The following is a 128150-nucleotide window of genomic DNA, read 5'->3' on the forward strand; positions in this document are numbered from 1 at the left end:
GCTTTGTTTGTTTGCTCCTCTCTTTTCCATCTCCTTCATATCACAGTAGCTTTGACATATAAAGATATCCTTTCAGTATGACGTTGGTCTGGTCTACAGCCTCTTGTCTGATTTTGATGAACAAGAAGTGGCAAAAATGAGAAAGAATCATAAATGGGAAGGAAGTGTTTGCTTGACCCATCTTCAAGGTGCATCTCTAAGAACCTCTTATTGCACATTAGAGCTTTAGACAAGCTCTTTGAAGTGCTACCATGGTGATGATGATGGGGATGAGAAATGGTTTCCAGACTGTGCTCTGTGTGTGTGTGTGTGTGTGTGTGTGTGTGTGTGTGTGTGTGTGTGTGTGTGTGTGTCTTTGTTTGTGTGTGTGTGTGTGCATGTGTGTGTGCATGCAGGTGTGTATGACATGTTCAGATACCTTAAACCCACACTGTTATTAAACAGTCACCAGGGGACAACTACTGTGGTTACAAAAAGACATTTAATTTTATCCAAGTCTGTACAATCTGACCCTTCTGCCCACTTGATCTTTGGCTTCACTAAAGACTTTTTGGGTGAGTTTATGGTCGTAATTGTTAGTTTCACACATCAGGGTTAACTTTTAGGTGGGGCTACCATGTAATTGATAACTTGCTACCATATAAACATCCTCACAGTCTGTTTCAAACCTCTAAGAAGGTGACATGTGGACTATGTCTATATTTTTCTTACAGTTTTACTTAATGGTAGTTTTAGCCTCTCCATTTGACTTCATACAGCTTTGTTGAGTCTTGCAAAGTTGCATTCTTTTCTTACCTGCTTTATTTTGTGTGGCTTTGCCAAAAATACAAAAATATGTGATGCCATAACTGTGTTTTATTCAATTACTCAAACAGCCATTTTAGACAGGCTCTGAAATAGGTTAATTCCCTTAAACTGCCTTACCCTTATATCAGAAATAAACATGTCCACAGTCCAGATATGAAAAACTGAAAAGATTGAGTTTTAACATATGTCACTGCTCAGTTATATAAAAACTGGAAAATGTGTCTTTTTTTTAATGTTTTAATGAAATCAGAGCAATTTAAATGTAAAAAATCACGGAATTGATTAATCAAAAACTTACATCAAAATACTCCTCTATACTTCATTTATAGAGGATTGTTTTCCTATTAATCCCATTGTAATTAAATTGGCTATAAATCCCTTAGAGAGTATTATACTAAAATTAAACCTGGCAAGAAATCTAAAATGAAACGAACTCTTTCTATTGAAAACATTTAATTGGCAGACTTTTTTTTAAATTCACAAATATTACATGGTTCAAGCTATAAATTTATATCTTGTGAGGACCTCAAATGAAACTGGAAGTTGCTTTTATATAACTTCTCTGGTTTCAACCAAACCCTAATTTGATAAAAAAAAAAAAAAAAAAAAAAGGTTTCAAATCACTTTTATCTAGACTTAACTTCTAGCTTAAATCTGTTCAGTTGAGAGGACAATCACACATGCACATGGAAAATAAACACATCAGAACTATTCATATGAGCGTCCTCCTTGAGGTCCATGTACAGTAAGCTTGCAGTCGTGGTTAAATAGCTTCATTTTGTACAAGGGAAGCTAGATAAATAAATAAGTAAATAAATAAAAAAATATTCAATCTAAATTACTCGATTTTTTTTTTTAATTTATTGCTCTCTCTACATTGCTATTATTAATATGTTTTTTGTAATATGAAACAGGAGAGTGGGGTGTGTGTGTATACAGCAGGTAGGTAATGAAAGATCCATCCATCAACTAACCGAGAAGGGTGCTTTCTGGTGAAAGTGCTTCAGCTTGGAAACCATTTAGACTACGTGATTAATGCTCTGTAATTTGTCATCTTTTTCATCTGATTTAATAAAAAACAAGTCCTGACAAAAGTCTAAGCACAAGTCCACTGATTTTGAAAGCTCTGGACTGTGCATTTGACTTTAATTCCAATTGTATAAATGTGTTTCCCCCCCTCTTCTTATTTGTCCCGAGACTGCACCAAATCGCTGCTTGTAATTTCTGCACAGCCGTTCCACTGAGGATTAAAGATGTTGGGTTAAGATTGCATAATACTGTGGGATGTTGCTGTGGCTTCACACAGACATGTCAATATCTTCTTCAGTATATTACCTCTTGAAAGTCAGGGGCCATAGAAAACTGTAAAACACAGTCCATGATGGCTATGCTTCAAAATGTCCATACTGTAACTGTCCTTTCACATTATTGTGGAGGCCAGTGAGAATCAGTGGACTGGTTTCTCAAGATTGCAATAAGTCAGGGTGCCAGCAGCTCACTGGGTTGAATAGATAACCTTTATATCGTAAGGCTAATACAGGGCTGGGTTCAAATCCACCCTAGGCTATTTGCTGAATGTCTTTCCCCTGTGCTCATGTGGCCTGTTTTAACAGCAGAAAAGATGCTGGCAATCCATTAGACTAACTCTATAATGCTAATACTCTTAGTTGATAGTTTTGTGGTGAACAGAATCAACTTTTTGGGATTTCCTTACCTGGATGATTGAGCATGCATCAAGACTTCCGGAGTAAGGCCTCAGTCACACAAGCCTGGGGAAAAAAAATATACACCCTGCATGCACAGTTAGCAAGTAGTTGCAGGCTACTTTTCACAGTGTAACTACCACTCTGCTAGTTTTAGCAGATATTTGCAGACATGTCAGTGTATTCCATGCTATCTACTGGTGACTGTGGCAACCAAGTTGTAACCATAGCAATTGCAAGGAGGTGTTTCACTGCAACATGCTATAGGTTGTTGCAACCAATGTCATGCATGGAACTTGCAGCCATTCCCCAACCGGTCACAGAATAGGCTACACATTTTCCCTGGTGACCAGTTGCTGTCCAGGGGTCCCTGACCAGACTCAAGGTCTATTTGACTGGGGAACTAAAAGCTAAACAGGCCTCGAGCTTGGAAGCACCTCAAGAGAAACAGAGGATTTTTTTTAATACTGTGACTGACACTTAACAAAATGTTACTCACAGATAGGCAGTATTTATGACACAGGGCCACGGTCTGCTTTGTTAATTAATTAGGGTTCACTTAATAGTTAGTTTAATTATTCACTCAACCCTCAAAACAGTGAATTGTTGCAGATCAGTGGAGCAACATAAAGAGCTTCACTTTTCCATATGTCAGCACGGATATGAATGAACTGCTACAATTTCCTCTCAGGCAGATCATCTCTCTTAAATCCTCGTATTCCTAATGTTGCTTCCCTCCCCATCCCCTCTTTTTTAATACCTGAATTCAGACAGTACACAAACTGTGTTCTAAAAATAAGTTAGAAAAAAAAAACACAGCAGGATGCGCCAAGACTTGGCTTAAAACTGTTACGAGCGACGATTACATAAGCGCTTTATAAGCTTTAATATTGTGAAACCCGCACACGCAAGGTCTGCATTTAACAGAGGGTTCTCACACCTACATAAAAGATACATACAGTGATGTTAAATCAAAACTAGAGCTGCTCGGCTCTGGTTAATTCTCATTTGTGCAAAAAAAGTGATTATGAGCCATACTGTACGTAGTTATGTTTTGTGACAGTGCCCTCTTGTGGCTATGGTACTTTTAGCAGGAATAGAGGACCTGAAGTCTTACTAATCACTAATTAGAGGTGAAAAATATTTGCTGCTACTTCTTTGGAGTGCTAATTCCCGAAACAAGGCCATGTGGCGTTTTCAACGGGTTAATAGACTGGATGAGTCATTCTGACTGGTTATTCGTTTTTGGAGAACTTTACATTTCCTCTAACAGCAGCATTGTGCTGACCTCTGTTGGTGAATATATCAAAGCACACAGGTATCACAATTCTTTCAAGGTCTCACACACTAAAACTGGAAATGTTTTCTGAGGATTTAAAAATCAGATATCCATTAAACTTTACATTTATCAGTAAATCCAGCAACAAACCTCTATTTTAAAACCACATGGCCTCTTAATACCACACAGACACACAGAGGCTGTGGTTTGAATGACAGGTGGAATATTGGATGCAGACTATTGGCGGGTTAGTTGAGGATTAGTCCGCTGAGCACTTCATCCCCCCCAACAAGCTGAAATAGAAATGAGGGCTTTAATCCAAAATGGAAGGGCCTGTGGCACAGAGCGGAAGGTAAACAAGAATATGCCATTTGTTATTGTTCTTTAGCTTTATAATCCTCCATTACAATAGCACCGAGTTCTGAGACTGTCTGTGGGCAATATATCTCAATGGATCTCAGTGACCCTCAATAATTCAGTTCACATAATGTGACATAGTTCATGGACCACAAGAAATATTAATCCAAACACCTTTGAGTTCCCTTACAGAGTATAGCACATTAGCATTCAAATTCAGGGGAGCTGTAGTATCTGATGCTCGGTAAGCAGCTGAATAAATGCATGTGCTGCGACATTAATTATTAATGGTGAATGTGTATGCAACTGACCTTACTGGCCTCACTGGTTCTTGGTCAGCAGTTTCATAATGTGTAATAGGAAAATGGATCCACTCCTCTGCCATAACTCTCACCTTCAATGCACAGAATTTAAATGATGTGCTGTATTTCTAATGAGAGAAATATATACACAAACCCACCTCTCTGCTGAAGTGATAATATGTACAGTTCATCTCTGATGTGACTCAGTAAATCTCCATAAAGCGTTCATTCATGACCTCTTGGTTATCCTTTTTTTATTTTTCTATTTTTCTATTCTTGGGTTTAATATATGCCAGCATATGCTCCATTTAATGTACTTTCACTGCCATCTCAAGGTTATAAATGGAACTGCATGTTTAAGCAATGCTGTGGCACACCAGCATGTAGATACTGCTAAAAATAACCAAAAATTATGGTTATAAAAAAATATAACTAATAAAATTATAACAAAAATTTGCCAAAAAAAAAGCTTATTTTCATTATGTGGGATTTTATATGAGTTTTACTTTGGCCTTAAGTGCTAAACAATTATGGAAAAGGATAATAACATTTTCCTGGCATAGTCAGATTTGTTTCTAATTATCTTTTTTTCTGTTTTCATACATTACTGGAATTGATTTTATTCCATTTATGATATAATTGTGTTTTTTGTATATTTTCCCATCTTTTATGGGACTCAAAATACAAAGCTTAATAAATTTCTTAAGACCACTTGTCATAAAATGAAAACAGAAATATTTTACAAATCGATCAAAAGAGTTCTTTAAAATAAAACATTTGATTGTTGTTTATTAGTAAAATAACACACTATAGTCACACTTTATGTCCCAATATATGCTTTGCTATATTTTTGTAATTTTTCTGCTTTTATGTAAAACTGTAAATTTGAAAATCCATGGGTAACAAAAATAACTATATTTTAGCCTTTAACATATCACTTTAATAAAAGATCTTCTGCAATTTGGTGGATTAACATTACAGAAACATAAAAATAATTTTGAAAATTGATGCTGTTCATTTAGCGCAGCTGTAGCATTAACTTACGATGGGTTGTCTACTTAATCTGTTAAGCACTGTACATGTCCTTTGCTGCACACGTCAGCAGAGTGCTTTATTAACACCACAGTTAACTGCTGTCAGCACTGTTACTTTCCAGCGATGTTCTGTTATTGCAGCCAGCGTCGTCAGCTTAAAGGTTGTGGAAACTGCTGTTCAGAGATAGTTTTAGATGTTAACTCGTGTTTTTTTGCTTCTCCTACTGTCCTCACTTTTTCAAACATGTCTTTATGTCTTTATGAAACCCTAAATATGAGTTTTGTATGGTTAGTGCGTCGTGTTCACCACTACCTTTGTACATTGATTGAAAGCAAGTCACATCATGCAAAAGCACCACAGAGGAACAGATTATATGTCTGTATTTATTTTCATCAGAACACAATTTTAATCATTGTAGCAGTAGTTTTCATACTTTTCGAAAAGATCATGACTTGTGAGACTGTTTTATAAATCATTTCATCAAAGTTGTTTGTAGAAAAATTAAAGAAGTTACTTGAACTAAAGCATCTATAATATTACAATATACTGGTAGTATAATAGTAATAATAATAATCATAATCGCAATGATATTTCTATATGCCTTTGAACCTTTTTCATCTCTATAATCATAAATCATTCGCTTATGCACACACAAAGCCACAACCTTCCACAATAAGGTTGCAAAGCTGAGGACAAGTCTATTGGTTAAACCTCACCACGCTCTCTTTTAACATCAATGATCTGAGACGCTTAAATAAAAAAAGGATCAGAAGTAGAAGAAGGAGAAGAAGAAGAAGAAAGTAACAGCATGACATCAACTCAAAGTACACAAGGAGAGACATACATTGTTCAGCATACTAGGGAACATATTTACAACCAAAAAAGGAATGGGCTTCTGCATAGATCCACAGGATAGAGAACAGAACTATTGTGAAAACAGAGAGAGGCTGAGAAAGAGTGAAAGAGGGCAATATTTGTGTACATATTATTTAGTGGAAGGTGCACAGGGTGGTCGGGGCAAGAGGCATACATACGCTATATGTGCAGGGGTAAAACACAAAATTCGATTTTGTAAGTCAGTGTGTAATGGAACGTGATAGACCGTAACTTATGATCGCTACAGACCGTTGTCTGGCATCTAGTCTGAATCTCTAGGACCCTACACAATTTCTTCTCATTATAATGCAGTAAAAAATTTGACGAACCAATACATACAAAAAAATAAAATTATCACAGAGTAACTGTTGCGTGCATGCCTGCATTACCAACAAAAGTCAAATCAGAGATTTACATCAGTCAAATCTAATTCTTTTTTTTTTCTTTTTGGAAGAAATCTTGCACACAGAAATGTCCATACTTGGTGCAAACATGTGTGAAGGCGTGTGATGGACAACACATATGCACAGCATTCGCACCCATGCAACCACAGTCAGGATGCTCTGCTGCGTGTAAAGCAAACATGCTCTCTGCATGACTTTTGAATGCAGGTTTATCGAATAGGCGCGTCCGCCGGTTGGCTTTTGGTGGCTGCTGGATCGCAGCATGACCGCCGGCCATTAACGGCAGGATGAAATCACAATCTGCTGAACATATTACACTTCAAGGTGGACTCATCTCTTACATGTGCTTGTGACAAGGCTGGCATGACACTTGCAAGGCAATCTATGTATTCCTTCTAATGTCCATTATGTGTCATTATGAAAAGCACTGTGTCATGCTGTATTTTAAATTTGATTTATTTATGCTTTGGCACCATTAACCGCTGCCTGGCCTTGTCTGCACATCCTCTACTGCATTTCATGTTATGGAAATTTGGGGGAAAAACTTCCTTAAGACGAGAAAGGAAAAATGCAAATAATACCGAGTCTGTTTTGGGGCAATGACACAGTTATTACACACTCTACTGTGCAATCACTGTACTGATTTCACACTAAAATGCATGCTTCAGGACTGCAGCTAATATCAGATAGGTAATGTTGCAAGACCCTGTGTGGTGAAAGACAGCTGTGGTTTGCCACATCTGTCCCACTGCCACAAGGTCATTTAAACACAAATGAGCTCTCTAAAGAGACTCAGAGACATTAACCTACATCTATGCATAAGAACAAAAGAAGAGCACACAGCAGCAGCAGCACACATGGACCCGAGCCAGTTTTTTCAAGGGCTCTGCCTTCCTGGTTTCCGTTTATCTGTCAGACCTTTTGTGGTAGGCCTTTAGCAGAAGTGTCAGTGGAAAAGAATAAATCTATTGCCATCTAGTGGTGGCCAATGGTATAGCAGCATTGTTCTGAAACCGGAAGCAGTCATTTATGATGGGCATGGGTGTGCCGTGCCACATGACCATGAAACAGTTATGTATGCATTTCATGCAAGCAGCAATGGTAATGAGACTGGGGCAGGGTCTAAACAGTAAGTGCCAAAATAAGCCAATATACTTATTACATAGAAATTGTGTGAATAATGATGAATTTTAAATCCTCATATAAGGTTAATAATAAAAGTGTTGACATCAGATATCAGACTGGACATCTCATATAAGTAATAAACATATTCGAGAGTGGGGGGGAAAAAATGCATCCAACAAAAGCTGTTTATCTACTCATCTTTACCGGGTACCTGATCTCACAGCCTTGTTCATCAAAGAGACAAGAAATAAAACCAGAAACAAAAGAAGAAGTCAGCCCTTAAGGTCAAACCATTCCTCTCTTTTCACACACAGGTCAACATTTATAAATCAAAGTGTCAGCGGACCTAGATGATCACAGATAATGCGATTGGTGCAAACACAAACAATGGCATGCTCCTCTCTCTGTGTTTGTTTCTGTTTCTGCTTTCCAGTAACAGCCGGTGGAATACCTTTGTACTGAAACCGCATGAGTTCAAAATAATAACAATAACAGTAATAATAAATGAGCCAGGTTTTTACCTTTTCTTTACTAACAATTTGGATGCAACCTTTTTGAATGTGCTTGATGTCTGTTTTGATGGCGTTTGATCTGTATATCTTAATAAGCCCTTTACTTAATGAGACAGGAGTTTGACGTGTCAGGAGAAAAAGTACAAGACAGTGGGCATGCTACAGGAGCTGATTTGGGATAAGATGTGGTGCATTCAGGGAGTGGGGCTGAAGACAATCAACAAAAGAGGCTTTCATAACCTTGCAGCGCCTCCACATGCAGTTCATGTAATACACATTTGGATTCAACAGAAACGTCAGAACTGAATCAGCGCTGTGCTAATCAGATGTGGAATGTCAGTCTGTGTGTTGTATGGGACCAGCTCAGCACAAGCGGCCGGGGAGCAGGAATACAGTGTAAGAAACCGGAGTAGCTGCAGATAGCGAGCTACCGTTCCTAATGAGATGTTGACATTTTATCCTTTTTAGAATTGCATGGGAATTATAGTTTACAAATTACGAAAGGTCATTAAAGGTAACATCCAGTCACTGTGTTTCCTTTGAATAAAAAGCCTGAGGTTAGGTTTTAGTTCAGGGGCAAACAGCAAATTGAGTTTTTGTTTTCAAGTAGTACTCATAGCATAGAGTGATTTATTAGTCATATTTCTGTTACATTTTTATTATGAACCCATGTCAAGGTGAAGAAGCCGATCCAAGGCTTAAGGGGAAAGGAGTAATAAATGCTGTTTGTATGCTGCAGACACTATTTGACTGGATAGTACCTTAAAAAAGATCAAGTCTTTTTATGTCTGAATTAACGGTGCTAAATATACTGATCTAATGTTTTTTTTTCCCAGCATCAGTCAGCTTTGCTCAGCCATGCTGACAAGTGGAGTTTTGTTTAGAATAACCAGAAATAATGTCCTCGATTAAGACAAGCATAGGCTTAATTTCATTCGGTGAGATAAAATTGCCCTATCTCTGAATCTTATAGTTTTGTGTACACTAACAAAGGTGATCATTTTTCCAATAATTCATCAGGTTTACATCCACCATAAAAAGCTGACAAAAATGAACTTTTCACTCGCCACCCTGCTTTACTTGTGTCACTGTCGTCATTTTCACACATTAACTCCAGACAATGTTACGGCAGGTTAAAAACTATTTAATGAGGACATCTGCATTCTGCATGCAGCCCCGTAACCAGATGTCCAGAGAAGTATGTCGCTGCAGTGAAAGTGTGAAAACGACTCATGTTTACTTAATATTTTCTCTGCATTAAAAACATGATGATTTTAAATCCAGTGATCCAAAATCCTGGAAGTAACCCCTAAAAAACGTTTAACCTTTTAAAATTCTGATCATTTGTAAATTTTGTCCACATGGCTCAGCCCTGTCACAATATGAACCTAAAGCTTTCATCTGGCTCACCACAAATTGGATTTCATTTTTGTAGCTTTGACAGTCGGTTCTATTGGTCATGAGGACACTTTACGTAGTAGTAATGATGCTACAACATTCGCTGAGGTAACAAAGACAATGGAGAGCAGATAAGCACATTTTCTAATCCATTTCTTTGGCACCTGAAGTCTTCATGACAGTTACCTAAATGCAAAGAACCATGCATATGCATATGGCCTAAATTTTACACTTTATATTTGATCAAACCTCTTAGACTGAATAGCCAAAAATGAGGAATTATGGTCAAAGCTAGTAAAAAGACCCACGTTGTATTAAAAAGAGCTCATGTGAGATTTAAAGCATTGGAAAAACGGAACGGGCCCTGGTTTCTAATGCCAGGTTTTGCTATTTTGGATTTAAAAGCAACATTAATGGGTCAATGTTATCTCACAAAACAAATTAAGGGGAAACTGTAAACCTGCGTTAAACACTGTATTTATTATGGACATCAGAACCACATTCAAAAAAGTCAGTGGTGTTTAATGAGATTGTGGCCATGAAAACACCATGGCACAGCTAAGTGACATCTGAGGGGGCCTCCATAAAAATCATCTGCTGTACCAGCCTGTTAGGTAGACTTTTGTGTCAGCAACACACACTCATTCTCTTACACACACATGCTCACACGCACACAAGTAAATTTAGAAAACGCACACACAGACAAACTTGCAAGATATTTCTCTTTTTCTTTACACGTTGTCTGTCTTATTTCAAGGCAGACACATTTCCTTCCTCTATGAGAGACTCAGAAACAAAGACAAAGGATGAACATTAAAAAGAGAATATGATTGTGTTATTCCATAGTTAGCCAGTGCAACAGAAACCAATAATTGGAACACAGTGTAAAAAAGCGTAGTGAGAGAAACTCAGCCACGAGGAAGCTGACCTTCCCTCTCAACAAAGGCTGTGGCATTGTCCCCTTTCCCTACAGAAGGGACTGTTTGAACCCCGCAGTATGTCTGTTTGTTTAGTTATTCATTTGTCTTGATTGATTCCCGTGTCTTTTAATATCAAAGCGTCCCACATTTTCCATTTGCCAGAAAGCGTTGCAGGATGTCCACAGGCGTACAGCTCCAGCCGCTCGCACAGCTGTGGCTGTATTTTTCCACATCGGTTGCCATGGTGAGGGAATCCCCCACCCCAACAACCTCACCTTCTCCTGGCAGCTCTATCACTCCTCGTTGGCAGGGCTCTCCTCCAGAGGCGTGATGGTGGGGAGGCCCAGTCCTGTTGCATTGTGGGATGCTGTGAGGCTGGCAACAGTGTGTAGGAGGACAAGGACCAGCAGGCAGAGTTTGAGCCGGCTGTTACACAGTCTGCAGGCTGCTGAGGAGCTGAGGGAGGTACGGTGCTGGCATGGTGGGTGAGTTCTTTTCAGGGTCCCCCGGGAACGGTTGTCTGCTTTCAAGTACCACCGTACGTCACAGCACTCTGCATCTGGGTCCACACCTGATGGATAGTCTTCCAGCAGCCCTGGAGGTTGTTTTTGGGGGTGGGAGGGGTGTAAAGAAAAAAGAGTGAGAAATGCACTTTTCTGTGCAGCATTTTTAATAAATTCATACTTGTTTTTGCTTTTTTTAAAAAAGCAAAAGAAAGAAAAAAATGTTTCCTGCTTCCTGTCTACGACCTACCTGCAAGAAGAGGAACAATGTAGTTACTGCATGCCTCTGACAAAGCTTCCATTTTTTGGATTACAGTTGCAAAGACACAGCAGATAAAACTGAAAGAGCTCCAGAAGCTATAACCCTCTCACTCACTTATTTATGAACTCCCATAATCAGTCTCTCCTGCTGTACAGAGCACATATTTAATTTGCTGCCTTGGTAAGAAAAAAAGCCCTTAAACTCTTCTGGATCCATAAATACTCATTAGTGCAAAAAATGTAGTTATTAACCATTATCCAAAAATATTTATTGAATGTGTATTATTAACTTCTAATTTATTAAGCCACAGCAAAAATAAATAGATGAATAAATAAGTAAATAAAGTTCCCAGGTGTTTGAGGAGCATACTATTTTCTTTTTAACAGATATGCAAAGTATTTATAAAAATTTCTCCAAATAAATTGTTTTAGAAGGGGACGAGAAGAAATGGAGCGAGAGAAGACTTTACATGTTACTGATGTTGGGCTTTTTATAAGACACATTGACAATGAAAAGAAAAGAATACTGGTTTGAATTTACTGTGAAAAAAACAGCCATATTGATTGTTCTTTATAATCATATATGTCTCAGTAAAAACTGGCACAAACAGGCAACTGATTCATCACATCTTATGACCACCAGAGGGCAGCATCAACATATGATGCCAGTGGGGACTCAACCCACATAGAGTTGTGTTCAAAGAAAAGTGCATCATGCTTTAATCCTCTGAACTTTTGGCATCTTGGCGCATCTGTCACTCGTCACAGAGAAGACTCAGAAACTACTGGTTGATTATCTTCAGTATTTGTTCCTGTCAATACCTCAACATTATGCTGCTGTCATGGGAACCAGAGGTGATTTGACTAAAAATGAGGTTGTGCTTGGTTAATTTTTGATTGGGTTTTCTAGTTAAAGTGAAGCAACTCGAGGGCTTCTGGTTACGTTTCAGTCATTAGTTTTATGAAAACCAATATTGGTGTGTCAAGGCTCCAGATCCCTGTTAGCTCTTAGATAGCCTGACCTTAAATATCCATGCAGATCTTCAGTCTTATATTTGCATTAACATAATATACACAAGTTAGTGAAATAAAAGGTTCAGATTTAAAATTCTTACAAAATGCACTTTTATTGAACAGCAGTATGTGGGGAAAAAGTGCCATTCTGACATGGTTAGCTATTATATTATGATTTAGAGCAGTGCATTAATAAGTGCATTCGGTATTGACACACACTAGTAATAAACGTGTTTTTCCCCCCACTAGAATCTTCTCAGGAACTCAGTCTTTCTAACAGAATAAACAGGCTCTGGTGAGACAGTTCCTGTGCCTACTCAGGAGGTAGCAGTTTCTGAAGGATGAGAGACTGTTGGTGATTGGTCAACTAAGCACTCTCATGCATCTGCTGTTTTTTTAAACCCTGCTGCTGCAAACACCGATCAGGACCAGTAAACAGAATCCGGCATTTTTTCCAGTGGACGACATTTTGAAACATCAGACTTTTGATATACAGCAGTGCGCTTTGCTTTAAAATCCCAAAGACACGGAAATGCAAATCACTTTTATCCCTTTGGGTGGCTCCGGTCCATTCACGTTTCACAAATGAAAGCACCTTAAACTTTCACTGAGAAGCATTTAAAGCGCTCTGTATTGTTCAGGACAGACGGAGCATATGGACCTATTGTCTCAGTGCTGTAACGTGCAGCTGCCTCGTGGAGCTATGAGTAATTGGCAGCAATTTGTTGTTATGGTGTATCTCCCTGTCAGTCTGATGATTAGTCAGAACATCCTGTAAGTGTAAATTCATACGTGTTTTCTGCCTGTTCTTCTGCGGTTGTGCGCCTGAAGGATTACTGAGTGAAACGCTAAGCACATGTGCTTACTCATTGTAATCAGGCTGAGAGCGTGGCCTGCGGTAAATGAAGTAGGTGGGAGGTTAAAGGAAATTGATGTGTGGCTTTGAATCCCAGAATAGCAATACCTTAGCCCGAAATTTCACTGAGCACCAAAGCACACAGGATAAAATTACAAACACAACAATATATCAAATGCACAATGATTATTTTGTACCTGTGCATATAAAACTGGGGCTGCCTCCGTGAATGAGATCATCATTGTCGGGCAGGACAAAGGGGCACCGCTGTTGCACCTCCAGGCAGTACTGACCACAGGGGATTCGATTGCTGCAGTGCATCTGGGTGGTCTGGAAGTACTGAGAACACAGCCAAGGCTTATAAACCATCTAGGTGGAAGACAGAGAGGTGAGAGGATATTGATGAGTTAGTAAGGCTTTTGCTGGATGACACGCACACACACACACACATGCTCACACGCTTGCATTGATGTGAATCATCATGACCTCCACATCTACTGATCCACACGGGAATGAGCAGATATCCTGGCGATCCTGATATCCACTGTTTGTGCTGAATTTAGTTGTTGCTGGGCAGTCATCCCTTTGTCAGTCAATACTGAGATTTGTCCAGTTATGTTGAAATTGAGTATTGCTCTGCACTGAAACTGCACCCTTAACTGCTCTTATGCGAGCGGTCTTTAAGTAGAGCAACACAGGACACAGCAGACAAATGAATACCTTTTAAAATATTTGAGCTCCATTAAAAACAAAAAAGATAACATGCATGCTTAAATTCAAATATTGTGCCAACAAATTACTGTAGGACCATCACCAGCAAACTTTAACACAAAGTAGCATGGCTATTATCACTACCTGTACAATATTTGGATTGGGAACGCCATGTGTCTGTTTATAGCACTGACTATATAAAAGCCTTTTTTTACAGTTCAAGAAATTCGAGTGTGCTAAATGTGAACAGCACTGAAAAAGAATGTAATAATATGACATTTTTTTTAAAGATAAATTTGCTTTGTTACACCTAACGCTGGATGAAAATGGTGGGTCTGCTTTGCATTTACCTGTTGCTATGGCGAACTGTAATGATGGAGCTCCTTTGATAATAACGTTTTTCATTCGCCATGCACGCACTTAACCCAGAGAGAGTATAATCAGGGTTGATTTAACTGACTCTGATCAGTCGTTCTGCAGCCAAAAACTGGTATTATGTGTAAACACGGTCGATAGAAATCAGTTCGCAAACACTCGATAACGCAAATCCTCCTGTTTTCGAGCCACTGTGTAAAGTAGTCATCTTCTCAGGTTAGCTCAAATACATGGAATCTGGTCAAAGCCTTATATTACATAATGCTTTTGCATTGGCATTGGTAAAAATGTTCTCGCCCATTTTCTCAGCTCAACAAGTGCACAAGTGGGGAAAAATGATTTGCCTAGCACATTATTTTATCTTTTTTTCATGCGATAAGTTGGTCGCCTCATTGTGTGGTATTATCACCTGCAGCAATTAGATGGTATTTCCTGCAGCACCACTCCAGAGACTATGAGGCAAGCTAGCACCTGCTGTGCACTAATCATCACACCTAAAAGCAGTGCACCAAAGCACAGATCATATCACTTGTCCATACAGACAGAATATTTACATGTTGCCAGTATGTATGTGTGTGTGTGTGTCTGTCTGCCTGTATGTATAGGTGTAGGTATACATGTGTGTTTGTGATATATCCAGATTAACAGTAAAGAGTGTGTTGTGAATAACAAGAAAATATACCTAACATTACTAATATCTGCTTTACAAAGGTGATATTAGCTAATATACTGTTAACTAGATATACAGATGAACACTAGTCAATTAAAATGTCCTTTTCAGTCCTTTTTGAACAAACTTCTTAACTACATAGACCAATCAGGAACAATACTGCTGGCTGAAAAAAATTTGCCGTTTTGTTCCACTACATTGTATTTTTTTACAGAGAGACCTGGTTTCACAGCTGAATAACAGTATTGTAGATCAAGCATGCCCAGCCCCAGTGGGAATGGCACTCCCTGACAGCAGCATCCTCCCTCAGCAGGACAGTGCACCATGACACACCACAAAAAGTGCTCAGAATGATTCGAAGAAAGATTCACAAAGACCCAGAGCCTGATGTGCACAGGACCAAAAGGATCTGCTGCTAACATCCTGTGCCCAGACAGCAAAGGACATCCTCAGAGTGTCCAGTGTCCATGCCCTGACAGGCCACGCTGCTGGCTTCAACTAAGGGCTGCCTGAGGTAACTGCTAAACCTGAATATTATTTTACAAATTTGGTGTGAATATTAATATGAATTCAAGATAAATAAATAAAAAACAACAAAAGGAAAAACATGCACCAACATTGCCCATGTTTAAATAAAGCTGGCAAATATTTCATACTTGGGGTGGGGGGATTAGCGTCAGTCTGAATGTCACATTTGTTGTGAGAAGAGATTATTTTGTTTGCTGCTCAAATATTCTTTTAAGTTAAAACATGCAATCTGCAATATAATGATGTTGAATCAGAAATAACATGATTAAAAAAGCCTGGATGGTTCCATTTGCAATGCATATTTCAGACTGAGATGCAAGTATTGGTGAATATGTTCACATTCATAGACACTATGCAGTAAACTTCTCTGCACTTATATTTACAGCATGAGGCTTTTTATTGATACCACACACACTATTAAACACACACACACACACACACACACACACACACACACACTGTCCTTCTCTGTAACCTGGTGGAGCAGCAAAAATATGGTCACGTGACCTTGAGTCATATCTTGCACACATTAAGTTAATATTTCTAATAAAATAACAAATTTTATGCAAATTTATGTGCATTTAAATGAATGTGCATATTTTGTTGTACGGTTTAGATTTGCTTACACACTAAAGTCATGAAGGTCTATCTTCAGAGAAAAGAAGAACAAAGAGTCCAGTGACAGATGGTACAGCCCCCGGAGAGACCTGATGTCAACATCATCAAGGCAGTCGTGGATTGCATTAGAAGACGCAAACAGTTGAGACAGCCTAAATTGAAAGAACAACCTTAGAAGAACCTTTAGTTGTTCATCCTGTAGCTGTCAGTGTGGAGAGATAAAGATAAACTGGATGCCAGGTTGCCTCTCATTCAGCGATGTATCACATTACATTAACAATGTAAGAGGCAATGACTGATAAGCAGTGTCTCTTTTGGTATTCATGATACATTTTCCCTACTCAGTAGAATCTGAAAAAACAATGTTAAAGTCAAGGTCTGTCTGGTCATTTGCACTGCATCCAAAACATGAAGCGAAATCAAAAACTAAAGAATCTATCGCACCAGCGAAGGAGCGACACCGTCTGAAGTGCCTTCAGAAGAACAGTATAGTAAGTATAGTATAGTAAAACAGACTCAGTGAGCAGTGAAGCTTATTTGTAAGACAAAGGACAGCAGTGTAGGTTAGATCTAGGTGATACCAACACATACATGGAGACCTCCAAACACATCAGTCAGCAGAACAGCTGCCAGAAACGCAGGAGATGTGACAAATGTGGTGTAAGGACTACAGCACGCTTTGGCCCTTTGCCACACAGTTATGTCCGTTTGCACTCAGTCCCAGTTAGAGCAGCCTACTGCTGTTGCTGCATGTGAGAGCTCTACTCCCTCAACTATGAGTCTGCAGTGGAGCTGTGACTGGTAATTTATCATGTCAAATCGCAGAGTGGAAGGAAGACACAGCAAGCGAAAGCGATAAGGAGAGCAGTGTCTTAATACAGACGGTGGTAGGATGGACTCTTTCTGTCCTTTATATAACTTTTGTGTTCTCTCAGTCCCCTTGGGGAGCGAATAAAATACAGCCTTCTCTTCAATCACAGGCTGTTAGTTAGAGGTCAGCCAGCTGGCTCTCAAATTTTTACACTCTTTTTTTCCATCACTTTGCACATGCTTTACATCTCTTATTCAAGACTGTTTTAATGGTTTTCACTGCGTCATCTCCCTTTGAGCAAGTGTCTCATACAGTCTCACAACACACACGTCATGGTATACGTGTCCAATAAACATGGACTATTGCAATTCATGAATATCAGGTTGTTCTGAAGGTTCTCTGAAAAGCCTTCAGTTGATCCACAATGCTGCAGAAAGAGGACTGACAGGGACAAAATGAGAGGACATATTTCCCATATGAACTTCTCCTTATTGGTTTCCTGTTAAATCCAAAATCAAATTTAAAGTCCTTCTCCTCGCATACAAGGGCTCGAATAATCAAGATAATCTGATCTTAAAGACCTCATAGCACCGTATCACCCCAATACAGCACTTCGCTCTGAGACTGCAGGCTTACTTGTGGTTCCAAGGATATTTTAAAAGAATAAAGTCAAAATCAAGTAGATGAAGAAAATGAAGAAGAAGCAGGTGCAAAAAATACACTCAGTGTCCACAATTTTTAATAACAAAGGTAAGTAATCACGCTCTACTTTTTCAAAACAAACTAAATCCAGCTAGTTAGTTATAATGCTGCTGGCCTAATGGCAGCGGCACTCTTCCTCCTAGAGGCAGAACGCATCATAAAATGAAACAAAACAAGACAAAATATGACTCTGAATATTTCTTTGTAATTAAAAAAATAAACATTAAAGGGACTGGAGTTACAAACGATAGTAAATTAGCTGTGTTTCTTTGCTTAAGTAGTCAAAGCAGGCTGAAGATTGGCTTCTAGAATTTGAAAAAGAAACCATAGTACGTAGATTCAGTGACTTCGCTCTTCATCTCTGCAAATACGACTCAACTATTTTTAAAGAGAAAGAACCATGCCGATCCCTCCCCTCCACTGTTGGTGATCTGCAGAGTTGAGACTCAGCTGTCCCCTGAATTGAATTATTTCATTACGATTAGTCTAATAAGGTTGTAATTGATGGAAGGCCTTATAGCCTGGCCCGTGGTATTGGTTTTAAGTGGCCCCGGAGGGCCCTGCCTTGTCAGTGCCTTGTCTTTAATGTTTTATCTGGACTTGTGGTTGTAGCTGAACTGCTGACGGGGAGACTCAGGGAGCTTGTAGCAACAAACCAAATTGCTGCAACACATTCCTCTTTAACCAGCAGTGCAATGCAGCAGATACGCACACAAACATATTTGGGGTCTCATGAGCAGCTTTGTCACTCAACTACCAGCTTTTCACTGGTTCATCCCATCTAGGCTCTCTCATTTTATCCTCTCTTCTGCTTCGTTTACTTTAAATGATCCTCATCTTCAATAATAGAACAGTTGAGGACAGTATAATAGCTTATAATTGGATTATTTTCATGTTCGATCAAACTGGGAGCACAGGAGTACAGTAAATAGCACAAAGCCATGATGAAGATCAAGTGAAGGCTCATTGTTATAGAAACAATCTTTTTCTCTTTCTTTTGCACAGGTTTTAATTGATTGTCATCCAGATTTTGTCTCCAGTTTTCTGTACAAAGAGCGCAGAAAGAAAACACAAATGCACCATTTTCCCTCTGGATATGTTAGAAAAACTAGAGCTTAAGTTTAAATGGAATAAAACGATGTACTGCATACAGACCACACAAAAAATCCCATATCCTGTAAATTCAAGCACATTTTCTACTTTAGTATGCTTTCCACATTGTTGTATGAAATGAGCAGTCCATTCAAGAAGTGACACTGAGGCAGTCAGAGCCATAAAGGGTCAAATAGAGGATATTCTTTAGTAGGAGCTAGCGTGTAAGCTATTCCCTTAGTTCCTGCAGCAGCAGCAGAAGCAGCAGCAATGCCTCATGGGACTCCCATGATAAAATTGAGCTGAAGGGTAAAACAGCAAAGGTTATGCCAAATATAATCTGTTAAACAACATGTAACACAGTGTAAAGCAAACCAATGGTCCCTGCAAAGAAAGAAAGCGCATCTATAATCAGTCTAATATGACTGCATTCCTATTACGCTACAGTATGTGCGTTTCCTTGTATGTGCACTGATTTAATTCATGCGTGCATACTGACTAGCCTGCGGCGTCTCTACCTGGCAAGCATAGAAACTATGTCAGCTGCAGCTATGTAGAGAAAATATAACGTAACTAATGATCTGAACGACAAGACAGACATTAAATAAACAGACATGGTTAGCAAAGGCGTTAGAGGAGCCAACAAGAATGTGACACAAAAGCACAAACAAGGCAGGCAGCAGACTGAAGCCCCATCACAATCAGTTGATTGAAACCAAGTAGAAAGCACTCACACAACTCAAAGAGAGTAGCCTATTCAATTACGTTCATGCTACATTTGAATGGCTGCGCGGACACTTAAGGGCCGGTTTCTTAACGATCTGCTTGTTGTTTTCGGCGGGCCCACTACAGTACAAGCACATTTTCACATCCACACAGGCACACACAAACTTCACCACCTCATATCTTTTAAATATGGGCTGCTCGTTTAGAAGACTGCGGCGCTAACGTAATTACCACACAGCAAGGGTGTACAGTATGACATTAAGGGAGGTTTGGTTTTTAAAAGGAAGAATAAAGACACTCAAACAAAGAGAAAGAGAGGGCAGCTGAGGTGGAAAAAAAAAGGAAAAGGAAACTACAGACGGTACAAAGTTCACCAGGCTGTTATGCTGAGAAATTTGATAAGCCATATTTCAATGCAAGCGTTATGCTCAGTGAAAAGGGAAAACTACAACACGCATTATGAGCGCTGAATCATAAAACAGCAGCACTACAGGGTTATATGAAAAATGAATGAATGAAAGGTACGGTCATGGCAGTGTCTGAATTAATAATGAGAGAATTTATTCCATGCAAGAGGTGTCACTGACTTCAAGAGTGTGTCAGGTGCTGCTCTGCACCTTCCGAGCGTCCCAGTTGATCCCGTTCAGGTGGTTTATCGGGGTGTCGCCGCGTCTGGACAACTTGATAAATTTATCACCAAGCTTCCAGCACACACATCGTAAATAAGAACAGTGCTGGAAATTGTGATAATTTTTTGAGCAAAGGGTCTTTCGTTGTAAGTGTGTTAAGGTGATAACTGCATTAGGTTTGCTAGTCTCCCTTTCTGTCTGCTGTAGCTGTGCTTGCTGTGACCCAATGGGAAGTGGAGAGAAAAGCAATCAGAGTAATTTATGTCTCAGCCTATTTAACTAGTTTCACTATCAAGCTATTTTTTCTTTCTTCTTTTTATTTGGATCCTTTCTGCTCACAGGTTTGAGTTAACGTTTTAGGTTTGTTTGCATTGTTTGCACGTACACATTTCTGACTACTCTGCATCCAAACCTCATTTACACTGAATTTATTGCTACTCTTTCTCGATTATCTTCTTTGTGTGCTATATTTTGTACTATTCATTTGCTTTTATTTACCAAATGCTGATCTTGATCTCTGACCCACCTACAATCAACACAGCAAACAAAACAGTTACATAGATTTAATTCATTACATATAGGTACTTAAAACACAACCAGAATTGCCGCTTTCTGTGTTTATGCTGCCAACTCTATTGGGTTGCAAAGAAAGGACAGCAATGAATGCAGTATAATATAAGTAGTGAAGATTTTGAAGGAATTTAATTGGGTGAGCAAAGATGATGTAAAAAGATATAAAAGACATTAGTTGTGGCATGCAAGGACTACCAGGAAAGTGCTTTCAGAGTGTTGTGATTACAGACTGAGGTTCGACTTTCTTTTTTAATATAAAATGTCACCAATTCATTTTTTTACCCTATTAAAGTTGAAAGTATGAAAATTGTCGATAGCAATTAAATGAATTCTTGAGTTCTTGAGAGGCCTTTGACTATTGAATCAAATCAGTTTGTCACTGAGTCCAAATGATCATTTGGACCAAATAAGTAGACATTTCTAGAGATTTTCTCACGACATGAGAAAGAAAACGACAATTTTGCTAATGTCTGCCTGAGCACAAAGTCGCTTTGACTTAAAAGTCATGATTAGTAAGCTGAGATGGTAAGCAGCATGGTGCTGTGGTGGTTAGAACTGTTGCCTCATGGCAAAAGGGTCCTGGGTTTGAATCTGCCAGTTGGCTGGGGTCTTCCTGTGTGGAGTCTGAATGTTCTCCCTGTGCCTTCATAGGTTATCTCCCAGTGCTTTGGCTTGTTCCCATGCTCCAAACACATTCATGTACGTGTGAATATGAGTATGTGCAGGGTCTACCTTGCCTTTTACCCTATGACCTCTGAGATATGCCTCTAGCACCCCACAACCCTGCACTGGAAAAAGGTGAATACATGGATGGATGGTGGTATGCTACCACGCTGTTTGCTAGTTTACCATGTCTGCCTTCTTTGTTTAGTGTGCTAGCAGGGTACTCACTCAACCCAGTCATCAATAGATGGAAGGCAGCTCACCCATCAGAAATCACCTGTCAGTCACAGAGCTAACACAAACCATTTTAAAATCATCAGTTAACAAGATAATGTAACATGTATGTCTTTGGACTGTGAGAAGAAACCAGAGCACCCTTAGAGAATTGAATCAGGCACAGGGAAAACACCTATTGGACAAAAAAAAGGAATGTCAGTGGATCACCACTCGTGAGACATATAGAGGCGGTGTTGCTGTGTACTGTACACAATTTCACTGCAATTCATCCAGTAATTGCTCAGGTATTTCAGACTGGACAAAAGCTTTCATAAATTGTACCCACTATGAGCAGACAGCAGCGTTCTTAGAAACAGATGGTAAGAGCAAAAATCTATGAAAATAAAATAAGTTGAGACAGTGGTGGAGGGGGGTAGGCTATGAGAAATCGTGGATGTGACGAGATACAGATGGATGGAAACTTGAGAAGACGTTTTCCACAGGGAGGACATCCATATGCAAAAAACATTTGCCCAAAAACTCATTTTGTTGATTAATCAAGGTTATCTGGATGTAATTCATCGGCACTGTCATGCTGACACTTACACTGATAATTAACTTGACAAAGATAATTATCAGCAAGATGGGCCTACTGCGAGTGAAAGTGATGAATCAACACCCACTGCAGTTATGCAGCCTGCTGTTGGCTCTAGCAGACCATGCTTGCATGCTTGTGTATGTACCTGTAACTCAGTTATGAAGTCTCTCTGTCTCTGTGGTGTCCCATTACTGTATCAGCACCCATGCAGAGTTCTTAAATAATCCCAGTAAACATTATCAGAACAGCAAGGTGTCACAACAAAAACTTTTTTTTCTGTTGCAACACCACAGTCTCTCCTGCTGATATCCATGCAACCTCTTACCATATCCCATTCAACTCTACCCCTCTTGCTTCCCTCTGCAGTGTGTACTGCAGCAGCCGGATGAAAAATGGCCTGGAAGGGGTGGCTGGTGCAAGGCTGCCAACAGAGACATAGCCGATATATACACACTCACCTTCAGACACACGCTGTCTAACCAGCTTTGCCGTGCTATTTCTCTGCCTTGCTCTTATCAGACACACACAGTCAGGTAGAAGGGGTGAAAAAGCATGAATGAGAGAACAGTTTTAGAGAAAGACATTGAGAAATGGCGGTGTCATATAATAAACTACAGTTGTCAGCAGCTTGCTATGAGAGCGCTGTCCACCTACAGGTGCTACTGACCCTACCAGACCATGTCAGGCTTTTTGGAGAGGGTTGGCTAAAAATGAAGCCAAGGTTAAGCTTCTATTCTTACAGCTAAAGCTCTGTTGATTTAACTGAACAGAAATCAGACAGACACACACAGTGTATATGCAAATATCCTACTTGACACATATAAAAGCATACTTGTGTTTTCCGTGTTTTCCTGTGCATACCTGAAAACAAAGCCGCTGCTTTAGCAACTCCATCAGAGGTATTGCAAGTCGCATTTGCATAAAAACTAATCCATTTCATCCATGTTCATCTGTTACAGACTTAAGAGATAAAGTCATAAAGATAGGAGAGAGTAATCTTCAGAAGTGGTACTGAATCTTATCTTTACATTTGGTTGGGGGAGGGGGAATCAAGGCTTTCTTCAAAGCAACCAAGGAGAAAAAAATACAACTTTTAATTAAATGCAACTATAAAGGTAGGGGTTGACTGAAGAAGAATAAGGTAAAGGAAAATGTTGAGACATCCGCACAAGTTATCAGAAATGCCGGCTATTATTCTGCAGAAATGTAAATGAAGAGGTCACATGACACAACAACTCTAAGCAGAGAGTTGGAGGGGATAAAACCCCCACCATATCTAAAAATGAAGATATCCTCCTCCTTCTGTTAAATATGCCCTTTATAGCAGGCAGTTCCCATCAGACCTACAGAGCTTTAGAGAAAGAAAGACGCCGCCTGCTCAGCACATCTGTGAATGCAGAAAAAAGCTTGTGCCCATTTGTAGTGCTACTGAGCCACTGAGAGCCAGTAAAAACAACTCAGAAAATTCTTAGTGGTTCAAACCCAATTTTGGAAATGACCAAATTATACATTTTATCTCATTTTTTAAACCACAAATTAGCCACTCGCATTATGGTTGCAGGCTTTTTAGACCAAGGTGTAATAACGGACCTGAAGCCTGAAGAGGAAAGATCCACCTGCGGCGCATCAAACAGATATTCGCACAAGGACCAATCAAGTTCTTCCGTTGTCACCTTACTGCATAAAGACTGAAGTTAAAGGAACTGAATTTGTTTGAAATCTTTAGTGATGATGATTTCAGAGAGGACATTATGAAGAGCACAGCAGCAGTTAAGAGATGCTTTTCACCTCATTGCTAGAGAACTTATAGCATAGACAATGGATACACAGTAAAAAATACAATTTTACAGTAATTATGTTGGAGTACTGCTTCATAGTGCTGCTGTTTTTGTTTTGGCTGCACAGGTAATGATGTGGTGATTAAGTATACTGTAGTAGTAATAATATTTTACATCTGTCCACTAAGAGTCCATCACTATCCCGTGCACCTCTGGACCATTTTGAGTTGGACTGCATTTTTATTTAGATTTTCCAGTCGCAGTCACATTATGCCCTCTTTTTCTGGTGCTTCCTTGATTGAATCTCCTCCTGTGGGTCAACATGACATTCCTTCCAATTGATTTTCGTTTTCATTTTCAAGTTAAAGGGAACCAAATCTGTTGAGTGGTCCAGGTGGGACGCGATTACATTTGTGTGACCAAAAAATACAAAATACAAAAATCCTGCATTTGTAATGCATTCTGAGCCAGCATAAAATGGCATAGTGGCACCCACCACAGTTCACATATTTTCCACAGCATTTTCTCCCTTACCTCAGGATGTTACTGTAGAGCAGTATTCATGGTGCACAACTCGATGGAAGTTAAGAATGCCGCCTTCGGGCATGGAAACTGTGGTGTCTTTAACTGAAAACAGCTGAGATCTGCTCAGTCATAGAGGCAGACCCAACTCTTATCACAGTCAGTTTGAAAAACAAGTTGACTTTTGTCCTCTGCACAAGCTTGAGATGTGTAAAGCAACATAAAAACTGAAGTTATACAGATAAAAGCCTGACAGGTTTGCTTTTTACTTTGCAAACTCAATAATCAGAAATGACATTTTATAGTTATTTGCACAGCAAAGCACTTGTGTAATGCAGTTTGTTCACATTCTCATAAGGAGGTACTGAGTGAAAAAAGAGTGGCACAGATAGGGAGTAGTTAGCACTGGGACCTCAGCTTGGATCTCCAGGTCAGCTGCAACCTTTTTATATGGGGTTTGCAGGTTCTCCGTGTGCCTGTGGGTTTTCTGTGGGTCGTCCGGGTTCTGTCCAGAGACATCAATGCTATGTTAACTGGTTTACCCTGAACTGGCAATAGTTCTGGAATTAAGGCAGATAAGGTGCTTAAGTATAAATATACATGAGTAGGTGAAAGCAGTTCATAGCGCAAACATCTTTAATTAGTCAGAAAGATTAGATTGATGAAGACAATTTTGAAGTGAAGGGCTTATGTGCATACACACAGGCACATACACAAGCACACACATGTACAACGTCTCTTGGTACACAGCAGATAATCAGAACCATCCACTGTTTAATTAGCAGCTGACCAGCTAACACAGTCGAGAAGCTGTTATTATTGGATGTCTTGTCTGGGCTGGTCCAGTCATAACCTGCTGTGAAACCAAGACTTGCTGTTAAAGTACATCACACAGACACAAACACACCATGTGCTGAGGCCAGCCACACTGACAGCAGGTTTGCCCCTTAACTTTGCTAAAAATTCAAGGCTGCTAACACGAAACAAAGAGTTTAGGTAATTATCCAGGATCAAATCCAACCCTTTTAGCATATTTTCACTTCTGTTAGTATACAACTTAGAGTGTTTTTGATAATGTCACTGAGGTAAGTCAGTAGAGGTTGCAGCATTGTATAGGACCTCAGTCTGTAAATGCCACTTTTTGGCATTTGATATGATCGAGCTTTAATCAAGCAAAAATAAAAAACAATCTTAAACCCCCACCATAAGATAAAAACGATATATATATGTTTCTTATTGATTTGTTACATAATTTTCAGGTGTACTTGCAAACACAGAGTAGAGGAAGTAAACATTTACAAACTCAGGTACACCTCTTTACACTCAGAGGTGAAAAGAATGATAGATTAAACATGGTTTTAATTAAAAAGCCAGCAAATTAAAGGGTGAATTAAATAAAATGCTATCATATTGAACGTTGAATGAAATTAAAATGCAATTAAACTAAATAGTGATGTGATAGAACCACTTATCCAAATTATGTAATTTCACAGAGTTAAAATGAACTCATTAGCAAATCATTTCATGATTAGATTTGATCAGCCTGACATTTATTTATTTACAAAAAGTCTAAAAAGAAAAAAAAAAGTTGATTTAGTGAAATTTTACTGATTTTTAAAACTCACTGCTGCACTTCATTTCATACATCTTAATTAAATATCAGCTCAGCTCTGTGGACATCTTACCACTTTTCACTGTTCACATGCAGTGAGAAGAAAATCAGGCAATGGAAAATGTGATGGAAGTGTTATCATGCACACACAGGTTCACATCTAAAATATGGCAGTGATGAAAAGTCCAGGGAAAACTAGCATCTTTAGCAGCATGACAAACCGTATGGACAAACCAGTGAGGCGGAGTAATTCTTTAAACTTTTGTGCTTTTGGCTCAAAGCTAAAGTGAAATATGATGTAAGTGCTGGTGACTTTCACTAGCCTCGCAGGATTAATTTAATCATAACATCTGATACTGATCCAAATATCTGATCATATACTTGATAGTACAGACACATTCGGACCAAACCTTGGCTACTTTGAGCTCTTATAGCTCAGATACATGTGGCTCAATTGTAACTATGCATCTGCTTCATATAAAGAGGACACGTGGGTGGATGAGTTAAGGCAAATGTAAATGTAGGCAAAACATTTATTACCACAGTGGGCCCATAGTTTTACAAATTGACCCATTTTTATTAAACACTCAAGATGTGGTTGGGGTGTAGACTTCCATCTTTAATTCAAGGGATTTAACAAAATTATTGCATCAACCTTTAAGAAGTTACAGCTATTTATACGTAGTACCCCATTTTCAGTGGGTCAAAAGTAATAGGACAGTTGACTGACAATCAGTTTCTTGGTGAGATCGCAGGTGAAGTGAGACCTGTTTCTTTATTTCATGAAAAATCAAGCAGATATAAAATCTGGAGCTGATTCCAGGAGTTTGCTTTTCTTTTTTTTTCCCACTCTCAATATGAGTTCCAGAGATGTTGCTGCAAATGAAAGATGCAAGAGGCAACTCAAACAAATCTACCGAAGAGATATCAAAAACTTTAGGGTTGACCAAATCAACAGTCTGGAATGCCCTGGCCAACTCAGCAACACCAAAACGCCTTTCAGTGTCAATCGTCATTCAACTGGATATTTTATCCTCAGTGCTCTTGCAAACCACGATGAATAAGCAGTGACATATCAATACATGGATCTGTCACTCTCCAAATACTTATGGATCTAACTGCATATGGTAATTAGCATATAAAGCCCATGTCCTTGTAACAAGAGGCCTTTTTTTTTTTTTTTTTTAATACTGTCATTTCAAAATCTAGGCAAAACCCTGATACTCAACCTCTGGACACTAACAAGGTTAATTACTTGTGTATCCACATTCATTGATAGCTACATGCATGAACACAGTAGTGAAACAGCCAACTGTAATTTATCAAATGAAACCTAAACATAGTGGAGGCAGGGAATTTGGGTCACTGTGTGTACTTGTGTTTTTAATACAGTGCATACTCGACTCTGTAGGCTTGTAGTTTCGGAGTAACATACATGTGCACAACTAATCCTCTGTTAACAAACCCTACTGTATTTGTGCAGGTTTATGAATGAACACACAGTTACACAAGCATACATGTGTGGAGCAGATTTTTGCACCTTTTTTTGCCGTCTGGGGATTTGCGTCTAGTGGTGGAGGGTCTTAACGGAGCAAAGGTTCAACAGTGGCTGTTTGTACTTTAGTTATTCATGAACTTGATCTGCAACACCCTTATTCCTTTTGCAAACCATTCTCATCTGTAGTGTGCCATCTGCTAAAACATCACTGACTTTTTTTTCCTCTTTCACACATTACCCTCATCCGCAGCCTCCACACATGTATTGGCTCGCACATACAGTAGGTAGCTCTCTGTCTATAACATTCTTACCCATCTTCCTCTCCATCACTGCTCTCCATCGTTTCATGTTCTTTCAGATGGCATTGTTTTATCACACATATGGACAGGAAATTGGGCCAGGATTTGGACAGCGTTTGAAAAGCGGGCCAGAATTAGAAAAGGAAAGGCAGAATCCGATGGGGTCGCATCGTCTGGGCCAAGCCTTAGACGTAGCTGCTTTGCTTCTCCCAATTAGACTAAAAAGTACGGGGAGAAAGTCAGTCTGATATATTCAACCAGGCCACATTCCACCCCTGTGCTTCTATCTGTCAGCGAAAGAAAGGAAGTGGGAGAGCAAGAGAGAAATGGGGAGATGCAAACATTAGAAGAGGAGGAAGGAGAGAGTGAAGATAAATTGGTCAGCCCTCCCCCCACCTCCCTCCTTCTCTCTGCCTCTCTCTCAGGACTACTGTGTGCGAGACTGCAGATAGATTCTGATGTTCTCATTTATGTCTTAATGATTGGGTTAGTATGCAGCTTGTGCTCTGCAATGCTGTGCTTAGACAGAAAGCAAGATCACAGAGGCACACAAGCATACATGGGGAGTCATGCACACATACACGCCAGATGAAAGGATTAACGCTGAAATTTAATGCATGCATTGGCAAATGTGCACATGTATGTTTCGGTGGAAGAGCGGAGATGACGGTGCATACCTCAGTACACCTCAGCATACATTATCATAATAAATATTAAGCAATGCATCAGTTAAAATCTCCCAAGATGATTCTAAACTATAGCATAACTGAGGGAATGTACAGGGGTGTTACACCGTGCGTGTAGCAGGGATTCAGGGCATGAATTAAAAACAGACAGAGACTGTATTCTTGTAATGACATGTCATATCATCATGGGTGGTTAATGCTTGAAATTCCAAAATGAGTATCCTTTTAGCAAACAGCCGTATCATTTGAATATTTCATTGAGGCCAATTACTAGCTTGTTTACTTATTAATCTGATTGCTGCTGCCAGAATGAGCTCCAGCCCTGTATCAAGGAGAGAATGAGAGTTTGTGCAAAGCAGAGGAGAGCAGAACAGAGCAGCCCCCACATTGCTTTTAGGTCTACTGCAGGGGAAAGCACTGAGTTTACACCGAATTCTAATGATAGCTTAGAGAATATCATCATGAAAGAGTTAAGCATTCAAGGTCCTGGTAGCGCCCAAATGCGTATTTGTGTGAACAGCTGAAAGAAGATAAAACACACTTTATTTATTTTGACACAAAATTACACAAATTAAACAGATATTTTTGCTTAAACCCTCGAATATTAATTGTCCAGTTGTAGCTTAATCTTCATAAACTGTTTAGCAGCTTTTTTTGAGCTCCAACTATGTCAGAGAGGTGAGTGTGGGGTTTTTTTTCATCAGTATAACTTTTCCTTTTTTTAAAGATCAGTTTTATGCTGTTTTTATCCTGATGTGATACAGATGCTTACCACTGCATTAAAAACCCAAATGAGAGAACATCTTTCAAACAATGGAGTTTGAATCCTTCAGCAGAGCTACCAGACTTTAGGATCACTGCCAAAGCACACTGAATATGTTCTGGTGGCTCAAAGCAGTTGTAAACGTGGGACATATGCTCAGTGACAGGTCCATTAATCTATACTATATATCCCATAACAACAGGCTGTCTGTGAACATAGTTGGGTCCCGTTCTCTTCTGGCTTATTACAACTCAAGGGCTCACTCAAATATCTTGCCAGTCATCTCATGGCGGCCTCTTCTTTGGTATCGCGTCTACTAAACCAAACATGTATCTCGCACTTGCATTTGGTGCTTACAGGAGCAAAACAGAGACAATCAAGTGGCAGAAGAAGACACACTAAGCTGTTTTCTTTCGAGCCATCCTTATTCACAACCAATATTTGTCTAAATTTGAACATGGCTCTAATTCCATTGGGCTGTGATGACAAAATGGACCATCTAATAGCTTCATTGGCTAGACGAGAGCTCGCCTCGGGGCCCCAGTTCACCACTGCTTACGAAAGTTGATATATGAGAGGATGAGAGGAGAGCAGAAGGGAGGAGAGCACCTCAGGGGCAACAGCAGTTTCCTATTATGGCAACGCTGCAGTACCTGCAATACCCACGAACACTACGTCGAGTGTGCAACGCAGATGCATAAGAATAACAGATTGTCCATAAATAGGTTGGGTGGAGCATGTTTGTAGTGCTGTATGCTTATGTGCACCTGCACAGGCTCTTTGTAATCCAGAGATTTTCCTCTCCGTTGAGTCCATTGTGAGGAAGAGTGAACACAGGAACTTCTCGTGACCTCGGCTCCACTCCCAAACATATTATCCAGCTAACAAATGCTAATACTACACTTCAGCCTCATCAAGTATATGTGTCCTCTCTTCAGTGCTAATCACTGTCACCCACTCATAGTGGTCCTGCTTAATGAAGAACATTTTCACCAACTGTCTGTTATGACGAAAGTACAACAGCAATAATAGATAACCCATATCACACTTCAATAATTGATAGACTATATCTCATTGCAGTTCAGGGCCCGCTCAGCGCTCAGGGCCCTCTCACATAAATCTTCTACGAAAATGGGTTAGTGCCAGGCTGTAGTAGGATTATAGTTCCAGCCATATGACCAAATTCAGTTCAGACTTCACTTTGCCTTGGAGGACAAGGCTTGTGATATTCTGTTATTGTTCCTGAAATATGGTGTAAAGACCAAAATGTTTCCTTACTTTTCTGTGGCTCTCAAGCACATTTATCTGTTCTGGAGATGAGCACAGGCCTTCTCACCCCCAAGTTGTAAAACAGGAGGAACATGGTAGTTAACGGGATACTCCTTTTTTGTTTCATTTTTAAGTAGGGTAATCCAATAGAGTCATAGGAGTACCTCAAAAAAAGGAAATGTCAAAAAGTAAAGTAAAAGTGAATGTCTGCCATCCCACCTGTCTCCTAACACCATTTTTCTTCTTCTCCTCAGGCAAAATGATATCTGGGAGCAGTATGAAAGGACAATGTCACCAATTTTCATCACAGGGTGTCAAAAACTGTTTCTGACAAATACCACTGCTCAAAATTATGCACAAGGTGTCATGTGGCATCTGCGACAGGAAGCGATGGCCACAGAAATATTGGCCACCTGGAATTAATGAGTCTCTTTTAGAGAGCTAAAAGTCCGCATTGTTAGTTCGGACTGAGTTTGTCACTATAGCGACTGTCTCAATGGGCAACTTTGTACTTAGCACTTTGTTTTCATTTACTGCATTTTTACTTTTTGCTTGAACTCACTGGTTACATTTAGACACCAAAAAGTGCCAGGCAAAGTTTAGGTAAATACTGAGTTTTGGTTCACAACACTGACCCTGCACATGGAGAGGTGAAAAATAATGCATACCCATATTCGTGCAACACACTGCACAGAGAAGCTTTAAAAAAAAAACTGCAATATTTTGTGGTAATGACAAAAATCTAAAAAGTCATTCATGAAGAGAGAATCTGTTAATAAATAGTAAAAAGCTTATAGTTACAATTTTGAGTTGTGGGTTTGAGGCAAACAAGTTAACATCCTCTGCCACTGTGACCCTTGCTGCCTTTAAGAATTACACGAAATCTGATCAGTTACTTAGACTGTAAGGGTTTGATTACTTATTAAAACCTTTAATAATCCTTGTAGGAACTGTGGTAGGCACGATACTATGCTACCTGTAAGGCTAATGTTCTGACTCCAGACAATCGATTAAAATTAACCATCTGGGCCTGATACTGTTAAAGGTGCTGTGGCGGCAGACCTTATATTTTTTTAACAGACCCAAAGTCAGGGACAGGGTTTAAACAAAAGGCGAGCTGTTTATTAGGCTGGAGAAAATAGCTAACACAAGTAGGAAAATGCCAAGGCAAAACATAACTAGAGATACACTGGGAAAAACTAAATGCTGAACTCAAGGAACATCGAAAGAATATAATAAAAACCTGAACACTGGATTTCCAGAACGTCGAGACCAGGAAACATGGAAGCTAGGAAACTTGACATGAATACAACAGACGACCGGACAACAAATGACAGAAAACTCAAACACTAAATACACAGAGAGGAGACGAGGAGAGTGGCAACACCTGGGGAAGAAAATGGACGCAACGCCACAGGGGAAGCTAAACTTAAAACACAGAACATGGACACGAGACTATCAAAATAAAACAGGAAACACTGCGACACGTGGACTGCTACATGAACTTGACACAGGAGGAAAGGCAGACGAGAGAAGGGGCGAGGAAACACGAGAGGTGAAAGCACAACACAACAACTACGCAACACGGAAGACAGACTCAGAAAATGACACAGGGATAAGTAAACAAAGGCTAAGAGTATTATTAACTAAACATGAAAACCAAGGACTAAACTAAATGACATTTTTCAAAGAAATCAGGAAAACCTCACAAACTCACAATGCTGGGTCGAATGGCGCAGAAGCATAACAAATACGCTGTAATGTGCATTCAGCAAATTACAATTAGCTGCCTGAGTGTGTGTGTGCTGATGACTTTTCTGGGTTTGTTACTCTGACCGTGTGTCATCTCCTTGTTTCCCTGTGTTTCCTTTTCTCACTCACTCCCATAAGCTGCAACTTCATTCAGTTCTACAAACAAAAGTGGGCATAAGTATGACAAATTCTGTGGGGCTGAGGAGCATTTGAGTATAGAGATATGGGCTGCTTAGTCACGATGTGCTTTATGAAACTCAAAATATGGGGGAAGGTTCTTCATTGTCACAATCCCCAGTGCTATTTTATTTCATCATGTAAATGAGTCTGTGAGAGTTACCACTGGGAGTTTATGAAAGAGTGAGATATGTTTATAAATACCATACATACACATATTCTGTGCCCCACACTGAGTTTAGAAGCTGTACGCAATGATAGAGTTGCCATGACATTATGAATGAACAATAGCCAGCAGTGTTTAAAAATGCCGCACATATTGCTATTGCCACTAAAACAATGCTGACCTTATTGAGGTCATTCTCTTGCAGATGTAATGATCCCACCACATCTTGCCCTTAAGATATTACTAGCAATAGCCAATAACAGGTAATACACTGGGGCTCTTAATGTTCCCTCTGTTCTTAGTATCTCTGCACATGTTTAGATGCTCGCATTTCCAAAATTTGCATTTAAATTGAAAAACAGACTAAGTAATTCCTTATTTCCCTGAGTAATCACAGTCCCAGTGACCCGCCCACTCCACAGTGTCCTCCCACACACACATCTACAAGAACAGAACAATCTTTTCCTGGATACCACTGTTCGCTTGACACCTCCTCTTCCTCCCCCACATGCAATTCACAAAAGGGTGCACATACACGTGTGCACATGCAAGAACACAAACAGACTGGGCACACTGGTTCACAAAAGCAAAGCCATGTCAGGGGAGGATCTGTGCTGTTCTTAGGGGGAACGCAAGGACTCCTGGAGCACTGTATGGTCTTTTCTTTCCTGGTCATGGCATTGTTATGTGGGCAGAGCGTCTGAGCACTACCTTTGTCCCTGAATTTCATCAGCCAGGGAAATTATGTGAAAGCATCATTAACTGAGATATTAAATGTTTTTGATATGTTACCTCTGCATGTTAAACACAGCTCCTAAAAGCTTGCCCTTCTTTAAAAGTGATGCCTTTTTATGGCTTTAAAGCTTTCCAATGGGTACATAAACAACAGTACCTGAACCTGATACATAGGAGTGCTGGAAGCAATTTTGAGTGAGCCGTTTAAAATATGGTGCACTTTAGATAGGAGGTCACCTGTCACCTGAGTTTCAATCAATCTTCATGCAATTTAAACTTGTAACAATATATTTCACATGTAGTCATTTTAAGGAAAGAAGAAGGATAAAATACAAATGAATGGACAAATAACTTAGTCATTAAAGAGAAGTAAAGCTATTATTTGTGGTGAAGTGTGAAGGATGAGTTCAGCAGTCTCACAGCCTGAGGAAATAAACTGCTCTGAAGTCTGGTGGTGCAGCAGCAGATACTTCTGTTTCACATGCCAGATGGCAGCAGGGTGAACATGCTGTGGCTGTGGTGGAGTATTTTTCTTTAGTATCCTTTGGAAAGACCAGTATCCCTGATGCTGGGTATAAATGGGTGGTGGTGATGCTGACGTCAATTTCAGTCACCAACTGCATAGCTTTTCAGTTTATATGAGGCACATACGATACCCAGGATGTTTTCTTTAGTCCTTTTTGTTCTTAGTGTCTTGGAGCAACTGTGACCACCATAATTTCCTCTGGTAATGATAAAGTATTCAGATTTTATAAAATTATCTCGAGTTTCCTTAAAAAGTACAATAATTTCTGAGTTGCCTTGAGCAAAGTTGAAATGTGCGCTTGCCACAAAAGGTTTCGTGTGATATTTATTCCAGACACCCTAATCTTGTTTACCTTCTAAACTCTAAAATCAGCTCCTCATTTGTTGATGCTGGGCCGTTCCCTGAGCACCACACTGGTGATTTCCTCCTGACATTAACACTCACCATTATTTGTAATCCTGCAGATAATGGTGATGTAGTCTGCAAAGTTCACAACAGAGGTCTAACCCTGTCTGGGAACAGAATCATGGGTGCGCCACGTGTAACGGGGGGGGATTAGCACATGGGAGCAGTAGAGAGGAGGAGGTGTGACTGCCAACCTGAACTGTCTGGGCTTTGCTTGGTTGGTAGTCTAATATGAAGCTGCAGAGTGTTGTACTCCAATCCAAAGTTCACCATCAAGTTTCATGGATTTGTATTGAACGCTGAGCTCGAAGCTCTCACATGGATAAAACACACATTATTATATGGATCTGTGACTGAAGGGTCAGTTTTGAGTGGAATGGGCTTGTGACTTGATTATTTTAATGCTCAGTAGGACACCAAAAATATGAGGAACATGTTTGAAAGCATGCATATTGGCTGCCTCAGGTGTCGCATGGCCTTAAATGTTCCACAGTTTACAAGGAGTTACATAACACATAAATAAACCATCTCCATGCCTGCTGGTCTTTACCAGTGCTAGCTTAGTGGTATGGCAGGTTGTGTCATCTGTATGTGATTCACTATCACTGTCCGACCTGCAGGCCTACTGATCAGCATACTGGAGAATAAACACCAACAGGCTGTGCTGCCCTATTGTTTAATGGCACAATCACGCTGCCTCTTATCCTCTGACTTACCATCATATTATACAGCATATGTGCTAGAGATGCCTGAGATATCTGAGATCCCTTCAGACTCAATGTATTTCCTCCAGTCTGACAAAACACATACTGAACAGATTTATATGATTTAAGTAGGATGTGAAAGCCGACAGTAACTTAAAACAAAACAAAAAAACAACAACACTGAATTATTTTTTATCCATAATTGAGCTTTTTTTTACAGCATCCAGTGGTGACTAGGGATGGGTATCGTTTAGGTTTTATCCGATACCAGTACCAAACCGGTACTTTTGAAACGGTGCCGGTGCTTAAAGAATGGAGAACACAAAATTGGTCCAAAAACCTCTCATGTTCAGCTGTTTTTTTTGTAAAAAGATAACAATGTTAGCCTTTTCTGCAGCTATAGGGCATATATGGTCTCACTCTTGGCTGGAAGCAGTGCTTAAACAATGGAAAAAAACACAAACTTTGTCCAAAAACCTCTCATGTTTAACTGTTTTCCACTTTTTCTTTGGTCATTTTAGCCTTTTTGGCCAGGGTGAAGGGAGTATCTGCCATCAAACAAGAAGACAGCCGCATGTAACTACGACGGTGTTTGCTAGTTCACCTTACATGCATTAATGTAATAACGTGGTTAGCCTACTCAACGTTAGTTACACACGAACAACATGAAGCTACTCACACAGAGAAGAACGGCTGCTGCTGCCATCATCATCCTCATCATTTCTGCTACACTGGCAGTGCTAGGGGCCAGGACTGTACTCTTCGGGGTTTTGGGGGATGTTGCTAACTCCGGTTCGATAACAGGCACCATACCCGCAGTAGATGTGCACGGTGTGAGGTCTCGCAGCAAGCTATCAAATATGGCGCATTTCTCGGCTTTTAACAAAATGCTATACGTCGCCAGGTGTTTCATCAGATTCGAGGAGTTACCTCATTTGCACAGTATCAGCTTAAAGCACTTGTTGCAGGCTGCTGAGTTTGCATCTTTTGCTGTGAAGTACAGCCAGACTTTGACCGCTTCGCCTTTAGCATTTTTAATCTGTAGCTCTGCTCTAAAACAACGTACATACCTGGGCCCGCCTACTACGCTTGCAAAGGTAAAATGATTGGCTAGAATCCAAAGTGTATGACATCTCAGGAAAAAAAAGCACCGAAATAAAGCACCGAAATGTGCGCTGCTTTTCGGTCTGGTTACTACCGTTTATGTCAGGCACCGGATACCGGTACCCATCCCTAGTGGTGACTGTATAATAATAGAGAAAACAAACATGTCTCTTGAGGATCCCCTCTACTTCTCTACATTAGTCAGCTGGATATTATGACATTTTTTTTCTGCCAGCTTACAAACATGTCTTAATGTCTCCATCATCTAAATAAGGTCCCCTGACTCCCTCCTCAGCTAAATGTCATCAGCATGCGAATGCAAGTAACCGCAAACCGCCCATAAGTGGTTTCTGCCTCTAAACTTTGAAGGAAAAGGTTTCCAGCCTTAACAATCTTAGTAAAGATGAGTGCCCCAGCCTGTATCACTTATTAATAAAGCAGCTAAGAGGTCAACTCTCTGTTGGTCGATGCTGAATCGCTTAATGTGCTTTAATATGCCTGTAGATGTTCATGTCTGTATATGAATATCTGTGGGCTGTATGTTTATGCTTACTGGTTCAAATATAAATATATATAAAATATAAATATATTACAGAAATAGAAATAACCTGTGAGAACTTCAATAATCATATTTAAAGGTGTATTCTTTACTCCAGCCTTTCAACCTGAGTGACCATATAGTGCTGTGATTCAGTGTTTGTTCAGATATTTTGGGCGCTGTGCTTGTGTCTTACATGGCCCATTTTTAGATAGTCTGAGTTTAAAATACTAGATTTACTTTTTTAATGCAGTTTCATTATATTTGTTTGTTTTTTTAATTATGTGGTTTTGCACCTTGTAATGTGGGTTTTTAAGTGCTTTACAAATAAATGTCATAATAATAATAATTACAAAAAAATAGAAAAGTATGTTATGGGTATAAAAGGAAGAATCTGGCAGGTGAATCTAATCAGTATACCTGCTTTAAATTTAAGTTGATGTCTGACACCAGCAATGACCAGTCTAATACAATGCAGTAGTGTAACTTCACTACAGTACTGCAAACTAACAAGTTTACCGTGCACTGAACTGTCTAGTATAGTATTTTCATGCCACCTTTGAAAAGCACAAAATTATTTGTTTTTTCAATATAGATTCAAAGGGGGAAAATGCATCAAAGAAATGATATGCACTGAAGGTGTAAGCAAGACTGTGGGATGTCATTTTCTCATTACGGACCAACTATACCCATGCTGTCAAGCGTGCATATATGCTGGAAGTAATACCAGGCTGCATAAATGAAAAAATATTTCACTCAACACTATAATCTCTCTGTCAGATTTAATTACTCATTTATTAAAGGTGCTGGAACTCTGTTTGTGATTGTTAGAGCCCACTTAAACCACTGTCTATATGTATGCACACACAGACACACACATACAGGGCCGATACTGATTCATCAGCACCAGAGAACATTTAGAAAGTAAAGATGAGACAACCTTCAGCCCTGTTATGAGTATTGATTTTGTATTGATTTTGTAGAGTGTGTACACCAAAGGGCACTTTGCAAATTCCCTGTTGACAAGACCCATGTATGTACAACACCATAAATGTACATAAAGGGATATCTAATTTACAAATCAGCAAATGTGAGTGAAGCTATTTTTGGCTGCTTCCTCACTGCCACAGCAGTCATTTGCCAAGTTAACTACTACACCTTTGGAGGCACAATTAAAATCACAGAATGCTGGTATCCTGTGTCAGTCAAGCTGAATTAATTTGCTACCAAAAAGATGATTTGGGGTTTAATTTCCACACTTAAATCTTTTTTAAAGCATTGCAATAATGAGGATTGTTATAGGAAGTCTGTACATCATTACTTCCTTAACCCCATGACATCACTGATAGCATGTCCTAACTTTCTCTTTGGTGCTTTCAGTTACTATGGCGCATAAATACTGGTTGTGCTTCCACAAAGTAAACAATAAAGTTGTTTTTATTCTTCCTTCACAGTAAATATATGTGTATTGTGTGTTTTAGAATTTTTTTCATACATGAATCAGATTTTGTTAACCTCTTTGTAAAAGAGATTACACAGTTCACTTTGGAGTAATGTACTGCTTTGTGCTCCTTTATAAAGTGCTTTATCATTTATTTTCCAATTTCTTTTAACAACAATCTCAAGGTTTGTTTTTTTTAAACTCATGGCTGTTATTTTTGGCTTGTTTCGCTTTATTCACGCTGGGAAGGAAAATAGCGTAATAGCTTCAAAAAGTTGTCTCGATGAATTTCTTCATAAACAACAAGGCAACAATTTTTTCATAAAGGAAGTTAACTGAAGCTGATTTTTTATACTTCCAGATTTTTAATGTAGCAAAAAAAAAAAAAAAATTAAGGTGTGTTAAGTTACACCTACTCAAAAGAAAAGGCTATATGTCTCTTAACCACTACTACACTAAAGATAACAACTTTTGAGAAGTAGAGAGCGGTGTGATGTGGATGAGAAGAGACTAAGGAACCAGCGCGGTGGAGATAAATAAACCCACGGGTGTGTTTAGCTGACAAAGAGACCAGCTGCTGCGAAGACGTCTTTTCGCCAAAAAAACCCACCTCAGGTGAAATTTGACCATTCATTTTCTCAGTGTAAGCTGCAGCTGGAGCTGTTTGGAAATGTTAGCAGCAGGTTATCGCTCCCTTGGCACAAATAAACAAACCAACATCACAGGCCAGCATGATACGAGTAAGCTACATTGCTTCCAGCTCCTGAAGGTGTGCAAATGTGTGTTTGTGTATTAGCAAACTAGGTCTGTTTGGATGCTTTGAATCCCAGTTTCTCGATGCATCTTATAAAATTTTTCGCCAATTTATTGTGATATTTATTTTATATATTTATGAGTTTACTTCTAGGCATAAAACAGTTAAGAAACAGTTGGAAATTATCACTGCGTTATAAAGGAAAATACATTTTTTATGTTTACTTGTGTGAATTTTCCAACAGCACTTATAGCCCTGAAAAAAAAAAAGAAAGAAAAAGGAAAAACAGGCAGCAGATGAGCAACTGCTGCCTGTTTGCCTCGGAGCTGAGATGAAAACAAGCAAACAAATACAGATCATGGTTCCTGGACCAATATTTGTACAAGTGTGTTTTTGCTGTTATTTTGTGACTTTCTGTGTCCCAGTTCTCTCGTGTCATTGTTGGACAAAGCTACTATGACTACACTACAGTCTCACTTTGGGTTTTCCTTGGTTGGAAAAACATTTGCATACCACAGCAGCTCCTCAGGTGACGTCCAGAATCCAAAATATCTCAAATAAAAGGTCAAATTTAGCTTGAACCTGGTAACGTTTCTTCAAAAACCCGCTTCTTCTTCTCAAAATAATACAAAAAGGTGTTTCTCTTCATTTGTGCTTAAAGGAAGACCGCATTGCAACACTTTCTAGTACAGTAATCTTGTGTATGTTGGTCATGTAAAATTTCTCAGCATCAGATTCCTCTAAATAAAAAGATTCTTCATGACTGTAAGATGTTTGGTTTTTTATGGCATTTTCATAAGGTGAATAAATAAAGAAACAAAATCCGGAGACAGATCTTTGTAGACATGTATCTCAAGAGTAAGAGGTTTTTCTTTTTTTCCAGAACATTACTGACACCCGTGAAGACAAAGAAGGTGTTCCTTTGTTTTTTCCTGCTTAACAAAATTACTCACACAGAACAGCGTTTATGACAGCCACACTATGGCAGGTTTTGTCTTAGCCACATTTTGCTTAGCTATCCTAAAAATTGATATGGAAGTAAAAGAGAAACTTTTGGTATTTGGCAGGTTTACCTAAGCAAACAATGTGGCTCTAGGAATGGTGACTAAAATATCTAATTTTACAAATTTCCATAAAGGTCACTTAAAACTTAAAAGTTGTCCTTGCAATAGCACAATCATCAGCGCAAAGTTCCAGTTTTAATGCATATAATCATTTGAAAAAAGAAAGTTTTCACAAGACCGTTTGGTCATGTGAAAAACTAGTGGCACTAACTTGAGTAATAATTTTCTATATAACATTGTTGGAGGAATTCTGGCCCACTCTTCTTTACAACTTTGGTTCAGTACATTGAGTTTTGCAGCCATTCATTCATGCACAGCTCTGTTAAGATCTCTCCACAGCATGCCATTTTTGGTTGAGTGCTGGACTTTGACTGAATCTTTGCAACACCTTGATCATTTTCCTCTCTGTTGTATATTTGCTGCTGTGCTTGGGATCATTACCCTGTTACATGGCCCAATTTTGGCAAAACTTTAGCTGTCAGACAGATGGCCTCGCACTGACGCGAGAATACTTTGGTAAACAAGTTAGGTCCTGTGGCTATAAAACAAGCCCAAATCATCACCCTTCCACTACTGTGCCTGACAGCTGGTATGAGGTGTGTGTGCTGATATGCTGTGTTTGGTTTTCTCCACACATGGCACTGTGTATTATGGTCAAATATTTCCACTTTGGTATCATCTGTCCTAAGGACGTGGTTCCAGAAGTCTTGTGGTTTGCTCTGATGAAGCTTTCCAAACCTAATCCATCCTGCCATATTTTTTAGAGAATAAAAGGCTTTCTCCTTGCACCCCTAACAAACAAGCCATACTTTTTCAGTATTTTTCTGATTTTACTGTCATGAACTTTTAACATTTATCTTTCTAACATGCTAGGCCTTGAGTTTTTCTTTTTTTCTTTTTTTTTTTGAGCATTGCACAGTTTGACCTTGGGGTGAATTGTTGGTGCCAGCACCTGAATGCTTCTTGTCCTCTCAATTCCTATGGAAACAGTAAGGATGCACTCAGTTTTTCACACATATTTCTTGTCTTGTCAAACTTTCTTTTTTCACATGACTACACATGACATTTGCAACAGTGCCAGCAAATCTTTGGGTTGCTACTAGTTATTACCCTGCCACATGCTAAGACAGTGACACTTAATTAATATACCTGCTCTTAACTGACATAAAAGTACTGTGTCATGGGCAAATTAGCATGATGGACACAGAACCCAGCTGGGGAAGTAGTATGGATGTAAACCAGGGGTGTCTGCCACAGAGTGCAAATTGGGGTCCAAGGCCTATTAGACAGTTTTGAAATGTCTGTGAAGGGCACAAATTTTAGACTTTAAATTTAATTTTCACAATTCCTTTTCCTAATGTTAAAGATTTCCTCCATGGTCATTCATACTGACCAAAGTAATTAAAAAATAAATAAACAAATGAATTACCTATATTAGAAAAATAGTAAAAATAAACATGAGAAATAATCATGTAGAAAAACTAAGATGCATGGTTGAAATTGCATGTATTTTCCTTATACTAAATATCTCAGGTAGTACATGTATAGTTGAACTTCTTTACACCACCAAAAAAAGGCACTTCACTGGTCCGGCCCACTTAAGATGAAAGCAGGCTATATGTGACCCAAAGTGTAAAATGAGTTTCACATCCCTCCTGTATACTTAGTTTAAAAAGTGATACCAAACACTGCCACTAGTGTTGTCAAAAGAGAGATTGGCATCATGATTAGCTGACATACTGACAAATCAGTTATAATAATATTCACAAAAATAGGGGTATTGAAACAATGAATCTTTCAAATATTGTCTCTGCTCAGTAATCACTTTGTGTGCTTCCATGTGTGCTTGGGCTTGTTTTATGCATTGCCTTGCTGTGTACCAAAGCGGAGTATGAGTGGGGATAATAAGTCTGATGCCCTGAAGAGCGAGAGAGAGACAGAGAGACATACAGAGGCTGAGAGAGAGGAAGAGAGAGAGGGATTGAGGGTTAGCTCTCACAGAATGCACAATGGAGCAAGCAATGAGACAGGAATGTCAATATACGCTGTGAGCACTGCCTGGAATACCTAAACGTGCTGCCACTGTAGAGACACAGTAGGACAGTCTCTGCCTTGAGGTAGTGTGTTTGTGTTGGAGGGTGTGTTGCAGTAGTGTGTTTTCTCCCTGTATATGTCAAGAGCTACTAGAAGCAATTCCTGGACTCTCAGAAGTCACCTGTACGTGCACAAAGATGGAGGAACATCCAGGACTCTCCCAGAAGCTCGCAAGGTCAACTATCAATTTCGTCGTCATCAAGTTGTAACAGATTCAAACTGCAGGACAAACTGCATTAAAGAAGTGCTGAACAAAAAGAGTTTATGCTGATAAACGCACAGACACACTCAAATCGAAACACGCATGTGCAGCGCTTGTGTAATGACTGAGTGAGGGAGACAGATGGTGACTCATACCCCACTTTAGATTGCCAGCACTACATTTCCCATGAGGCCACTCGTAACGCCTGCTGTCAGAGGCAATGTTCTTCCTGTTTTTCTGTGATTGGAGTGCAGCCTCATGGGGAAAGGTCAGATGTCAGAGCTAAAGAGGGTGACCAGAAGCAATACGTCACAGAAGAAGATTACAAATAGCATCAGCTTCCTGTGTTCTCTGGGGTCCAGATGATGTTTCAGACTTAATAATCTACTGTCTGCATTTCTAAGAATGATTTTCATTAACTTCTAAAGAAAGATTGCTGCACTTTGATCTGTTTAAATGTGAATTTGATCTGCTTTAGATACACTTTTTGTTAAGAAATCAGACATTTATAACCATTTAGCAATTGTATTCTTTTCATAAATAGATACATAAATAGGATAAGCCTTAGAACTTAATTAGAATATTTGTCCAGAAAAGCAAAGGCTAAATCATTTTAAGATGCCCTTCAACAAAGCTGTCAAAGGATAGCTCAGGATCACATCCTTATTCATGATGAATTTGTCCCTGTTGAACTGTTTATGTTCTTTATTTTTATTCCTTTTTATTCTTTATTTAGCTATTTTTTGGAGTTCTTGAAGTCTTACTTATCTGTTTTGAGTTTGGTCCTTTGGTTCCTGTTTTCTGTATTTTAGCAATGACCTTTTTGTTTGTTTGTTTTTTCATCCATATTATTATTACTTTCCCCACTGTTCCTGTCTGTGTTCCCCTGTCCCTGACTTCTTGCTGGTTTTTCCCATTTTACTTTGAAGGTTAATTTTCTGCTGTCTCCTGTGTCAGTTTGGCTTCCTGTCTGTTCTCCCTTGATTCCCTGATTTTTTTCACCTGTAAATTGCTTTCACCTGCATCTTGTTCCTCATCTGTTTATCTTCTCCAATAAGTTCTCAGTATATTTATAGTCCTGCCTCCCTTTGTGACTTTGTCAGACTGTCTGCTCTTCTGCCTCTGGTTTCCCTCGCAGCCCTGGTTCCCATCTTTTGTTAGTTTTGGCAGTTGTGTTATTGTTATGTTGTTGCTTTTGTAATAAAGCTTGCCTTAATTTGGATCTACGTGTGAACTGAAATCGTAACAATATTTTAACGTTGGTCACCAGCTAATGATGATCACCACTGCAAAATGAACTGCTGGGTATATTTTGTTCTGTACTTCCTGTCACATTGACAGTTAATGCAGCGAAGTCTGCAAGCTGGTTTCAGGCAGACGTGAGCCGGGCACATGCCTCGCTCTCCTTATGTCATATACCAAACACACCCTTCCAATTTGGCAGTCTAATTATGCTGCAGAATCTCCCATCTCTCCTTGTCAGTGCTGCCGCTGCCCTGCATTTCTGCTTTATGTTTTAACTCCTACACCACCTCAGTGTCACTCGCCAATTTCTATATGTAACATATTTGGGGAGCGATTAGACTTGAACTATTTTGCTACTATAAAAAAAATCCAATTTGGATTTTGTGACTGAAATCAATCGTGCAAAAACAAAGAAAAACAGCAACAGTGACAAACTTCTGACTTTTATTCCTAAACTGTTTTATTTTAGTGTGACTGATGAATTCTCATTCCAATTATTAAACCTGAAAAAGAACATCTCAATACTCTGTTACTTAATTAACCAGGAAAAACAGATTGTAACATATTACCTACAAACAAGTGGCTTATCATGCTGCCTAAAAACATTAAATAACCTCTAAATTAAAGACAGCGTACTAGCATTATTTCTCTGATGTCAGTCTTCTTTGGAAATGTAACATCTTTAAGATGCTCTTATGATTAACTGCAGCGTTTCTTTGAAAACAATAAAATCAGCTACAAATGTGAAGTTTCTGCCTTTTTTCATGCTTTTATGTTGTCTTCAAGTGTCTTTTCATATCATTTGCCCATTTTCTTTCATGCCAGAGCACACTGTATTGTGCTGTAGAACAGTTTCCTCAAAGTGTTATGTTATCACTCTGCACTTCTGCCTGTTATGAAAGAGAATCCAGCAAACAACATCATCCAGTTTTGTTTTGTTTTTTTGTTGCCAGCGTTACAATCGTAAAAGTGAGGCATCCATTTCGAACCATTTATATTCTCATGTTTTAGAGTATGGAATCATACTGACATGTTGGCCATGGAGAGGCTGAAGGCAGCCTGAAAGGCCTTTCTAACCACTTTGTAAAGCTCAAAGCGAAAGCCCTGAGGGTATAGCTTAGAGCTTAGACAGACAGATCTTCACCTTCAGAACTAAGAGCTGACAGCTGCTGGTCAGATACTGTGAGCACTGAAGACAGACATCATGTCTACCTCTATTAAAGAAAGCGAGCCAGCTCGAGCCAGGAAAGAAAGCTTCTACAATAACCAACAGAGTCAGAGCCGTGCAGCTAGAGCTCATCCAAATTCATGTGTGTTTAAAATTCACTGCCGATTTAGACTCATATTTCATATTTGGCCCATTTCCACTCGATTGAGCTGAAATGTCCGAGGGGAGAGCAAACAGGAAGCAGTCATACATCACCCGGCATGAATAGAGTGGTTCCTATGGCAACCGCAGACCCATTTCCACCAACAGTGCTTGTTAAGTCTGAGTGTAACCACATTCTCCATGGTTACGTGCTAAATTTCTAAATATAGATGTGGATATAGCAAAAGAGATATTTTTGGTTTCATTATGATGCTCTGTGAACTTTCATCCATTGAGCTCAAGACTTCCAGCTTTCACACGGTTGACACTTTTCACACGCTCTCACGCAGCACATCTATTTTCTCTTGCAGTGAGAAACAAATTCAAAATTAACAATAAAGAAAAGGCAGCAGGTTGCTCAGACCAGTGTGAGAAAAAAGACATCAAATATGTAGAATACGTTATATATGTTTTAAGACTTTTAACTCCCTTCCAGTTGTTTTCTTGCACTGCACAAACTCAGCATTTGCTCTGTGTATGGCACACCGCTTTATTTTTTTTCTTTCATACTTGGGATACCGCCTTATACCGACTTCCCACACATTGTGAGCACAGAATGCAGTGATTTCATCTGCCAAGAAAAATACAAACCATTTCAATCACCAAAAAGTGAATATGTGCGCAAATACTCTGTGGCACTCATACAACCGGAGCTTCCTGCAATCTGAGTAAAGTTTGGAAAAGATCAGTGAAAGAGAGGTTTCGCTTGGCTCAGTTCTAAAAACAAACAACTATATTATGACAGGAGATTTTCTAACAGATTCACAGAATGTATTCTTTCTTTGTGCTGTAAATTAGACGCAGTCAGCCATGTGCCACAGTGAGACCACGGTCTGCAAGCTTTCTTTCCTGAAAAGGGGAGACGTTGTCAGGTGATTACTGGGTAAGCACTGCTCACTGCCATTGCAATATATATAAAAACAATTGAGATAAGAAGAGAAACTTGAAATATCTCAAAAGAAAGGGTGCAAATATCAGCTGCTGCTGGACTCAAATAACCAGAGTAATGGGTAATCAAACCCTGACCATTATTCTTACTACCAAACCGCTGCACATGCAGGATATGAGGAACATATATTATACTATATTGCTATGTTGCTATTGTATGACACATTATATTATGACACACTACTTTCATATGACATCCCATTCAATACTTTGCATTTGATGCACAACTGAACTCTCAAATGTACAAATATATATATGATTGTGTGATTTGTATGAACTATTCGTATAAACCATATAGATTTTGGCACTCACAGTGTTTAAAGCAATGTTAATGCAAACTTTCATCAAGATTGCTTCACTCGTTTGCTTTTGTTATTATAGTATGAGGAGCGTGCTATCTAATGTCCCTTTTTACGCTATTCTACTGGTCAAATGACTGTTAGGCTTCAAGGAGGGTACAAAAACAGAACTAGACAAGAAGACCGCTTGCCCGGATAAACGTGAAATTTCTATTTTGTTCAGGCTACATCCTTTAAGAGCTGTAGCTGTTGGGTTTATCCCCTTGTGCATACGGCATGTTCTGTTATCAGAGGTCCCCCTTGGGAGAGCTGCATCGCACATTTGTGCATAGACACATCTCTCTCCAGCTGTGAAGGAATGTGCCAATCCAAAGTTGTTGGAGAGAGGTTAAAATAAAAAGAAGTCTACACAAACTGTAGTCATCCATGATTTTGATGGTTTTTAAACAGACATAGTAAAATCTGACTACATTAAACATAATGAAGGAGGTAGTACATTTTATGGTCAATACAATGGTAATAGCCAGGAGCCTCCTGCTGTGGTCTCACAAACACAGCCTCTCCATCAGAGCGGTGTACATCCCAGGAGCACAGAACCTTGCAGCGGAATTGATGTCTCACGGGGCTCCATCTCAGCGGAAGTTGAGTCCCATGCTCTTGCAGATGTTGACGGACAAATTTAAAAGGGCAGCGGCGGATCTGTTCACCTCACTAGAGATAAGGAATGTTCTCCATGAGCACATGACACAAATCTCCACAGGGATTGGAGCAGAGCGAAATCTGGGACGATGTGAGCAATCAGTTTATCAGACACTATTGTTATTTTGAAACACAAGAATACACAGAGAAGTAAATGCATACAAACACACAAGCACACCCTGTTGAGATGCAGCTGAACTTGTACAGACTCAAATAGTCTAAAGCGGGTCTGATGAAGGCTCAGTGTGTATTTCTGTTGTGAGTGAGCCAAATAAATAAGTAAAATGCATTTTTGTCCTCATAGGTTAACTGAACCGAACTAAATTCCCATTTTTATACCCAAACTTGGGCTGACACACTGGGCTTCTCTGAGAAGTCCCAAATTAATCAAGGATAACATTCAACCAGTATTTTTTTGTGTTTAGGAATGGAAGTAAAGTAAATTTGGGATCAGGGATCATTTGGATCAGCTGGAGCCTCATGGTGTTTTGGTTTTACTCTCTCTGCTCTCAGCTACAGTAACCAAACAGCAGAGTCAACGACTGCATGGCAAACATGAAGCAACATGTTACTGTACATAGTGCTAATTAAGAGTTAGCAAAAACCAGAGACAGCTATGTCATTGCTGTGCTCATCACATATACGGTCAGGTACATAAGCGTTTGGTGATGCGGTTTCTGTCATTTCAGCCACAGTTGATTTTAAATATGCTAGATGTGATTCTAGAGCAGACTTAAAGCTTTAATTTAGGAGATAAGGAAAATGATTGTGTTACTGTTTAAGACTCATTTTTGCACATAAAGATCCTGATTTCCAGAGGCTCAAAACCAGACGAGTCTCTGAAAATAGCATCATGTCCAGGTGAGGCCTGTTCCCTTGTTATTCCATTAGAAAATAAACAGATAAAAGATCTGTACTCAGGCAAAAGTTCCGGAAGTTGTTTGATTATCTAAATACCTATGGACCTGACCGTACCTAAAGTCGTTAAGCCTTTATCACCATTCTCATCTCCTCGTCCTCTCGGACACACACAGGTCTGCGGTGAGTTCTGCTGGGAAGCCTTCACTTGTTGCCATTTCTGCGAGTCTTTTGCTCACCAGGTTTTTGCCTGTTTTGTCACTCATTTACTTCCTCCACTGCTAAAAGCCGCACACAGTCGCAGACCGAGGGAGGAATAGGCTCGGCGAAAGTACGAGCAGGACTGTCAAATTAAGGCGAGCTATTTCCTGCAGTGTTTATGTAAAACAAGGGCTGAATCGAACTTTAAATTAAATTTAAAAGAAAATGTAGCATTTCAATTAGAGGGATGCAATAATTATGCGTGTCTGTTGGGAGTGAGCAATTAAAAACAAGAAAAGTCCCACTGACGCCCAATGAAAGCTCATCATCTCCAACCAAAAGCAGACTTTGTTTTCACCCTAACTGCCTCGTTCGTTTGCTTTAGAAATTCAATTTGTTGAATAGAAAAAAGAAAAAAACCACACAAACACACGCGGATAAACTACACACGGACAAACACAAATTCACCCAAGTGCACACAGGTGCTCTAACCGGTAAATGATTGAATTTACAGCAGCCTAAGCCTGGTGAGCGGAGCTGAGAGAGCATCCATGGCGTGTGTTTAGCGGTCCCCCAGGACTATTAAATCAGCCTAGAGTGGATCAGGAAGTCATTGCCATAGAGACGGGGTCTGATTTATCGAGGTCCTGCTAAATGCTGTAAACAAATCATGACCAATCATGACACACAGATACACATCTGGGTCTTTTTGCTCTTTCTCCACTTGGCCATTTAAATCCTGGGGTTGACGGTGAAGCTGGGTTCTGTTCTGTTCAATCAATCAATCAATCAATCTTTATTTATAAAGCACTTTTCATACAAAAAATGTAGCACAAAGTGCTTTACATGGTTAAAAGCAGCCCACCCCACCCCACCCTCCCACTCACTCCCCACACTCTCATTAACATAAACGATCATGAATACACACACCGTGAGTATGTGTCCTGACTTTAGGGACAATCAAAAGGCCAGTACCAGAGGACCTCAGGGTCCGCGAGGGTTCATATGGTAAAAGCAGATCTGAAAGATAAGAAGGCCCAAGACCATTAAGACATTTAAAAACCAATAAAAGAACTTTAAAATCGATCCTGAAACACACGGGGAGCCAATGCAGCGATTCTAAAACCGGTGTAATGTGGGCCCGCCCTCTGGTCTTCGTCAGCACACGAGCTGCAGAGTTTTGTAAAAGTTGCAAAGGTGAAATATTCTTTTTGGGGAGACCAGAGAGCAGGGCATTACAGTAATCAATGCGACTGGTAATAAAAGCATGCATCAACATCTCCGTGTTGGCCCGAGAGAGAATAGGGCGGACTCTGGCTATATTTTTTAGATGATAAAATCCAATTTTGGTTACATGTTTAATATGTGAGATAAAACCAAGCTCAGAGTCAAAAATAACACCCAGGTTTTTCACTTGTAGTGAAGGGCATAGTGAAAATGCCTGTAATTTAGACAAGAGTTTCTCTCTCTGAGCCTCAGGACCGATGATTAAAACTTCAGTTTTGTCCTGGTTAAGCTGTAAAATGTTAACCGGCTCAAAGCTCATGAGCCGCAGTCAGTACCCTGTCACGCTTCAGCAGCTGAGGGGAGTGACGTCTACTTACTTCCAGAAGCAGGCCAAGACCTTCTGTTACAGAGCAGGCTGAACAACATTGTATATTTCATGGTATCACTGGTGCTAAGAGGGGCTAGGACATGTCAGTAATTTCAGCAGTTTAAAGAAGAAGGTCCACCAGTTTGACCTTTTGATCGTCTTAATGATCCAGAAAACGGCTTGTATTACGCAATGCATATTACAAAAAATCTATTATAATCTACTCAGGTTTCTTAAGATTAAATAAGAGAAGCCCTGCATGGAGGTGTGTGTCAATATACTGGTCATATTCCAATTTTAGATGTCTTGCTTCCATCAAGACTGTGTGCTTAGCATTGGGGTTGTTCTATAATTAAATTCTTAGTAGTGTTTTCTCTGAGGTTATGCAACATTTCTTTTTCCACTACTGTAAGCAGCATAACAGATTAATTTGCTGATGTTAAAAGGCATCTCAAAGTGATCAAAAAACAGTATCTACTGTTACTGTTATTATTATTTTGATTTGTTTTAATTACCAACAGCATGTTTTTTGTGAAATGGCCATCCCTTATGCTTCATGCCCTTACCAAAGTGAAATTTAAGGAACTTGATCAACGAGGCATTATCTGCCGTTTTATCAAACTGATGCCAGCTTTAGTATATCACTGTAACCAGTTCACATTAAGCTTGTAAAGCTGAAAACATGAAAGAATTGCTAGAAATGTCACATGTTTTTTCAACTACATTGCTACATTCTGCATTTTTGTGCAATTTATTGCTCACAGTAGCGCTGCGTGTGTCTGGCTGCACCGTACATCAGGATTTCCAGGGAAAGACAATAACACTGATGATGTAGAGGTCTCAAAAACTAATGTATCTAATATGATATGCTTTCAATAGAGACACATGGATCATAGAAATTGCAGTCTATGTCCATTTTTTTCTTTGGACTATGTTAGAAGAATGTGCACAGTTGTGCTGTCTCAGAGGCAGCAAACAACATGAGATCTGTTTCAGATCACTCTAACTGCTTGAAATACAAGTGCTGCCTGGGTAGAGCATGCAGCAGTACAGAGGACATCCATTTACTTGCTCTGAATTCACCACATTATTACCAAATCTATTTACAACTGGGTTAAAAGGGGCATTACATGATCTGCCTAATATGGAACTGGGAAGGTTTAAGACTATTCAACGTGACAATTGTGCTCTTACATTGGCTACAACTATGCAGCGAATATTTGAAAATGCCTTATTTGTCACTGAGATTGGTGATATCTGTGATCGTTCATTAAAATATATTTACAAAGCAAAGCAGCTGTCAAGTACATGTATTTTAATAGCGCCTCACTTTTAAATATTGGAATAAGCAACAGGTCACACTCGTCCATCTCTAATTGACTACTTTTTTTTTAACAACATGAACTTGTTGAGCTGCCGTGTTTCAGACTGTCCTATTAAACCTCCCTTTCCCCTTCCAGTAGAGCAGTATGTTTCAGAATTGTTGCTAACGGCAGGACCATCATCCTTCATCTGTAAGCCCACACTTGAGCACACGTGAATCAACCCTGCAGTGTTTACAGAGAGAGAGATTGAGGGACAGAGGGAGGGAGGTGGGAGGACTCTAGAGTACCAAATCTATAGGACAGGAGGAGATGTTAAGTTGGAGGTGAGAAATAACTGGTGCATTGCAGGTGAGTGTAGAAGCGGTTTAACGGGAGGTAGTGTGGGGGTGGGGGTGGGGGGTGGGGGTGCGAGAGGAGCAAAAGTCGGGCCTCTGCAGTGGTTTGCTGTGGGAGAACATCAATCCAGAGCCCACTTAGCTGCCATCTCTGCCTTCGGACTCCAACGGGAGCTCATATCGAGAGAAGAGGAAGGACATGATCTGGCCCTGCAGCCCTGTATACCACAAACGGTACTATGCAGCGGCATAATTCATTCTCATTATTGACCCCATGTGTGCATTGCAGTAAATACAATTATCTTGTGTTCACTCCCTTAATCACCCTTCAGGTTTATGCAAGCACTATCAAATCTACTATGCTGTGACAAGGGTAAAAAAAGAAAGGAAGAAAAAACGTGACTATGCTCAGTATTTCTCTCAAAATGTTGGCACAGGATTTTTATCAACATATCATCCTGACAAATCACTTTCTTCTTTATTTTGTTTAATTGCGTTTAACCGTTTCTGCTGTAATGACACTCTGAGTCCTGCCCTCCCCCGGAGATCAAGCTTTAGCGTTTATAATCACATTACAGCCGGCACAGCCTCTCTACACTAAAGCAACAATGCCGAAATGTGTCAAAACGGAGAAGTCCATTCTAACCGTCCAGCGCAGATCGCGTGAAACTGGATTTATTTGAGCGCAACTCACATTACCCCCGTACGCCCAAAAATGGCCCAATATGCATTTATCTTATTCTCGTCCCATTCCCTCTGTGATGTTTAGTTTGCCGCCCATTAGTGTTGACAGACAGTGGATGCTCCATGCTGTGGAGATGCAGAGAGCGTAGGAGTTGATGGCCAGGATTATGCCAAACAGCGCAGTAGATGCCTGATTTCTCACATTTAACCATTATTGGGAATGCATCTCAAAGAATTCTGTGTGCAGCAAAATGTGTTTCCTTTTGATATTATCGTTTTAATTTGTGATTTAAAACACTAACAGAGATAACAGTAACAAACAGATTTATCTATATTTATCTGCAAAATGAAATTATTGGAAAGCCACTGATATAAGACGTGAAAGTTCTGTTTAATATGCATTTACTATTTTTGTCTGATAATATTGCTTTTTTTTAATGCAATCTTGTTCAGTCTCGGTCTACTTTTTGGTCTCCTTTTTTTTTTACAGTTGCTAACTTTCAGAACGATACAAAGCAAAACATCTGTGCATTCATGCCTTTCTTAGTTTCGCCTCATGCACCTACAGTACAGAGCTTCTCTCTATTTCTCCTTAGCTCCCACACTGCAGATTAAGTGAAGCTGTTTTTCTTAACTTAGCCATCCTCTCTGTTTTGCCTCCTTTGTGTTTTTGCCCTCTCCTCTCCCCTTGATTTTAATTTAGTTTTGACTGTCTTAAACAACACTACGATTTGATTAAATGCTATTAATCTGCTGATAAATCATATATTCTATAGGCTACTGAACTGCAAATAGGTAACCTGCAGTGAGGTTCTAGTTTGTCTTTAATAGCTTCATGCTGTTTTTCTGACCTAACAGATACATCTTTATTCTCTCACAAACATTATTTTGGGTGTTTTCTTATATAAGTTACCATTTTATTTTATTATATTTAGAACTTTTGAATAATGTTGTGTCCTCCTCTTTTCTCATGGTCCTACAAGCCAGTTTGTCACACATGACTTAGCTTAGCTTTAAGATGTAATATGCTTTCTTTGCTTCCTGTATCAGCAGTACTGAAAGAAATCAGCTTCTCCAATTTGTTGCAAAAACAAGGTCAGTTTTCCTTCTCCTAACTAAATTATCAGTAATCAATAGTGATTATGGGGTGGAGCTGCATCAGCCTATAGCTGCCTTGCGTCTGCCAGGAGTCAATAATCACTAGAGTGGAGAGTTTGAGAGGGCCACAGCCTTTTCTCAGCCAAATAATCTTACTGCCAGGTCATCACTGTGTAGTCCAACAGCAGAAATCATCCCATTTACACCAGTGCACACAAGTATGAACACACACGCATACACAGTAAGATTGCGTTATGCAAATATCTTATGTTAGCCCTATACTGGGGCACATTTACATTTAAATGTATATATGTAAATATTGATTAATCCAAATTGCCCATAGGTGTGAATGCGGGAGTGAATGTAAGTGCGAATGGTTGTCTGTCTCTGTGTGTTAGCCCTGCGACAGACTGGTGACCTGTCCAGGGTGTACCCCGCCTCTCGCCCTATGACAGCTGGGATAGGCTCCAGCGCCGCCCGCGACCCTGAAAAGGATAAGCGGAAGTGAATGGATGGATGGATGGATGGATGGATATGTAAGTAACACATATTGATTATATTCTGTTGCAGCAGTGCAGGCCAAAGTTCTCTCAAGTCAGATGTGCGATGTCTTGTGACTTTAAGACCAAGAGGAAATAATGTAATTCTTCAGCTCATCACTCTGTGTTTTCTAGAGAAATGTGTATTCACAGACTCCTAGATTTTACTCACATACTGTGGATCACATGATACACCTGAGAGCAAAGGTATGATCTATAAATAGAGTATAAACGTGATCTACCACTTAAGGTTATTTTCTGATACCCTTGAGGGTCCCTTTATGCCATGAAGACAATTAGAAGTCCTGAGTCATCGCTGGCTAGAACCAGGAGTGTAGGAGTGAAAGCTGCTAAAAACAGTAGCAACAACACCCTGATGTGAGAGTGAAAGCTACTGTAGAATGTTAATTTTTTTTTATGTGAAACACATTGTGCTCAGCGAAACACTGCAGGTAGAAAACGAGAAGTTGCCTGCCTAGATCTGGGTGGAAATGTATTTCAAGTGCAAACCGGGCTAAAGTTTATGCAGTTGCAGCCATTTAAAACGTTGAAAGTATGATGCATATGAAAGTGTTGCCTGGGATACTGTAACAGTATGGTGACTGGGTTGCATAATACACTAAAACGTCTCACAGAAACCATGCAATGAATTTTCTTTGAGTGCAGCCACTGTATGCACTTGAGGCTCACATCAGAACAACACATAAGCTTAGAAAATAACTCAGTCTGCCACCCAGCAACACACAATGTTTTAAAGTCATCACTGGATTTAGTTAAACAATGAAATATTAAAATCTGATTTATTTTTTTTAACAGCGATGATTTAAAAATTGACTTGCACATTAGCTAAGTGAGGAAAACACAGCTTTGTAATGACACTATTTCATGCAGATGAAAAACAGGAATGAAAAACTGGTAATAGTGTTCAATCACGAAAGAGAAGTTAAACATCACTATTAGAAAAACAGACGCTTATGTCCTGAACAAAACAGAAGTCAGATAAGTATCAAACGAGCAGGGTTTATTCTTTAGTACTATAACTATATGTGAGCCCACCTAAGCCCATGTCTTGAAGTACTGACAACCTTCAGCTTTTAACCTCAAGTTGGTTTATTCTGAGGCTAACTACCTATATCCACATAAAGTGTGTTTAAGCAAAAATGCATCAGTGTTTGTTGTTGTCATTGTCTTTTTTTTTCTCTTTCTGTTTTCTTTAAGGCTCAGACGTGTAGGCAGAAGCTGGAGTACCATAAACTCAGTCCAGGTTCCTTAGTCACCATAAACAATAAAGCTATGTTGCTAATATGGATTTTACGGAAGAGGATTAGGGCCACTGAAAAAAAAAAAGGGCATGTCTTTTATTTTCTTCTTTTCCAGAATACTGAGATTAAAGTCAGAATTTTGAGAAAAAAGTCAGAATTCTGAATTCTGATGAAAAAGTCAGAATTCTGAGAAAAAAAGTCAGAATTCCGAGAAAAAAGTCAGAATTCTGAGAAAAAAGTCAGAATTCTGAATTCTGATGAAAAAGTCAGAATTCTGAGAAATTAGTCAGAATTCTGAGAAAAAAGTCAGAATTCTGAATTCTGATGAAAAAGTCAGAATTCTGAGATTAAAGTCAAAATTCTGAATTCTGATGAAAAAGTCAGAATTCTGAGGAAAAAGTCAGAATTCTGAGAAAAAAGTCAGAATTCTGAGGGAAAAGTCAGAATTCTGAGATTAAAGTCAGAATTCTGAGAAAAAAGTCAGAATTCTGAGTTCTGATGAAAAAGTCAGAATTCTGAGGAAAAAGTCAGAATTCTGAGAAAAAAGTCAGAATTCTGAATTCTGAGGAAAAAGTCAGAATTCTGACTTTAATCTCAGAATTCTGACTTTTTTCTCAGAATTCTGACTTTAATTTCAAAATTCTGACTCAGAATTCTGGAAAAGAAGAAAAAAAAAAAGACGTGCCCTCTTCTTTTTTCCAGTGCCCCTAAACCTCTTCTGTAGGATTTACATGTACAATTGATAGTAATGTCTGTTTAAACGCTTTCCCGTGATTATGTTGGCTTGAAATGAAATATCTCACTCTGCTGGTACTGCAGATTACTGCAGCTTCTACATGCGAGTCCATTTCAGGTTTTGCATGTTTTGCCTTGAAAGTGGGTTGCCCAGTCTAGCCTTACACGGTGAAGAAGAGTAAGACATCCTCAAAAACATCCAAAAAAAAAAGAAAAAACTTTAAATGGAACCTGTGCAACTGCTACAATAATTCGGCGCTAACTTGACGATAACAAAGAGTCTTTAATTTTTTAAATGGTCATTTTTTATTGCTTTTTAAAATTTGTTTTCTAATGTGATTTTGCATTGCCTCGTTTACCTCTTTAATTCTCTAATATATCTTTATTATGATTAATCATGGTTTTTATTGTACCAGTGTTTGTAACAATGTCTGTTAAAACCGCTTTATAAATACACTTTACTTACTTTCTAACTACTTATTACACAGTTTGCAAAAGACAATGTACTATTGTGCTTTTCAGTCTTCAGGCTTCATTAGGACATTTTAGCAAAATTAGGCAATTTTAGCAATTTAGCAAAGCACCTAAAAGACCAGCATACACGTCTATTAAAAATGCAAGTTAAATAAGTTTCAATTTATATTACCAACATCCATCCTTCTGTAATTCCATACACTGCAATGTTAGAAATTAGCTAATGTTAAATGCTTAAGCTATTGTAATGTAACTAACACTATTACTCACATAAACATTGGTAGACAACCAAACATTTCAGGCAATGGCCTATCAGTAAAATGAGGTTAACAGTTTCTATCTGCACTGTTGTTGCTTTTATTTACAGAAATTATGTTTTAAAAAGAACTTTATGTTTAAGTACGTATACATGTTTTTATATAACAGTGTAATCTATTAAATCTTTGTATTGTAAGATCCCTGATGCTGCTCTCTGTTATTTTCTCTATTCTTGCACTGAGAAGAGAAGAGTATGAGATTCAGTTTCCAGTTTCCCATCTAGGTTGACAGGCTCAATAAATTCCAAAAGCTCATCAGTCTCTCTCACATCCGCTAACATGGAACGTGGAAAACTTTGGTCAATAACTTTCAAGATGTTTTTACAGAGGGGACTTGCAAGTGAAGACAAAGATTTGTGTGTGTACAGTGTCCACACAACCAGGACTTCCTATTTAAAGCAAAGTATTTCAAAACCACACATGTACCCTCTGTTGTGATATCTATGAGTCATTGAGAGATTGAGATCTCTGTATCTTTTTTTGGACGCAGAGTGACATTCTCACATCATAAAACACCTGTTAGAAAGACAAATTCTCACCTCTGTTTAAGATCTATTCCTGAAATAGCAATGAGACTTAATTAAGAACAAGTAAATGTTAAACATTAAAAAAAAGCTTTTTTATTGTCTTTTTTAGCATCTACGCCCTCCACATGTTTCTCTCTGCCTGTCTGTCTGTCTGTCTGTCTCACACAATTTCACAGTCTTCTCTCTTTCAGTGCTCTTCCCCAGAGGCCTGAGGTAACTTGTGGCATTTCTATGGTTTCTCTCAGAGGAAGCCAACGCCTCCCACTGCTTTCCTCTGTGCTGCCCTTCTGTCCTTGATTACCCGTACCACATGTCCTCACTTTCTCCCTGCTTGGTTCTCTAAGCTGTGTGTTTGCTTTACCAGGCAATGTATTTCTTTTTTTTTCTTCATTTCAGATGCTTTGTAGCAAGGAATGGCTCACTTCCAGTGGCACACTGCACTTCTAGCATAATGTACAATTGTGCTTCAACCACGTTCTCAAAACAGGTAATCATTCTCTCATGTGACTTGGAGTATCACCAGAGGTTTCAATAGGACCTTGGCTGTGACAAACTACATAATACTATAAAACTGAATCCTGAAGCTACTACAATTTGAAGGAAGTGCTTTTTTCCCAAAACTCTATAGTTATACCCTAAGTTAGAGTTGAATTTTATGCAAATATACTCAGGTTTTAATGGGTAATGTATTGCTGTAAGCTATACTGTCCAGTGTTCCTGAGGGACTCTTTCACTCAGGGTGCTCTGGCAAGGTCAAGAATTAAAAACAAATAAATAAATCATACATCCTCAAGAAATCCATCCATTTCCAAAACTGCTTACTCAGAACTTGACAGGTAACCAGTCTATGACAGGCCTAGTAAAGAGATCTAGATAACCATCAATTATTCTCAAACAGGGATGCCAGGTGGCAACTGTTTCCTTATCTTTTGCCCAGTGTCAGCTGGGATGCTGTCTAGCACTTACACAACCCTAAGCTGGATAATCAGTTAAGAAGACGGATGGATGGATAGATGGATGGCATCCCTCATTATATGCATGCAAACTCTGCAAATTCTGGTATAATTCCAATAAATATTCTGATTCTACTAGTACAGGGCATTTGGCAATAACACAGAAAGTAGCATAATTTTGGTGTTAAGCAGACAGCGGTAACGTGAGTCGCCAGTGTGAAATCAGTGCATCTCTAATTAAAAAGTGACATAATCTCCTCCTTAAGATGCAGTTAATGTTGGTGCTGTACATTTACTGTGGTTTTGAATCTCCTGCACAGCAAATTCCCAATTTTCTTAAATGGGAATTTGTGTTGATTAGGATTGGGACAAGACTTCTTCTAAAACACCTGAAATGACAGCATGGCTTTTTGCATGCTTTCTGACAGTCCATAAAAATACATGCACCACATTTCACACTCTTTCCAACTTAAGCCATTTGTAGAACAAAGATACTAATAGTGCGCCTTGAATTACAAACAATACTTTAGGCTTTTGCCCTCATTCCCCCCACCTTTACTTGGTTTGTCTGACTGCAAAAGTTCTGCTCTAGTCTCAGTACTGTATTTGTTGTGAAGCAGAGGCTATCGGAAATAGGCTGGTACAGTAAGTGATGACTATGCCAGCCACAATGACACCCAGGAGCCTAGAGCTACAGCACACGCTCAGAACATAGCACAGTCTCTAATTAACTAATGAAATATTAACCACCTCTTCATTTTCCTTCTATTCTGTCTGCCTCCTTCCACACATTTCTCTGTGTTTCTTATTACCCATCCTCTTTACCCCCATTTTTCATAACTGTCTCATGTCTGTTCATGCCGTATAGATGAAGTCATACCACGGCAAAATGAGGAAAAGATCAAAGATAACTGTGTATTCCCTGCTCTCATTTTCCATGATATTGATTTAACATCCCAATGTCATTATTTAGAAGGAATAAATCATGACATTTAAAAATGAGAGGCAGAAGCAAGAAGAAAACAGATGGAAAATGAAAAACGAATTGACATAGACTGTTGGTCATTGACAATACTATTTGACTTTCTCATGTTAGTCTCATGAATGTGATCCACACATGGACTATCTGTATGTTCAGAAGTGTTTTTCTCACAATTAAAACCCATGAGGCACTTTTTAACAAAGATGGAAAACAAATACACACCAAGAAAAACGTAAAGGTGCCACAATACAGAGACTTCTCCTAGTGCACTAAGAATCCCACACATACACAACACACACTACACGACAGCTTCTAGGTCTGTGTGCTGCTGTGATATTGGCAACTCGGCTCGGTGCCTATCAATAAAGCTCTGGAACAGGCCAGAGGGCCAAGATCCCATGCTGGTCTCCCAGGTGCCCGATCTATATTAAGGTGGGTTTCCAGACCAGCTAAGCCAGCAGGGGGTGCACAGCGAGTGGAGATAAGGCAGGCTGAACAGTAGTTGGCTACCTCCCGCCATGACTCTCTCAAAGGAAAACACTTATTAGCCACACAGACACAAAAGAGCAAGTGGGTTAACAGATACAGTCTAAAAATGTCACTTCTTGTGACAGTGGTTTGGCAAGCATGCAGATCCTCTGAGTTGTGTAAGTAGCAAGGTGGAGATCAAGCGTGTTCAAGCACATCATAGCCTCCTAACACCCTGTCACCAGTTCTTTGATTGTCTATTTCAGCGTACTTGCCACTGTTCCATTTCAGAAAGATGCTCTGACCCATCTGGTCATAACAATTTGGACCTCATCAGATTCACTTAGGTCTTTACACCTGCCCATTTCTCCCACGTCTAACACGCTTACAACAAGACTGTTTACTTGCCATCCAATATATCCTTGATGTTGCCAAGCACCACTATTGAATTATTTGTTATTTTGTCTGAGTTCTTACCCATGTACCCATGTTTTTTTCCCCTTATTTTCCAGTGTTCCCACTTAGTTAGATTTTTTTTTTCTGGATAGAATTCCTTCTTGTTCCCTGAGATGTGCTCATGCCTATATTTAAGTCATGCTAGTTTAACCTTTATTATCCTGTATCACCTTGCATTCAAAGCTCAAGTTGTGTGTCGCCCTCTCTCTCCCCATTGCACCTTTTTCTGGAAAAATCACTATCAGCGACAGAGTCCAGGGACTGTTCACTTTTAACATCATGATTTGATTAAATGCAGATTAATTCCTGCTGGTAAACAAGCAGCATCAGAAGCAGCTCGAGATCATATGTATGTTATATATTCTATTTGCTAATATTCTGCTTTCCTTACATTCTTTATCCTTTCTTTATATTTGTCCTTATCATGCATGCTCCTAATCACATGACCGGATACTAGTGGCATTCCTTCAGGACAAGCAAGGCAAGCAGTGCTTGCCGCTGCAGCTGGCTCTGCCTTCCGAGTCTGATATCACATATAATCTGCACTTTGGGTGGAAACACAGCTAGCATTGGCAAGTACATTAGCTTCAGTGATTTATCATCATAACCACCATGCTAACCACCGTGGCTAATGCGTGACATAGAGAAGATGGAGTGTGAAAAAGTTTTTAACTCATTTAATACATTAGAAGGAAAGGTCTGATGATAAAGGATGATGATAGATGAGGGGGGACACAATTCTTACTGTGTCCGGTCTAATGAAACAGGCAAGTTGACCAGGTGCAGGCTCAGCCAGCGCTTTTATGACTGAAAGTGCTGGATGAGCCTCAATGTAGTAAATTCAACCAGCCAATCTGACGACACTGCAACTACATTTTTCAATAATATTTTTAATATTATTGTAGATACTGACAGTTAACCCTGACACATACTGCTCAAGCCTTTTAATTCAACTGATGTTTTGGTTATTTTAATTTACTTTTAAAAAATCAAAATATAGACCTGTATTTCTGAACACATTAACAGCATTAACAGTTATTTTACTCAGAGATATGTGGTCCTCAAAGGACGCTCACTATGATTTACAGAATATGATGATAGATATAAAAAAAAACTATCATATTAAAGTATTTAAATAGCTCATTTTAAATACTTTATTTATAAAATAAAGTATTTAAAATGAGCTCAATCTTAAACACATGCAGCAGTAGTATTAATTTGTTCAACGGTGATGGGAGAGTAATTATTTTCACTTTTGATATTTTATTCCATTTTCAGTAATACATGTACAGTAATGAGGTGTTTTCACAGTGGGGGTTTTGTGCTTCCACAGGATACTGCTGTATACGTCCAGGAAGGCCAACCCAATGCAGTTCCTGTTATATGTAGGACAACCACTTCATATCAGGTAGCAAAGCTTGTGCTTCCTTTTCATTAAATACTGAGAGCACTTTATCTTAGTTGGATTTGGTTTATGAATGAGAAACAGTTTGATTAAATAAAAATACAAATATTGACATTACCATATTGTCAAACAACATGACATTTACTGATAGCTATCTTTGTGGAACAAAAACTGGAAAGGTAATAACAATCCCAGATTTACCCGTTGTACTTGTGAACCATAAAGCAGACTCTAAAAGTTCTCACTAATTTAGTATTAGGCAAAAACCAAAAAATAAATAAATAAATAAATAAAAATCCCTCAGTAAATGTTTGCTTAAAAGCAGAATTTAACCATTATTGTGATTTGCCTAAAACACAAAATGTGTCCTGTGTCTATAATTCCCTTGGGAGCTGCAGAATTTGTTTTGTTCAATTTTTAAGTGCTAATAAGTACATTAACTCACACAGTACATGCATGTAATTTACTGTAATTCTATATAAAAGATGTCTGTAAATACTCAGGAAAACAGGCACTTAATTGCACACCCAAACATCTGGTGTCTTCAAGGTAAAATTAATTAGCAGTGGTCATGGTTCTTACTGAATCAATCACTTCAAACAGTGAAAGAGTGAAAGCACCAACATGTAGTGTTTCCTCTACTTATCCTCAAATGATTCATCCTCCTCATTATAATTTCGCTCTTTATTCTGAGAAAACCGTGCACGTTTGCGTGTTTTTTTACACACCGTCACTGTGTGATGCTATAAACAACTGGGCAGGCCGGTGAGCAGCACAATACAAAGGCTCTCTGCCACCTCTCAGGACACCGGGTTTATATTAGGTGAAAAACCCCCCTGCTGAATATTCAGTGATACTCCCATGCCACTGTGAGGTATTATACTTGAAATGAGGAAGCTGTAAGGAAGAAAAGGGCCATATGCCACTGTAGTGCTGGAACATACTGTTTGTGAACAAACATAACCGGTAATTTTCATGTAGATATACTGGTTATAGTGCTGTTTACCCTTTTATTTCAATATTAACCAAGTCTTAAATAGAAAAAAAAAAGTATACAGCTGTTTTCACTTTACCGGGAGTTCAGTAAATGTCCCAGAACAAATATGTTTATACTCTCGTGAGAAAGCTCTCCAGCGGCCATGGCAATTATGACACAAGCAAAGAGGAAAGTAAGGTGATGACAAAGCGAATCATTGCACTTGGGATACGGGTGCTGCTTCCACTTTCAGACAATCAGCACACTCTCTTTTGGCCACGACTTCCATAACCCCTACCATGTTTTTATCATTGTAACCATAGCTACGAAGGTCGTCTGAAACAAAGTACTAATTTTATCCCAAACCAAGATCCTTCACAAAACCACATCAGGTTGTTTTGTACCTACACCTCAAAAACGAGCAGTATAATTATGTTTATGCGTATATGTGTGAGTTTATATTCTCTCATACGAGCTATAATTAATCAGTAACCAAAAAATGAGGCTAATTAAGATTACATTAGCCAATCTTTAGCCACAAGGTGCCTCATTATCATGGTGGCCGTTCAAGGCACTTAGTCCTGTGAGAGATTATACAAAAGCCTGGTAATAAATCCGGAGGGATTTCAAATTTGATTCAAATACATGCCTACACTTCAAGTCAAATTTGCATGAAATAGCTTTTTAACAGGCCAGTCACCAATGTTCAGCAAGGTCCGTGGAGAAACAGTCAAACCTTTTACTCTCACTCTTCCTCTCTCTCTATCTATCTAGCTCTACCATGCACACCTGGAAAGTACAAAATCTACCTTTCATCACAAAAGGTTGATAACATCGGGCTTCACAGAGGCCACACTGACACGGGACAAAACATATACAGGTGCACAGCTGACACAGGTTCCCTCTCTGTCTGCCTGGAAACTTGCGAAGCAACAAACACAAGAACACAATGCACAAAACCCACACACGGGCACCTACAGGGGCAAACTTCGGACAGGGAGCAGCAGGTGTGATATGCACAGCTGTCGGGGTCATAATGTAAACGAAATTGAAGACACATTCAAAAACCTGACAATGTTTCACACTGAAAATTATTCCTCCTATATGCACAACTGAGTTGAGTTAAAGTTATTTAGTTGACTTTAGAAATTCAACTTCATACTCATAGAAATCTCAACTATAACAGTGTTCTTAGATTTACACTTGAACTCGGCCTTAAGGCCTTAACTTGTATGATTTGGTGGACTCAGTGTTGTGTGGACACACAAAGCCAATGTAGTGAATAAGGTATGGCAGCTGCAAAGTTCAACAAAACCTTACACACATATCACAAAGTGAAGTGTTCCTGCATAACCTAGACAAAAGGCAGTTATATCATGTCAGACTAAGATTTTATCAAAGCATTTATAAAGACAGGCGTTTAGGTTCCATATAGGGCAACTGTTTCTGCAATTTCTTTTGGTTAGGTGCAAACTAACTGCTTGGCTGGGATTAACAAGCTCATGGTTTGGACTGAAGTTCAGCAGAAGCTAAAATACTCCCATCTACACAAAGCTTCTTCTTCTTTATTACAACACTCGCTATCACACAAACAACTAGAACAGCTAAAAACATATGGATACCAACTCATGTGGCCTATTTTAAACATTCAGGAATTCTAATGGAATTACTTGCAAATTGAAAACTGACACTAAAGGGATACCCAGTGTGTTAAATTGTGATGCCATGGGATTCTGGCTATGCGCAGTATGTCACGTGCTGGGAATGAGACTGCCTGGTAGCAGCAGGTGGAAGCTACAGTTATTATTGTAGCAATTAACTTTTGAGTAAAATAGACCAAATTTAATATTTTCCATTTAGAACAAACAATAGAGAAGTTGAACCGAAGGCATACAAAAGGTTTTTAAACTGAGAATTTTATATAGTGTTAGAGTTTTAGCTTGGATGGTTCCCTTTTGGACCTGCTGTACAGACTTGCCGTGTGTGCTCACTGCTAAGACTCCCCAGTATTCTTCATGTACCACAGTCAAACAGTTGTCCTCCAGCCTTTTAGCTTATTCATCCATGGAAATTATTCCAGATTCCTGCTGTCTGCAGACTTTAAAGAGAATAGCTGCAGAGGTTTAGTTAAGTAACACATTTTTAGGGTCCTTTAAAGTTTAAATCCAAATACACTACATGGAACATTAAATATATGGAATTAGTCTGATATGTGATTTACTTAGTCTTTACAACATTATACCTTCTGTCCAGAAGGTAGAAGTGAGTTACGCAAACCTGTTAAAAGACTATTTATGCTATTTGCACACTCACAAAGGGCACATTATGTGTTACTGAAAGCTTTGCCTGTCTTATTTTTGGGTCACTGGTTCTTAAGGTTTTACTGGCTGAGTGTTACTTTAGAAAGCCACAAGAAAATGTACTTTTGGTGTTCACAATGTTGTTTTATGATGGTAATCTTTTTACTAGTTTATACATTTTCTTTTCCAGTTAGTGACGTTTTAGTTGCTTCGTGCCTCCTTCAGTTTGATTCTGTGTTGCTTTGCAAGCAGTATGAAATGAGCTTCGGATGAATCCTTGGAATCTTTGCTTTAGATTCATCCAGACGGAGTTTTTAGTTATAGCAACTAAATTCACAGCAACAGGTTCACCCACTTTGATTTCAACATCACATCACACACTGAATAATGCACAGTGTGCATTAGTCAAAGTCTGCTGATAGTGTCAAGCAGCAGATTACTGCGTGGATCATCACTGCAGCTCTGTCTCACAGAAATGATCTTTCCACAAATAACACATTTTGTCACAGGTAATACATTTAAAAGGCAACAATAGAGAACTGTTCACACTGCAGACAAATTGTTGGAGGTTGACTCACTGTCAGCTCCTGTCTGCAACTTTTGCAACCCCAGTGGTGAATTTGTATCACAGATACATAACTAGGTTAGTTATATTCTGTGTAAACAGTGCACTATAATCAACCCTAAGTCGACACTATATAACATAATCAGGATAAAAAGCATACTGTATGTATTAGACTGTGTCCACGATGAAGTCATATAGCAATTTCTGAGTTTAAAAAACTAGTTTTAAAAAAGAGAACAAAAGTGTTGTCTTTTTGCCTTATGCAGTTTGTAAAGGAAACACATTTTTCAAGTTTATGCAGCTAAATAATAACATCTGCAAGATCACAATAAGAAGAGTAGGGATGGGAATCAAGAACCAGTTCCCAGTTGTTCAGTTCCTGCCTAATCATATACATCACACATTTGTATATTTAATTCTCTAACTCGATGAGAACCGATTAGAGAATCGATAAGGAATTGAATCAATATGTGATATTGATAATGGAATCGGTATCGCTAAAGTCTTTTCAATTCCCATCCCTTAACAAGAGGTTCCATCTTGTCAGGCTTCAAGGTATGTGCCGGTAGCCCAACCCTTTCATTTTGGATCGATTAGCAGTTAGACTGGCCACTTAAACTGCAACTACTGGTGTATTTTACAATACATGGCTTATCTAATGTATTTTGTGAATGTACCTGCCCGCTTGCATACTCTTTCCAAGGATGACTTAACAGATGGTACTGTTTAACAATCATCCGGGACATCTGGGAAATAAGGTTTCCTTAAATTGATTTTGCTTGAAAAGCTCAGAAAGTTGTTGTTGAGTGTTTATCTAATTCCTGTATATGCAGTAATAGATTCACACTCACGTCCCCTCTCTCTGTGGATATTACAGAAAATAATGTAGAACACAAATTGTTGTCGACCAACGTCGGATATTTCGCTGATGCTGACCGGGTGAACGGATCTAAACATTTATACAAGTCTTTAGAAAATGCAGCACTGTGTTAGGTCGTATAAACAATACGTTTATTTATATCTAACCATTGTCTTTTTTTAATCTTAGTCAGATAATTTTGATTGCTAACCTAAACCTAACCATAGTTGGGAGCTTGGCTGCACACCCTGGTCTGAAATGTAAGAGTGCTTTGCAGACCCACAATCTACCCTGAAAATATTCCACTGACTGCACAGCATACTGTATGTGGGAAGATATTTTGTACAATTCTACACAAACACAAAGCATACGTTCATTCTAAATTTTCAGCAAAGCTTGACTTTTATATATTTCAAATAAGATTCCACTTCGACTGGAAAATCATGGGGTGTCTTGTCGATGAAATCAATTTTACCACTCCTGACATGGCCCACAGCCTTTTCAGAAATCCACTGGGGGAGAATGGATGGAGTTTCGACACTGGAATCAGATGGAAAGGAAAGCCACATTCACTGCAGTTACAGCAAAAAGACATTACCAGTCATGTAGTTTCAATACCCTTCAGCTAGGATGATCACTGGTTTATTCCAGGTGCCTCTGTTGGGCAGATAATGAAAAACTCAGACCTGGTGTAAGCTGGAAATTAGGATGGTTATTTTCTTCCCGAACTTACACTGAAAGAGTCTTACTTGATCAAATATTTTCTTAGGATGTTAATCTGACACAACAGGAGAAATAATGCTTGTTACTAGTGACTTAGATCATGTCCATTTCCCACTTTACCCACTGGGTTTATCCATCAATGACAGGAAATTTAGAAGCTAGTTGTCTCTCTGCGTGTCTGCTTAAAATAATAAAGTGGTGGAGGAATAAGAATAAAATGTTTTACTTCTTGAAAGATCAGATTTGCTAAAGCACAGAAAGACCATTTACAATTTTACTACATTTTCTGCATGAAATATTGATGAAGCTGATATCAGCCATAGTGAACGTTCAACCAAATGCTCTTGTATTGTGGGATTAAGTGTTCTCGTCTTGACTGCATTAACGTTTATTAATTAAGCAAACGTTTTTCGGGGGTCCATTTATAGACCCACTGTGACTGGATTCGCTTAAAAATGGCTGGTTAAAAATTCAAAAAGCCATAGAAAAAGCACAGATTTAATGAACTCTATGTATTTTATCGAAAGCATTTTTCTTTGTATGGTAATATCACGACACGCTTCTTGTATAAAACATCATCTTTGAGGAATACATTAAGTAGGCCTTCATTAAATATGTTATTGTAGAAATCCCATAGGTTCTGTTTTTATAAATAAGGTCATTTAAGCTCAGTCGTGGAGTAAATGTGCCGAGGCAAATTTACCAAGTTTCGTTAAATTTTATTGTAAGGTACAGGAAATGGCGTTGTCAGTAAATGTGAGTGTGTGCACGCTTAACTTAAATGGTACAGCTTAAGTGTAATACGCTGCTGTGACAAGAGCACCACTCAGCAAGCGGGAACAGTAATATAAACACTGCGGCTGCCATCATATTAGCTCTGCATGACTGAGTAAACCTGTCAGCTCCCTCATTTACCACTACAACAGGAGAACATTATTTCATATCATTAAGTTTTTTATAACTACCTGCTAACTCGACAAGATCTGTCTGTTTCACAGAATGGCCAACTGTCTTTTATGTAGCCATAAAGTCTTCAGTCCTTTTCCATAATTATTGACTGGTGTCAAGATCATCATTTGATCTCAGCCGAAACTCTCTGAAACTCTAAAACTTAAACTGCCAACTTTCCTCTCCCTTTGATTCACACATATTCACGCACATATACAAACATACATATACACATCATCAACAACAAAAATAGCTGCTGATAGATAAAAACATCTATCAACAGCAATGCCAAGTCAAGCTCTTGTTTTATAATGAAACAAGTGTTAAGCTGCGAGTTTTTAATTTTGCACTTTGCAGCAGCAGTGCTACCATTGCAGCTAGCATGCTGCATAATATAAATGAGAGACCCCATTTCCTCCAGAAAAGAAAAACTACTTCAGCAGCCAAGTCCCACTGCAGGTGCCGAACGTTCGCTCCCTGAGCCACAGTGTTTGTCTCAGCCCCTGACCCTCGAAATGTATTCTCTCTATCTGTCTCTGTCGCTCACTCGCTGTTGTTCCCGCTACAGAAAAACTGCAGACCTGCGTCACCAAGGACACAAGAGACAAGTCTGATGGATCTGTTATCACTCTCTCCACTCCTTTCCAAGCTTTCAGTTTTTCTGCCTTTTTTCACCAAACCTGCCCTTTTCAAGAATAAAAGCAGAGAAAACTGTCCTCAGCTACAAGATACAGTGTGCTTTAAGTTAGTTATTAATACAGTTGTTAATGGCAAAATGGCAATACCTGATTTGCATGGTAATGTTGATTACTAGTACAGTAGCATATAAGGGTGATTTGAAGTGCACAATATCCTCCATAGGATTTCATTTCTGCACACAGAAATTATTTCTATATTTAAAAAAAAACCTTTGCTGGATTTAAATTAAAGTACTGAAACTGGCTATGATTGAGCCAGTTTGAATCTTTGCTTTGAATTAATAGAAATTAATCAAGTTAAATGATTAAAACAATCCATGTTCTTCTAGGAACTTCAAATATTATTATGGTTATTATATTTCATTATTTTTTGTCATTTTTACGTGTTCAACTCTGGATGAACACTGAATTTTTAAGAGCTTCACTATTAACTCAATCATAGATGCTGCTATTCTTTTGAATAATTAAAAAGAAATTAAAAAGCCCAAAAAGTTGCACAATATAAATTACCTGAGTGGGACACACAAATGAAGTCTCTGTGTTATTAACATTGCTAATGCTGTGTCCAACTACTTTGGAAGTCCGAGCTCTTAGCGGGATGCCACTCTGGAGTTAACTGTCTCCCAGTAGTAGAAGAAAAGCAAGAAAAACAGGATTTGTTTGGCTGCTATTGAAATACAGCACACCTATTTTTTGCACCTATAAACATTTACTGCAGCACATTCATGGATAGTTCCTGGTCAGTTATCTGTGTGCGGCCTATTTAGTGAGTCACAAATATACAATAGCCATTTGGATTAAAAGTTATATACTTTTACTGCTGTTTATGTGCGCTGCTGCCATATTGGACTGTTAATTCGGGATGCTGAAAGGCAGTGTAATTATTTACATCTGCTTATAAACAGAAAAGCTTAAATTTACATCACTGCATGTAATGTATGTATTACTTACAATAATAACATTGCTCACAAAATGCTGCATACTGCTGAAGCATGCTGATTGGCTGGCCAAAGATAACGTCGACAGATGTTAGGAGTGAAACAAAAAGGAAACTTACATGTGTGTAAAATGAGCATCTGTGACTGTGGCTGCTATCAGGTGGATGCTGCTAGAAATTTCCTGCAGCTGCTCCTTTGCTCTTCTATCCAAAACAAATGGACGTTACATTTTTGGGTCACAGCTCTGTAGGGCCACATTCATTCTGGACTGTCTTGTGAGCACTCCATATGAAATCAGACATTCAGAGAGTGTGAACACTCTTCTTTAGAGATTCTCTGGCATTATCCTCTCCTACAGAACAACTTGTAGTGTAGCTCGCTTCTGTCAGTATGGTAGATGAAGTGAGGATGCTAAGTGTTAGGGGATGATTAGCTGGGATGTGTGAAATCAGACAGAACCGGCCTGAGTGCAGACACCCATATCCCCCCCTGACCCACTTCTCTCACTCGCTCTGGTTATGTGGCTTAATGTGCTTGCTGCGACAAATAACACAAACTTAGCGCAGAGTGCTTATTTAAACAGCATGCAGAGGAGGGTTAAGGGATGAGTATAGAAATAGCAATGCTAATATCCGGGCGATGAGAAGAAATTTACGCAGCACTTCGAACCGTGTGTGATTACAACAGCAGCGGCACAACTTGCTGTGTCCTCTGGCCACTTTAATGTGATGTCCACTCAGTAAAATTATCTAAACATCTCATATTCTTTTCCAACCCATTTCCTGTTACCATAGCAACCTCTCTTCCTTCTCCCGTACTATTCCTTCTTTCCACCTCCTTGTTATCATCCATCCAGCCTTACTTCAGCATGAGCCACATTATATATGCCTATAAAGAGAACTTAGTTGATTTATTGAGAATTCGGTGCAGCAAGATGTGTTTCCTCTCACTTGCTGAAAGTTTTTAATAGTCCATTCTGTTTAACAAAGTACTCGTGCTCTGTTTTATCTAATTTTGCCTCCATGATGAGATCAACAGCACATTGACAATGACTAAGAAAAGAAAATGAGAGAATGGGTGCGAGAAATCATTCAAACTGTTAAGCTTTTACACTCTCTCTCCCTCTCTCTCGCACGCACACACACACACACACACACACCGTGGATGTGTCGTTGGTGCCTTCACAGTGACACTGGTGCTGAGTTACAGTGCTAATGAGAACTTTAATGTCACCCACACACAGAATCCTAGCAGACAGATTAGAGCCGTGATTTTTACCGAGCCCCCAGAACACACAGAAACACAACACACACAGAGACGTGCACACGGCACACAACGCACGTGCCCCAGTCACATGTCAACAAACAAACATAAATGGGGTTTAAGTTTCACGAGTACAAGCCTCATCTAGCCTCTCCACCTGCGATTTTCTTCTTTCTGTTGATGCTTCTGCTGCAGGGTCAAGTGCAAAAGTAGCATGCGTAGAAACAGAGGTTCAGATTTCAATGCATGATTGAAAACATGTGGCTCAAGCAGCTAGCGCTAACATTCGCTGATAGCTTTCCAAATCCGAATATGGTCACGTCACCTTTAAAAAAAAAATCAAGACGGCGATGGCCAAAATGCTAATCCCAGTGCTTCAGAAAGATGGGGGAGTGGAAGTCACAGGGGCTACATCAATCTTAGATATGCAGTCAGTACATATTCAGATTCAGCAACTGTTGTTTAAAACATTACTTCGAAGCTTTGCTGCTTAACATGCCAGTTTAAATCCGGGGGGGAGAACAGAGCACTGCACAGGTGAAGAGGTTTCATAAAGAGATATAGAAGCGTGTAATTATGGCGGAGGGAATCCCCACTGCTGGAAAACAGCAGCTCAGTGCTGTTTGTCAGGTCTGTCACAACAACAACTTCTATACAGCACTATCTTTGTGTGTTGGAAAAGAAAATGATGTTTCTTTTGTCACAAGGTTGACACACTAAATAGCACGATTTTACAGTCTTTTTTTAAACAAAAGGAATATGAAGAGTATTATTAATAGCGTTTGATCTATGTTTTTGGTTGGAAAGTATAGATCACTGGATTCCTAAAAGAAAAATACAGAAGTGGCTGAGTTGATACAGCATGCGGGGGCAAGGAGATGATGGTATGGTGAGCTAGAAGAGGTGAAGATTGGCCTGATGAAGACAAAGAAAGAAAGAAAGATTATCCATCAGAAATAGTTCTGCCGTCCTGCGTGAATCATTTGAAGCTCATCATCCCCTCCTAATCAGTCACCATCATTTAGAGTTGTGCTACTAATATCTGCACATTTGACTAACAGCATCACACTCAGAGGTGATGAGGGGAGGGTGGAAAGTCAAGGTCGTTACCCTTTTGTCTACCAGCTCTACACTAGTTTCACTCTGTTTCTTGTACATAATTTTGAAGCATTCCACCAAATAACAATCACATCAGATGTTTATCCCATCCTGTATGAAACAGTTAGTGTTTCTGAAGCATACACCAACACATTAACACCACCTGTCTAATATAGGGTAGGTCCACCAACAAAAAAGCATGTTGCAAGAGGAAGCTTATTCAGCCTTTGGAGTGTGCCATTGCCAAGGTGGGCTGTAACAATCATAAAAATACATAGAAATATACACTCACCAAACACTTTGTTAGCAATACCTGTTCAACTCAGTTTTTACCCAGTTATCTAAACAGCCAATCACAGGATAGCAACTCAATGCATTTAGGCGAGTAGACAGGCTCAAGAGAACCTGCGACGTTCAAACTGAGCATCAGTAAAGAGACGAAAGGTGATTTAATTGAATTTAAATGTGGCATGGTTGTTGGTGCCAGACAGGCTCATCTGAGTATTTCAGAAACTGCTGGGGTTTTCCCACACAAGCATCTCTAGGGTTTACAGAGAATGGTCCAAAAAAGAGAAAATATCCAGTGAGCGGCAGTTCTCTGGGTAAAAATGCCTTGTGGATGCCAGATGTCAGAGGAGAATTCCCAGACTGCTTTGAGCTGATAAAAAAGCAACAGTAACTTGTTACAATGGCATACAAAAGAACATCTCTGAATGCACAAGACATTAATCCTTGAAGCACATGGGATACATCAGCAGAGGGACTGAGGCTACAGTTCACATGGGCTCACCAAAACTGTACAAAATGGTTTGATGACACTCATTCATTCATCTCTGCTGCAACATGCGGATGCAAGCTTTAGAATTTGGCATGAACAACATGAAAACATGGATCCGTCCTGCCTGCTGGATGTGTAATGCAGTGGGGGATATTTACCTGGCACACTTTGGGTCTCTCAGTACCAACTGAGCGTTGTTTAAATGCCACAGCCCACCTGAGTTTTGCTGCCAACCATGTCCATGCATTTATCAGAACAAGGTCACAAAAGCTCAAATGAGCTCAAACTGGTTTGTTTACATACGTCAAGAACATGTCAGTGAGTTCACTATTTGTTTATTGATTTACACAAAGTACAGCTATTTTATCTGCGGTCCATATTAGACTAACATCTATAAAAAGCAGACGAGGATGACATAAATCTGACTGGCCAAAAGTCACTTGCCGAGTGATCGTGACTAAACCCAGAACTTACAAGTTTATTACTAAAAGTCTGCCATAGACTTCACAAAAGCTCTGTGCACAAATAACAAAAGACATGCCTTTAATTTATGATCAACAGTAAGCCAAAATTATCATTTATGCATCTCACACACCAGTGCAGCAGCTCTGAGTTGTACTTTTGTGTGTGTGTGTATGTTGTGTATGCAATCGGTTGTGGTAGTAGGGACAGGGGCACCGGTATCTTGTTAAAGGACCCTTTGACATTTCCACTTAAGCCACCGATCGAACCACGATCATTCCAGTTCTTAGACACCTTCTACCTTCTAGGGCACAGCCACCCCAGAAAACTGCATTTTAATGAGATGATCAGTTTAATGTCATGGCTGATCCTCGTATAGGAGAGGCTATTTTAGATGGTAAAGGCACATACACACAGGTCTTTCAACCAGGAGATAGAAGTCTCATCTGAGACTATTTTTAACTTTTGGTTCGATCGTTGTTTATTAGGTGCAAAAGCCACCTTGTGAGAGTTAATAAAAGATCACAGCTTGCGTTAAAATAGACAATAAATGTTTTGCAAAGTTCCGCTTTCTAGATCACCAGGGTGCCAACTTCTGCCCCATTTAAAGGTAAAAACACCAACTTTCACTTTCACATATTCACATGGCTGCTAGAGATTGCTTGACTTTATACTGTAGCTTTAGGCTATAAAGCCTAACAGCTTTGCACTAATGACCCATGAGGTTGTTTTCTGTGGGAGAACAGTGTTGTCTCAAACATCATCTGTATTATTCTGTTGACAATCTGGTACCCACCACCCCCCTCTCCTATTTACTTTCCACCTCATCTCTTCTTTTTTTCCCAACGACTCCACCTCCCAAATCTATCCCACCCCGAACCATACCCCTACCTTAAAATTGAAAATCAATAAGTCAGTTTATGAAAGTCGCCCTCATTCTCCCTGACACTTTTTCGCTTACTCACTGGCACAGTCACAGACACATACATGTGTAGTCTCATAAAATTTGTCTTACAAACTTAACCCCAAAAAGCCTTAAATAATAAAAAAAAATCAGAAAATCTAAATATATATATATGTTTTTATATATTTTTTGTCCATATAAAAAAAACTTTAAAGATGATAATGTGGTTGAATCTACTGTATTGTAGAGTATACTATATGTTTGGTCCAAGTTACCACAGTGTGCCACAAAATCGTTCCATTTCCAGAATCAAATGCCCGATCTTCATTTTGTTTTCTTTTTAACCAACTAGAATTATATTTAACCCTTTCATATAGTAGTTATATGAAATATAGCGTGATTTCTTTCCGCTATGCAACTGGATTTTATGCTCTCCGAAGAGCATGACCTTGCAACAGTGGAAGCTACCATAAGAGCGCTAAAAGGGGGGATGTGAAGGGGGTACTGCTGTAAATCCTGCCATAAAGAGAAAGGATGGAAGACAGCTTTATCCAGCTAAGAGCCTGCATAGGAGGATTAGGGCTACATGGAGCAAGATACGGAGAGAAGGGGGGGGGTGACAAATGTGGGAGCACTTGTGTGACGGGTAACCACCTTGATAAAAATGGAAAGAGGAATGGAATAAATGTATAAAGGACATGTGGGGGGGTTGACAGTGTGGAGAACAAAATGTCAGTGTAGAGGTCAGACTGTATAAGATTACAGTGGAACTTCGATATCTTCACCAAAACACATGCATGCCCTCCAGGTTAGAATAAAGCTAACACACACAAAAAGTGCCAGTCTGGTCACTATAAATAGCTTAATTTTAAGTAAACCTCATCCCTACCAGCTAAATCCTCAACTGCAGTCTCAGCTGTGCTCTGTCAGATTCAGGACATGTGGTTATGTGCAAAAAAGACGAGACTTTGGTTTATGGAACATGAATTTTGACTCATCAAGCTCACCAAAAATGTGCATTTCTGATATGTTTTCATATGTACGCTACAATTTCCTTAATAGTTTAACACCAGACACAGTTGAAGAAAAAAAAGCATCAACTATGTTCGATATGTAATGTTTAATTCTTTTATTGCATTGTCTGTGATTTTTGTTGCTGAAAAGAAAATGTTCTGCAGTATAAAGGAAGATTAAAGATAATGATGCCTGTTTCCAAAGCAGAGATCTCCCCAGTGATTTTTCTACTCTGCTTTAGCATCTAAGCACAGTGAAAGAGCTTAGGTTTCTCTAAATTTAGCCTTGTATTTCTCCACTTCTCTGAGCATCACAACTGTCATTTAAACATCGATAACGTTTAAATTCTAGTTCAAAGCTCATTATTGATATCACATAAACCAAGATTCTGCATAGCAGTCAGAGGAAAAAAATCAGTAGTAAGAATAAACCTGAAGTTTTTCTAGTAATTACTGATTTTGAAGGACAGGAAAAAGGAAAAAAAAAAAAACCTCTTTTGTTTCTTATAAACAAGGTTTGTCTTGAAAATCAAGCTTCTTTTTTCCACTTCAGTAGTCCTGATTTGCAGTTGGGAATGGAGTTTATTTCACCTGTCATAGGGCAAGAAGAAGAAGAAGGCTACATGCTGGACACATAATGAATGAATCAATGGCCGACCATTCACACCTACGGTCAATTTACCCACTAACCACTAACCACAACGCCATCCTTGTCTTCAGGTGATTTCTGAATTCCTAGAAAGGTTTCAGCTATTTAGAGAGCCAGAAGAATACCTGAAAATATGCTTCTTCCTAGCTTTGTGTGTTTTAGTTTGGTTGCACTGCTTTACATGGGAAAGGTTTAGCCAGTCAGCTGCCTGCATGTATAACCTTGGTCTGCAACACAAATACAAAAAGTGAGGTACAGAAGTGTTGCACTTCCTCCTTCAAGCTTTTGAAAAGTCAAGGATGAATAAATAATTTACAGAGTCACTGAAGAGCTGTCAGTGCCACTGTAAAAAATACAATACAACAAAAAGACATCATGGTCTAAAACATGCAGCCGAAAAGGAAAAAAGAGAAGATGAAGAAAAATAAAGCACAACAGCGACGGTAGAGTAAAAAGGTGAAGAAGGGGTGACACGGTAGCAGTCGAGAAATGGCAGGTGTGGGTTGGGGACAAATGCACAAACAGATGTTAGATAAAGACGGAGAACTTCAGTCTGCGTTCACCCCCTGACCCCCACCCCCATAACTGCTCCACCATCTACTTCATCCACATACACATACAGCAGATGAAAAAAGCATTACAAAGATGTGCTGATACGACCCCTCATCATCAGGTCAAGCTCCACTCCATCCCTCTTCTGTCTTGCTTTGTTCCTTTTCCATGTTCTGCCTGTAACCATCAATAACTCCTCCCTCCCCGCCCTTCCATGCTCCATCCAAAACCACTCTGTCAAACCAGAGAGAGCGTGGGGAGGAGGAGATCAGTTTCAGCCCACTTACTGAATCCTCAATCGGACCACCAAACTTAGGTCCGACATACTTACGTTCAAGCCTTTGTCACGCAACATAAAAGGCTCCTCGGTGCTGAGGTGGTTGCTAGGTGCCACTGGAGTAATGATGTGAATAATCAGCCTCTTAGGCTTCACAATGAGGGCTGTTCAGAGGACAACACAAACTCATTTGCATCAGTTTTAATGGAGGCGTTTAGTGTAATATGGTCTAAATGCTGTTTTGGAGGCTTTTCAAACCCACCTGGAAAACATTTAGATCAAAGCGTCCTTTTCTTTATTCCACAAGCAATAACAGCTGCATCAGTGACCCCCTACCTGTTGTTAATGTCTAGAAACGTTTTACTTTGACTACAAGTTATTTGATCACTACTCTTTAGATAGTTTTTTTTTTTAATTCAAGGGAAAAAAATCCTAAATTTAAGCTGTGACATTTTGGATATTTTTTGTTTGCTTTTTGGAATTTGAAGAATAAAACCAGCTGTGTAGATATTTCAAACAAGTAAAATGGCGAAACAATCAGCTGACAGGATATGATAAAGAATAAGAATGAGTTGCAGACTAGGAAAATTAAAGTGTTTCGCTTTTCAAGTTTTCCATCAATAGAAAATATGTTAAAGCAAAGCTGCAAAGTTAAAAACAACAAAAATAATCTAGATTTTAGGAAATGTGAATAATATAGATGACAAAACTCGAAACTTTAGCTAATTACAATATTTCTGTGAGTTTAACAGTAAAATTCTAGCTGTAATGGCATGTATTACTAGCTTTAAAAAAATCCTACTGAGTAAAGTTGAACACTAACCTGCAAAACTGGCTTTGTCAGGGATATCAAATCAGGGATATTTCACTTCTTAGGCAAACGTGTTAACCACTGCGCTATAGAAATACATATTGTTTCAGCTAACTTACAGCTGTGTCCTCTTCAATGTTTATTCACTATTCCTTATATCTATATACAGCTACATAAATATCCTTAACACATGAAATAAAGATCCACAGTTAGTACCTATGAGGAAACACAATGACAACCCCATGGGTGTGGGTCACAAGCAGTGTTGGGTAAAAACGTGCTCTAGAGTAATTACTTTAAAATTTTTCAGTAATGGAACAATATAACATGTTACTGTATGTTGTGTGTATGTAAGTACGTTGTCATTTATGTTACAAAGGTTCTTCTGTTTGCACGACAGGCAGACACTTGTGCTACAATCAGTTCATGTTTCTGTGCAGGGAGGAGGACAGTGGTGAAGCAGTCTATAACTTTTGAGGCGTGGCGATATGGACATTAGGTTTCTTTTCATTGCACAAAAAGGACAAGAGCACAATGACGAAGAGCAATTTGGATTCACGAAAGAAATAACTGCATTATACTGCCATCACAACACATTGGCTCTTCGCAAGCATTTAAACAGACAGAGTGCTAACAGTGCTAACTACCTGTACACATTTCTGCAGCAGAAACAGTGTGGCGATCACTTTAACGCCAATTATGGTGTAGTGTGAAAGTAAGAATGTGTGAAATAAATTACTTTATTATGCATTACTTTCTTCTGCGGTGCTGCATTACTTTTAAGAAATGTCATGAGTAACGTGTAATAGAGTGGTGCTTGGTAACTTGTATAAAAAGGCAGGTAGAGACATTTACACCCCACTCCCAGATTAAAACATCTCATTTGTGCTGCATGTCTGCACTCTACATAGACATCTTCACCTTTCTGCATTCTTCTGACATGCCTACGATAACTTTACTTCCACATTTAATTAAGCATATAGCATTTTACTAAAAATTGCTCACTATTACTTGACAATGACAAGTGGTGGAGGAATTTTCAAACCATTCCCTTGGGAAAAGAAGCAATAAAACACTATGAAAAACCTCACTACAAACAAAACTGTATTACTAGATCAAAAGTAAAAGTATTTATTCTGCAAAAAAATGTTCTCCATCAACATTAAATTGATTAATATTACTGCTGTATATATTCAAATTTAAGCTAATTTTAAATACTTTATATTCTATTTAATGTCCAGTATCATATTCTATAAACCATATGGGCATAATGGCTGTCCTGTGAGGACCACATATCCAATAAAAATAATTCTTCATGGGTTCAGAAACACAGACCTGTATCTCAATTTTTTAAAATTTATATTAAAATAATTATTAATAATTAAAACTATTAATGAGAAATGAAGGTGGAGTGTTGGCAAAATAGCTGGTTAAACTTATTACATTCATTCAACCAAGTCATTTCTCATAGATGCTAATCTGAAAGTGCTGGCTGAGCTTGCACCTGGTCAACTTTTCAGTTTTATTAGATCGCACACAGTAAGAGCTCCATCATCAGAGCTTTCCTCACTAATGTACTAAAGGAGTTATTAAAACAATTTTTTACATTCCATCGTCTCTACATCACACATATTGGCCAAGTTGGTTAGCAAGCAGAAACTCATCCGTTACATTGATGAATCACTGAAGCTGCTTTACTTGGAATGCTAGCTAGTTTCCACGGAGCCTGAAACAACCTGGTCTCCCATCAGCTTAACCTGAATGACTAGACGTTTATCCACAATAAAAATTAGCAAACCACTAGAAAAACACTGCTGGCCTCTCATCTTACCCAGCTCAAGTAATTGTTTGCAGGAGACAAACAAGGCCATGAAATAGAAACAACTACAGTTTCCTATGACTACAAAAGCAGAGCTTTTAGCAAAAATAGCCAACTGCAAGATGGCCACCAGATGGCAGTAATGCAAATGACTGGACGCAAACAGGCCAGGAGCTTTTTAACAATGCTGTTTGATAGGAAAGGAGAGTGATTGCTTCACTTTGAACCATTTTAATTTATGTCTAGTTTTAGCTTTATTTGCTTTGCTTGTTCTCACAAAAAGTGTTGGAGTAACGACCCCAACACTGGTCACAAGCTCGTGTACTCTCACTGCTGGTCCAAGATGAATGGGAGGGTTGCTTTAGGAATGAAGTCTAGTTTAAAACTCTGTGCCAAACCAAAATGTTATTGTTACTGTCAAAACAATCATGTAAACAGATGGACAAGAAAATTCAAGTTGGCAGAATTCCTGTAAAGTCAACAATAAACTCATTAATGATGAAAATTTCCTGTTGATTTGATAGTTTGAGTTTTCCCAACTTTTTATTTTCTAGTGTGGAGTAATCCTGTAACACAACACAGCTGGTTCCCACATGCCGCTTCTGCATGTGACTACTAAAATAAGCGAATGATCATCAAGCTGCAGCTTCCTACTCATCAGACAGTCCTGAGGTCAGTATCGATTTTCAGCCAAACTCTTCAAAGTAAGGAAAGTTCATTTCAAATTTCACCTCTAAAGCTATTTTCCTTCAGTGACTCTGAAAACAATTACTGCACAGCATCCCACTGTGCCACTACGCCCTAATGCAAACACACTCCACAATTGCATACGCACTCATTCAGTGACAGAAATGCTGGTCTGATTAAAATGGAAAGGATTATGGGGGACTAGGTGCTCGAATCAATTGTTTGTACAAAAACCCAGGGAAAATACAGTATGTCAGGGGATGTCAGGGATGTCTGACACAATCCCATCAAGCTGCACACATCATTGGTGTTTCCTCTAATCTAACCATTCATTTGTCATTCTGTCTCCATGTCCAACCCTCTTACATTTGCTTCTGTCACCTGCTGGCTGTGAGCCCCTCTCCCATGCATGTTTTGTCGGTTGTGCTACATTATATGCGTGCTCGTACTGTGTGCGCACACTACAGTACAATTTTATACACATTAGACTGCGTGTACATGTATCTATCCTCCTTCACTGTTTCTGCTATGCTGTCTCTGAATCAGGACATGCTGTGAGCTACTGATGATGGTGATGAGTCAGTAATGTGAGAATGTCACCAGAGTCTGGGAACTGTGACTGCTTTCTGTCTCTCTGCTCAGACTGAAGATTTCTCAGCTCACTTTACTATTGCTGCCATGAGTTTATTTTTTCTTCCTCTCCTCTCTTATCTTGGACCCCATTTGTCCAATACCGATGCTGACAATACAGATGTAGTTTAATTGCACTTCAGGCAGCTCAGATAAGCAACAAATGAAGAAGTCCATAACACCCTTTTAATGTATCTCAATTCAAGTAATCCGAGTAAAACTGGAATCTCTACCTGCTCTGGGTTCTGTTTAGAAGCTTTGGCCTATTGTCTCAGGTCAGATCAGGTAAATAATATGAAGAGCCTCAACCGTTTGTTTAGCTAGTAGGAAGTATTTGCTCCTCTGATGAGAGCGGATAGGAACAGAGAGTAGAGTGCTTCGGAAGGAGAACTGTCTGTTTTCCACTTCTGGCGTCTGTAGCTGTAAACCCACCATTAACCATTAACCGCTAGGCCTGCTGTAGCTATGCACAATGATGGGATTGACTTGCATTCAGTCAAAATTCAGTCATTTGACAATCTAAGAACAGAACGATGTACAAATAAAACAAAAAATGTCAGTCCCATTCCTAACCTCTGACTGAATAGGCAGCTCTAACGTCAGCTTAAACTGACTACTCTTCATTTTCAAGAATCTCAATGAGGCAACGAAGCACAGACCCCTTCGCTTGTGCACACACAGTCCCACTGCTTGTGGAAACATTACACACACAAGCACATAACCTGCTCTAATTTGCATGTTGAACTCAACATTAGCAATTATGGACAAATTCTCAGTTTCTTTGTATTTCATTTTTTGTGTCAGGTATTATGTGCTTAAAACATCAGGAAGACATAATCCTCAATCCTAACACCTTGCTACAGCTACACCTTCCTCTTCACTTACCCACCTTTTATTTCTGCAGGCTTACTTCCAATATAGAGAGCTAACACCAGCCCCAAGTCTTTCCAAGCTCCATGCAATTTAAACTCAGTCCTGCTTACGTCTATAGGCTGATATAATGTACCTAAAGGTAAACACCACAGCAATACTAAGCTATGTACTTGAGAATGCTTAAAACTTTAGCAGTTTAGCAAGCTGAGAAAGGTCTTTGCTTAAAGTAGTGCAAACACACTGATGACCCACATTCAATAACTTGAAAGAAAAAAGTTTTGCTCCTCATTGCAGGTAACCTGTTGCATATAACACGCTCCATGCTCTTATTTCATTACGCTCCTTTGGCTGCTGTATAGTAAGAAAATGTGTCAGTCAGTCACCATCAATAAGCTAAACTTGCATGAGTTCAGCAGGTTCAAACCCCAGCTATTCCAATCCACATATTCTTGGATCCTTAAGCCTTACGTTGCCCCTAATACATCCATGTGTATATAAATGTTAGACAAGGTACTTAAGTATAGGAAAAAAGCACTTTTAAGAATGTGTGTATGAATGAGTAGAAAAGCGTTACTTGAGTACCAGTCAGTTTACAGCAATACTACTTATCTGTCAATAATTAAAATAAGATCGTAACAGTAATTTAGGTCCAATCCTCACATGTAAATGGCTGATAGTCTAAGGAGAATGTAAGCTATTTGAATGCAGGACTTTAAAAACATGGCTAAACGTATGCAGACCAAATACAGATCGTTGAGTGGTTGCACTTATCCTGTATAGGATTAGGGATTACGTTTCCTGTGTGACCTTATATGCGAAAATCACTATCCCGCTTTCTTTTTGTTGCTTTCACTGTGACAGTAACCATAACGGTCAATTTCAGTGTCATTTCAGCTGAGGGAATAGACCTTAGCTACTTCCATGTTCCGCTTACTGATGCACTTTGAGAGGACAAAAGCTTTCCAGTGTTTTGGAAAGGCAACCCCATTAACACTTTTTCTGGCATCTTGTTAGAATGATTTTGTGATCACCTCTTGCAGTTATATATAGATAATCTGATACATGTGAGTAGTTTGAAAAAAAGCCCACACATGTATATCTACTAACCTTCAAATTGTTATGTTTGGGTTTATCTTTTGGGCATAACTTAAAGGAAGCTAAAGATAGGATAAAGATAGGTGGTTTAGGCTGTATTTTTTTTCCTCACAGGTTATGTGCTACCTCAAAAGCTAAGGGTAAACTAGCATGCTATCCATGCATGGACAAAAAGTTGGATCATTAAAGATGAATTCTTGTCTGGAGAGAGGACGAGCCTGTGACTGCAGCCTGGGGGAGGTGACAAAAAGCTGCAGTCAGCTTGGATACTGTCCAGCTGTAGGGAATCACATACACATGTATCAGACTGAATAAAACAGTATTTATCTGTCTATTATATCCATATTCAGCTGACAGCAAAAATATCATTTTCTTGCCTTCCACTGTCCTTCACTAAATTATTTAGTCCACCTTTCTACCTTAATTCTATTTATAATTCATGTGTTTTTGTATGTAAAGAATAATTTATGTCCTGTTCTATTATGTATTATGCCACTGCAGCTTATTGATATAATTCTAAAATCATGTCAGAGTAGAACAGACGACCACTCCCTGCTTTACAATTAACTGCAACAGAGCAGCATTAATACAGTTATTATTGAATGTATTCTATTTTTTTCAATTAGATAAGCCTGTTTCACTTTCTATCACACAAACAAATCGGGGTTTATAAATCATTGTCAAGCTTATGCACAGGGACTGAGTTAACATGTACTATGCATCCCAGCACAAAGAAGAACTTCACTGGCTGGTCACAGTAGCACTTGAACATAGTGAGATCCCTCCCCTGTTTACAGTGTTGTCCATGCGGTATATTTTTTTAAGACTATCTGATGGGACTGTAACATTTCAACCCAAAAACCAAGATCTCTTCCTTTGGTGTGACTGAAACTTTGGTCTGCGAGACCAGATTTTAGTCTCTTAAGTGAAAGTCCCATGACTAACACAACTAACACCACTGCTGCTCATTGAATCTGGAAATACTACAAAAGCTATTTTACAAATTGCAATCAGACTGTGTTGCACACATTTTTAACAGAAATCAATAGAACGAATTCAGTGACAGTTTGGCAACTTGCCGAGTATGTTTCTGTCTCAGAGGGCTTGTGTTTTAAAATCCAGCTTGTAACATTGATTTTAGTTCATCCATTTGTCATCTTCCTTCGTAAAACGTACTCAGATCCTGGCCACAAGTACAAAGTCTTCCCATAAACATACAGATCTTTTCTGTTATACTGATGATTTGGATAAATATGGGATGTGAGACACCTCAAAAGTATTGTTATCATGAACAAATAAGTTCTTGATGTTTGCAGACTTTATATCTCCAATGTTTAATGCATTTCATACAGTTATCAATTTATTTCCACTCTCTCTTGTCCTTTTTCTCTTTTCACTTTGTCACAGAAAATCAAACATAACACATCACCCACTCGCCAACTCATTCAACCAAGCATACCAGTGAAAGAGAGGAGAGGAGAGACAGATAGCCAAGTGTGCATTTGTAAAAGTCCTAATTAGTTTATGACATGCATATCACTGAATTGAGGACAGTAAAAGAATGAATTTGCAACTTTCATCTCATTATTTGTCAAGTTAGGCTATCGCCTAAAGCAGTTGGCTGAACACATGTGGTTTGCACACAACAGTTTGCACACAACAGGCCATGAGACACATCTGCACGTGCATGCATACAGCCCTACACTTGACTTTTTGAAACAGGGGATGCATTATTAGAAAATCTCTGCCAGAGTAGTGGTTCAGGGAAGGAAATAAAGAAAATATATGAAAAAAAAAAGGTTGTGGATGTGTTGATTGGAGTTGAGGCTCCAGGCAGTGAAGGAGGGAACTGTATGGTCTCATTGTGTTGTGTAGACGGGGAATTGAGGATGATGAGGAGGCGTTTCCATGGGAGTGCTGCTGTGTTCTTCTTGAACAGACACATTCCCTTATCTCCTGCCTGGGGAGAAACAAACACTGGCAGCTCATATGAAGGGGAGTTTCCCTGCATCTATTTGAGCTGTGCAGAAAAGCAACAGAGCCCTGATTAAATTTGAGAGACAAAAGTGCAGGACATCCACTAGGCCCATGCTGTCTGTGTTGATAGCAGAACCATCTGTACGTTATGTGTCTTGACAAAGCCTTCCTTCATTTAATTTATATAAAAAGCTGTTTATTTCATCAAACAACAGCTTATCTCATAGCATACATCTCTATTAAAATAAAAGGTGTTAACAGAACCACATGCTGAATCGGTTTGGCTTTTTAAAGCTCCACTACCAGTGACCACCCAGAGATCCCAGACTCAGTATATGAATGGGATGGGCAATATGGTAAACGTTTGAAACCTGTCACCATAATGGCAGACTGCATTCATTTTTGCTTTAAATCAGGGCTGTGGGGCATAGATGAAGTAATCAAATTAGGGACAACTTGCAGCTTCTAAATCAAACACTTGGGCATAAAATATGGTCGGAAATTATCAGAGTACAAAACCTCTGATGTGTGATGGTGAAAGTAAAAGACTAGAAAAGTGCAGGTTAGCTTAGCATGTGCTTTATTCAGCAGTCTTCAGTGCTGACGATGCCAGGTCCACAGCACTATGTTTGCTATTCATAGATGATGGGGATTTCTACTACTCTCTGTCTCTGGATCAACAGAGGAAAAAGAACTGAAAGGTGATTATTTACCGAGTTCCACTCTGCACACCACTAAAATCATGGTGGTGTTCCACTCTGCACACCACTAAAAACAATATTCACCTTTAAAGTTTTATGTATATACATATATAGATATATAGATATATAGATATAGATATATATCCGCTCTGTCACGCTGAGGAGAAATATCAGGACAAACGGTATATTGCATGCACACAGAGATCTCTTATAATAGACTCCATATAGTTCGGCTGAAGCTTTCTTTGGCAGAGGTAATGTTTTCATTGCCATTTGTTGGTTTGTTTGTCTGTGTGAAAGCAGGATTAGGCAAACACTGCCCGGCTGCTTTACATGAAACTTGGCAGAGAGGTGGAGCGCGTGAAAAGAAAGGACCTATTAAATTTTCGTGTGGCTCTGGATCACCTTCTTCTTTTAATTCCGAGTTTGTTTTGATTTTTTCGACACAGTGGGGTGCAGTTTGGTTGGGTACGATTATCATTACACGGACTACTGTCAAATGTTACAAAGATGTTGTCTAATGACCCATGCTGATTATTTGGTTCTCAGTAGATAAGTTCCAGTTCTTGGATACACCAAATAAAATCTCAAACTATTATTAATACCTCTTATTGCAGCTTTTGTTTAGAGACACAGGTTTAAAGACTACTAACCAAAATATGGGAAAGTCTGATGTTCTCTGAAAATATTCCAAATCCACAGTTCTGTCACAAATGGGCAATTCCCACCCATGAGTAAGCTCAAACTATGCAGAAATTCCAGTTTTTAATGGAATTTGTTGTGTTATTGCCTCTCTAAGGAGAGGAATAAACTTTAAAACTCAAATATTAGATGGCTTAACATGAAAACTGGTAAAAACATTAATGCTTCCTTCAGAAAAAAACTGTATTCGCACTGATGGTGATCCTCTGACTTTGCGCACAGCACTTTTATTGTCTCATTACTTCAGTTTACCTAAGACATTATGACCACATGCTTGATAAACTAACAACACGGGTTTCCACAAGCCGTGGCTGTTTTGTGTGTTTAGTGCCTCTGTGGAAGCACATAAACCTAAACAACTAAATGAAATGAGGGCTCAGCTGAAGAGTCTTGTTGAAACAGAAAGCAATAGATTAGAAAAGGTGATTGAGTAAGCAAAGGACCAGACAGGCATGGTGGAGGAGCATACAGAGTGATCTATGTGGACAGGCCTGTAATTGAAGGGAAGGAAAGGACCTTAGCCTAGATCAGTATCTACCACTCGAGCAGCTCAACACCCACATGTTTCCAGAAAGGCAGAGGGAAAGCGAGAACAAGACCCCCAGATGGACGACAAAAGTCTACGAGGATGAGAGAGAGAGGGGTGGAGGTGACGTAGAGACAGATGCTGGACATGTATGTGTGATGTTGGTTCCTCAGAGCTCTGACACAGATGGGAGGAAGACAAAGAGGGAGAGGATGTGAAAGTAAGACAGAGACAGTGACAGATATAGGGAGAAAGGAGATCAACATGTTGAGACAGACCCCTGGAGACACAGCCACCAGAGAAGCAGAGAATTATGGGAGTGCAAATTAAATTACACCGGAAGGGACAGTCAGGTCTGGACCTGCAGGAAACACTGCTCATGGGGCTCTTTCTGTGTGTGTGTGTGTGTGTGTGTGTGCGCGCGCGCGCCGATGTTTATGTAAACAAATAGAGTTTGGCTGTTTATGAATGTTTCATGTTCTTTTGTCTCCCTAGAAAAACAAATCTTATTCTCAGCGTCTCAGTGACACAACCTGATTAAAGCTTATGTACGTGTGCGTGTGCGCATGTACGATTGTTAAGTAACCAGATACATTCAACATCAAAAGGTTTGAAAAACATAAATGGGTTAAGGAATAAAAGCAACACAAGAATAGGCAGCGGGTGGGCAAACGACACGCACACAACACATACACAAATATACATTAAACATTTATGTACACAGTGAAATAGCTCTGCTGCCTCCTCAATTATGTTGTATGTCATACATGAAATCCCGATTCGTCACTTTAAATGCAGGTTATGCTCATTTCTGTCTGTGCAGACAGATACTGTAGCAAAAAAAATAATAATTTCATGCTACATGCTCAGATGAAGATCATACATAGACAGCTCTCACACAAGTATTGAGTTTTTGAGTGAATTTATTGCAGTGCTTGATTTTTTCCATTGTAAGTGCCTTAAACTGCTTTCTTGTGTTGTGATGTCATTGTGTGTTTTTTTTCGTGCATATACATATGGAAGTTCAGCTTTCTGAAGAAGCTGAAAGAAGCTTTTTGCTGAACCTGAGCAGAGAGGATAGCCCTGTACACTTCATGAATTCATCCTGCTACTTCTCTCAGCGGTCACATCATCAATAAACTCTAGTGCACTAGCCATACTGTAAACGTCCATGCCATAACATTGCCTCCACCATGTTTGACAGATGATGTGGAATGATTCGGCTCATTTCTCGCCTTTATTTTCCCATCCTTCTGGTGCAAGTTCACCTCGGTTTCATCTATCCAAAGAATTTGCTTCAGACCTTTGCAGCCAGTTTTTTGTTTTCTGTGAAAATCTAATTTGCCACTCCTGCTCTCAAGTGTAACCAGTGGTTTGCATTTTGTTGTAAACTCTCCATTCATGAAGACATGATGATATATCTTCCCCCTTGAGAATCTTCTTCACTCGAATAGATGTGAAGCTGTTTTTTTCTGTTTTTTTAACCATTGAAAGAATTCTGTCATCATGCACTTTAATCAGTCTGGCCATTCCTAATGATGGCCCTCTTCAGTTCCACTGACACCTCTTTGGGTCTCATATTTAAAATTATAGTGAAAAGATTTAAAATACAAAATCGACTTCAGTCCTAAAATAGCAAGGGAACAGGTTGCCTCAACTGACTGTGAAACTGCTTATCAGTTAATTATCCAATTACTTTTGAGCACACAAAATGGGGGAACTAGTTATAAAAATGTCTTTAATTCTTAAACCATTTACAGTGAAAGCCCCTTGAATTAAAGCTGAAAGTCTGCACTTCAATCACATATTGGCTGTTTTATTTCAAATCAAATGTGGTGGTGTACAAAACTACAAGTAAACTACAAAAAAATGATGTCTTTGTCCAAACAATAATGGAGCTAACTATGATTTTTCTGCTTTGATACGTTTCATTTCATGTTGCCAGTTTTTCACTTCAGTTTGAGTATTTGTTTGAAAAGAAAAGAAAAGAAAAGAAAAGTATATATTAGCACTTTCTAAGACTGACATATAATCCTCCGAAATTACTTGTTAAAGTTGGAAAATAATATATCCACCGTCATCAGATTTGGGAGAAAAAAGCAGCCTTTCAGACAGGTTTAAATAACATTAAAGCAGGGTGATGATGACTTTCACCTGGGGCTGCTAATTTAGCAAATTAGTTGGGTTTTATAGAGACGTTCACGATGCAGACTCTGAGTGTTACCTTAGTCAAAGACAACATCTCATATTGACATTGTAATGCCAATCTGCTATCTATTAATATCTCCAGGGCCATTTTTTCCTTTTAAAAAGGTATTTTTTAAACAAGATGTTACGTAAAGAAGGTTTTTATTTTGAAAACCAATATTAATAGATATTGGCTCTTTAATTGATAAATACACAATTGTTGCACTAAGGAGTATTTATAACATTTACCAGGCAAAGTATTACCAACCTTGTCTTTTTAATAGAAGATATTTATAACTTAGATCAATAAGAGGGGCATTTCTAAATGTCAGCACTAATAATGGATTTCATGAAAAATACTTTTTGCCTCTGTATTCTTTTTTATTTTTAGCACTCACACTGGAGGACTGACCATGCACCAGTCTGTTCTGACTCACAGATACTAAACTAACACAAATACCTCTCATTCTTTTATCAAAAATATCTCTTTCAGCTTTACTGTATAAAGTTGAGTTATACTCTAATGTTGACCTTGTGAAATAAAATATATGTTTTATTCTGTTGCTACACATGTACATACTGCAGCCAAATTGATGACAGGCCACTGTTAAGTTTGCTCATGATTAGCCGGCTAGTTATGAACGTATGTGTATATTGATATTGTTACCAGTTATGATATTTCTCCATCTTCAAGCCAGTTAGCTTTCTGTTACCTCCTGCAAATTCACCTTTCAACCTTACATCATTGATTCTACGATATCGCCATTCTTTCATCTACTTAACTTGCACACCACTGACAACGCACACATCAAGCACTTACAAACACTATCTGTTAAAATGTCAATTCACTAAGTGTTAAGCCTTTGCAGGACTGGGAGACCCGGGTAGACAGAAATAAGACAGATAAGTATGAATAGTAATAATTATTGTTTCAAGCTGCCTAAAGTCTTTTTATTGTCCAGCAGAGTGATTCTTCAAGGAACTGTAGCTTGTGATGCAGGCCTGGGGTACTGTGCTTTCACAAAGGTCACTGAAGCAGATTAGCAATTCAAATTGGGATAAAGGGGCTAAAAGGCTGCTGTAGCCCTGCCTGAGTCTTATTACATTAGCAAAGAGTAGGAGTGCAAAGGCACACTACTGATTAGATGACATAATAGGGAAGAAGCTTGAAGATATCATAGCAAGTACATAGTATCATGCACTTACTGTACATACTGTACCCATGCATCCACACACTCTTTGACAAACATTACTCACAATATGCTATTTACATACTACAGAGTACAATTTTATTGTGGTGGTTTATCACTGGTATAGTTCCACTAACTATTCCTGTTTACACGCATAGATTATAAGCACAGCCAGCATTCTGGCCATCTGCCCTCGTACAACATCCATCTTGCACAAATGAGCTTGGGATGCAGAAGAATTGTGACAGCAGTTTGAATGCAAGATTTCCTGCTTTTCAAGGTTAGTTTCCCCACCTTTGTTATAGTTCTGTTGTAGTGATTATGCAGCCTGCCTGGCATTAGACACATTTGACGATAACTGCTGTTACAATTTTTCAAAACTTCAGTGTTCAGCATGAGAAAATTGCTCAGACTGTGGTGCATGAAACACACACAGAAATACACACAGAAACAAGCTACAAATACAGTGCCTGTAGGCTAATGATGCATGCACTGTACCCGCTACCAGATACAGTACAAGCAAGGCTAACATCATAAATCCCTTCTGTCCTTGTCAAGCCTTCCTCTCACATCTCCAGTGTCATTTACCATATTCTATACTTTCAACACTGCTGGTTCTCAATCCAGTTCATGGAAGACCCAACAGTAAATAATTAATATTTCTCAGGGGTGTTAAGCCGAACATGAAGGTGTTCAGTTTTGGATTGACTTGACAGAGACTGGATATATCCTATCCAAAGAGTCCAAGAAATTAGGTTGGCAATGGTCTATGTGACATTACAGTTAACTACATAGTCAAAATAAATACAATCGCTGAAGAAAATGGATACATCCTGTGAAAGGCCTTTGCTTTGTTTCAGCACCATGGACAGTGAACACAGCCTCATGCACAGCTGATGCAGACACAATCCTCTGCAACAGTCCAGTGCACAACAAATGAAACAGGTTGAAGTGTAATTTAACCGATGTGTCCTCAGCTCGTTTTTCATTGTTCAACACGGCTGCCTTGGATACCAAAGCTAACACAAGGCAAAGTGTCTGTGTGTGCAGACGATTATACAGACCTCAATATACTCTGCTGTTTACTTGCACAACCCGGATGCAAGTCAAACGCCTGAGATGCGTGCTCTGGGGCTGCTGTGCTATTGGGACAACAAGTAAACTGGGGACAATGCAAAGCCTGGATTAGGTACAGAAATCACTGGAGTGCTATTAACGATATTGAAACGAGCACCACTCAGAGGCCCTCCCTTCTATTCACAGAGCTGTGTTACAAGCGTGGACCTTTGTCCAAATGTCAAATTGTCACTGCCCCAGCCGTAGGAAGCCTTTAACAGGGCAGGAGTGGTAGAGAAGGAGAAACTAGGAGGATTGATAGAGAATGATTGACTGCAGCAGTGTCTGTGGAGCTGTGCTCTAGTCCCCCCCATGCTGTTTCATGATGAACAGCTGACAGGCTAAGAGATGCTGTGGAGACACTGGTAACCTAACGGTAATATGACCTCTGAAAAATAAATACCAATATACTGACAGATATGCTCAATGGTTGCCATGACTACTGTGAACCCACCCCCTTAAATGCACTGTGTGTGTGTGTGTGTGTGTGTGTGTGTGTGTGTGTGGCCTCGTCAGTCCTACCTTGCACTCCTCCATGCACGTCCTAACCGAGTATGCATCTGTCTCGTATTTCTGAACCAGCAGTTCAAACTCGTGGTATCTGTCCTCCGCCTCCTGGTCAAGACGCTGATAAGCCTGGACACACTCACTGCATCCCAGCACATCCACCCCAGTGGCCATATCCAGGGTGCAGTTCATATCGTCCAGACTCGTAAACCCGTAAAACAAATCCAAAAGTGAGTAGGAATTACAAAAAGAAAGGTACAAATCGCTCAGATTCACGTACGCCAACTGTGTCCCGTTTTCCCCTCTACCAGAGAGGCCCCGGCACACGGTCTCCGCGTCCGTGAAAGTAAAGCAGTCTTTGGACAGGCTGTCGGGGTGACAGGTGTCCATTCGCCACAGAGGTTTGGTAGAATTCCCTAGAAAAATAACATCTTGCTCTCTGGCGAGACGCTGGGGGTCAGGTGATGTTTGGATGTGGTGTCGGTAGTTTGGGTACTCGCCCATGTCTGTAATTGCAAGCCCCTCGCCCGACCGCTTGTCTCGGGTTCGCGTCAGTTTTGCCTCGGCACAGAACCACAAGTGATCAGAGAGGAGGACGGTGATGAAGAGCAGAGAGGCCAGCGACAGTCGCCATCTCTGGGCCCTCTCCGACTCGGTAAATGGCTTCTCGTTCTCTCGGGGTGCAAACCAGTATTTTAAGCCTTCGTCATGCTGCCGACGCATCCAAGCACCCCTGGTCATATTTTAGGAAAGTGCTGCCCTGGCCGACTCCACCGCGGGGGCTGCTCTGCCACAATACTCATTGACTTGTTGGGGGATGGACTCCGGTTGGTTCTCCTCTGTATATCGGTGGGGTGCCGTGCCTCCGCCGGTCCAGGGCGCTCCACTATCGCGCCCGCAGCACTCGGAGCTATTCCGATCCAATTAGCGAGCCCGCACAGATTAAGCCTCGCGCTGCCGCATCCCGGTTCTCCATGGCTCTCCGGGGGGAAACGGCGTCCTCTTTGACCGCATGCCCCCCTCTCCCTACCGTCTCTCCCCGGGTTTGTTCTTTCGGCGGGGGTGCAGGGAGACCAGCTGTTGCGAGCCTCTCGGTGCTGATGCTGCGCGTCTGCCGCCGTTCGCTTTGCAGATTCACTTAAAGGAGAGCAACGAGCCCTTTTGATGCAGGCAGGCTAGTTTCTCTGTCCCGTACCTGGGCGAAAAACCTAGAATCCTTTCTCCTGTTGGCCATTGTCATCTTGGACCGCGGTTAAGTTGCCGCCATGTTCGTCTTGAAACACTTTTTCGGAGAGCTGGGTCTGTTTGCGTCATCTCCATCGTTGCGATAGCTCCATCGTTGCGCAGTGGCGGAGCAGCTTATTACCTATATGCACACCACATACGCTCGCTCGCGCGCGCGCTCACACACACACACATACACACAAACACAAACGCGCGGAGGGTGAGGGAGAGACCACAGGCACAGAAGGGTAGTTGGTGTTGTTTTGGCTATCTGTTCAGGTCTTCGTGAGTAACAGTCGCCAAATATTGTCCCGGCGGGGAGCAAAAACAAAGAGTCGTGGCGACATCTTTCTTTTGGTGCAGGATAGACGCGTTTCTTTCACATTGAGAAGCATGCAGTTAAGCGGTCGCGTTCACTGTTTGCATATAATCATTAAGATTCATTTATCCGGTCCGTTTCACAGGCCAGGTAAGTTGTGCTGTAAGCCGAACCACAAGCTGAAAATAAAAAGGGTCAAAGAAAAGAAAAGCTTTGAGCAGATTACAGAAAATTAGTCATGCTTGACTCGCTGAGGTAGAAAGCAGCTGAACAAGCAGCAGGTCTGTGCTTGCAGGATTTACAATACTGTTTGTTCCCTTCTATCGGGTCCCGTCCTGCGTTGTGTTTGACCGGTGGGTTTCCAACAAGCACATGGCTTGCAGTGCAGCTTTACATGCAATGCCCCTGCGTGAGTGACAGACAGGAAAAGCGAGAGGGATGGAGAGATAGATGGTAGTTGCTCTTTAGGGCGCGGAAAGTAAATTACAGTATTTATCCTCATCCTTAAAGCTACTAATCATTGTCAGCGTGTATGGCTTGGAGTGCTACCAAAGAGACAAGAGAGTGTTGCTAAATGTTAATGGGCTGCATATAGTGGAGAAGACAAGATATGATTAGCCTACCTGATTAATTTGTGCTCGGAGGCCAGGCGGGAGGCAGCTTATTGTACAATTTGTTGTTGAAGGGGAGAAAGTTCTTTCAGTCCAATTAGTTTTAGTGCAGCTAGCCTCCCTTTGCCAGAAAATATGAATAAAAAGTGAAAATGTGAAATAATTCGGGGAATTAAATCAGAATTTTCCTTATTGTTGGAAAACTTCCAGCAACCTTAATTCAGCCTCACAGACAGCTCACCACTCCACCACTGTCCTCTCTGTAGGAAGCATTAAATAGGCTCATTAAAACTGTTACCAACACAATGAAAAGATGTGATTATTCCTCTGTGTGTGTGTGTGTGTTAGTGTGTGTGTGTGGTGGTTTAAGCTTATTAAAAAAAACCACCTGAACTTATCACATAACAAAACTGTATCTGACAAGGTGTTTGTGTTCAACAACCCCACAAGGATCGAGGCAGTAGTAAAAGCTGCTTCTGTCATGTTGTCAGTAACACAGTTATTTGATTTATTACCAAAATGTCACACACTGAGTTTCAATTTGCTTTATGTTTCTGAACCCCTGTTTGTGTGAGTCACATTAAGATGTAATACCAGCTGAAAGTTCAGTTTTCTGGGCCCAGAGTTTGGTTGACTCATTAGCTAGAAATTTAAACCACACATAGTGATTTGCCAAACATCTGTTGTATCATAGCTAGACGTGTTTGAATGCCTGTTCATCACTCACTGCACTCACGTATTACTGCAGGGGCCTGTGATGTTCATTGTGGGGGATTGATGTCCTAATTTAGCTGGGATTGTCTCTACCCTTGCATAATTTTATGCTCTGTCTTTGACCCTAACTGTGTACTGTGTCTCTCTGTGTACAGTGTATAGTACCATAGTACTGTGCAAAAGTCTTGAGTGGCCCCTTGTTTCTTTCTATTTTGTAATGAACATGGGAAATAAGAGCAGTGATTTACTGAAATGTGCAAACATGCGTGGAAATACAGTATATAAGCCAAAAAAAAAGAGTTTGCACAATTCTAATGAGCTTGACAGTCACCATTTTTGATGACCACCTTCATTCTTCAACACAGCCTGAGCTCTGTTAGACAAGCTTTCTTGAAATCTCTTTAAGTAGTCATCAGGAATAGTTCTCTAGGCTTCTTGAAGGTCAATCCATGAATGATAGTGTCCTGTGTGTGTTTTTCTATCCAGGTATGCTTTCACAGTATTTGCAGTGTGTTTGTTATCATTGTCACACTGAAAAAGAAGCTGTTGCCAATCAGATGCTTTCCAGATGGATCAAATTGTGATTGTACTTTTCTGCATTCATAACAACGTAATTTATGACAAGATCTCCAACACCAGTGATTAAAATACAATGCCAAACATGGCAGAGCTATCACCATATTTTACAGATGGCTGTAGACACTCACTATAACTTTCTTTTGACCACATATGTATATCCTTAAAAGTTGTTTTTTGAAAGCCACCCTTTCATTGCAACCATTTCTTACTGAAGGGTCAGATGCTTCTCTCAGGTCCTGTGTCGCATCTTTTTCCCTATTTCTTAAGGACATTTAATGACTTTCAGACTGTCCTCCACTTGTCCAGTGTCCTCATATTCTTTAATAACACACTGCAGAGCGCGCTGAGATATGCCAAGTTTTTTCTAGTAGCTCTTTGGGAATCACCTTGTTGGTGCAAAAATAGTATTTCATGCCTGTCACACCATGTTATCTTTGCAGATTGTAGATTCAGTGAAGGAAATGGGAGCAACTGTTGTGTTTTTGCAATAGCCTACAAGCAAAAAAGTGGCTAAAGACAGCATTTAAAATTGTTTCTTTGATAAGTTGTCTGTTATGTTTAGACACAACACTGGTTCATCCCCTGAGTTAGGTGCCTTTTTATGCTGGAGTGATTCATAGGTCAGTGTTAAGAGGCTTAACAAAAGAAAAAAAATCATTTGAAAATAGGGTACAAGGAGTGAAAATGGGTGGGAAAGATGCCTGGAGAACTACTGCTTATGAACACCTTTTGTTTTTAAATAACAACAAAGTCTGGCTCCTTGGAGGGAAAAATAAAGAGATGAGATTTGCACAGTACTAAGTATATAAACTGTATATAGCATTTCCATGAATATGTCAGGTCCTAAGACAAGACTGATCAACAACATATGGGGCGTGTGTGTTTGGCACAGCAGAGAGGTGTCAGCTTCTTCCCACTCCCAGTGTTTTTTTTACCTGTGTGTTTATGTGTGTGTGTGTGAAGGAGACAGAAATAGTGCCAGGGCAAGAGTGAGACAGAGTATACAAACAGAGACAGAGGGGAAAGAGAGAGAGGAAAGGAGAGACTGTGAAATGAATGCAGATTGCTGGCCCCCTAAATCTGGAGCCATCACAGTAACAGTAAGGGCTGGCAGACATGACTCATCCACTATTCATGCTGGGGGATGTGTGTGTTAGTGTGTGTGTGTATGTTTTCTGTGAAACAACTGTAGCCTATGTGTAAAATTGACTGCACCGTCACCTTATAATGATGTTGCTCTTGTTACATCAAAGGTAATTTACACAGCTTAGGGCCTTACCCGTTTTTACATGAAAGTTTCTAGGACATCAAAAGTAGTCAATAAGCAATAAGTCATTCAATATCAAAAAGCCTTTTTATATCTATTCTTACATTACTGCCTTGTCTGGCTTGTCAAAGGCATCATCGTGCAGACAAAGCTGAACAAAATCTATTTATAAATGTCTATTTAAAACCGCTTAATAAACAAATCGAAACCACCCAAGCGGAGCGTTCAGTGCTTTTCACTGGTGTCTTTGATTCTTTTTCAGCTATTTTGATTTCGACTACAAAAAAAGTAATCACATCCTATATTGTTTTCATGAGTCATACAAGGAGATTAAACTGATGCTTTTTATAACTGATGCTGAGAGTGATGGTTCTTTAAAAACCCGTGTTTAACGAGAAGTCTGTCAAGTAATTGCCTTTTTTGTGTGCGCACTGAAGTTCACTGCTGCTTACATCAGATAACTGTACATGTGGCCGTTTGCCAAATGTTGTCATATTTGGAGCATTCAGACATTCTGTGAACTATACCAGCACTGAAATGAACATCTTTAACCTAAACTCATTGTATCTCTTCTTATTCTTTGTCTGCTGTTTATGGTGGGCCTTTAGATGCATGTTCCTTTTCCTTTCTTTTTTCCCCTGATCTCAGTGATCTGTCAGCATTTCAATCCTCTTTTCTACAACCATCATCCCTCTTCTTCCTTCTCTCCCTTCTTTTACTTAGTAAACCCTGTAGGGTTATTCTCATGTGCACCCTTCTTATTTCTCAGTTACCACCAGCCTCTCTTCCTCTTTTCCTCTCTATCCATCTTTCTTGCCTTTTATCTGCCTGACGTCAGACAGGAAAAAGAGACAGGCTCAGCATCTGTGATTGGCCAGAGAAGACAACGCCCTCAGCCCAGGCTCACATCCTGAGTGGATGTTACAAATATGATATAATGTTCATGCTTAAACTGTTTTTTTTTTTTATTTCATGGAAGAACTATCATTTGAATAGAAGAAATATATAGTTAGTCATAAATACCTTTAAATCTTTATTACAGACAGTGCTGTAGGAGGAAGACAGATCCTCTCTGACCCCAGCCATCCTAGACGCAGACTCTTCCCACTCCTGCTGTTAGACAAGTGGTACTGGATGCATGCAGACCTGCAACAGCAGCTTAAGAGACAGATTCTACCTGCAAACCATGAGGCTACTGAAATGCTGAAAACCTAAATACAATCCACAATCACCAGAATTACAGAATTACATCCCTGCCCCCTTAACCTCTACAATAGAATGTATATATTCATGTGTTTATATATAAGTACATATATATGTGCTCAACCCCAATTCCAAAGAAAAAAAAACTTGCGACGGTGCAAAATTTAAATAATCGGAGAATGCAATGATTTGCAACTCTCCTAAAGCTATATTTTTGTCACAATAGATCTAAGAAAAAATATCAAAGGTTTAAACCGAGGAAGTTATAGACCATGATATGTATAGCAAAATAGTGCCTCCAGTATCTTACAAATCCATTGTTTTTCCACATTTAGTTTATAGCTACACTTACATGCACTGATACACGCAGTGGCTATTTTATTAGTTAGACACATAAAGCTGAAATCATCCCAGTGTAGCAACCATGATTTAGTCAGTGATGGTGTTTTACTTGACTGTATTATACTGAGTGCTTCTAGTATTCTACGCCCTCATGAATGCAAATAAGAGTGACAAAATGTAGCCGTGCTGACAGTTTTCTAGAATTTTTTTAATTTATTATTATTTTCCTGATAGCCAGTAGGCTCCATATATTTATAAAGAGTGAAAATCAATTAAGGTATTCTCAAGATTTGATAGTGTCACTATACTTTTGAATTACAACACTGAAAACTTAAAGTATTATATTTTCTTTAGTGTTTTCCATCACTGCTTCTGATACTTTTCAAGTAATCTGCAGTTCTTCAGAACTATGACTTTAAGGGAAAAATGCATATGTGGTATACAGTACACTGTGATGGATTGCACAACTAAAGAAATTCTCAAGAGTCAACCGATTGATTTTCAACCATACAGAGGTGGATGGAAACCAATATCTGCCTAGAAGGTGAGAAAAAAATCAATTTAAAACACTGAAATAGTACATCAGTATTTACATAATAGCCCACAAAGACGCAAAGTGTTTGTGTCGTTAAGACTATAAAATGGCTTAATGGTATAATCCTTGCATGTGGTTTGGGGATGATGGGTCTGTTTTACTACATTTTGACTTATCCTATTATGGAAAGCATAGCTGTAATAATTATGGCCCCATTCCACTCCAGAAAGGTCCTAATTCTGTGTATGCTGGTTCACCATAAGGGCTTTTGGGGATGCTTAATTTAACTTGCACCTTCTATGTTGTGAGGGAAAAAAAGGCCTTTTGTTAAAACAAATGTACATTCTCTAGAGTGCTCAAGTCCTCATTGGACTTGAGGGAGATTAGAGCATTGATGGAGATGCAATCATGCCGTACAAGCTCCCACCCCACCCAGCACCACCTCTCCTCAGCCTCAGGGTTTTACTCCTGTGATCGATTGGTTCACCACATTTCCATTCCAAGAATCCCTAAGCGGCTTATCAACACAGCTCACTTTCCCAAGGACACTGCCCATTCCCATATTCATGTTCCTGGATTCCTGGCCTATATTCCCAGTATGCAATCGGGATCTGGAAGCCTCTAGCTTCAAAGGAAATGTTTCTGTCAGGGAAGACAGCTTTTACCCTGGCAAAGAAACATACAGAATACTAATATGTATTACCAGAGGATTGTTTTTATTGGTTCTTGAATTTGTATGTGCATTATCAATATTCTGTGAGGAAGAATACAAGGAGATTATTTATACCCCATTTATACCTTTTATGCTTCACATCTTATTTTAAGCATTGTGCAGTGTACAATAGTGATATGCATACAGTCACTGTTTGGTGCATTCACTGTGTGTTATAAGATTAAACGCCTTTCTGTATGTATGACAGTGTGTTTGTCTTCATCCTGTCTTACACAGATGTTGCATCATTGATGGCCTGAAACTGTATCCTGGGGCTCTCAGAGTCTTGACAGAAACCTTCGTAGGGGAAATGATTTCACTTGCTGGGAAAAGACAAGAAGGTAGCAGAGATCATCACAGTACGGTTCTACAGCACTTCTTTAGTTCTAAGACTGTCATGAGACAGAGCAAGTAAGATGTGTACATATTATAATGTGAAATAACCTTTTAATTGCATAAAATCAAACAGAGAATACTTTGAGTTTATGATGGATAGAACTCATCAGGGAACAATATAATTTTATTATCATTCAGGTTTGATTTTGATACATAGATGTTTTAATTTAGGTCATTCTAGCCTCTTTTCTGCAAGAAAAGCATGAAGTCAGTCTGCCAGAGTAACTTTGCCATCAAGACAAATACTGCAGTAAGTCAATAAAAACTGGATGGATTATGATTCACCGATAATTAAGACTAACTATGGTTATGATCAGACTACTCTTTTTATAGTAATCTAATCTATTAATCTAATCATAAGCTCAAATTTGCCCATTACTTTGGTTTTATGATGCAATTCTAGGAAAACTAATAACATTTACATCAGCCTCAGATTTACTTTGCTGATATTTCTTTTTACCAAATGTTGCTATGCTAACATTGCCGCAATCTACTGGACTGAAAAATGAAGGCCCTGCAGAAGTGCAGTGCTGTTTCTTGAATAGCCATTTACAGCTTAATCCAAAAGTGAGTCAGCAACCATATGCTCCAATTTTGAAATGCCTAACTTCAGAGCAGAAGAGAAACCTTTTTACAGCCTGCCGCCAAAGAAAAAGAAAAATCTTTATATTTTATTGCATTGTTATTAACACTAATTAACAGCTGTCTCTGTGATCTACGCTTAAAGTCTATGAAAGTACCTTTCCAAACACGATTGAACACTTTACCCAATAACTTAGCAGTCTTCCTTTTGTACAAACATAGGCACTTAGGTGATGTCAACAGTCATAATAGTTGAAGGCTTGAAATGCTTCAAGAAGCCAGTGCACAAACTATAAACCATGGGCATGCAGTGAGGAGAAGCGGGGCAAGCAATGCATCAGTTTATTATTTATAAAAGTCAATGTGAGCTCTCTCTGTATGTGCTCTGTTTTGTAAAAGATCTCTTACTGTCTGTTTACATCCATCCTGGAAATAGTGAAAATCTTGTACCCACGGTTGCCTGTGGAAGGTAGCATGCCCGTCTGCTGCTAAATCTCATAGGTGTGGCAGTGTCACATCAGTAAAGGCTAAGAGGTCCTCACCAGCTTGATGTTTTGAAACTGAGTGTGGTGACGAATCACTTGCTAATAATTTATCAGTAACAAATTGTTAACCAGTGAACATCTCCTGGATAGTCCTGTTTAGTGACACTTAGAATGACCAAAATGAGCAAAATGGACTTTACATGTTATTTAGTTTGACCTGAAATGAGTGACTAAGCCTGTTAACTCAGTGTTTATCTTCTGTGATGTGAGCTTACAGAGGTCCCATTTTCCCATAGACATCCATAGGACTGGAAGGCTTTCCATAATCATACCTATTATCTCCTGATGGCCTCTGTGTTGGCTTTGCTATATGTAAAAATGTACATCTTTTATATACAGTCTGTGCTTACCATGCTTAACTAAGAGCATGAATATGTCATAAATATACTGTATTTGCTTAATGTCATGTATTATTGTTGTGAGCAGGTCAGCCTACTGATATAAGTTCAAAGAAAAGCCTTACAGTGTTCCTACTTGGATATAGATTTGACAGTGACTATTTCACAGGGGATCACCATAGTCACATTTTAAAATTTGGCTTGAAATTTGACTTAAAGAAAATAATGATTAAGCAAAGCAAGTACGTTTGCTGTGTTTCGATAATACACAGATACACAGCCTACAGATTTCTGAGGAGATCTCCAGGTGGGCAGAATGGCTCCCTGAAACATCAGCTTTAGCCTAAGTGTAAACAACAGAAGGCAGGGTTTACAGGAACTCCAAATCCCACGGTGAGGCTCCACACTCCAGCTGAGAAAGATGAGGCCAAGCCCAGAGTGTTTATGTCACCAAGTACCCCTAATGTCATAAGCAACCTGAGCATGAAGTAAAGTAACTAATTTCATCTCCGTGTCTCCCATCAGTCCTTGCTTGCTAGTCTTCTCCCTTCACTTTAATTTAAACTTTCTTAATAGAGATCAAACAAATGTGAAGTGGCTGTCTTTCTGCACCTGCACAGAGCTGCTGGCATCATTTGAATTCAGTATACCTTGTGTGACGTGAGCTTACATACATTTTTTATATGCTGAATTTAATAGGACGACAGCTAGAAGACCTTGGATGAACCATTTATTAATGCAAAGCATTATAAAGACTCAGTGTGTGAGCAATGAAATGAGCCTTGCATTTCAAAATGCTTTTGCCTCTCACTAATCTGTGCTGTCAGAGAAAAGCACCTTCTGATGAAAGGAATATGTCTGCCCCTAGATCCAACAGGAAAGTAGGGGGGGAAATGCGTATTTCAGCCTTTGAAGAACTGGGAGTGAAGTCAAATCCTGGCTAACATGGATGATGTGTAGCATCCAGTGGCAAGATCCAGTCACCTCTCATCCTGTAGGAGTTGTATGTTCACAGAATAAGCATACAGCTACCCAGATTGCACTTTGGATGGATCTGGAGGAAGGCCAGTTTTCGCTCTACTGCAATCCCCCAGCTTCATCTCTCTTTCCCTTTCCTCCACTCTCTTCTGTTTTGGAGTATTTACTGTGCTGAGCCTCAGAACATCACCAAGCAGCCACTGCCACTGTGGTCTCACTGGTCCCACTAAAGCCACCACTGCAATTTCCAAGATGATCTGCAGTGAAAAATGCTGAAATCAGCAACAGTGCATCTGCAAAAACATATATATATATATATATATATATATATATATATATATATTGTTTGTTTGTTTGTTTTTAAAGTGCTATTTCATCATTTTGGCAATCTTATTGCTTCTCACTTGGTACTTAACCCGTTTCTGGTATTATTTTTAGCTGTGCTAGAATCTGGTATTAGGCACTCAGATTGTTAGTTATTAAATGCACCACTTTGGTCCAGATTTAAATATAAAGCATTCAAAGGATTGTGAAGAAATCCACGCTCCTTTCACTTATTTTTAATCTTTAGACAATTACAAGCATGTTCACCAGCCAAATGTAATGTTTCCTTAAGCCAACATTTATTGTAAATGAACAGTTTCTTATGCAGCACTTTTCTACTCTACTTGAATGCTCAAAGAACTATACACAACATGCCTCATTCACACAAGAACTTTCTTATATGCTTAAATGCTTTCTATTTCACATTTGTACTCTAATGAACACATCACAGTGTCTTGCTCGAGGGTAATCAGGTATGCACAACGGAGTCTGGAGGAGCCAGTAATTGAACCACCAACCTGCTCTACGTCTTGAGCTGTAGCCACCCGAGCTACACCATCATTATTGCATAAACTAGACCAAAACCAATCCCAAAATATTTGCAACTCGCAGTGTTCACGTTATTCTTAGAAGAAGGTTGGAGTAATGGCTTTGTCAGAGGCACAACTTTTACCCCAATTTTTTATCTGAACAGATTCCACTGACTCGAGAAATGTGTATGGGATACACAAGAAGCCATTTCTATCACTTACAGACTCCAGGTGGAAGCTCCGCCAGTGCTGGAGCCTAATTGTGTAGCTTAATGCAGTGACATAAATCCAGTTTTTCTTTCTCACTTGAAACTCTCTGTGTGGCTTTCTTGTCTGTAAACAGAGCCAAGGTTCAATTGTTATCTGTTCTGCTATGCAAAGCGCAAACCTTTGGCCTGTGCGTCACTGTGTTGTACTCAGCCTGGGCCCTAACTCTGCGTCATTTATCTCATCACACAGACTGACCGACCTCAGATGACTTTGCAGACATACTCTGCAGTCTACCAGTCACGTGCGATTCTCTCCCTCTCCCCCTGTGGTGGCTTGCTCTACTTCTGATCACTGCACACATCTGTGCTTCTCCTGGCAATCTAAAATCTAAGCCTAAGTGAGACAGTCATGAAAGAATGCCACCATTAGTGGCAGTTCACAAGTCTTTTTTTTTTTTTTTAAACATGCATCACTGTAAACTCATTTAGCCCGGGGTGACGGTAAACACAATGATTATGTCACTGTAAATTATGTTAGTGGCCCATTTGCAGCTCTGCAAACTGCTCCTTAAAAGCGCATTTGTTGTGGAAGAAGCTAGCCATCTCAACAACAGCAAAGTTTTGTACAAAAAAATTCTCTTCTCTCTACAACACTTATTCCTCTCCCTCCATCAGTCATGCTTCTCTCCGTGACACTCTGTAAATATCTGCCACAGACAGAGTAAAGATCAAGAAAAGGTCAAAAATGATAAATTCTGCACTGGTTTGGTCCACCCTGTTTCAATATAAAACCAGAGTTAAGAATGTTGCTACTTTTCTAGCACTACCGCTAAGGTTATAAGAGAGCAGCAACATGATCTGCCTACATTTTTCTACACCTTTCTGTCAAGCATGTGAACCATTACAGTAACCATTAAACAGAGTCTCTCAGTGGTGACGTATGAAAGAACATCAATCATCTTCATCTGGTCCTCTAGGCTCACTGGAACGGTGATGGATTGCACCACCGAGATGTTCGATTTGAAGGAAAAGAGCAGGGTAGCATACCTGATATGCTGAAATTATATCTGTAGTTAAATCAATCAGCTCAGGTAGATCGGTATCATCTGAGTTTCCTTCATACAGTGGGGCTAATTTATTGGGTCACAGGGGGGTCATGGCTGGAGCTGCAGTGATACACTGTAATCAAGCCAGGGTCCACTGAGCTGAGTGCTGGGGACCATAAATCAGCTGGATGAACTGCAGCTATACACTGCTTGTTGGTGAACTAGCACAGTATATAAAAAAAGAGCATTTGACCAAGTATTATATGCTGTCATCGGGATGCACATCTTCACATACAGATACAGAACAGTCTGCTCTCTATTAATTCCTCCCATTAACAGTGACATTCAAAGCTATATCCCCAGTGCACAGATGCCAGTGTAAAGTACCTTTTCATTAAGCTCTTATTGTGTTGGCCCCAGGGGTGAGGAGGGGAAGTGCCTGGGAGTGTGTACATGGGTCTATGTTTATGTGTGTGTGTGTGTGTGTGTGTGTGTGTGTGTGTGTGTGTGTGTGTGGGAGAGAGAGAGCACGAGAGATGAGTGTGGGTGGAAGGTAGTTTTAAGACCAACAGCTGTGAAAATAAAAGGGCAAGGTGAGGAGGGAAGGCAATGTGATATTGTTTAGATTCACAGCTAAAACTCTTATCATTGTATCACAAGGTTGCCCAAACTAAAGATACTGGATAGGCTTACTATATAGATCTTCATATAACTGAAAAAAGGAGAGCTATAGGATGCTTGGTGCATACGGTCTTTGCATGAGCATGATTGTGGCTTCCCACTTTCAGTCACCCTTGCTTACTTTTGCCCTTCCTCACTCAACCTTCTTGCAACCTTTTCAACGTCAAAGATTGACTGTGTATAATTAAGTATTTCACCTTCTGAAAATCACATTGTCTACTCAAGTTACTCCCATTTCATTTACTTTCCATCAAAGCCAGTCAGACTGTCCAGTGAGTTTGCTGCAAGGTTTTAAGTGGATGCCTTATTGTTAAGCCTGTAGTGACTAAGAAGGCATGTTTGGTGTTAGTAGACTTATTTGCCCCCAACTGGGCTATTAGTCTTTATTTGCAACACAGTGCAGCGGGATTCATTTAGAGCATGACCTGCTCTACCACACACTGATGAATAAGTACCTTCCTACTCCACTTGCATCAAATAAAACGTTACTTTGAAGGCAATGCTGTACTTTAGTAAATTATAGTGTGAACACAGCCTTCATTGTGCTGCAGTCCATATGCATGTACCAGTTCAAAGCTCTTATTGCTGTGTGAATAAATGTAGTGAGGGGTATACTGTATGTTTTTGGACAGTTTTATATATATTATATACAATAATCTAGCATAAAATTATGACCACCTGCCTAATATTGTGTTGGTCCCTCTTTGCTGCCAAAACAACCCTGACCCATCGACACATGGACTGCACTAGACCCCTGAGTGTAAAGTATCTGGCACCAAGATATTAGCAACAGATCCTTTAAGTCCTGTAAGTTGTGAGGTGGTGCCTCCATGGATCAGACTTATTTCTCCAGAACATCCCACAGTTACACTGGAATCTGTGATCTGGGGAATTTTTAGGCCAAGTCACCACATCAGATTAATTTTTTTTTTAATTAAATCTCTTGTACACTTCTGTAATAAGACACCCCCCTGAACATTCTGATGGTTTCATGATTATTCACTGTTTTTAGTATTCAAAGATCAAGGGTCAGAAGAAGAGGAAGAGCAGATGCCTAGTGGTCAACTTAGAAGCAGCTTATTGGTCTCAACAGGATACCATGTATATGACAAACACTTGGATAGATACAGATGACTTTCCTTTACTATGGAAAGGATGCTGTGAGGATCTTAGACTTATCAACAATAAATGGAATATCTTTGGCTAACCTCTAGAATTAAAGCTGAGAGTCTGCACTTTAAGTCAATATTCATATAACTGTAACTTGAGGTTACTCTCCGTAACCCCCATTCTCGGATAACATGAGTGAGGTCTCTCAATCATGTAGGAATGCTCTCTCGGCGTTGCCCTCAGAAGCCTGTATGTCATGGTAAGCTGTGTGGCAGGCTAGGTTAGTGAACTAAAAAAAAAAAAAAAAAATACATGAATACTAAAGAAACAAACCAAACAAAAGCTAGAACTGAAACTCCTGACTGGTCATTATTAACTGGATGAGACTTGAACATGGCCCCTGGAACTTATACATGCCACACAACATGGAGAACATGACAACAAACAGGGGAAGACTGAAGACTTAAATACACACGCAGGATAACGAGAGGATGGGGAACAGGTGGAAACACAGCTGGGACTAATCTGACATAACGAGACAAAGAGGAAGCAAAACTGAATACACTAACATGGGACACGAGACTGTCAAAATAAAACATGAGACATGCACAGAGACACGGGCCATTTCTCAATTCTCAAGTATGCAAGTCCGGACTTCCCAAGAACGTGAGAACGCAGCATGATCATTCTACAATTGGAGCGGCAGTGTACTTGATGGCATCTGCGTTTTGGAGTTTTTACTGCCGTCCCCTCTTAATTTGACTGTGATTAATATTTGCAATGGAAATTACACACGATTTTTAAGAAAAACAAGATAATTTTAAAAAGTATCTTAAGCACTTTGGCAAAATTTGCTTTTATGTATCATCTGTTTCATAATGTTTAATAAGCTTCATACAGTTAAGCACAATCACTGCATGACTGAAACACAAGCTTAATCTCTGTATTAATAAAAATAGTATACATGTATGCCTAACAGGTGAGATGTTAGAACGCTTTTATTTTTGTTTTAGTAGACAGTCAAAACTTACAATAGACAGCTGGGTTTGGGAAGAGAATTGAACAAATATTTCAAATACAATCTGATCATTTTTGGAGCAGCCTTCAGGATCTCCATGTATTAACATGCTGTTTTTGCTCCTGGTGAAAGTGTTTCCTCCTGAATTTAAATATTTTTAATGTTAGATTTAAATCAGAGTCAGCTGTTTAAATAAGAACAGAACATTTTACATCAGGGGATATGACAGGTGAAATTCAAAATATGCTGACAGCTCTCCAAGTAAAACTTCAATATTAAACAGTCCAGTATAAAACACTAAGTGACTTATATATCATAATTAACCTGAGTAGTGAAAGACCGCGGGGGGTTTGAAAACGATGTGCCGTGAGTCCGCTGTCCTCGCCGGCTCTCGTGAGCCTTGACTTCCCAGTCTGCTATCGAGCTGGAGGGTAACAGATGTCTCCTAAAACATCAGAGGACTTTTGCAAATATGTGATGTCTTGATAAATCGAGCTGATATTTGAAGTTTACACAGCTACATTCTCGCCTGAAAATATCTTAAAAGTGTATTTCGTGACCCAGAAAGAGTAATATTTCAAACTTTTTAGCCACTCCCCTCTGCCATTGCTGCATTTGAGTTTTGGGCGAAATGCGTTCTGGGATATTTGGCTTCACCAAGTCCACACAAGTCACCACCGATGCATGCTCGATAAAAGGGGAGGAGCGAGAACACATCCGGGAATTTTGGGTGTACTTGGCTTGATGCGCACTTTGATTTGGAACTGTACCTGGTCTGCGACTGATGACGTATCATAAGTCCACAAGAAGAGCCATCGCCAAACATGTGTCCAAACCAACTTCCTTCCAAGCCAAATACTAGAAAATATGACGAAGCATATCTTGCCTTTGGCTTCACCTGCACAAGTGCCAATGTAGGTATCTCCGACAGAATTCGTTTCCCCCGGCATCGGGACTACGCGCTGGGCTGTCCAAATCACCCACAAACAGTATCCCACATTCTGGATTTTTAGTTCACAAACGCTTCTTATAATGATTAACTACTCCTGACATTTTGGAGATGTTAGCTCTTTGTACAGTAAAGTTACAATGGGATACAAATAATATCAGGCTGATCCTGCCACAATTTGTTCCCTCTGTTCAAATCACAGACAAACAGTATCCCACAGTTGTTTATGTTTTTCAACCCATTTTGCACAGAGAAGCATTTTTTGAAAAATGTATTGATAGCAACGCTGAATATTATTACACAGGAAAAAAAACAACTACACGTAAAATAATTACACCATGTCGCCTCTGCCTTTCTAAATGAGGGACAGTTACTGCGTGTGTATATGTAAGCATGTAAAAACTGCAGATAGTCAGACTAACAGTAACAGTATTTTGTCTCTATCTGCCATTGTAGAAATTCATCTCATGTAAACAAAAACGTGGGGCACAGCGTGACATGAAAAAAGGCAAAAGAGCAGGGTGCGAAGATTTTCTTGTAAAACAAAGGGGAGCCTAGCAAAAAAAGTTTGGGAACCACTGCTCTATATCATTACTCCAGACACCATTGGCTGGCAGTCATGACACCTGTGTCAAGGAGCAGCCATCCTCCCCCCTTATAAAAGGGTGTAATGCAGCGTCACTATCTTTCAACATAAGCTCACCTTTTACTCACTTTGTGCAAGGAGGGTGATCTGGTGAGATGCCTCACTCATGTTTTCAGAGAACAGGGGTTATGAAATAGATAACCTCGAGTTCTCTTTCAAACAGTTGCTTCAGTGTGTCACTATGGGGATATGCAGACTTCCTGTGCTCTTAGGAGGTCAGGACCCACACTTAAACTATGTGGGCTAGAGGTGGTGAGGTGAGATCCAATCTGTAGAACCTTGCAAAGGTCAAAGGTGAAGCCCTGTTTGCTGCTGCACATATCTCCTCTATAGAGGCACCCCTAAAGGCCTGGCCCAAAGGGTTACTAGTAGAATGAGCACAAAGCCCCCCAGGGGGTACAGACCCATGCTGGAATAAGCCAATTGGATTGCTTCCACAATCCAGTGGGAAATGCGTTGCTTGCTAACAGGCTTGCCAACAGGCTTGCCAACATGTGTTTTAGCCCAGAAAACAAACAGCTGATCAGACCTCCTGAAAGCCTCTGTTCTCTCAATACAGGTACTTAAAGCCCTAACTGGACCGAGAGCATGTAAGCATTCCTGTTCACGGGAGGAGAAAGGAGGGGGCCAAATAGCGTCTAGCTCCAGTGGGGTGCATTGGAAGTGCAGTCAAGGATTTTTGAGCACAACTGATAGGGTATGAATATCAGTGACGTAGACGCAAGAGCCAGCAGCAATGCCGTCTTCAAAGACAGGATTTTTATTTCCACTTGGCTTAGTGGCTCAAATGGTGGGTGTGAAACTGCTCCCAGCACCAGGGATAAATCCCATGTTGGAACGGGTGGTTGGGCTCAGTGAGAGACCAAACGGCAGAACTAGGTACTCATACAGTCTGCCCTAAAACATAAATCATGACACTGTGACACGCTTGACTCACTTGTACAGTGTCTCATCATCTCTTTATTGGAATGCGCGCTGTAATATCTAATGTCTGCGTCCTCTTCTTGTGATCCAACTGCTTGGCTGCTGGTGTGGCACCCTGCGCAGCAGCAGGTGGGACGTGCTTCCTAGGGTTCTCCAAACCCTGGGCTGCAATCTGTGGAGCTGGGTGGCAAGGGATTTTAAATCTCGACACACCGAGATTTAATAGCCTGTGACTTGGGCAAACGTGCAACGACTGGGTGGAGGTGAGGGCAGAGCCTGGGTCTTCCCAGGAAGGCAGGGTGTCATGCTTTTTCCCCCAAGAGCTCCTACAAATTCAGGTATCTGACACTATGTGGAGACACTGGTTCATAACAAAACCCAACTCTTCCCACAGCTCACTAGCATTGGAGTTCTCACCTGGCTGGTCCTGGAGCTGTGCTGAAATAAAGGAGAAAGGTATCTACTAAACGCCACTGCTCCCTGCACAGGGCTGCGTGATGATAATTGCTTTGCCCAGCAGTGTGTGACCTCATCCAGGCATTTGGGGAAAAGTGGCAGTACCTGTTTAGTAGTGTGCTTTGCTGAGGGGATCTTTGTACCCTCATATTGTGAGGTGGAGGCCTCAGTTGTCACCATGGGTCATGGGATTGCCAGCTTTTCAGCTGCCTGTTTTGCAATGTCAAACAGCTCCATGCTGCGGGGCTGTGTGCCGGTTTATCTCAGTTGGTGTAATGTGTTGCAAAATTTTGAACGGGGGGGGGGGACGTCCTCATCTTCGTCCAAAACGAGATGTTCCAACCTCGCTCAGAGGATTTGCTGAGTAACTCCTTATTAGCCTTGAGTGAATCAGATATCACAGCTTCGCAGTTGATAGCTTTGGTGGCTAGTATGGTGGCTAGCGCTTGTGCTACTTGGCTTGGTGACTGTGTGCAACTAAGACAGTTAGCTTGGTCAGCTAGCTGTTATGCTAGGTGAGTGGTGGAAGCTAACAGTCTCCAACCTGCTTAAGCTAGCACTCACATTAGCAGTCAGAAGACCCAAGGCTTCTAAGAAGCAAGAAGAGGAATATGAATGATCGGTGATGCTGCGTCACACCCTTCTATAGGGAGGAAGGTGGCCCCTCCTTGAAGCAGGCATCATGCTGGCAGCCAGTGATGGCTGGATTAATAATATAGAGGCTTCTGTGGACAAAGTGTGTGAGAGAGTGTTCCCCAAACTGACACACCGAAGGGAATGTTTAAAAGAGAGCATCATTATCTGCTTTGTTTCATTTTGCACAAACATACACACACAAACACACACTTATTAAATGAGAAATGAGAAATGAAAGATGGCCTTTCCATCCCCACAGGATAAAACAGTAACCTTTAATCTGGACCACAACCCTGTCTGTTTCTACTGGCGACCAGACTCTACATGTCCTCTGGTATCAGCTTAGTCGGGAATGTTCTCCCAAAACAACTCAACCAATCACTTATTACTGGTCTGACTGCTCCTCCTGAAGTTACAGAGCTTTCTCTCAAGTGAATTTAGTCTTTAAGTAGATAGTGGTTACCAACAAGACCCCATGCACACTAACATTTTTACAGTTTACCTCACCTTTAAAAACCTCTTGACTTCACTCAGACAATGTAGCTACATTTTCAAGGACAGTGGGTTCTCAGCAGAGGCTGAAGTCTCCACAGGCTAAATCGAACACATTGTAATTACAGCATGCCCTTCATATTGCACTTTTTTTAAAATGGCCTTGCTCCTGACACTATTTCATGGTTGCACTTCCTTCACAGAGAGAATGCCCTTCACACAGAATCATTCTTGGTTTTTCCCAGTGTAATGATTTCTATGCTCAAGATATCTCTTAAGTAACTGTAATTAGGATTCATATTAACAGTAATGACCACAATCATTACTGCTGTAAGGTAAATTGTAATGTTTTTCATATAAAGACATAATTCTTTTTTAAATGTCTGTTGCAGTTCTGAAAATTAGGTAAAAACTCCAAATGAACAACACATAGCACATTAGACTGTGGCATTATTTTATCAAAATTGAGCTAGAATGCAAAAACTGTGGATGAAAAATAAAGTACACCCTCACTGATTCCAAAAGAAATACATTTACTTGATGAATTGATCCTCAGCAAGTGTAAGTACCTCTGTGAAAGTAGAAGTTTTGCAGTTTGGAGCAACCAGGTGTGTGTTAAGACAATGCCAAGGTGGTAAGTCATTTGCAATGATCTTAAAGCAATTGCTGCTGCCCATCAAGCTTCCCATCAAGGGTTATAATTGCATTTCCAAACAATATGAAGTCTGTCATTCTACAGTGAGAGTTTATTCACAAGTAGAAAACATTTAGAGAGTTGCAAATTTTCCCAGGACTGTCGGTTTCAGTTAATTCATCCTAAGGCCAGAATCTGCAATGCTCAGAAAAAAATAATATGTCTCAGACACTACAGGCCTCATCTAGTACTTCAACACATTAAATGTTAAAGTTCAAGACTGAACAGCTTGTCTCAAAGGGTTGCCAGTAAAAAAAAAAAGAAAAAAGACTCTTCTCTTTAAATTAAAAAAAACATGACAGCATGATTTAGGTTTGAAAAGCTGCATCTAAACGAATGAAAACAATGTGCTTTAGACAGATGAGACCAAAGTGGAGCTACATGGCATGTTTGCCAAAAAGCAAACACAGCATATCAGGACAAATACCCCATACCAACTCTCAGCACAGTGGTGGAGGAGTGATGATTTGTGCTTGTTTTACACAGGACATTGGCACTTTGCAGTCAATGAATCAAACTCATCTGTATACCAAAGTATTCTAGAGTCAAACGTGAAGCCATCTGACCAAATCTGGGTCATCCAACAGGACAATGACTCCAAGCACAGCAGCGATTCAACAACAGAATGGCTGAAAAAGAAAAGAATCAAGTTGGTGCTCGAGTCCAAGTGCAGACCTCCACATGATTGAAATGCTCTCTTTTTAATGACTGTAGTTATTACCTTAAAGGAATTGTTTATTTATTTATTTATTTTTATTTTAATGAACTACGATTGCTTTCTTACTATGACTTAACCAAGAAGGTCAAGAGCATTCTCACAACTTTTGTGATTAACTTAGCACAAAGACTTGAAGCAAGGGGCAACTTCAACCCTATAATTTTGCTCAAAGACTAGTACTTTAGAGCTCACTAACCCACAAAGGTCTTAGTTATAGTGCTAGTAGACATATTTTTGGATACAGCCAAGCCAGCTTTTGCCCCTTCCTGCTTTTGCTAAATTAGTTAAATTGCATCCACGACTCCTGACTTCAGTTTCCTGCTAAATAAACAGCCATTAAAGTGGCATCAATCTTCTTATTTGGTCTCATCAAGACAGCAGATCAAAAAATTTAAAGCATTATTTAATGCTGCAATAACTTTAAGTTCAATTTTTTTAAAAACACAGTAAATTACAAAAGGTGCAGTTTTCATTTCGCTCTAATAAATGTGGAAAAAAATATACTTGTATGCGTTGAACTACTTTTAAGGCAGCTTGATTTAGAAACTGTAGCAAGTAATGTTACAACTGAAGAGGGTTTTCAAGTGTCTTGAGAGCTGAAGAACGTGTTCTCTCAAAGTCATCTTTTCATTTTTATTTTTGGCACAATGGCCAAATGTGCTAATTATCTTTTTCTACCATCAGAGGAGGTTAGGCAAAGACCAGAAGAGGGATGATGGCTTAGATAACATCATTCTCACTCTAAAGATCTTGATAGGGGGCTTTTTTAGCTTTTAGGGAAAATTGTGACTACTTTCCCTTTTTTTGTAAAAATGGTGACCACTTTTCCTTCATGCCTCACTTGTCATAGTCAGAGAGTGAGGAATAAAAAGTGTGAAATTCATTGCACAAAACCCCACCGATCACACTTAAAGCCACATCAATTAGTAAATCATGTCCCATTACCATGTAATTACCCACAATATTGTGGTTACTCCTTTATTACTTCACTACATGCTGCTGTTTTAAACTCAGCTCATCACCACTGCCTGTACTTAAGCGCGCACACACACACACACACACACACACACACATAAACAAATGCACACACAAACTTATATCAGCAGGTTAATTAGAATGATTGATATCATCATAGGTGTGACAGAAGGTTTATTTGCATGGGAAATGAGGGAAATGTAGCCTTTATTAAAAGTCTACCTCCTTGCCACAGGAGGCCTCCTAATTGCTGCCTGAGACATACTGCAATTTCCACCCAATTTACTTCTGGCAGGCATAGTGTATAGGGCACTCTTTGCTGCATGCCCACAATGCCAAGCAGCCTGCTCTATTTCATGTCACTGTAGCATAAAACTGTATAATGTACAGTCTCACTGAATCTTGTTTAGTGCCTGACAGTAAAGCAATAAGCACTACAGTACCTCATGTGTTCTTAATTATATACAGTTGTGATCAGAAGTTTGCATACATTCATGTGTCACAGTAATTTGGGGCTTTTAATGATTTCTTTGAACTGTTGTTTTTCCAGGGTGGAACGACTTAATGACTTCAAAAGAAAACAAGAATTGGGCGCACAAGTGTGTGTGTGCGTGTGTGTGCATGTATTGTGTGTAAAATAAAGACTTGCTATTATGACTCAAAGGAATACTCTGTCTCCAAGGTGACACTTTTACATTGTAGCCATGGACACAACCATCTATCATTCTATGCATGGCATGCTGAGAAATCAACAAATCAAAGAGGTGTTGCATGTTAGTATGGAACAAGCCAAACTATGTCCAAATGCAGCATGGCACAAAGACAATGATGGCAACTCTTATACGTAAAAAGTTAAAAACCTGGTGTCCAGTGAAAAAAAAGTTGCTGACTGACTAAATATCCCTGCGCTTAAATGGCTTGACATCTGCTGTGGAAGTTGTATTATTGTTTTTTATTTTATCAATGGGAACCACGGGTCCCTTGTAGAAACGTATTCTACGGTTCTGGAGGCTCTAGAAGGCCACATGGTGCATGGTGTGAGGTGAATGATAAGCATGTCCCCTTGGCTTGATGATATGATATTCCCAGCTGGGTCGCCACAGTTTTGCTTCGTCCTTCTTACAGCTCTGACTGCGAGTTATTGAGCTTGGGCCCTCCAGCTGTTTAGAGTGCTATATTTCAAGTAATTGAGTCGTGGGATACGAGCGCTGCAGAGTAAGAGAGAGTGAGCGAGTGTGTGTGTAGTAGATGTTTTGACTGACATGTCAAAGGTAATTGAGTCATAGGTAAGAGGGAGTGAAGCTGCCAGCTGTCAGTCTCTTATAGGCTGAATGCAGCACTCACCATCACCTAAAGAGACAAGGTGTAGGTGTGTACGTGCGTGTGTGCGTGCATTTGTGTGTGTGTGTGTGTGTGTGTGTGTGTGTGTGTGTGTGTGTGTGTGTGTGTGTGTGTGTGTGTGTGTGTGTGTGTGTGTGCGTGCACTCATCCACTATGCATTCTGCTGCATAGATACAATAAGCACCTCTAGCAGGTAGGGTCACTGCCAATGACATGGCTACTACACTAGTTAGATTCGGGTATAGTAGATTTCCCTTTTTATTATTCAGTCTGAATAATGAATGGAGTTTGAACATGGTCATAATCTTAAAGTCAATCTGTTCAAGCTGGAGAAAAAAAACAGTTCCTCATTTGTAAGTCTGGATGATTCAGTTCAAACAGCACTTTCCTTTGTAAATCCTGATTTAAAAATGAGCACAGCATTTTACTAAGGAAAAAATGAAATTAAAAAAAAAACTAAACACAAATCTTTTTCATTCTTATATGTTGCTCTTTGTTATGACATAAATAACACTACAGCAACAAACCAACTAATCAATCCATAAATTCAAAAAACTGCTGACTTGCAGAACAGGTCATGGGCAGTTACACAGCATGTGGACACTACTTCACAACCATTTTCTCCAAAGTAGTGCATGGCAAACCTCTCCTCACCAGCCTCCACGATGCGACTTTAAAGTTTCAGCAAATACTTGTGTCAGCACCTTTTACTCCAGCAATAATTAATACACTGTAATCGACAATGAGCTTTCATGTGCTGACTGTATTTTTGGTGTATTCTTTTGTGAGAAGATTTGCATAGCTTATGAAGCCGCTGCTGACTTGGACAACACGGAATCAAATCAACGAACCCCAAGGAGAGAGGTGAACAGCCAACAGCTGTGCTGGTCTGCACATAATCTGTCTCCTCCAAGGTCACACTCAGTATCACCAACTAATCAATACCAGTGGGCAACTCAGAGTGGAAATATTAACATATACTATTAAAATTAGAAACCCCTTTGCAGCACAATTTCCACTATGTTTGTATTTTCTAATTAGTTTTATAGATCACCATGAAATTTGAAAGTCATAGCCCTCACAAGCACGTACAACATGCAACATCATCCAGGTCCAAGTCAAACTCTCAGTTATTTTAACTTGTGTTGTTTTGTTGGCTTTAACTAATAAAAGCAACTTAAGGCAGCAAGGTTGAGTTGTTCTTTCTTTGAGGGATTTTTTTTCAAGGACAGTCCCTTCAGCAGCCACAGCGGTGTTATGTTTCTCACACCTACAAGTGACCCATTTTTCGAAGCTTTGAGATGTGTCAGTTTTGACTCCACCAACACATAAAAAACTGTTCTTTATAGTCTGCTGTTGAGATCACAGCAGTAAGCTCTCATACATTTTCAAGTTATAAGAGACTCATTCTTGGGAAATGAATAGATTAAAACTATCTTTAACTTTGAGAGCATGTTTTCAAAGAATGTAACTTGTTAGTGGGTAACCATCACCATCTAAAATATGCATAGAAATGATAATTTCCTGCAACAGTTTTGTGTCATTAATGAATAGCAGGTCACAATACTGTGCCGTTTTGTGCATATGAGGTTATTTTATTTCAATCTAACAAGTCAGTCAATAGTAATATTTTTTCTTTCTTCTTCTTTACCTTCTGTCTGCTCCCTTTAGTGGTCACCACAGTGGATCATCTGCCTCGATCTCATCTATCCCTAACATCCTCTTCTGTCACCAGCCATCTGCATGTCCTCCTTCACTTCCTCTTTTCCCTCCTGCCTAGCAGCTTCATTTTCAACATCCTTTGTCTAATATATCCACTATCGCTCTCCTGTACAGATGCTCAATCTAAGCTGTCCCTATGATGTACTCATTTCTAATCTTGTCCATCCTGTCCAATGAAAATTTTAGCATCTCCATCTCTGTCTCCTATCTTCAAATTATATGTCATAGCAGGCCTCACTACCATCTTGTAAACCTTCCCTCTGACTTTTGCTGCTATTCTTCTGACACAAATCACCCCAAGCATTGGTCTCAGTCAACTCTACCCTGCCTAGATTCTCTTCCTCACTGCTCTTGTGCACTGTATGTTGCTTTGGATGTTTGAACCCAGGCATCTGAACTTGTTCACCTTCACTGCTCCCTGCAACATCACTATTACGCGATCTCCTCTTATTCACACACAAGTATTCTGTCTTGATTCTACTGACTTTCATTAATCTTATCTTCAAAGGATACCTCCACTTCTCCAGGTAATCTTCCAGACGTTTCCTACTCTCATAACTGATCACAGTGTCATCAGCAAACATCATAGTCCACAGAGACCCCTGCCTGTCCTCATCTGTCAACCTGTAAATACCATGGCAAACAAGAACAGGCTCTGATGTCCTACCCCCCACCCTGAACTCAACTTTAACTCCTACCACACACCTTACAACCATTTCACTATTCTCATACATGACTTTATTCCCTGTCACTTCTGACTTCCTTATACAGAACCGTTATTATTATTATTAGTAGTAGTAGTAATCATAACAATAACAAAACAAAAATAAAAAATGTACATAAAGTAAACAAGTAACAACGCTGCATCGGTCATTGAATGTGCTTAAGAATTATTTTTTAATCAGTTTGCTTTTAGGCCCTGGAATGCTGTATATTCTATCTAATAGCAACACCTGGTGGGTGAAAATTAAATAGCACACGCAGAGGCGTGAGCACGGCCAATACATCGTATTTAATATTCTGCACGTCCTTACTACGGCGGCGTGCTGTGCATTACACGCCTTAAGTATCATCTGATCGATACCTAAATTAGCACTTGAAATACTTTTGTGCTTTGTCACGCTGAAACGCAGTTTATATTGATGTGCGAGGACTGCAGCTTTACAGGAACCCATTTTCTTATTCTAAGCTCTACACGGAACTGAAAAAGGTTACACCAGTAATGCTAACCAGCTGTGCAGCTAGTGTCACCGGTGTTGTCGCTGACAGCCTGTCACTTACCTTGCTGCTTTAACTATAATCTTGTTAGTAGATACAGAGTTGAATGACAGTGGCTGTGTTGCCTGTGCGTTAGTATTTTACTAAAATTTCGTGGAGCTGAGACGCTGAAAATGAGAGAAGGGTAAGTAGATGGCTCCGTAGCTAACATTGACGAGATAGCTAGGTGGCTAACTTAAAAAGCTACATATAAGACTGCTAACAGCACTAGCAAGGTAAGGACAGCTTAGTAGTTAGCATTTCAGTTACTCAGCTAACTCGGCTGCAGCGAGTGGTCATTTAATGGGGTTAAACTCGTTTGTATAGCCAGCAAATTCAAAGCATGGTGTGTCAGTCGTGACTAATTTGACAGCTTCTTTTGACAGGCCAAAACAATACTGAGTGACGACTGGCTGCTCTTAACGATCGACGATCAGTTAAATTAGATACCAACTGCCAAAGCTCTGCTAAGACCAGTCGTATGAGCTTTTCACCAGGCTGACAGCAGCTGTCAACGCTTTTCCTTGTGGGTGGGGTCGAGACATTTTTTTTTCCTTCGTAAGATTTCCATCTTCTCCTTTTCAGCATGCATTACCTTAATTTCTCGTACTAACCTCAGCACTGCACACATCTCACCGCCACCTGATAAGCCAGTATATTCACCAGGGTTTGGTTCCCATCACCTTTCGGTTGGCTGAGCACACCTGATTCCTCTTATAGGTTGCTGCTATAGCAGGAGACGGAAAAGAGACCCACTGCAGTCAAACACATTATCCAGTGATGTTTTACTATTGCTGTTATTATAAAAATGATACAGTCCTGGTTTAAGTATATGAATGTTTTTAGACAGAATACATAGAGGTCCTTCCATGTCAACTAACCAAATACCACGAGCTTTGACTTATGATAGTGAAATAAAATTGTGATAAAATGTATTTTTATCATGTTTTGTGCTTCATTATTTCTAAAGCTAAAGACTGTAGTTAATACGTATTTTAGCCTTGTGCATGAGACGCATAATGTTGATTGGAATATCGGAATATGTGGTTGCTGTTGTAGGGACACTTGTCCTTTTTTATTTGTAACCTTTCTTTTAATGCTTAATCAAATTGAATGTCTGATTTCAAAAAATGGTTTTGTACAGAATAGGTTTTTGAACAAAGCTGCATGAATGCCTACAATAATTTAATGAACACTAACTGGTGTTTAATTCTTTTATTAGGTGTGATAACATATCACACTTCTTCATTACTTCCCATTATTGGTACATGAGCAGTATGTTCAGTTTTGCATCAGTATTTTTTAATGAAGTAGGCTGATAACTGTTATGGATATTGTGCATGATTATATACTGATGCGGATGCAAGAACTTCTGTATTTGATGCAATTACCTGCCAAATCATCTTTGGTTCCCTGTGTTTTTTGGTTGTTTCATTAATGTTTTTGTTTGGTTTTTATTGGTTTGTTGCAGAGTGTGTGTCCTGTGACTCAGCCCTTGTGTAGCCATGGAGAAGCCGTGGAGGCTGTGGGGGGCAATGGAGCGTTGCACCCTGACTCTGGTGTCCTGGTCCTGGGGTGCCTGTCGTGTCTCCCTTTTGGCCCTTATCCTCACCTTCCATCTATATGGAGGATTTTTTCTCCTCGCTCTCATCTTAGCATCTGTGGCAGGCATCCTCTACAAATTTCAGGATGTTCTCCTCTATTTTCCTGACCAGCCTTCCTCCTCTCGCCTTTATGTTCCCATGCCAACAGGAATCCCACATGAGAATGTGTATATTCGTACTAAGGACGGTGTCAAGCTCAACCTCATCCTGCTTCGTTACACAGGAGGGGACACATCTCCTGGAGTCACTGCTGGAAATCAAAGCTGCCCCACTTCTTCTGCTCCCCCTACGATCCTTTATTTCCATGGTAATGCAGGTAATATTGGTCACAGGGTGCCAAACGCCCTGTTAATGTTGGTCAATCTAAAAGCTAACGTGGTGCTGGTGGACTACCGTGGTTATGGAAAAAGTGAGGGTGAGCCGAGCGAGGATGGGCTCTACCTTGATGCCGAGGCCACATTGGACTATGTCATGACCCGCCCTGATCTAGACAAAACGAAGGTGGTACTCTTTGGTCGCTCACTAGGAGGTGCCGTGGCTGTTCGATTGGCATCGGTAAACCCTCATAGAGTAGCAGCCATTATTGTTGAAAACACCTTCCTCAGCATCCCCCATATGGCAGCAACGCTCTTCTCCTTCTTGCCCATGCGCCTGCTCCCCTTGTGGTGCTATAGGAATAAGTTCCTGTCCTACAGACAGGTGGCACTGTGCCGCATGCCTTCGCTGTTTGTGTCTGGTCTGTCTGATCAGCTCATCCCACCAGTTATGATGAAACAACTGTACGAGCTGTCTCCTGCACGGACTAAACGCCTGGCTATCTTTCCAGAGGGCACGCACAACGACACATGGCAGTGTCAGGGCTATTTTGCTGCTTTGGAGCAGTTCATTAAAGACCTGCTGAAGAGCCATGCCCACGAGGAGAGCGCTCAGCCTTCAGCTAGTGTCACCATTATCTAAAAAAAGAAAAAAAAAAGTCAGGGACTGACTGTTTATGGGCTTGAGTGGACTGATTGGAAAAGCTTCACTGATTCTTGGGAAGAATGTACATTTTTTAATCCTTTTGTGTGGGGTTTTATTTTATTTCACTCTTTTTACCTTTCTGTAAATGTAACATGTTAAAATGTTTTCACTGTTTCAAGGTTCTAAGAGAGGGTAAGAATGTCCTCCTGAGTTTGTTTTGCAGATATGTATGCATGTATTTTTGACGTTTTTTTAATGAATGAAGCCAGATCCTACATGTCACAACACAGAAGACTTTGCTCTAGTAATTCTGCTCGAATGAATTAAAGTCAGTGAAACAGTTTCTCTTGTTACTGCGTCCATATCGGGGCCTGTGGTGTTTCAGTGAAAACTGATTGTTACTGCAGTTAAAATTTCAGTTCATCTGATAAACTGAGCTAGGCCTGATAATGCAGTCTAGGCCTTCAGTGTAAATATATTTAATTTTCTAAATTGCACTTTTTCTTTTTAGACTTACCCAAGTGTTTAATTATATGAGCTAACATCTTCTGAGCAATACTTTGAGCAGTGTACTTTTTTCCCTGTCCCCCTTTAAGCGTTAATCTGATGTATGTGCAACAGATTGGCATAGAAGGATATTGTTGTGATTACTGTCTATACACATATACCCTTTGAACTTTACTTTTAAAAGTAGCAGAAAGCTTGCTGATGAATAATTATATTCAGCCACAAGTGTTTGCTGAGATGAAGTGGTCAGGAAGATGAAATGACATGTTTGATACTTCTGCCTGTCAAAAATAACTTATAGACCTCTTATTTCCTGTCAGACTGCTTCTGTTTCATTGTGATTAAGATAATCTACAAGCTGGTTAAAATGCAATGCGCACACAAGAAAAGGTCTTTGTTTTTTAAGTGGGCTTTAGGGGTTATTGTGCAACATTGGCTTCTATAGTTTATGGTAAGAACCTTTTACAGCAAGTTACATTAGTATGATATATATCTGTGCACCTAAAGAGGTATCGGTTGGTGTAATGGTCTTGCCCCTGCTGATCGCTGGAACACAAAAGGGAAAAATTACATAGTTCTCATTTTGTGCAAAAAAATATTCAGAAGATTTGCAAATACTATAATGAGTCCTCAGTAGTCTGAGCAAGAGAAATTTAGTGAGTAATTTCCCAAAGTTAATACTGCAAATCAGCAAGAAACTGCGGTCCAGCAAATTCTATTAGGGGAATTTTGAGGGCAGAAATTTTTGAAACTTTTGAAGATTAATGAAATTCTAAGAATTATTTTTTAACAAAGACTGAGGAATGTGAACTTGCCCTATACTTCTAACGCGTTAGTCACACGATGTGAGATTTCTGGGAGGCATTACAGACATGACGAATGATTACCAAGAAAGTTAGTTCTTAAAAATTTACTGTACAGCATATGGCCATTTGAATACTGAATTGAAATCATTTTAGGGAGCAAAAAAAACCCTGAAACTTTTTAAGAAGAGGTATATTTAAGAATGAGTTGTTTTCTTAGCTTTTATCATCAGCATTGTAATTGTTAATTGGAGGATTCTGTCACCCAATGCTTATTTGCAAAATGGCTTTACTCACTTGGAGGGCTTTTAATGAGCTAATTAACCTTTCCTGCATGTCTTCCATGGGATGGAGCGGAGCTCGACAATTAAAACGCTATTATCAGCTCTTGCTTTCTAAATGCAGCACGCTGCAGTGCAGTGGTATCAAAGCCATTTGAACAAACTCAACAGATCTCCTTAGCCATATTTAATACTGTTTGAGAAGTATGTTAAACAAAATCTGACAATGCCAGAAGACCAAATTTGTGCATCACTGTAACTTGACAAATGATCGAAATCCTACTATGAATGTAAATGGTGGTCTTAAGTGAACATGCTTTATAGAAATCGTATATTGCTGGTCTTTTCTTCCTTTTTCTTTGACTTCTTTCTTATTTTACAGGTGGCACTGAACATTTTGGGACATTTTTGTATTATATCAAATCCATATGCTGAGTTAATGCACATTGTGCATACAACCATGTGAATATACACTCATCTGGCTCCACTAGCTTTGTTTTACACTTCTGCCGTGACTTAGAATTGCACCATCCCGTCATTCGAGAGAAGATTGCGGAACTTGTTGTCATTCAGTTGATTTACTGTTTTGTAGCCTGGTAGGAAGCAAAGTTAATAATAAATGGGATATTGAGTCTTCATCCTAGCCAAATGTGCTTTTACAGTCCAACACCCTGTGGATGAAAACAGATAAAATTGAATGTCTTTTAAGTTTTTATAGAAAATCATTGGCCAATCGTATGCGACAGTGCACTGTGGGACTTAATTTTTTCTTTATGTGAATCTATTCGGAACGAATGCTGGCGAAAATGTTGCCATAACTCAGAATTGGTATGTTGCATTTTAAAGCTGGCATGTAATAACATCGAGTCTTGGCAAATTTTTATGGAAATGAACATGCACAGTCTTGACATACTTTGTGTATATCTGCCACAACATCTCCGCTTCTGTATACTCTGAAGAAAAACTGATGATTTATCACAACAGACTAACATCTGAATGAGTCATCTTTTGACTTTTGAGTACGGGGCGGTCAGTTTGAGCAATTTTTTCCATTTTCCAGTTGTTTCTTTACGATTTTTAAACAATGTCGACAACTTCTTTTGTAAGCACACATTTTCACTTTCTATTTTCTGTACTGTAACATGCAATAAATTGATACATTAAAATCTTTTTTGTGGTTTGAGTTGGGGTTTGTGTATGTGTGTGTGTGTGTGTGCTTCGTTATTCAGGGTGCTAAAACAAGTAACTTCGCACGGCTTCGCTTTTTTATTCTGAGAATAACAGTTTTGTTTGTTTTGCCATCAAGTGTTGCTGTTCACAGATGAATTTATTCACTTCCTTATTTTAGTGTGCATCTAATTCTGAAATAACGGTGGCATTATACGGTATTATTTTTACTTCTCAGTCTTAAATCACTTTACCTGTTTCACAACTTGGCTGTTTTCCATTTTGCTGCCTGGTTCCCCTCTTGTGCCCACTCGCGTGTCACTTTTTATAAGAATGTGTGGAAGAAGACGTGTGTTTTGTGATGTGAAAACCGAGGAGTGAGAGAGAGATTTGTCAAGGCTTCTGGTCAGGCAGGAAGCTCTGAGTGTGGTTAGCTTAGCGGAACAATAGAGGGGAAGCTCTTTACCCTTTTTTTTTGTAAAGTATTTATCCTGCGTAGTCCCTCTGACTGCACTGGATCTGGCTTCTCAAGGACAGAAGTGAGAGTTAAGGAGATCAGTCTTGCTTGCAGACGGGAGTTACGGTACTACTGGAGATTCTAGAGAACATTTGATAACAAAAGCAAACATCCGCCATTCCAAAGACAGTAAGAAGAGAGGGAGAGGATAGTTCAGGCGTGAAACTGGTCATGTGGCAAGTGTGAGCTCGCTCTGGAGATTGTATGGGTCCTGCAATGGCAGTTTTGGCAGGTCTTAAGCCTGGCTCTGGACAAGGGGATAGTGAAAGAATGCTCTCCTGGCCAATTTTCCTGTTGATGCTGGCCGCTTTCAGCTCATCTTTTCTTTCAGCTTTGTCTCTGTACCAGCTGGTAGCTCTCAGAGCTGAAATAGAGCAACTTCAATCAGATGTCTCTTGTGGGAGAGAAGAGGGACAACCCAGCGCAGACAGATTTCAGGTGAGAGAACACTAGTCCACCCCCCACATGGGAACAACAGCAAGCACCCCACCTGCAAGGTTACGAAGATTTGCAATATATTGTAATTTAATTGCAGTTACTGTTTTTCTAAGAGCTGTATCGTGTCTGTTCAGGTGGAGATTCCAAACAACATCAAAGATGTTGCTCGCCAACCCGAGTGTCCACCTGTCTTCATCCGAACACGACGAAGGAGAACGGTGTCTGGAGCAGAAGTGTTAAGTAAGACATGGAGGGTGCACGCACTTGAGACTTACAATTATTGTTCACGCATGAGATATTTGCAAAGATGCACGTTTTGTTTTTTCAACTCTATTGCCTGATTAGGAAAAAAGAGAAATAGCATACACTTTTATTACTGGTACTATGCGTAGTGTTTAATTTTCTGTACCCTTGTTAACCCGTGTTTAATTGTGCATAGAGGTTTCTTTTTTTTTTCTTTGGTGGGCAGGGGGGTGGGGGGCGTTAAATCCCGCCACACTAAGTTCCCCAGAACGCACTGTTTACTTTAACATACCAATGACCACATTTTTTAACAATACAAAAAAATCTCATGTGATCAGATATTGCTGTTAGTTGATTAATGTGCATAGGGTAAGGACAAATTTATTGAGCTGTTGGGCACTGATGATGCACTTTTGCCCAAAAATGGGAGCAAAAAAAAGATGAATAAGAGCAAACAAGAGTAACGGCTAAGGAACAAGCTTTGTTAAGACAGAAAAGAAACAACTTTTTAAAATAGTTTCCTCTTGTGTTTGCTTGCAGTTTCTCAGCCTTTCCTGCAGATGCTGGCAAACGACAGCAGAAAAAACTACGTGAAAGGTACAAGATGTTCGACCATAACTGTGACATTTTGTTTTGATTTGTCTGTTTGTTCAACTTACCTCTGGTTTTTATTTATTGTTTCATATTGAGATCTCTTGGTCTTTGTAAACTAATCAGAGCCGTTGTTACAAAGTCAGAATTTAGACTTAAGCTGTATGAGGTCTCCAGTAACTAATGACTCACAAATATGGTCACAAATTTGTGAGTCATCCATAATGATGTTGTGTTTTGGATTAGAAATTTCAGCAGATACGTACACAGGCATCCCTTGGCAGCCTGGGTTAAAGAGAGGCACTGCCCTGGAGCCCGACGGTGACCGCATTTTAGTCCAAGAGGAGGGCTTCTATTATGTGTACAGTCAGGTATGTCCTTTTATTAAATTGTCATTCCATTATTTTTGCCACAGGGGGGTGCTGCCAGTCTGTTTCCAAATCATTAGCTATTTTTTCCCCCTTACAAACGGTGCAGAAAAAAGGGTGTGCTCAATCTATACATGCAGCTGGTTGAGAGACCTTGAACAAAGGTCAGATTAAGAGGAGAATATATAATTTAGATACTAAATAAGTGTAGCACCAATGCCCCCACCACACCTCGTGGTTTTAACCTGGTGGTTCTGATGTGCACAGGTCTTCTACAGGGACAACACCTTTGCAATGGGTCACGTGGTGTTCCGGTGGAAGAGAAACGTTGTTGGAAACGAGCCTCAGTATGTGTCCCTGTTCCGCTGCATCCAAAACATGAACCCTGTCCAGTCGTTCAACACCTGCTACACAGGAGGTGAATCTGTGTTATTGTTTTTGCCCAGATATGTTCTTCCTTTAAGCAACAGGTCTGATGGAGGTTAATCAACCCACTTCCTCTTTTGTCAAGCTGTCAAGCATTTGTTTGTGTGTTTGTGTATGTGTGTTGGTGCTTCAGTTTAAGGAGTGCGTGGTAATGGAAAATATCAGTTCAAGCTCTGATGCAGACGTTTACATCCCTCAGGTATTGTGAAGCTGGAGGCTGGGGACTACTTGGAGCTTCTGATCCCCCGGGCCACAGCAGACGTGTCCCTGAGTGGAGATTCCACCTTTCTGGGTGCTCTCAAACTGGCTTAAAGTGTGCCACCTCACATCGGACCCAAGGGGAGACGTTAAAGCAACAAAGCGCCAGAGATGGGGGAATGGCAGCAACATACTACAGTTCTTGGTGACCTTGACTGACTTGGTGTTGTGACAAAAACACCGGAAGCAGCCATTTCACCACTGGCTGAATGATGTACTGTGCAACTTCTAGCTTGTTAAGCCTCAGCAGACACAAAAGAGACAGAGGGTTAAGGGTTAAGGTCTGTCCTTTTTATTATGTTCATGCATTATATTCATTTGTGCCATACATATATACATTGTAAGAAACTGTTAGAATCAAGTAAGCTTTCTTCAAATAGTCGCACACGTGGCAAGGACCAAATATTAATCACATAATCTTTCATTCAGCAGCAGCCACATTACTGCATAACTCAGATGGTTCTTCTTATATGCTTTATTAGTCCAGATATCAAGACATAAGCCAGCATGACTCACTTGATATGAATATTCAGATGCAATAAAGTGACAATTCTTGCACAAGACATTCTGGGTGGAGGCTGATGTTCCATTAAAAACCACAAGAAGGAAAGAGTGTGTGTGTGTGTGTGTGTGTGTGTGTGTAGGTGTGTGTAGGTGTGTGTGTGTGTGTGTGTGTGTCAGAAAGCAAAGAGAGAAATAAGGTTGATCAGGAGCAGCAAAATCCTATTTTTAGCCTGAGGCAAAACTCTAGGCAGATGATGTCTTCATTTTCAAAGGAGCTGATCAATGAATTTGCCATGCACGAAAGCCCAGGAGAAAACAGTGACACTTTTTCAGTGTATTCTTCAGTCTAGATTTTGTATAAGCTAGAGATGGAGTGAACGTTATACCTGAGAGTGTGTTCTTATATATTCTGGACAATATTAATACATTCGCAGCAAACAGTTTTAATTACAGTACAATTTGTGAATTTTTTATGCCATAAATAGTGCAATATTATCAGTAGATTACATACAGTATAGGATCAGAGGGGTTGCTCAGTTTTAATCTTTACTGACTGTCAGTGGTTTTGTATTATAATTGTCATATCACAGGTAAAAAATGAACAATTAGTCACAAAAAAAGGTTTTCTCTTAGATGTTGAAGGGAAAGGAAAATGTTAAGCAAAATGCTACACAACTTAACATGACTTTGCCATGTCATGATATGATATAAAATTGTAACACATAGCTCAAGTATTTCCCACAATCTCCTTGTATTCAAAACACAATTTATTAACAGGAAAATCTGGTTTCTATCTGGCTCCCAGGAAACCCATATGAAAATAGTGTCAAAAAAAATGTTTTTGTCCCACAACTATTCAATGTTAAGCCCAGTTTAAGTAAACTATTTAAACTGTTGATTTTAGACAAGAATGGATCCAAAACACACACCACTGTTTACATCGGTTGCTGAGCTGAGCAGGCAAACAGTTCAGCTTCCTGGGTTTCAGGATGTATGATTACCAGGGAACCCTGTCCTCGTAATCATACACGTCTCCCTGTGGTAAATAAATCTGAGAAATGACTGAAAACTAAATTCCTGTACCCAGCTAACTTGGAACATTATAATTTTGGTAATAATAAATTTACTAAGGGAGGTGAAAGGCCTGAGTCTGGAAGTGTGGTCAGAGGGTGATTAAAACTGCCAAGGACATCACTTGCAGCAGTCTGCAGAGCATCAGCAATACCAGACTGAACCCAACCACAGCTTTTTCACCCTGCTGCCACCTGGGAAGGACCGTAGATGTATCCACTGCAGGACATTTTTTTTTCTCATCTTCATACTTCTCTTTAATACTTTGCTATTTATTAAATACAATTAATATTTTAATGACTAAATTATTATTGATAAATGTTTATTTTATGTGTTTTGCTAATACCATAAATGGTAAATGGACAGGTATTCATATAGTGCTTTTTACGACAAGCCTCATTCATTCATACAAGCACATTTTCAATATGTATGCACCTTGTCCAGCATTACACACATACTCACACAGATGCATTTGAATGTGATTGTGTGAATGTTAATGTGTCGACATGCAGACTAGAGTAGCCAGGGACTGAGCAATCGAGCCGACCCGCTCTACCTCCTGAGCCACAGCTGCCTCAAACAAAGGGCCTGCATCTTCTACCTTGTTTTAAAACCTCCTGGCATAATGACACTTAAAATGAAATATGAATCTTCAAACTGTAGAGGTTGAATTTTTTTAGTATTTTGGATTTCTCTTTATCTGAGATATTCTGTCTATGTAAACTGGCCATCTGTCTGTCGTGGCAAAGAGTAAGACAAAGCCCAGTGGGTGGTCACTTCTTCAACAGGCATTCTGCCCTTGGAGTCCGTTTGACAAGCACTGAAATCAAAAGTGGGGGAGGGAAGAAGTCTAAAATAGAAGTCTTGAGAAGCTAGATGTTAAATTGACTCAAAGATCCCAAATATGTATCAGTGCAAGAGTACATGGAAGAGAGACCTTGAAGTTGAAATGCACAAGGAGAGTGGGTCAGGCCCAGAGAACCGGAGCCACCGAAGTCAGAGAAGCTCTTTGATGATGCGGTAAACAGAGCGGGCGGCTGGGCAAACATCAATTGAGAAAAAGAAGGGGGGGTATTAGAGAAGAGGGAAGAGTGGAGCAAAGGCCTCTGCTATAAATGTGTCAAGCATGATGCTCCTCCTCCCTCTGGGTCAAAAATGTCTTTGTGCGGTGCCATGGTGACGAATTGTGCCTTGGCGGAAACTGATGTCATTTTGGGCTCCGCTCTCAAAAGAGAAACCAGTGTCTGACTGGAGAATGAGGAAATGAGACCTGCTGTGCGCTCATGCTGGCACTGTGTGTAGTTCACACACCCATGCGCTCACGGTGCGTGTATACAGAGTTTCAAATATCAAACGCGCACAAAGCAGATATTACGAAACATCTGTGAA

General features: G+C 39.7%; 3 protein-coding genes and 1 long non-coding RNA gene across 5 annotated transcripts; 2 read left to right on the top strand and 2 right to left on the bottom strand.

Annotated features, from left to right (window-relative positions):
- Positions 1 to 5865: 5865 nt before the first annotated feature.
- nalf1b (NALCN channel auxiliary factor 1b) lies at positions 5866 to 92675 on the bottom strand. Its single transcript, XM_003452935.5, has 3 exons — positions 90966 to 92675; positions 13550 to 13721; positions 5866 to 11313 (listed from the first exon to the last, which is right to left on the bottom strand). The coding sequence occupies exons 1-3, from the start codon at positions 91689 to 91691 to the stop codon at positions 11012 to 11014; spliced, it is 1200 nt and encodes a 399-aa protein (XP_003452983.1). The 5' UTR covers positions 91692 to 92675; the 3' UTR covers positions 5866 to 11011.
- Positions 92676 to 99573: 6898 nt separating this feature from the next.
- LOC112844130 (uncharacterized) lies at positions 99574 to 103387 on the bottom strand. The gene is made up of 2 exons (XR_003216731.1): positions 102372 to 103387; positions 99574 to 101552 (listed from the first exon to the last, which is right to left on the bottom strand). It is a non-coding gene; the product is annotated as an uncharacterized LOC112844130 (long non-coding RNA).
- Positions 103388 to 116790: 13403 nt separating this feature from the next.
- abhd13 (abhydrolase domain containing 13) lies at positions 116791 to 121903 on the top strand. Of its 2 annotated transcripts, XM_013276204.3 has the most exons (3): positions 116791 to 117168; positions 117410 to 117581; positions 118495 to 121903. In XM_013276204.3, exon 3 carries the CDS (start codon positions 118529 to 118531, stop codon positions 119582 to 119584), a length of 1056 nt encoding a protein of 351 aa, XP_013131658.1. In that variant the 5' UTR covers positions 116791 to 117168; positions 117410 to 117581; positions 118495 to 118528; the 3' UTR covers positions 119585 to 121903. The 2 variants fall into 2 exon arrangements, with proteins under 2 accessions (XP_013131658.1, XP_003452941.1); XM_003452893.5 differs by lacking the exon at positions 117410 to 117581 and having other exon boundaries at positions 116794 to 117168.
- A 1163-nt stretch (positions 121904 to 123066) lies between these two features.
- Positions 123067 to 125240, top strand: tnfsf13b (TNF superfamily member 13b). Its single transcript, NM_001289423.1, has 6 exons — positions 123067 to 123300; positions 123435 to 123540; positions 124084 to 124140; positions 124381 to 124505; positions 124770 to 124920; positions 125128 to 125240. The coding sequence occupies exons 1-6, from the start codon at positions 123067 to 123069 to the stop codon at positions 125238 to 125240; spliced, it is 786 nt and encodes a 261-aa protein (NP_001276352.1).
- The last annotated feature ends 2910 nt before the right edge of the window (positions 125241 to 128150 follow it).

The sequence above is a fragment of the Oreochromis niloticus genome, linkage group LG16 (genome assembly GCF_001858045.2).
Source record: "Oreochromis niloticus isolate F11D_XX linkage group LG16, O_niloticus_UMD_NMBU, whole genome shotgun sequence".
NCBI classification, from domain to species: Eukaryota; Metazoa; Chordata; class Actinopteri; order Cichliformes; family Cichlidae; genus Oreochromis; species Oreochromis niloticus.

Coding starts and splice junctions, on each gene's coding strand:
- nalf1b (XM_003452935.5), bottom strand. CDS start 91,691: ATGACCAGGGGTGCTTGGATGCGTCGGCAGCATGACGAAGGCTTAAAA. Junction 13,722..90,965: donor CGTGCATGGAGGAGTGCAAG/GTAGGACTGACG, acceptor TCTTCCACCTAG/ATGGTTTATAAGCCTTGGCT. Junction 11,314..13,549: donor CCCCAGTTTTATATGCACAG/GTACAAAATAAT, acceptor AACAACCTCCAG/GGCTGCTGGAAGACTATCCA.
- tnfsf13b (NM_001289423.1), top strand. CDS start 123,067: ATGGGTCCTGCAATGGCAGTTTTGGCAGGTCTTAAGCCTGGCTCTGGA. Junction 123,541..124,083: donor GTCTGGAGCAGAAGTGTTAA/GTAAGACATGGA, acceptor GTTTGCTTGCAG/TTTCTCAGCCTTTCCTGCAG. Junction 124,506..124,769: donor TCTATTATGTGTACAGTCAG/GTATGTCCTTTT, acceptor TGATGTGCACAG/GTCTTCTACAGGGACAACAC.
- abhd13 (XM_013276204.3), top strand. CDS start 118,529: ATGGAGAAGCCGTGGAGGCTGTGGGGGGCAATGGAGCGTTGCACCCTG.